Raw genomic sequence first — 143,293 nt, 5'->3', positions numbered from 1 at the left:
TGAAACATCAAAGACAGTGAGAAGTCACTAATTAATTCCAACCTTGGATGGAAGCCCAGAGCCTACTAGAACAACAATCATCAGAAAAAGGAGGGGCCATCGAAGAGGACTGTGCTTCAAAATATTAAAACTAAGAACATGGAAAAAGCCCCCTGCGTGATTACAGAAATAAGGAATGGTCAAGTACAACAAGATAGTGAGTTATACCAGCGACTGACTGATAGGGGAGATAGTTAATATCAGGATTAGAAAATTGTGAAGTAATAGAGAAGATAGCAGAAAGATAAAGGATGGATATTTGGCATTTGAAATCCAGAACACGGGAAGACCCGTTGAAATTAATTCATTTGGATTATATAGTTGGCTATATTGTTTTTTGTTTTTTAATGTGGAAAGATGTGGTTTGATTTGTTACTAATATGATTTTTTAAAAAAAATTGGAAAATGAATAAAAATTATTCACAAAAAAAAGAAACAAAGATCTGAACTCCCTCCACGGAGACGGAAGGTGTAAATATGTGAATAAACCATATTTCTTAAAGCTATGGCAATCTCAGCAGCATCTTCAATTCTCCAAAGAAGCACGAAACATGGGTGAGCACCAGGAATCCCCTGGAATCTTGCTACTGCTAGGCAGGGAGCGGGGGCTGCACCTAACTTCTGTAACAAGATATATATATTGCCTGGGCTGGTCCAAGACATTTTGGCCCCTGAAGCGAACCACAAAATAGTGCCCCCTCTCCCCACCAGGGAAGAACTGGGGAGTGACGATCTATCTCAGAAACAAGGTGGGCGGGGAATAAAGACTGACATCAGGATCTGCTTCCCTTATGGATCCTGCCACCTGAGGTGGTTGCCTGCCTCCCCTTGCCTCATGGATGGGCTGTTTCTGTATAAAAAGGTAAAGGGACCCCTGACCATTAGGTCCAGTCGTGACCGACTCTGGGGTTGCGGCGCTCATCTCGCTTTATTGGCCGAGGGAGCCAGCGTACAGCTTCCGGTCATGTGGCCAGCATGACTAAGCCGCTTCTGGTGGACCAGAGCAGCACACGGAAACACCGTTTACCTTCCCGCCAAAGTGGTACCTATTTATCTACTTGCACTTTGATGTGCTTTCGAACTGCTAGGTGGGCAGGAGCTGGGACCGGACAACGGGAGCTCACCCCATCACGGGATTTGAACCGCCAACCTGCTGATCGGCAAGTCCTAGGCTCTGTGGTTTAACCCACAGCGCCACCCATTATTTCTAAAAACAACAACCCCAGAACAGTTTACAACTGAGCATAAAATCATACAATAAAACCCCCAGGAAACCTTCCATTTTAGTGTGGGAAACTGGCTAATGATGATGAATATTTTTATTGTGGACAAGGATCAGCCTCCTTGGCTTCTGGTTCTTTCATCGAAAGTTTTTCTCTCCTTTATCTATATGCAATAAAGATCGACACTTTTTGGATGTGTGAGATTGAATTTTTTTATTGTGAGTTTTCAAACTGTATTTTACATTCTTGTACTCTGCCTTTGGAACCTTAGGGAGATGGGTGGGTAGTAATAAAATACCAAACAAATAATTTTCTCATTAACTGATCAAGGTTGGTTTTCAGGGTAGAGCTTGTGATGAAGGGTGGTATATAAATCTAATAAATAATAATAAAAAAGACGTTTTCAGCACAGCACCAATGGGCAGTGAATGGGGCAAGGGAGACCACCAGCCCTTCCTTTATACAATGGCATCTTGGTTTTCGAGCGTCTCGGAAGCCAAACAACTTCTGCTGCTTTCCCCCTCACAATTTTCTCCATTGACTTTGCAGACTGCCCTTTGCGCCTCAGTTGTCGAATATTTCGGAAGTCGAACGGCGTTCCGGAACGGATTACGTTTGACAGCCGAGGTACCAATGTATGAGTAAAAGGGCAATATCCATCTCTTCCCCCCCCCCCTTTGCAAATAGGGGTGTGTCTCTCTGTGTATATTCTTTGCAGTTGTATAGAAGGGAGAGAATTCTTGGCTCTGCACTTCTCCCTTGCGGCGTTCCAGGACTGAAGGAATTTGCAGGTCAAATAAAGGCACTGATGCCTTTCCCTCCCGCTTCTTGCTGCTTGCACTGAGTTTCCCGCAGTTGCCGTGTGTGTTTTGTGTGTTGTAGAATCATAGAGTTGGAAGCGATCCTGAGGATCATCTCTTCCAACTCCCTGCGGCTGTCCCAAACGCAAGCTTGATGTTATCAGCACCTCTAAGCAACTGAACTACCCTGATAGTGTGTGGGTTAAAGCTGGGGCGGAAGAATGTGCTCTCATTCACTCTGCAAAACAGGTACTGGAATTGGTTGAGGAGGCGAAATGAAAATCCCTTTTGTAAACAGCCGCTCTTACGTAAAATGTTGCTTTGGCAGGGCTAAGCAGAACAACTGGGAGTTTTAAGTGTGGCGAGGGGTACTTGAAGGGGTGGCAATTAAGGATCATATCCCGCCTGGAGGCAGACTGTTACACAATGCCGGCTTAGCAGTAGACAAATGGAAAACACTGGCCTCATGACATTTGTGTTTCCACATCACTGTCCTCTGAGTAGCTCACAGCAGTGGATACCGTGGGACTATATGTGTGTGTGTTTAAAATCTCATTCCAGCCTTGTTAAAGGCATTTGCGTGGACAGGCGGAGTCCCCAGATCCCGAGCGGTCCTCCCCCCGTCATGTGGAATAACGACTCAAGACAACGTGCTATGGGATTAAATTGGCCACAACTTTATTAAACACAACTTTATTAAATTTTAATGTGGGTAGACCTTGGCTCAGGCATTGGGCGTTCTCCCTCCCCAGTCCCCAGCCGGGGACCTAGGGAGCATCAGGGTTATCCAGTGTGTGTGGGGGGGGGATGGGCCGGCTCTGGAGAACATATGTTATGCCGCCGCCGCAGGGGAGAGCAATGACGACCTTTCGGCGTACGGTCAAAGCCTCCCTTCAGAAACCCCTTCAATGGGGAACCCTAGTATCGCCGCCGCAAAGAGGAAGATGGACTAAAGGATTCCGCCCAAGACCTGATACCGCCAAAGTTGTGACGTTTTGCTATGGGAAAGGCAAAACCTGCCAATGCAGGGAAATTCCTTTCCGGCCCTTTAACAGCGACCTTAACGTAGCAGAACCCGCATACCTGTGAAGAAAAGTTAACCTGCAAAACCTGTGAAGAAAAGTTAACCTGCAAAATAAGACATTAACTGAGGGTGGGTAGGGTGGGAGAAGCTCTGGAGCCAAGTGAGGATTCCCAGGTAAAATCCTCCCTCTATTGTGTGGGCAGGTAATCCCTTCCCTGCCTGGCTTGGTCTCCTTGGCAACGCTTCCCCCAGGTGGGATTGGACAACTGACTGAGGTAGGCGGAGACCTCCAGGTATCCCACCTGAGGGAAGGCAAAGCCAAGCCTATGCTGATGGAGCCACTCCAGATCTAGGGGCTGCGCACGTCCACGCAAAGGGCGCCCCCCGTTTTAAGCGGGGAGCTGTCATTGCCAAGCAGACAGGCATCCTCTCAGTTAATGCATTTTCACATTTGGGGGGCCAAAGGAATGAAGAACTGAAGGCTCAGGGCCCCAGAATTTTTAATTGTTATACAAATATTGAAGCACATGGTCACCCATGTAATAATAATAATAATAATAATAATAATAATAATAATAATAATAATAATAATTTATTATTTATACCCCGCCCATTTGGCTGAGTTTCCCCAGCCACTCTGGGCGGCTCCCAATCAAGTGTTTAAAAACAGTACAGCGTTACATATTTAAAACTTCCCTGCCTTAAGATGTCTTCTGAATGTCAGGAAGTTGTTTATCTCTTTGACATCTGATGGGAGGGCGTTCCACAGGGCAGGCACCACTACCGAGAAGGCCCTCTGCCTGGTTCCCTGTAGCCTCACTTCTCGCAATGAGGGAACCACCAGAAGGCCCTCGGCGCTGGATCTCAGTGTCCGGGCTGGACGATGGAGATATATATGTATATATGCAAGTGTCTGCCTCGTTTAAGGGGTCATCTGCACTTCCTTTTGTGCAGCGTTTCTAGACACAAGTCTGGGTTTTAAAGCTGTGCTTGAGTGTGAGGGGTTTTTTTTGGGGGGGGGGGTCCAGGCACTTTCCCAGGGAAACCCTGGTTTTTTACCGCTGAGTGGGAGCAAACAGCTATCGGATGTTTTGTTTTTGTTTTTTGCTGTTTGCTCTGATTCAGCAGTAAAATGGATGTTTTCCCAGGAAAGTGCTTGGACCACTTTTGGACCGCTTTTGTCTGCCAGAACAAAACAAAACAAAACAAAACAAAACAAAACAAAACCCGCTCAGATCTGGACCTGGGAAAGTAAGAACTATGTCTAGAAAGCACAGAGCAAAAGAAAGTGTGGATATATACTTTGTAAAGGGAATATTTGTGTGAGTTAATACTTTATTATGCCTTTGGAGTGGTGCTGTATCTTTGTACTTCTTCTTCTTCTTCTTCTTCTTCTTCTTCTTCTTCTTCTTCTTCTTCTTATTATTATTATTATTATTATTATTAAATTTATTAGGTGATTTTTTTTTGCTATGGCAACTCAAAATGACTTACAAAACATCCATCCACCCATCAAAACCAAGGGGGTGGAATACATTAAAACACCCCACTGTCTCTAAAAGGAGTAGATGTGCGGCTGGTCTGACCCAGGTCCAAGGCTCTTTTTGCCTTCATTTCAATGACACTTTCTTACTTATTTGATTCATTTACTTCCACTTAATACCACTTTATACCAATAACAAACTTAGTTGGTCTCTAAGGTGCTACTGGAAGGATTTTGTTTGTTTGTTTGTTTGTTTCGACTACAGCGGAACAACATGGCTACCTACCTATAATTAATACCATAGTTTAAGTGATGTTCAGAAGGATACCAAAAGGATGCACCTTAAAATCTGATAAAATTAATTGTAAACCCCCCAAATCACTCAAAATGCCCACCGAAACAAGTCATATCTTTAAAAAGTCTTTCAGTTAAAGATAAAGAGGGAAGCAAAGGGTGCTCAGCTGCAGAGACAGGCTTTCCTAGCAGCCAATGAGAAGGAGCAGCTCAGAGGAAGATGGACACTGGAAGAGTGGAAGTGGAACGAGCAGCAACAGAGACCTGCTCCGGAGGAGGAGTGAGGCCAAGGTGGTTGTGAACAACTGGGTACGACCAAGGACATGGAAGGTATTACAGAGAGAAGAAGCTGTAGGAGAAGAGCAAATGTATTTCATTCTCACTGAACTTCTAGCTAATGCACATGTTGCTTCAAACCACATGAGGGCACTGGTAGTGCAACAATCTATCCAGCTGTTTGTCTAAGTCAGGCACCCCCAAACTTGGCCCTCCAGCTGTTTTGGGACTACAACTCCCATCATCCCTAGCTAAAAGGACCAGTGGTCAGGGATGGTGGGAATTGTAGTCCCAAAACATCTGGAGGGTCAAGTTTGGGGGTGCCTGGTCTAGTTAACTCTGCCCCTAAAAACTAAGCCATTTTGTTTTGCTATTCTCTAGACAATATATCTGATGCTTTCTTTCTCTCACCCCCACTCATCCTGTAAGTAATTCCTGCATGAATAAAGCCTCTGAATTACAAAAACTATAAGCGATTCCTTCAATCTAATTCACCCAAGCTGCAAGGTCTGCTGACAGAAGTTGTTTCCTATCACAGTTTCCCTTGCCCCCCGCCTTTGTCCCAAGGAACAGATTGGGTGTGCTGGCTGAAAAGATGCCAAAGTTCAATGTGCACACTCGGTTTTAGTTCAGTTTGCCAGGGTAGAAGGTGGAGAGCCTCGCCAACCAGGAGGCCTTGCAACTGGCAATGGATCTTGAAACTGGAAGAACAAGTTGTTGCAGGAGCATCTCAGGGTGGAACTTGCCCTTTTTGCAACACTGAGGTCAGCCCTATGGCACACTCGGAATTGAGCTTGATCAACTCTAGACTCACAATAAAGCAATTGTTTAAAGGTTTATGTATGAACTTGCTGTTATCTGTTGCTTTTACACTATGCTCTTGTGAAAGCTGGTGAACAGGGACTAGAGACTAAAGTCTTTCCCCTTTTTCTCCAGCTGCTCTCGCCTTGTAGCAGTTTTCTTGAAGGCGTACGCATGCAGCCTTTGCCTTGCTCAAACAAGCTCTTGCCTCCAGCAAGGCCCTAAGAATCAGGTGTTGCTTCAGGTTTTTTAACTCAGTCTTTTGGGTTGCTCAATTTCCCATTGTTTGCATGTCGTAGCTGCAATTGCTCTGTTAGTGGAGAAAGTGGCTGACATCATTATTAACAATCGTTAATCCTTGAAGCTCTGCATGCTGTTTAGATTCCTCCGTGCTTGCAAACCCAACATTTTCCCTGTGCAACACATATCAACTTAGGAGTGTGAGTTTCTTGGCAACTCTGCTCATGCCTACATCCAAATGGATCCAAGTTGCTTCTCAGCCTTTTCACAACACTGATTTATTCTTTTTTACAGATGGCTCTGCCCTTGGTAATGGCACAGGCCAACTCCGAATACGACATGCTTTCTGTTCTCCCTGGCTGAATTTGTTGCTCCCATGCTGTCAAGTGATCTATTGTTGTTGACATGGAAAAAAATAGATGCTTTTCACCTCTTCTGACGCCTATTGCAGACGACCTGGTCATTGTTGCTTTGCTAGAAACTATAGCCTGCTCTCCTTTATCTCTATCATTCACCAAATTTCCTGCAGTGATGCAGAAGCAGAGTGCCAGCAGAGTGCACCAGGCCCCAATACTTCAAAACCCTTCCCTGCTCCAGGCCACAGTAGGGAGTCAGCATTTCAGAGGGGGAATAGCGGGTGGGAAATTGCAGCAGCTGTTCCGCCCTCTCATGTTCTTTCCCTGTTCTCTCTCTTTCTGCTTTGTGTAACAGACTATATCAGTGGGGGTGGGGGGAAGAGAGGTCAGCGTGATCCCACCCTGAAGCATTGCTCAACTGGCCAATAAATAGCCGGCTGGCCTGGGTTTCTGGACAGGCTGTGCAGAGAGAGGCCAGCAGCAGACCCAGGAGAGCATTAGGCACAATGCGGACACAATTCTTCAGCGTCCTTGCCCTGACCCTGGGCTGCCTGTCCCAGGTACAGGCTGAAGTGGCTGTGCAGCCTGACTTCCAGCAGGATCAGGTAACCGCGCCTCCCCCCCCCCCCCGCCCCCAGCTCAGGGGCCAAAGAGCTGAGTTCAGTTGTCTGCATGGAGCTTGGCTTAAACCTAGCAAGCCCCATCCCTGGATCGTCTGCCCGGGACCCTTGCAGAATCTGAAATGAAATGACTTATTTCATTTCATTTATTGCATTTCCATCCTGCTTCCCCTCCAGGAGGTCAAGGTGGTGTGCATGGCCCACACACCTCCTCATTTAATCCAAACAACAACCCTGTGAGGGAGGTTAGTCTGAGAGAGGCAGTGGCTGGCGCAAGGCCACACTCTCAGGGAGCTTCACGACCGAGGGTGGGAACTGAATCCTGGTCTCCCAGGTCCTAGTCTGGTGCTCTAGCCATTATGTCACAGTGGCTGTCTTTCAGTTGACCCTGAACAGCTCAGATCTAAGATCTTGGAAAGGGACCTCCTTGGGAGAGAGACTTGGCTCAGAGGTCTGCCTGTCATTCAGTGTCTCCGCTGGCATGTTCCAGGCATTGAAAAACGTATGCTTCAACTCCAAGCCAAGTCATGTGGAGGACAAGAAGAGAGGATGACCGACGTGAGAATGTTCTCATTGTCTGGCTATTGCCTGTGCAAAAGGAATGAGAAGGAAACTCACTCGCTACCTCTTTACACAATGCCTGTGCCAACGATCTGCATGTACAGGAATTTTGGAAGCTGCCTTAGACCAAGTCAGACCCTTGATCTAGCAAACCCAGTATTGTCAACACTGGCTGGCAACAGCCAGGATTTCAAGTGGGGGCCTCTCCCAGCCCCACCTGGAGATGCTGCCAGTGAAACAGCTGCTCTACCCAGGGAGCTAGAGCTTTTCATATCTCAGAAGCTGGGAATAAATAGGGAAGGTGTTTTGAAATTCTGGAAATAATCTGTTTGTTTGTGCCCCACCACTCCCCCCCCTGAAATGTGTTCAGCAAGGGGCACAACAAAGAGACAAAGAGGGGGCTAATTCTGACTTAGCCTTGTTAATTGTGTGGCTTATGTGTTCCCAACTCCAAGAGAGAGTTTTCCACCAAAGTTTCTTAATTTACGGTGGTTGGAGGGGAAATCTGAAGAGGCTTCTTCTTTAGGCAAAGCTACTCCAAAGAGAGTTGTCAGTATGCCTCTCCTCTCCCTGCGTCTTTAATGCCCAGGCCAAAGAAGACCCCTGTGTTACTCTGAAGCTTGCACGGTTTTTAGCACAAGTGTGAGGGAGGAAGAGCCAAGGGCAGCGCAGTGGGCTGGCAAGCAATAAGGAAAGGTTTATAAATCAGGGAACTGGGGTCTCCCATCAGCCCACGAGGCATTGCGTCCCAACCCAACCCACCCATTTGGCCAGGCAGCAGATTCCAGAGCAAAACGTTTGTGCTAAAGCGGTCCCTGTGTTTGTAGTTCACAGGGAAATGGTACAGCATCGCCCTGGGCTCCAACGCCCGCTGGTTCAAGGACAAGAAGCAGGTGATGAAGATGTGTACCACGGTGGTCGTGACCACGGAGGACGGGGACCTGGATGTCACCTCCACTTACCCCAAGTAAGGAGGCACAGGTGGGCTGCCAAGCCTTGGCCTGGCGTGCCCCCCCCACCCGACAGATGGAATTAATATTGTGGGATGTTGCACAGGCCTCTGGTCACAATGGCATCAAAAATCAGGGATGAGCAAGATTAATGGAGGGGTGGGTCTTTTGTCAGCACAGAAGGCTAGGAGCAGAACCTCCATGTTCAGAAGAAGAAGGGTTTGGATTTGATATCCCGCTTTATCACTACCCAAAGGAGTCTCAAAGTAGCTAACATTCTCCTTTTCCTCCCCCAACAAACACTCTGTGAGGTGAGTGGGGCTGACAGACTTCAGAGAAGTGTGACTAGCCCAAGGTCACCCAGCAGCTGCATGTGGAGGAGCGGGGTAGCGAACCCGGTTCACCAGATTACAAGTCCACCGCTCTTAACCACTACACCACACTGGAGCACGGGAACACTGATGCCCAGATATGATGGGAGACTGCGGCTGCCTTGCTTGGAAGCGCTCCATGCTGAACTGATCCTGGAGTTCAGGATGCTGGGCAAGATGAGAAGAGCCAGGCTGGATCAGGCAAAAGATCCACCCAGCCCAGTTTCCTGCTTCCAAATATGGACAGACAGATGACCTGGAGAAGTCCCCAAGCAGGGCATGAGGCAATGACCCTTGCCTGTTGCATTCTCCCAGCAACTGACCTCTAAGGGTACACTGCTTTTTGACATGGAGGTTCCATAGTGCTTTCAACACTGATCACTGTTGGCAGCAATGGACCCTTCTTCTTGCATCCATAGAACCCTTTAAAAAGAAAAACCTTGTGACTGGGAGTTCCACAGGTTAATGATGCACCGCTTGAAGCTGCTATTATTGTTTTAGACAGCCCATAGAGATTCTGCAATAGACAGATGTTGGGCAGATGTGGACAGAAGCAGGCTGGCATCTCGCAGGGGGCTGATTTGCAGTTGATCCGTGGAGAGTTCTCACTCCCAATATTTCAACAATAGCAGGAAAATAAAATAAATCCTCTGCCACAGCTGGCCTTGCTCTGGCCTCTCATCTCTCAGCCTCTGTGTTCCCCACCTGTAAAATGAGGATATTCATGGGTTGCCTTTCACCAGGGCTGTGTGCAGCTCTGTGGGTCTGTGTTTGAATCCTTCATCTATAGGAACCCAGCTGTAAATTTACAGTAAAGGTAAAGGTAAAGGGACCCCTGACAGTTAGGTCCAGTTACGGACAACTCTGGGGTTGCGGTGCTCATCTCGCTTTACTGGCCGAGGGAGCTGGCGTACTGGCTGAGGGAGCTGGTCATGTGGCCAGCATGACTAAGCCGCTTCTGGCGAACCAGAGCAGTGCATGGAAATGTTTTTTACCTCCTTGCCGGAGGTAAGGTATTTACCTACTTGCACTTTGACGTGCTTTCAAATTGCTAGGTTGGCAGGAGCAACAGGAGCTCACCCTGTCGTGGGGATTCGAACCACCGTCCTTCTGATCGGCAAGCCCTAGGCTCTGTGGTTTGACCCACAGTGCCACCTGCATCCCTAGATTTACAGTATGTACTTGTTTATAAATGTGACCCAAGAGCATTGCATAAGCGAGACTCTGCCAACCTGGTGCCCTCCAGAGGATTTGAGCTGAACATTTGGAAGAATTTTCTGATAGTAAGAGCTGTTCGACAGTGGAACGGTCTCCCTTGGGAGGAGATGGACTTCCGTGGAGGCTTTTAAGCAGAAGTTGGATGGCCATCTGTCAGGGATGCTTTAGCTGAGATTCCTCAAGCTCAAAACCCTGAAGGTTGTTCCCGTACGCCAGGAGGCTTCCTGAGTTGGCTGCCTGTGCGTCTCCTTCTTTCATCACTGTCCTGCTCTCTCTCTGCTCTAGGCTCAACGAGTGCGAGACGAGGAAAAGCCTTTTTGTCCGGACTGAGCAGCCTGGCCGATTCCTATACACCAGCCCACGTAAGTGAGAGCCACGTCACCTCCCGTCTGGCTGGGCAGCAGCCAGGCAACCCTCAGTCTGGGATGGGTTGGGAAAGAGATTGGCACCTTTCTGACTTAATCCCTCCTGGTTGTTTCCAAGCAGGGCAAGGAAGAGCCATCCCTTGCCAGACGGAGAGGGAAACTGGTTCTAGCAGCTGGGGGTTGGGTGGGAGCCAAATCAAACCAACCTGCCAGTGGCTAGCACCATTTATATCATAGAATTGTAGAGTCGGAAGGGACCCCGAGATTCATCTTGTCCATCCCCCTGTAATCCAGGAATCATTTCTGTGGTGTGCAAAGCCAGTGTCTGGCAGTGATGGGGTGTGAGTGTGTGACTGTGTCTCCTTGCTGGCTCCATTTCAATTCTTCTCTTGCCTCCTTCGATGCTAGGCTCTGGAAACCACCATGACGTCCGTGTGGTGGAGACCAACTACGATGAGTACGCCTTGCTGTATGCCAAGGAGCAAAACATGAAGAAGTTGACAATGGTAACACTGTATGGTACGTCTGTTCCTCCCACTGCTCTGCCACCAGGGGGCAGCCTTCCTCCCTTCTGCTCCACCACCCCCGCCCTTCTGGCTTGTGCTGTTCCCCTTGGGGACAGAGGACTGGGGAGCCTGGTTTTTATTGCACCAGATAGATTGGGTGGCAGGAGAGCTGGAGAGTTGGAAGGGACCGTGAGGATCATCTAGTGCAGCCCCTGCAGGGCAGGAATCCTTTTGCCCAACATGGGACTCGAACCCACACCCTGAGATGAAGAGTCTCGTGCTCTACCAACTCTCCTTGCTCAACAGCGCTTTGTGTTTCTGGTGGCAGGTAGAAGCAAGGAGCTGAGTCCCGAACTGCGGGAGAAGTTCACCCAGCTGGCCTTGGCAGAGGGACTTGGTAATGAGGACATCCTCTTCTTGCCCAGCACTGGTAAGTGGGAGAACTGGGAGCGGGAGCCGGACAGGCCTCAGGTTTCTTCCTCTAGGGATTGCCATGTGGGGTTTATCATGGGTTCACCTGCCTCCTGCTTGCTTGGACAGAGGGCAGCAATTCATAAACAGTTTTCAGGCCCCTTCCCCTTGGTACCATAAAAACTCATCCCAGTGCCCCCATCCTATCCTAAGAAAAGGCATTATTTGGAATAGTGCTTTGTACAACACACTATTTTTCATTTTCATTTATCTATTAGATTTATATACCGGCATTCAGCACAAGACCTCTGGGTGGTTCACAAGATAAAAATACAAAGTAAAAGCATAAGTAAATAATTAAAATGCTAACAACGGAACAACAACCCCCCCCAAAAAAACACATTTAAACGTAAATAGAGCGTTAATCAGCCCAAGGCCTTGTTGAAAAGGAACTTTTTCACTTGGCACCTAAAGGTGTATAATGAAGGCTCCAGGTGAGCCTCCCTGGGGAGAATATTCCACAAATGGGGAGCCACTGCAGAAAAGGCCCCGTTCTCATGTTGCCACCTCTCGTGGAGGAGGTACACTAAGCAAGATAGTAGGGCCATGACATTTAGAGCAGTAGCCATTGATTGTGCATTGATTCAAAATCCACTTAAGACTATTTAGTTTAATTAATGCAATTGAAATGATGTTTGATCCAGTGATAGCACCTGTTTCAAAGCCTGAAGGTCATTTACACCTCCAGCACCCCCTGGTGCCCCCGAGAATCTTAGCACCCCACCTTAGGTAATCACTCACCAGAAGTTTGCACTGCCCACTTGAGCAGCCACTAGGCTAGGATGTAGGTAAAGTCTAGTCCATTGCAGCACTTAGTTTTGCCTCACCAATGGCACACAGCCCCAAAGAAGTTTTCTTGAGGGCAGTGTGGTTCCCCATCCTTGGTTTAAAGGGGTCCTGTCAGATGGCAATGGTGATTGCTCGTGAGTAACCAGTCAGGACTCCAACCTGTCTTTTACAGGTTTTATTTTGGTGCAAAACTATTTACAGTGCAGAACCACAAATTCATGTCTGCCTCAATTGCTAGCAGAATCCGGGAGTGGTCGTTTCCAGGTCCTCCCCCAACATAATAGCTTAGTCACCCCCAGCCTTTTCCTTCCTTCTTTGCGTTTTACACCACTGCGCAGGGTGGAAGACGGAAGAGGCGTCTTCCCTCCTGACCGGCTTGGCAAGGAGTGGTGCTGAGGCTCCCGGCAGCATCCTCTGGTCCCTTCCCTTCTTCCCCACTGGAGGTGTGGCTTTCCCCAACGCAGGAAGAGGAACTGCTTCGCAAGATTTTCGGTGGTTCCCTGTAACCCAGCTGCCCCTCAACTTCCCTTCCCCTGACAGGTCTAGTTCCTGCCTGGTCTGTCTGTATTTCGAATTCTGAAACCCAAAATATTCCTTCACTCTTAAGCTCCGGCTGCCAAAACATAGAATCTCAGCAGTTTGCTTTGTTTTCTTTCCCTTCCCATTGATTTAATACATTGATCACATGCCTTTTTAAGAATAAGATCTCCATGACGTGTACAAATATGGAACTCAGAAAAATCTCCCCCAAAATACGAAACGCCATTTGAACACAGCTTTTTAGAAACATCAGAAATGTGCAGCAGTCTTAGAGCTGGCACAAAATCAACGAATGACGGGGCTCCATGCCAACCTATGCTGCAACAAATCAAAGTGCACAACCAATTTTTTTGGAAAGCCCCAATTTAAATTGGACTCTTGAAAATGACAAAGAGGAGATGAATCAGATAAGAACATCTGAAAATACCAGTCAGGTGGAGCTTGCCTGGTTTCACAGGGAATTGAGTTCCGCAGATCCATGTGGGGACACACCACCTGCATCCTCACCAGGACTGGTTCCCAAAGCAGCTCACAGTTAAAAACCCATCACCATTGTCATGCTATAGCCCATGTATATCATAAAAAGCATATTATATCCTTTCTTTTCAGCTGATGTATGGTCAGGATCCGCAGCACACTGACAATTGATCTGCCTGCTGGTCCTGTTTCTAGATTTTTAGTGGGGGGTATATGAAGAAAGAGGAGGAGAAAAACTGAGTAGAGAGGAGAAACAGGCATAAACAAGTTTCCTGCTGAAATTAAAAATTAAGGATATCTGGCCTTATGTGTCATGCACCCCATATTCCCAGTGTGAGCAACAGAGGGGAGTTTGCATCTAGACATAGATTAATGGTTAATAAGCCACGTTTGGTCTCTTGCAGCCGGACACTCTGAATTGCATTGTGGGGCGGGGGGGGGGGGTTAGTGAGTAGGGAATGCAAGAGTGCGATGGGCTTGCCTAGTGGTACGTGTGTGGCCAAGGTTGGACCAGAAGACCTCTGGGTGCCCTTGTTCCAGAGCTGTGATTTGGTGGCTACACAGGACTGTCCCCTGGGTAGCAAAGCAATCCTTTGCTCACCAGCATGCAGCACACACACCCATGCCACCTTCAAATGCCTTTAGATCACTCCCTGATCCCTCTCCTTGCCTTCTCTCCGGACAGATCTTTGCATGACGGACGATGTGTAGGTGAGTTGCCTTTTACTCTGTGGCTCGTGGGAGAGGCAGGCGGTGGGCAGTGTTACATTTCTAGAAATCAAGAGGGTGGGGCTCATACGTGTCTGTCCTGAGGCCTTTCCTCATAAACCCTGACAGCGCATGTGTGTCAATTGCTGGGGAAGGAGTGCACAGGGCTCTGCAAAGCATGGTTTGTCAGACATAATACAGTGGTGCCTCGCAAGACGAAAAGAATCCGTTCCGCGAGTCTCTTCATCTTGCGGTTTTTTCCTCTTGCGAAGCAAGCCCATTAGCGGCTTAGCGGATTAGCGCTATTAGCGGCTTAGCGGTCTTAGCGGATCAGCTGATAAACGGCTTAGCGGCTTAGCGGATCAGCTGTTAAGCGGCTTAGCAGATCAGCTGATAAGCGGCTTAGCGATCAGCTGTTAAGCGGCTTAGTGGCTTAGCGGATGAGCTGATAAGCGGCTTAGCGGCTTGGGAAAAAGGGGGGGGGGAGGAAAAAAACCCTGCAGGAACTCGCAAGACATTTTCGTCTTGTGAAGCAAGCCCATAGGAAATTCGTTTTGCAAAGCACCTCCAAAATGGAAAACCCTTTCATCTAGCGGGTTTTCCGTCTTGCGAGGCATTCGTCTTGCGGGGCACCACTGTATGTGTGTTATGTGTCGGCTAGGCCACTGTCTTGAGCAACAAGTGCCGAGGGCTGCTTGCTTAAGAACATAAGAAAAGCCTGATGGATCAGACCAATGGCCCATCTAGTCCACCATGCTGTTCTCACAGTGGCCGGTCGGATGCATATTGTAGGAAACCCGCAAGTAGGATTTGAGCACAAGAGCCCTCTCCTCTTCTGGGTTTCCAGCCACTGCTATTCAGAAGCATGGCTGCCTCCGACCGTAGAGGCGGATCATAGCCATCATGTCTGGTAGCCAGCGATAGTTCTCTCCTCCATGCGTTTGTCCAATCCTCTTCTAAATCTCTCAACGTTGGTGGCCATCAGTGCCTCCATAGTTTAACTCTGTGCTTTCTTAGATGATAAAGAGAGGGAGGGAGGGAGGGAGGGAGGGAGAGAAGAGGCATGGAAGAGATTTCAAAGGAGCAAGAGAGGCCTTCATTGTTTGGGAGCATATGTGGGGCTGCAGGTTAGCTTCTGGAAGGCCCACAGAAGGTTGGCCTGATGATCAGGCATGGTAGTTCTTCAGGACGCAATGACTGCCCTGCTGCTGATTCAGGCCAAGGGCCCAGTCTCCTGTTTTCTCACGAGCTGGGCATGGATGTGATAGTTGCGCTCAGCTGCTTGTCCTCAGCAGGGGCTGCTCAGAAGGATACTGTTTCTGAACATGGATGCTCTCTTGATAGATCTGAATCTGAATTTGTCTTGTCTCCTTTTAAAGCTAATAGAGCCACATCTGGTGGCAGGGAGTTCCGTGGTCATGGTGTGTCAACAAATACAGTTGTGTGTAGTTTGCACCCAGAAGAGGGCTGAGCTTGCTTGGATACCATGAAGGGGAATTGAGACTTCTAAATCTGGTGGTTGGTGGTTGGGATTATATCCAGAATTCAGAAATATGTGGCATACACACAGCTTTTCCTTTTCAAGCTCCTAGGTTGAAAATCCAGGTTTTGCTTCGAGCAAGGAAGCCCCATTTTCTGACCCGTCTGCCAATCCTTGACTTCTCCAGCACTGACGTAGCACCTGTTCCCTCTTCAGCCATGAGCACCTTTCACCTCTAACCCACCCCTGTAAAAGCTGATCCTTGATTTAAAAATAAAAAATGTCACACAAAATGGTAGTGTTGATGTTTTGGTTTTGTCATTGGAGGAATCTCCAGGAACACACTCCCTTAATCCTCAGCCCACAGGTACATTAATTATTATTTGTTACTACTATTATAATGTCATAATATGGTAATATTTCTTCCTACAAAAAGTATCAGTTCCTGCCATCAGGAAATGCTGCATTTCTTCCCAGGGTTGCCTTTATTGATACCCCCCCCCCGGTTTTTTAAATTATTATTATTATTATTATTATTATTATTATTATTATTATTACTCAAAGGTGCTTGAAGTGTCTATCAAATGCATTAGGAAGGCTGTCTTAATCCTTCAACCTGTTTATCCATGTAGCCCACTGCTGCCTACACTGGCTGGCAGCAGCATTCTAGGGTTGTCTCAAGCAAAAAGAGCTTGGCACTCCCCCAGGTCTCTGGTCCTTTTAGCAGGGGGAGTGTCAAGCTCTTCTGCGTGCATAGCTAGAGGGTATTGGTGACTGTCTGGCATAGATGCTAGAATAATAGAATTGTAGAGTTGGAAGTTTGACCAAACTGCGGGAGGCAGTGGAAGACAGAAGTGCCTGGCGTGCTCTGGTCCAGGGGGTCACGAAGAGTCGGACACGACTAAACGACTAAACAACAACAAGAGTTGGAAGGGACACCAAGGGTCATCTAGTTCAACCCCCAGCAATGCAGAAATCTCAGCTAAAGAGTTGTTTGAAGTGGAACTGTCTCAGCTGGGAGGTTATGGACTCTCCTTCCTTGGAGGTTTTTAAGCAGAGGTTGGGGTTGGGTGGCCATCAGTCATGGATGCTTTAGTTGTGATCCCTGCATTGCAGGGCATTGTACCAGATGACTCTTGGGGTCGTTCCAACACTACAATTCTTTGGTTCTATTATCAGTATGGGGGGTGGGGTGTTGAATGGGGGTGGCCGAATCAGGAGAGAAAAGGAAGTGTGGAAAAAGTACGTGTAGGGGAGAGTTGAGAAAATTGACAAGGAGGGTGGAGGAAAAAAAGGAGTAAGAGTAAGAATGGGGATGCAAAGCCAGTGTGCTGTAGTGGTTAAGAATGTTAGACTCGTAATCTGGTGAACCAGGTTTGCTTCCCCGCTCCTCCACATGCAGCTGCTGGGTGACCTTGGGCCAGTCACACTTCTCTGAAGTCTCTCAGCCCCACTCACCTCACAGAGTGTTTGTTGGGGGGGGGGAGGAAGGGGAAGGAGATTGTTAGCCGCTTTGAGACTCCTTCCGGTAGTGATAAAGCGGGGTATCAAATCCAAACTCTTCTTCTTCTTCAAAGTAAGTTGCAAAAAGGAGGGTGTAGGAGGCTTGGGGATAGGGTTGAAGATGAAAGCAGGGGCCTGAAAGGGCCTGAAAAACAGGAGATGGAATGAAGCTGAAAATGGGTGCAATGCAGAGCTGCAGAAAGAAGAGATCAGCAGCTCCGGAAATGAGACCTTCCTTCCAACTCACAGGCAAACTGGCCCCAAGTTGTTAAGGGCTTTATATTCTAACAGTAGCACCTTGAACCTAGCCTAGTAGCAGATTGACAACCAGTGCAGATTCCTGAGCACTGGTGTTCTATGCTGAGAAGGCCTCACTCCTATTAGCAATTGTGCTGCAGCACTGTTCACTAACTTCTGCTGCCGGTTCAAGCGCATTGCAGTAATGCAGCCTTGAAGTTACCAGTGCATGAACTGCCGTGGCCAACTTTTCCCAGTACGAACTTTTTCCTGGCTATATTCAATCATTTCAGTGGGTCTAAATGTGTAAATGCCACCCACGGTCTCCCATTATTTCAATGTTGTTGCTCCCACCCCTTCCAAATAGGATGCTCCGCTCCTTTCCTGAGCAAAGTTCCCATGCCTTTCAGTTGATTAAAGCATAGTGGTGACAACCCTAAGGTTGCAGGTTCGATCCCTGAATGGGACAGCTGCATATTCCTGCATTGCAGGGGGTTGGACTAATTCTGGGGTCAGCAAACTTTTTCAGCAGGGGGCTGGTCCACTGTCCCTCAGACCTTGTGGGGGGCCGGATTATTTATTATTATTATTATTTTGTATTTTAATATTCTGTTAGAAGCCACCCAGAGTAGCTGGGGAAACCCAGCCAGATTGGTGGGGTAGTTAGATAGATAATTTATTACAGTCAAAGACCAGCTCACATAACATAACACGATAAAACAGCGTTCATAAAGATAAAATATGCAATCAGAGCAGATTGCAGCAATAGCTCATGAGTTAAAATTGATATATATACTTATACACGTACAACGGAGATTTCGGCTACCATAAAAATTGACCCTGAGGCGACTTCAGCATTTCCCTAGTGAGCTATTATATTCTAGAGGATGATCTGTGTCTACAAATCTGGGCGCAGAATCTGGCTACCAGCCAGGTCGTCTTGTTATCTTTGCCTAAGAGGAGAGAATTAAGTTTAGACTTGTCTGAACGATTGGCGGGCCTCTTCAGCAAACGATCAATGGTGTCTCTACGAATCTCAACATAAAAACGACATCTAAAAAATATTTTTTCAGGGCTTCCTATTTCCCCTAATGGGGTGGGTGGGGTATAAATAATAAATTATTATTATTAAATTATTATAAAAATGAACAAATTCCTATGCCCCACACATAACCCAGAGATGCATTTTAAATAAAAGGACACATTCTACTTATGCAAAAACACGCTGATTCCCGGACTATCAGCAGGCCAGATTTAGAAGGCGATTGGGCCGCATCCGGCCCCCGGGCCTTTGTTTGCGTACCCATGGACTAGGTGGTCCTCAGGGTCCCTTTACAATTCTATGAATCTATGAATCAACCTCTACCACTTTTCTTGCTCTGGGCACACATAAACTGGGAGGCAGTTGAGGTCCTTCAGGTTTTGCTGTTTGTTTTAAGAAGCCAGTAATTTGAAGGGGGCGTATTGTGTACATTTTCTCTTAAGGCAGCTTGGCTCAGCTGGAAGGCCTTTGCACAAGGGGATTTAGGAAAGCTTCAGGAGGATTTAGATAAAGGCAGGATTAGTTTGCAGGCCACTTCCTCTCTCTCTTGATTGCGGCTGGCTGGGAGTGTCTGCCCACTGGCAAGAAAGCAATGGCTCTTGGCACAGGTTTCAAGCCAGCTCCATCTGTCAACCAAATGACACATCTAGAAGACACCACATTGGTTTCCCCTGGACTAAAGCATAAACAGCTAAGGCTGGGTCTGATTCCCACCCCCAGTATAGGGCAGTAAATATGGAGGAAGGCACTTGTGGGCATTGAGGTCACCAGCATATCCCTGGATAAAGCTAGACCCCTTTGTGAGTCTGTTGCTCTAGGGCCGGGGAGTGCATTCCTGTCTAAAATAGGTTCCTGTCTAAAATAGGTTCCACCTAGATCACTATTATTATCAACCAAAAACTATCACCAACTAGTTTGGATCGATCTTTAGTTTGTTCATCACAAGTTTAGTGAACCACAAGCTTAACATGAGTCAACAGTGTGATGCAGCAGCAAATAATGCTATTCTAGGCTGTGTCAACAGAAGTATATAGTGTCCCGATCAAGGGAAGTCATAGTACCACTCTATTCTGCCTTGGTCACACCACACCTGGGGTACTGTGTCTAATTCAGGGAACCACAATTTGAGAAAGATATTGACAAGCTAGAACATGTGCAGAGGAGGGTGACCAAGATGATCAAGAGTCTGGAAACCAAGCCTTATGAGGAATGATTGAGGGAGTTGAGTATGTTGAGCCTGGAAAAGAGGAGACTGAGAGGAGACAGGATAGCCATCTTCAAATATTTTAGGGGCTGTCACATGGAAGATGGAGCAAGCTTGTTTTCTCCTGCTCTGTGTGTATCTTTGTGTGTGTTAAAAATTGGATTTTTTAACATTTCTGGGTAGGGCTGAGAGTGTCCCTTGCCAAAACCCATTGAGAGTTGCTGCCAATCAGTGTAGACAATACAGAAGGAGATAGGCCAATGGTCTAACTCTGTATAAAGCTGCTTCCTAGGTTCCTAACTTGTGGATGGATGCAATGAAGCCTTTTGGCCACGAAAACACAAATGTGAATTGCCCAGGTCACCTGCCAATCTGGTCTGGCCCAACCGAATAGACAGCCAGGGGCTCCAGCTAGCAACAGGGGAGAGTTTTGATTCAGTTCACATTTTCAAGGTAAACCTTCCAAATTTTCACTTTCTGGAGCAATGTGCCAACTGAAACACAGCTGCCCTTCGAAATTCTCTAAATTTCGCAGCTAACGTAAGTCAAAGAATATGTCCAAAAATGCACATGCTGGTGCAAAGTGTGCATGGAATGCATATGCTTCTGAAAACAATATACAAAAATGTGTTGTATTAGGAAAAAATGCTTTGTAAGAATGTGAATGCATGCAGGTCTTGTGATCCGAAAATTCATTCTATGAAAGTTCACTAATCTAAACACAAGGAATTAGTACTGAAACATTACTATACACACTGCAAGTTCAGATATCCAAGCAGCCAGGCCTGCATAAAGTTCTATAAACAGATAAGCAGTCTTAAACAAGCCTTCTTCTTTTTTACTGTTTTACTGGTCCTCATAAGCCGTTTCATCAGAAACAGTGTTGGGTGGGAGTGGTAGAATTTGGACAAGGTTTCAGAGGGTTTTTCTGCCCGTCCCACCCCCCACCCCCCATTTTGAGGTCAAAGTTCCACAGTCAGGAATGCTTAGAAATTTCCCCATAGGAATCAATTGAGAATGTTGACTCATTATGTGAACGCTTGTCTAACAAACGGATTGCGTTTATTAGGCAAAAGTGCATACAAAATGTGCATTTCAGAACAAATTTGCACTGAAATGCTGGCGAATTTTCACAAGGACTTGAAAAAAAATGTTCAACTGGTATGGAAATAATAAATTTAAGAATGGGAAAATGAGAAAAAGAGAGAAACCAACAGGGACAGATTTGCTCTTCCTTAGTGCTAGTAGATTGGGAAATATCACAAGGGGAGTCTCACAGGCTTTGGGGCAGCAGAGTCAGCAATGTGAGGGATGCTAGTGCTTTTCCTCTTCAGGGGGATCTTAGTTTGGGGGTCGCAGCTCAGTGGTCAGAGCACCTGCTTTGCATGCAGAAGGTCCCAGGTGAGGCTAGGCATCTATCTCCCTTGCCTGAAACCATGGAGAGCTACTGCCAGCCGTTGCAGACAGCACTGATTCAAAGGGACCTTAATGGTCTGATTCAGTATGAAGCAACTCCTTATGCATTCCTTCCTTTGTCTTGGGGGGGGGGGGGTTGCTCCCCATTTCTGCCCGTGCAAACAAATGGACCAAAAGTGCACATTCTCTCATGCAGAGTCAGGAAAAGGGGTCTTGGTTGGGAATACCCTCGAGGGCAGAATATTTGTATACTGTGATTTGGATCATGGGGAGTCATTTTGAAGTGCCCCTTCAACCAACCTGCCTGTTCTCTTTTCTTGTCGGGTCAGGTGAAAGGGCTTACTCAGAGCTGTAGCTACGGGGGAGCTAGCAAGGGTTTTTGCCCAGTTGAAGCCTCCAGTGGGGTGCCATTGAGGCTCCCAGTCTCTCTCTCCCCGCCCCATCTGTACACAAGTACGGATGGGGAGTGTGCCAAACTGGGTCTTTGACTCGGGTGAAATAAAGCCTGGTTTTGCCCCTGGTTGCTATCCAGTTGCAGCCCAGCAATTATCACTTAATAGGGTGTTACCCAATACCACCTATCCAAGATAGCAGTTCCACACTTGGCCAAAGTGTTACATAAGACGTGGGAGGAGACGCTGCAGAGCGCCCTGGCTGCTGTGACACCCAAGGGGAGAGGTATAAAGTTGGGTGCCTTCGAAGGAGACAGCATCTTCCTCTGCCCAGCTGCTTTTCTCTTGACAGCACGCAAGGAGCAAGAGGAGGCACCCGCAGGATGAGGTCCACCATGCACAGCCTTTTGATGCTCCTGCTTTGCTCATTCTGCGTTCGGGCAGACATTGCCATGCAACCAGACTTCGATCTTCAGAAGGTACTGAGCTGTAGGGAAAGGGTGCGGTCACTGCTGTGTGGAAGTTGCACCCCTTTCTTTGCTTCCAGAGCTAGCCAATTGCTCACACTTCTGCAACCAAGTGCCCTCCAGGAGTTGGTGCTGAAGGAACTCCCACCAGTCCCAGCTAGCCAGAGGCCAGTGGCAAGGGGATGATGGGAGCAGGAGTCCACCAAGTACCATCTCGATTTGTTGCTGGCAATTTTCTCTGTTGTCTTTTGATTTTATAATGCTATCTGGTTGCCAAATTTGAAAGCCTTGTCATCACCTCATGCACTTGCCAGAGTCAGCTTCCCTGACGCCGTTGTTGGTTTATTGCTGACCTACACTTCAGTCCCGCTCCTGAGATTTAATCTGGGTGTGCATTTATTCTCCTTTTTATTATGGGCTTCTTTTCCTTAGAGGGCTTCCTGTGCTCCACTCCGAGCCTTGGCACAAATAATGCAGGTTAATTGAAATGCACAGAAATGTGGGAAATGCCAGATTTGGCCTCGTCTGGATGGTGGAGTGGAGGGGTGAGACCTCTGGTCTGACTGGAATAGTTTCCTCCAGTTTTCAGGGATGTGGCACATCATGGCCGGATCGTCAAACTGCCCTGTATTCCAGAGCATGAAGAGCCTCATGACAACATCTGCTGCTCTAGTCAAACCCCTTCCAAACGGCGACATGAAAATACTTACTGGCTACCCTTTGTAAGTAACTACTGCTAGTCCCTTAGCTGGCCTTAGGAGCACTTTACATGATTAAGAATGGGAGAGGGAGGGCACATTTTGCAGGGGGGAAATATGCCCCTCCCAAATACCCCCTCCCTGTGAAACCCTTTGGAAACGCTGGGGTAGGATGAAAATGTTCCCTCTTCATTAGACCAAGCACTCTGGTTTCCCTTGGGGGGTGTTGCCATGTAGACTACAATGGATTGGTGATCCCTGATGGCTGGATCATAGAGCCAGCAAGGAGAAGCACCCTCTTTCGGAACAGATGTGCCAAATTCTCATCAAAATTTGCTGGGATAGGTTTGGACCATTTCCCTCTAAGAAGTTATTTAATGCTCCACCCCCCACCCCCCGGCCACCCTACTCCTCCTGCAAATCAACACTGAAGTGTTATAGTGTTCCAATACTAATTTAATCAGTACTTTCCTAATATTATACATACTGGAAAAGTGACCTGATGCTAATTAAAATGCGCAAGTGGGATGATAAAATGAAACCTGCTGCAAATGTTATAATTTATTTATTTATTTCATTGCACTTCTATTCCACCTTTTTCTAAGATGAGCTCATGGGGGTGTATATGCTTCTGCCTCCTCCTCTAATCCTCTAAATCAACCTGTGAGGTAAGTTAGAGTGAGAGGCAACAAGTGGCCCCCAGTGAGAGCCCTGGTCTCTGAGGTCTTTGTGGTTGCACCAACTACTACACTATCACTGGCTCTCATAATGCAGTTTTCCTCCGTGTAGGGCTTTCTGGGTGCTTTGGACTCCAGTTCCCACCATCCCTGACCATTGGTCTTGCTGGCTGGGGCAGATGCAATATGTAGCCCCCAAAGGCCTGTGAATATGTTGGGCAGCTAAATCTTCCCCAGGTCAATATGAAGGAAGAGACCCAGCTCAACATATTGTCAGCAAGGGCAATGATGCTCCTTTCCCTATTCTCCCCTCTGAGAAAGGGATCGCGATGTCAAGTGTGCCCTTCACCCGCATTAAAATATGGGCGAATGAGACAAAGCACCTCTGCTGAAAATGCCCCACGGGGAAGCAGCCTCTGTAGTCTAATAGCTCAGTTGGTAGAGCATGAGACTTTTGATCTCAGGGTTGTGAGTTTGAGCCCCACATTGGACAAAACATTCCTGCATTGCAGGGGGTTGGACTAGATAACTCTCAAGGTCCCTTCCAATATGATTCTATAATGGGGGGGGGGCTCAACCTCTTGCTAATATTAAAAAAAACAACAGGCAGATTTTACTATCTGGGCCGAGTTGCTTAGTCACATTAAATAGGTCCTTGTAAGTGTAACTTTGCATACTTAGTGTTTTGTAAAGTTTGTGGAGGCTTTAAAGCTACTCAGAATCAAATGATAGCTTAGTAGATAGAGCATGAGACTCTTAACCTCAGGGCTGTCGGTCTGAGCCCCACATTGGGCAAAACATCCCTGCATTGCAGGGGGTTGGACTTGTGGTCCCTTCCAACTGTATAATTCTGTGATTTCTAAACCCAGTATTTCCCTCATTTCTCTTTTCAGCCCTGAGGAGTGCAAGAAGATAGAGATGTACTTTAAGAAGACAGACCAGCCTGCACACTTCACAAACGACGGTAGGGCACAAGTGCTTTAGGGCATAGAGAGAGGGGAGCAGGACTGTGCATTAAGGTTTGCCCCCAGAATTGCATTCCTGCCCCCGCCCAGCCTGCCGTGATTCAGATGAGGGGATGGACCAAGCAAGGGGTTTCCCAGGCAGGGCCAGGGCAGGCAAAAGTCTGCATCTTGGAGGGAAGTCAGTACCATGGAGAGATCCCCTTCTCCTGAGGTCAAACAGCCACGTTGCCTCAGCAAGGTCTTAGGGCCACAGACTTTTCGAGCAGGACTAGCTAGAGGCCTTGCTCCTTGAGGGTGAGTGAAAGAACTGTAGCTTTCTGCTGCAACCCTTGGTTCCTTTGTGGGAATAGGATTTTCAGCTTCAGGGATCTCTCCTGAGGACTCTCTTGATTTCTCACAGAGTCTGTGGACCAGCCATCAGAGTCTGGTGGCCAAGGTGTCTACTCAGGGAGAGAGGAAGAAGTGTCAATGGACCCCCATGAGATGGACAAGGGCATGGACTAATTTCCTTCTCAGAGCTGCAGTTGCCTGAGGACTTTGCCTCTGCAGGATTTTGGTCCAGAGCCAGGACACAACCACATCTTGTGTGAGAGGAAAGCCTGGCACGTGACCTCTTTCTGAGTAGGGGCTACCTGTGTGGGTAACTACACATGAGTAACGTGGCAACAGGGACAGTGGGACTCTGCAAAACTGGCCTGCCAAATGGTTATGTGTTTAAAATTCCTGTGTGCCCCTGAGTCTGCGCAGAGTGCTTTTTTTCTCTCTCTAAAAGAATCAAGATTTTGATAAAAAGGCTTGAGACAGAGTGATCCTGAGCATGTACAGGGTACTTCTTAATGCAGGTTGAAACTCACATGTTTTGGTATATGTATTTCCTTGCCTGCTAAGTGCAAGAACACTGCACACACATTTTTTCAAAATTCCTAGCAATTGCCAAATAAATTCTGGTTTCTCTGCAGCCTAGCTGGCAAAAGAGCTTGCCATTCACGTTAGTGGTTCTTGGATCATTTCCTCCTCTCCCATTTAGGAAAATTGGCGCGGACACTCTAGAAGAAGTCAAGAATCCTTTGAAGGAATAGGTTTCCCAAATCTAAAACCTGACTGTGCAGTCAGTCTGAAACGGGCCCCCAAATCCCCATTTTTTCTTCTCCATTAGCTAAAATGCATTAACTTGAGCACTTGAGCCAATGTATAACAAGAACCCAGCTGTATAAACAAAGCCCTCTCCTTTATCAGTACATGACGCTTAATGGATGGCCTTGTCAGTTCCGAAGTGGAGACGGGACGGCAGAGCTGGGGCTTATCTTATCTTGTAGGTTGTAAATATCCTGACACACTGACGCACAGGCTCTGCAAGACAGGGTCTGTCAGCCCCCACGGCCAGAGATGGAGATGGCATCAAGGGAAACTCCTATAGCTGGGTGACCTCCTTACCCCAAGATAAGAGTACCAGTACAGGAACATTTGTTTATGTTCATGGATGTCAACTTACGTGTATGAACGTACGAGGCTGGATTCCTGGGGAAGGGGGGAGAGGGTGCCTCAGGGGGATATATACTGTGTGAAATTTCTCTTTCTTTGGGCTTGCTGTGAACTGACCACGCAAGTGCCTTTCTGCTGCTCCGGAGAGCAGAAATAAAGAACTCTTTCTCTGAATCAACCTTGGGGTCTTTTGGCTCCTTCCTCCCTCTTCGGGAGCAATGCCCACCCAACCAATTGGTAAAGTCTAAGAAGGCTACATTTCTTGGTGCATTGGCCAGGAATGTGTTCTCCAAGGACGAGGGACGAAGGTCCGAGGCATCACCGCAGGCGACTGATAAAGGAGAGGGCTTTGTTTATACAGCTGGGTTCTTGTTATACATTGGCTCAAGTGCTCAAGTTAATGCATTTTAGCTAATGGAGAAGAAAAAATGGGGATTTTGGGGCCCGTTTCAGACTGACTGCACAGTCAGGTTTTAGATTTGGGAAACCCATTCCTTCACCTTGAGGTGGCGGTCTTTGTGATGCTATGTAATGCCACATGAGGGAAAGACAGAATGTATTTAGGGTAGCATGGGATAACCTCAGAGTGTGGCTTGGTGGGTGATTATCAATATTATCTGGCTCTGGAAAGATGGGAGGAAGGAAAAGTTGAAAGGACAGAAGAACAGATTCTGATCCTCCTTCCATGGCCAGAACTAATCGGGGTTCCATCTCCTCCTTCATTCAGAGAATGCCAAGAGAGATATGCGGGTGCTGGAAACTGACTACACCAACTTTGCCCTCCTCTACACCTTCAAGGAGATCGAAGACGAGCCCAGCAGCACCACCGTCCAGTTGTACAGTATGTGCTCCAATGACCCATCCTTGAGCAAGAGAGAGGAGGGTGGAGGTGGCAAGAGCCACCATCTTACTTCCTGAGCCATTGATGTCAGAGCGGTGTTGCTAAGTTGGGGCTGCTTCTTTGAATGAAGGGATTGCACACCCTCTGATGCATCCCAGGCAAAAGCAGTGCCCCCTGACTGAATCCCCTGATCGGGACCCCTCACTGAAACTCAGGAGTTGCTTTCTTCTCTGTCTCCTTGGTGCTGTGCTGATCAATTCTGCAGCCACTTGTCTTCCATGGTTTTAAAGCCAGGAGGGTATTGGCGGAGGGGTGGGGGTGGGGGGTTGTAGATAAAACTAGCAAACCCTCATTGCCCTACAATAGATTATAATACAGTACAGTACAGTACTAAACAGGGCCAGCACAAGGCAATTTGCTGCCTGAAGTGAAGGGTAAGATGGCACGTCTTCCCCGCGTATACTGGCAGCTGAATCTTATTTTAACACTGGTGATGGGGACAGCAGAATTTCAGGGCAGGCTATGTGGCACAGCTCTCCCCTCTGATACCTCACTGCTGCTGCTGCTGCTGTTGCTGCTGCAGCTGCTGCTACCCTCCTCCCCTCCAGCTGCCTCACACTTCATAATAGCATAGGGCAGGCTCCATTACCAAAATAAAAAGTAGCATCCATTTTATGACACTTTAAATTATCTGGAATCCTGGGAATTGGTGGAGGATGCAGAGGACTCAATGCCTTCCATAGAACAAGAGTCCCAGCATTCCTTGCAAGGAGGGAGAAGGTTGTTAAATGGTTTGACTGGACCACTAGTTTTAAGGCAGGACGAGACAGATGTTTTGTTATATGTACAGCAGCATCAGCCGGCAAGAGGCACTTTATAAAGCTTAAGAGGCCAGGCCTTTGCCCCAATAAGTTTACAGTCTAAAAGTTGATGGAGGGAAGGCCATGAAAACAGAGGTGCCAAGTTGCTCCCAAGACTGAGGAGGCCCAGAGCATGTCATGCGAAAGTGGGGCAAGTGTCCAGGCCATGAGGTGCAACCCCTCATTCAAACCACTTCCGAAAGCTCCTCCTCCTCCCTACCTCCAGCCTCAGCCCACAGACTGGAACCTCCTTAGGGTGTTCCCTCCACATGGCAGCCTCTCAAGACTCTACCCTGCCCTGCCCACAAACTGGAGGTTGGTGAAGTTATTGCTCACCTCCTCAAACAGTCTAATCCTGACCTCCTCTGGATGCAGCCCGCACTCAAGACATCAGCAATGAAGTGCTGGAGAAGTTCAAGGAGCATTACCACAAGGTGGGGCTCACAGACGACCTGATGGTAATCCTCCCCAAGTCTGGTGAGTATAGCATTTGTGATTTGTTTTCCTTTCAGCCTGTCTGGTTTAGCCTGGTGCTGGTACTCACCATGAAGTTGCTACAGTAATCTCACACTTTTAACATTTGAAAGAAAAAGGTACCAGTACTGCATACCTTTGAGTGCCCCCAGAAAAAAACATTGCTCATTGCGAGGATAACACTGATTCCCACAAATTGATCCAGAGGTTGGGTTGTGAGTGAAATGGCAGCAAAGGAATGGGCCAGGTGAGATTTTCCAAGCTAGCATATCCATTGGGTATAAGCCATACCACCAGACATATTTTTTTAAAAAAACAAAAACAAAAAGACAACCTACTTGTTTTGCCTAGTGGGAGTCAATCCTGACCATTAAGGCCTCCCATGCTTGCTTGACAACTGGATTTCCTAAAGTCACACCTCTGTGTTCTAATATTCATGAACTTCTTTCCCTTTTTTGCATTGCAGATGTTTGCTACAAGCTCCTCAGGTGAGTGGTGAGTCTGGCTAAAGAGGGGGTGTTTGCTACATCTGGAAAACTGGAAGCTGGAGGGTAGAGAGTTACTCCCCCCTTTGGTAATGTGGTAATGGGCAGCCAGTGTCCAATGGTGGTTTAGACTACCTGGAATCAAGCTATCTGGGTGCAGAGAGACAGGACAACACTCAGATACCAGGCACTGGAGGCTCTCGTGATCTGTTGCGGGGATGGGAAACATCAGCAACTGCCTAGATGCAGTTGGGCTACAACTCCCATCAGCCTCAGCAAACATGGTCAATGGCCAGGGATGATGGCAACGAGCATCAAAGACCAAGAAACCTCAGGAGAGTTTCCCACTCCTGTCTGCAGCCAATCCTTTTTCCTGGGCACAAAGTGACTGTCATTCAACAGTCATTTGGAAGCCCAAGGAATCCTCAGACAAGTCCGGAATCTTGTTTACAGGCAGATGTGGGCTTTTCTCTTCCAAGGTTGTCAAGGGGAGGGAGGTGAGGAGTGCATCTATGTGTGGGAGCAATGGCAAACCAAGCCCCACAAGAAGGGCCTGCCCACAGCTGCCCTAAGGAAACAGGGCCCTGCATTTTGCTGGCATCACACCAGGGCAACTGTGGGGAAGCCTTGGCCATGCTGGCTGGGGATGATGGGTGTTGTGGTTCAGGAGCTGCATCTGGAAGTCCAAACATTGACCAGCCCTGCTGCAGGGCTTTTCTGAGCAGATCTGCCATCTGTTGGTTGCTGTGAAGAAGGTTTGTGAATGGACAACCCAAGAAGAAAAAGAGGAAGAGGTAGTAGTTAGGACAAAATTTTGATACAGTGCCAGTTGCACAGTTCAATACTTTTTCCACATACCATCCTGCCTTTTGTTTTGCAGTGCCTGAAGAGGACCCAATTCATCAGCAACCAAGGCTTAACCTCCACCCCACTGCAGAAGTCGGGCTGATTCAGAAATTGTTGCTGTTGATCAGATCTCTCGCTCCCTTCTCCCACTACAAGCGTTCCCCACTCTGCAATCTGACCTCTGCTTCATCCACACCCCACCCTTTCCTGCTGAATAAACAGCTTTACAAGGTGGATTCTTTTTTAGCAATGTGTTTCTTTGAGATAGGCTGTTTTTAGCAAGGATGGTGAGGTCTATTGCAGATATTAATATTGCACAGTTTGAAGCGACTGGATGCATGAAAACTGACTCCTTTTTGGAAATAAAACATTGTCAAGGTCAATAACTTTAATTAAAACTTTACTTGCAGAACTTTCTTCAAAACATGACAAAAAGCAGAAAATGATACACCCAAACAGTTCCACAAGACATGTGCCAGTCCAAAGCATAGGCTCAGCATTTTAGAAAATATGAAATCCCCCAAACACACCTATAAGCCTTCTTACTTCCACAGAGCCTGCGAACAAAAAAACACAACGGCTGCTCCCTTCTCATGTGAGCTAAGGTTAAACACTCACGCGTTAGCTAGCAGAAAACAACAATACTTAATGATCAACTCAGTTAAAACTCAGTCTCCCTTAGAATACTGCAGTGGAATTTCTCCATGTTAAACTTTTTCAGCAAAACGCATTTAGCCATTTAGCCATTTCAGTGTCAATTAAACAATTATACTAACAAGGTCCCTAGACCATTGTGTAACAGACAGTGGGCATTTAACTTTCCAGACTCAAAGTATGTCTTCTGGCAGCCATGAGGGAATATAGTTTAAACGTACCAGAACATCTGAAAATATCAAAAATATTAATTTGGACAACAACTTCAGACCAAAAGGAATATATCAGTGGACATACATGTACTACATGCTTCAATGAGGCCCTTGCAGCATCACAACCCCAGCATCTACCTGCCTGAGATAATGGCTTCCTGTACACCCATTTGGGTGGACCAATCTGCATTTCAAATCCTTTCTGTATAGATCCTCAAGTGATTTCCCATTGTTAAGGTTGTATAGAACATTTTAATTTCCTATTCCACAACTCTCTACATTTTTAAACATCTGCTTTACAGAAATCCAAAGAGCATTTATAAACAGCAGTTATAGATGTAGCTTTCTGAGAAGTTCTGGAAAGTCCCTCCAACAATTTAGGAGATGCCAAAGTGCTCAAAGCAGACACCAGCAGATGTTGCCTTTGTAGATATTGCCATTCAGCATTCGCTGGTAAATGATATTTAAACCTTAATGTAGGAAATGACCAAAATTCTCCACCTGAACCTATCTGCTGATCTAATATATACCTAAATCCCACATATCAACCCACTTTTTTTCCAGAACAGAGGCTGACTTTCCATCTTCAAATCTGTATTGCCCCATCAAATTAATCTGCCATGAGCATATGGGCCAAATTATAACTGATGAGACAATACAGGCCATGTCTTTGCAGTTGCTAAAATTGTAGGTGGGATAAGGTGGTATTTCTCTTTTTTCCAAAGCTACCCATCATAAGATAGGTGCTAAGAAGTTTTCTCTAAAAAATACCCATGCTGAGGTGGTCATAGAATAGTAAGGATTCAAAGGATGGCTGTCTCTCTATTCCTGTACCTTTTCGGGAAGGATGGATGTGGTATGTTTCTCATTCATTGTGAGCTGAAGGTGATGTCCTCCTCAGGGAGACCTCAGTTCTGCTACCCTGGTATGTGCTGATCTTGTTATGGACACCCCACACCCCACAACCCTGGGACTTTCATTCACCCAAATGCACAGAGACTGATATCTCACCCCCTGTCTCCTAGCCCCTTCCTCACTTTCCTGCCTTGCAGATCCTCCTATACACCCTCCCCTGCAGCTCTGAGGACCCCCACTTCACCCAAATGCACAAAGACTGGGCTAGGTGCTCACCAGATTCGAGAAGGTGTTAGCGTGCAGTGCTCAGGAGGGAAAGAAGCCAGCCAGGAGCCTGGCAGGATAAGACTTGTTGAATTTATTTGTGATGCAAAGCCATGGAAAGGACTTTGGGGGTGGAGTGGGGGAGAAAATAATAATTCCTCTGCAGCATGATTCCTCCTTCCCACATTCCTCTCCTCTCCTCTCTGGGATGGAGCTGCGCACTTGGGAGATGCTCCCCGCAACAGGGAGGGGAGGGAAGAGTTGCTGCTGTCACCACCACCGTTCAGCTGGTGCCTTTGGGGAGGCAGCCAGACCACTTCGCTCAGTGGGGCTGAAAGGAAGATTCTGGCTTCTCCTTCCTCAGCAGTCTGGGCTGGAGGGTGGGTCACTCCAGCTGTAGCCAAGGCTCAGAAGTGGGGAAGCATCCCTCACCCAACTTGCACCCTTAATTTTTTTGCACCCAGGGCAACTGCCCCGATGGCCCCTACCATGCTATGTCCCTGCCTCCTATAGCCTACAGTGGACTGACACCAGCCTTCCATGTTATTCTCTTTCTTTCAATTATTACAGTTCCACATACTACAATTAACTATACTGGTGGCGCAGTAAAATTGAATGGTTAGCATTAGCATCAATGCCTGGAAGGTTTTGTTCCAAAACTGTTATTATATGGTCTCAGACCATTAGCCTAATTGCCCTGTATAAAAGGGTGTTGTAAGTATGTGGACAGAGAAGGAGCATCCTACACAGCCAGAACTGCTAGACAGAGACAAGTGCCAGAGTGAGAGAGAAGGCAGGGAAATGTTGGGCATACGGTTATTTTTGATTGCTCTGCTGGTGGGTCTTTTGATTCTGTACTTCCTGAAACAGCTCTGGTGGTCATGCAGACACTTCCCTCCAGGGCCCCTTCCACTTCCTGCCATTGGAAGCATGTGGCGGACTGCGATCAGGCTCTATCAAGAGACATTCACTAAGGTACTTCTTTCTAAATAACTGGCTGAGAAGGAGAATTCATGAAGCGAAGCATGAATTATTTTCTTCTCGTGGTAACTGTGGATAACTATGGTCTTTGTGAAACCTTCTGGCATGAATTTTATAGGAGAAATCAGTATGTGATATCTAGGAGACTTGGGGTCCAATCTCCTGGGAGGTGGGGGGGTGTTGAAAGGCAGTTTAAGCACTCATGTTATTTTCACACCAACCCTGTGGTTGGGCTGAGAGCTAGAGACTAGCCCAAGGTCACTCAGTGAGCTCTGGGGCAGAATTGTGCTTTCTACCTGCTTCTCCCCAATCCCAATCCAACACTCTGACCACTGGAAAGTCATCAAAGAAAAACATCTCCCCAGGCCTGGGTACTCTAATAGTTCTAACTTGAAATACATTTTGAAAGTGCCCAACCCAGGGAACAAATATCCTAGTATGTCTCACAAGTATATGGGCGGTCCACTCAGGAACTGTCTTCTTGTTAGCATCTCTGGGTTACAGAAAGATCTCTGAAATGTCCTCAGAGGCCAGTGCACGCACACACACTTGTGGGCAGAATGAAGATTCAGGGACAGAAAATCTGATAGCTTAGTTCAGACTGGAGAATAAATAGGCTTCTTCTTTTTTCAGCTGCCCAGATAAAACGTGAAATGTGCAAATACTTTAAAATCCGATTCACAGTATGAATGACCAATGCCAAATGGGCAAACCCCCTCTTGCTCAAAAAAGTTAAAGGGTCAGGAAATGTTGGCCATGGAGGCATGCCAGGATTGAAACATGAGGTTGTACAATGAGAGTGGCTCAGAAAACTTTACAGAAGCAGGAAGAAAAAAGCTAAGCAATTTATCAGGAACTAGTGATCAGTGTGTCTATTTCATAGAATAGAATCATAGAATCATAGAATCATAGAATCATAGAATCATAGAATCATAGAATCATAGAATCATAGAATCATAGAATCATAGAATTGGAATAGACCACAAGGGCCATCGAGTCCAACCCCCTGCCAAGCAGGAAACACCAGCAGAGCACTCCTGACATATGGTTGTCAAGCCTCTGCTTAAAGACCTCCAAAGAAGGAGACTCCACCACACTCCTTGGCAGCAAATTCCACTGTCGAACAGCTCTTATTGTCAGGAAGTTCTTCCTAATGTTTAGGTGGAATCTTCTTTCTTGTAGTTTGGATCCATTGCTCCGTGTCCGCTTCTCTGGAGCAGCAGAAAACAACCTTTCTCCCTCCTCTATATGACATCCTTTTATATATTTGAACATGGCTATCATATCACCCCTTAACCTCCTCTTCTCCAAGCTAAACATGCCCAGCTCCCTTAGCCGTTCCTCATAAGGCATCGTTTCCAGGCCTTTGACCATTTTGGTTGCCCTCCTCTGGACACGTTCCAGTTTGTCAGTGTCCTGGAACTGTGGTGCCCAGAACTGGACACAGTACTCCAGGTGAGGTGTGACCAGAGCAGAATACAGTGGCACTATTACTTCCCTTGATCTAGATGCTATACTCCTATTGATGCAGGCCAGAATTGCATTGGCTTTTTTAGCTGCTGCATCACACACGTTTCAGTTCAGAAGCATAACATCCAGTGGAGCCACAACTTACACTCTTTGCAATGATGTGTTCCCTTTTAACTTCCAGCTAGGAGGTTTACAAGCTCATAAACACAGGTGCTGATTCATTTATCTGTTTTAAAATGTCGTTGCACCAGCATTCCTCAAGCAGTTAGTAGCAGTTGGCTCCAAGGGTGGATGGACTACAAGTTAGTGAAGTTATCAGGCACCCCATCTAAAAAAAACCACACAGCTAGCTGAAGCTTTTAATATGCTCCATAAGTAATATGCTTCAAAGTAGGTGGGACAAAACCAAGAGCACATGCATCTCTGGGTGCTGTCCTGTCTCTTTGCAACATCACTTTTTGGTGTGGCTGCATAAGGAGCTTACAGATGGGCTGAGATCTAAGATGGGCATGTACAGGGAACCCCTGACTTCTGGGTCTGGGTCCTTGCATGCAACAGCGGAGCACACGTAAGTCCTATTAAGCATAATTATTTAATTGACACTAAAATGGGGAATGCCTGTGTGTAATTGAAACGGACATGGGGGAATATTCCACTGGAGTATACCTGTAGGGACTGGGCAGAGGAGGAATGGTGGAGACCGCCTCCCCATGCTGACCCTTCCAGGGAGGAGGAAGAGGAAGACAGTATAGATTTACAACAGGGGGTTGAGGGAGGTCGCAGCTCAGAGGCAGATGAGGGGGAAAGCTGGGAAATCATGGGAGAGCCAGAACAACACCCAGCTGATACGTTGTCATTAGAATGCATTCCAGACCCTCCATCTCCCAGAACCCGGTGAGCCTTAAAAGCAGAAGAGCAAAGAGGTCAAAGACAGAGGGCACGGAGCAGCCCATGTAGAGGAGACCATGAGAATGACGAATGAGGGAGTGGGCGAGACAGGGAGAGGGGGTGGAGATTCACTTGGGACAACATCATTATCCAAGAGGCTGGGTTCTATAGCCTCTCTCTGTAAAGATTGAAATCAAGAAGAATGCTAAGAGACCTTTCCTTGTCTTTATACTTTCCTGGGCAACCTACTGGGAGCCGCTAACAGCATCCTGACAATACCAAGTTAGAATCAGCTCTCCTTGAGTGCCTAGAATAGTTGATTCAGGTAGGTAGCCGTGTTGGTCTGACGCAGTAGAAATAAATAAATAAATATATTGTCCAGTAGCACCTTAGAGACCAACTAAGTTTGTTCTGGGTATAAGCTTTCGTGTGCATGCACACTTCTTCAGATACACTGAAACAGAAGTCACCAGACCCTTATATATAGTGGGAGGGTGGGGGTTTTCTCAGAAGGGTAGTAAGAGACGGGTGATTGACTCAATGGGTATGGTAAACCTGTTGACGACTGTTAACGACTGCAATTAGTCCTACAGGAAAAAGCATGGGATAGTATTTAGATGACCAAAAATAGCTTTGGCATGTGTATTGAGACAAGAATCCAATATCTCTATTCAGACCAGGTCTCTCCATAGTTAGGATATTTCCGTTCCACCTTAAAAGGGAGCAGGCTTTGTGAGTCACAGAGTCTGCGTATTTCCTGTTCACAGGATGTTTATGTTTTCTATTGCTTTCGTTTTCTCTCTCAGTGCCTGAACACTGAAGCAGGCGGTCAAGTTTTTTCTCTGTTCTGACTAACGCAGAATAAACTTATAAATAATGCTCTCCTGCATGCATCTTTCGCTGTGCATTATCTGCTGATAAGAGCGTGCATCAGCTCTGGAATGTGGCAAGCTATTTCTGGAGCTCGTGTCGCTAATTGCTGATACTGTGTGTCTACGGGAGATCGATGGACGTCCGGAGGCGACGTGGGGCCATGATGGACTTTGTCTCCCTGGCAGTATCCCAACAGTTTTCAGTTTAGTAATACGTTGTAATTTCTCTTTCAAGTCTATTTCTGAAATTCTTTTGTAGTAAGACAGCCGCTTTGAGATCTGTACTGAATGTCCTGGGAGACTGAAGTGTTCTTCTACTGGCTTCTCTGTCTTGTGATTCCTGATGTCAGATTTATGACCGTTTATCCTTTGGTGTAGGGTTTGGCCTGTTTGTCCAATATAGAGAGATAGAGGGCACTGCTGGCATTTAATGGCATACACAATGTTAGAAGATGAGCAATTAAGTAAGCCTGAGATGGTATGTTTGATGTTGTTGGGTCCAGTGATGGTGTTGTCTGGGTATATGTGGCAGCAAAGTTGGCATCTGGGTTTATTGCAGGCTCTGGTGCCAGTGTCCATGTTAAGTCTGGTTGCTGTATTATCGTGGGTAAGGAGATGTTTAAGATTGCGTGGCTGTCTGTAAGCAATGGAAGGTCTTCCTCCCAGGGGCTTGAGAAAGAGAACTGTTGTTGTCTAGGAGAGGTTGTAAATCTCTGATGATGCATTGAACTGTTTTAACTTGGGAACTGTATGTGATTACGAGTGGTGTTCTGTTATTTTCTCTTTTGGGTCTGTCTTGCAGCAAGTTCTCTCTGGGTATCAGTCTGTTTGTTGATCTGTTGTTTAACTTCATCAGGTGGGTATTTTAGTTCCAAAAAGGTTTGCTGTAGATCTCTTAGGTGAGAAACCCTGTCTGTAGAGTTGGAACAGACGCGGCTGTAACATAGAGCCTGGCTATGTAAAATTGATTGTTTGGTATGTTTGCTATGGTAGCTGAAAGCATGTAGATATGTTTGTCGGTCAGTTGGTTTTCAGTATAAGGTGGTGTCTATGCATCCATCCTGTATTTTTATAGTAGTCTCCAGAAAATGTATTTCTTGCATAGATTGGTTCATTGTTAGGTTGATGGTGGGGTGAAAGTTATTGAATGACTGGTGGAAGGTGTCCAGGGTCTGCTGAGCATGTGTCCAGATAATAAAAATATTGTCAATGTATCACAGGTGCAAGAGAGGTAGAATAGTTTATTAGCTATTGTTTTTGTTAATTTATTCATCTACTTTAAATATATACTCTTATGAAACTGCAGGTTATTACAATGTTCTGATCTGTTTACAATTTGTCTGTAAATATTCAATAAACCATTTCCATTCTTTTATAAAAAGTTATCTTGATTTCTTATTTTTCTGGTAAGATTTGCCATTTCTGCATATTTTATAAGCTTTTGAATCCATTCTTCTTTTGCTAGAACTTCTGCTTCTTTCCATTTGGGGGCATTCTTGCTGCTGTAGTAGCATACATGAATAAGTTGATGTACAATTTGGGAAGTTATGTCCTTCTCATTCCCAAAAGCTTCTGGGAGCTCTTTTTTTTTTTTTTACAAATATTATTACAAACATCTTTTTCAATTCATTATATATCATTTCCCAGTAAGTTTTAACCTTACTACAAGGCTACCACATATGATGAAAAGAACCTTCTTTCTCTTCCGACACTTAGTTGATTTAAATTTATACATTTTTGCCAATTTACTTGTTGTCAGAGACCATCAATATATCCTTTTCATATAATTTTCTCTAAGACCATAACATGCTGTAAACATCAGGAAGAAAATTCTGACAGAAAGATCTGTTTGTTAGTGGAATGGACTCCCTCAGGAGGTTGTGGACTTTCATTCATTGGAAGCTTTAAAGCAGAGGTTGGATGGCCACCTGTCATGGATGCTTTAGCTGAGATTCCTGCATTGTAGGGGGCTGGACCAGATGACCCTCAGGGTCCCTTCCAGCACTACAGTTCTTTGGTTCTATGATCAGTATGGAGGGGGTTGAAAGGGGGTGGCCAAATCAGGAGAGAAAAGGAAGTGCAGAAAGAGGAGTGATCTGTGTGTAGGAGAGAATTGAGGAAAGTGACGAGGAGGGTGGAGGAAAAAAGGGAGTAAGAGTAAGAATGGGGATGCAAAGTAAGTTGCAAAAAGGAGGGAGTTGGAGGCTTGGGGATAGGGTTGAAGATGAAAGCAGGGGCATGAAAGGGCCTGAAAAACAGGAGATGGGATGAAGGTGATAATGGATGCAAAGCAGAGCTGCAAAAAGAAGAGACCTCAGCAGTTGCATGAGATGGGAAGGGGAAGGGGAAGCTCTAGGAGGTTAATGTGTCAGGAATGGCAAAGAGTTTGGCAAGTGGAGGAAGCATGAGTGCAGCCTCCTGTAACTTTCCTATTGTATTACGCCTTGCAGCGGGGAACAGCACAGAGTTTATAAGGATGGGGATGTGTTGTACCCCCTGGTATAGACTCCATATTGACTTCTTTAACTCCTTCTGGCAGCTGGAAGCAGAACATTCTCAGCAGGCTGGTCAGTAGGATGAAAATTTCAGTCTTTGCCAGCTGCATTCCCAAACACATGCGAGACCCTGCGGAGGAGACAAGGGGAAAGCAGCAAGTGAGCAATAATTTACTTTCCAGTGTCCATTTCTTTGTACTCTACACAATGCTGTGGTGAACTAGACATAGTTAGGACAGGGAAATAATCAAGGCTGTTGTCAATTCCCTAGCCTGCTGAGTGCCAACATTTCATAGTTGATTATGAGAGGCAAACTTTGGTCAACTGCCCTGAGCAATAGAGGGGATAAGTCACAAACCCAGATTGAAAGAAACTGAAAGAGATAGGAGGAGAGGGAGGAGAGGTTGTAGAAGCTGATTTCCTTGTGCTTGCACCCCTGGTTTCGGTGTCAAGGTTTCTGGGTTTCTTTGTTTATTTGGTGCTGACACAAAGAGAGCTGCAAGGTTTTTTAAAAAAATACTCAACTGCCTCTGCACAATCCCCAAGGGTGATGTTCTATGAGCTTAATAATCTTCTTCTTATTAATCTTCTTCTTAACCTTGCATTGTGCAAGAAGGTCCAGCACAGGGCTAATCATTTTTTTATTTAAAAAACAATAACATAGTACGCTGAATTCGCTCTTCCCTCCCTCCCACCCAACAACATAAAATGTTTGGAAGGGTATATTGCTGGGAGGCAGGGACAATAAGGAAAGCGCCATATAATATTTGCAAGTTTAATATTCCAAGGGCAGCTCATAGAATGTTTAGTTGTAGGGTCACAGCTAACCGGGCTGAGACAAAGTCTCTGCCTGAGAGCTACTGTCAGCCAGAGGTGACACTATAAGACTCAGTAAAAGAACTCTTTGATGTCGTAATGCGTATGGGGTTGCTCGTGCGTAAGCTGCCGCCTCTCCAGGCTAAATTGCCTTGTTAAACCTTTCTGACTGGACAGCCCTTCTCACCGTGGCTGCCTCAGTCGCTAGCAGAATCCGTCAGTGGGCGTTTCTTAAACCTCTTCCAACATAAAAGTTGTTTGACGCCCAGTCTCCTCCTACTCTCACTGTGCGGAAGTCTTCTGCGCAGGGAGGGCGTGGGTAGCGGAGGACCTGTGCTCTCCCCGCTGGTGTCCAGTGAAGAGTCCTGGGGAGCCCTCTCGCTGATTCCCCCATCTGCCCCCCTTTATCCCTGGTGTTGCGCTGATTTGCTTCCCCCTCTACTGAGCTGCCTCTCTCCCTGCTGGGCCCTTCTCCAGCATCATCTGAGAGCCTTCTCTTTGCCTCTAGCTCCAATGTCAGTTCCCTGACAGATGTCTTATGGAAAAAGTAGAAAATCATTATCTCTAAGATGAATTAGGCACTTTAATTTGCCTTTCAACTGTTTCATCATCATAGTCTTAGAATACGATGGGATTCTAAGTGTAATATGAGAATTATGGCTCAACAAAGCCCAGCATTAACAATGCAATTGAGTGTACATTATGCATCGACCCAGGTAATCAGGCCTATTGTTCTCCGCCAGCCCACCTGAGAAGTTCATTGTAAAAGAGGTCTGAGCTGGTGCTCCAAGCTCAAACTGCATGGCTCTTACAAGCCATTTTTAAGTCTTTATACCCAGTGCTATTTTCCTAGAAAAAGAGGTGCTAAAACTTACCACAAATACCTTTTATAATGGCAATGATGCCCACCTGACAGGTGCTGGAACTGAGTTCCTGTGAGTTCCAGCTGGGAAAAAGCCCTGCTCATACCAATAATTTAGGAACTTTCAGCACTGTAACTAAATCAAGTTTTACTGCCTGTGCAATGTTTTCTGAATGCTGTGTGGAAAAGCAAAGGACTCTGACCTTTGGAGAGTTTGTATGTGAACCATTATAAACTTACCAAATGTGTGGTCTTTTCTCTCTTCTTTGGAAGAGGGAAATTTTGAAAAAGAACTCACAAGGGCATATATTAAAGGTCTAGCAGCCTATATTTCCACACTTTACTTTGCTGCATATTTTTTGATTTAAAATCTTTGTTGGGGTGTTCTCACCAAAAGAATACTTGCCCCAAACCTGGATCTTGGAATTCTCCTTTCTATATACCTATTTTTTCCCCTGACAACCAACCAGAAGAACCTGTAAAACCATGCTGTATTATCATACAAAAATGGCTGGCTCATCTTTACTTTAAAACATCATCTACAACAATTGAATAGGCATACAGTGGTACCTCGGGTTAAGTACTTAATTCGTTCTGGAGGTCAGTTCTTAACTTGAAACTGTTCTTAACCTGAAGCACCACTTTAGCTAATGGGGCCTCCTGCTGCCGCCGCACCACCGGAGCCCGATTTCTGTTCTTATCCTGAAGCAAAGTTCTTAACCTGAAGCACTATTTCTGGGTTAGTGGAGTGTGTAACCTGAAGCGTATGTAACCCGAGGTACCACTGTAATTATTTGTATAAAAAGGTTAAGAGATGTTTGGAAGTTAGCAATGAGGATGTCTGCTGAATTTCTGCAGGAACAATACAGCACGTGGCAGATGATATTAAACACCCAGCTCCTGAGAGATACGGGACAAAAATACTCCTTTGTTCTTTGAAAACGGAAAACTGGCACATACCCCAATCTCCTATAGAGGTCAGGATGAAAGAAGTAGAAAGCAGGGTAATTTCATTGCACACTCAGTTCTGAGTGTGGTTTCAGACCAGGCTAAATTACATCCCAGGAAAAGATGTAGGGTAGCTTTAGCCTAAACATGCCCAGCAGTGCTACTCCTGCCAGAAGGATGTTATTTCTGCTCTGCCTCCCTTGCTGCTGCTGTTGTCATTTCCTGGAATCTCCCCAATAAGCATGCCTACAAATCACAACATAGCTTGGACATTGGCATTTACCTGCACCAAATGGCAGGTATTCTTCTCTAGCCACATATTGTCCGTTCTTGTCCAAAAAATGATTTGGGTTGAACTCTGTTGGCTTCTCCCATCGTGTTGGATCAAGAAGAACAGAACGCAGATCGGGAATAATAGTAGTCCCCTGCAAAGAAGAAACAATTGAAAGGGATTGCACTCAGAACACTGGATTGTCCTTCACTACCCTAGGGCTAATATTTGTGAAATTCAAACTGAATTTAAACTGGGTGGGGTTTTTGTGGGGAGAGTGGCATTTACCAGTGGCCAGATTCATCTCCAACTTTTTTCCATTTAAAAGCTACCTGTATGGGCAGGGGAAAGGACGGTCTCGTTCTCTCCATCCGTCTTTTAAAAGGGAAGACCCAAATCCAGAGGAAGACTGCTGGTCACCATATTTTCCCCTCCTTGATACATGAATAATAGAATTCTAGAGCTGGAAGGACTCCAAAGGACATCAAGTCCACTCACCTGCGATACAGGAATCTCAACTAAAGCTTAAATTACAGAAGACCATCCAACCTCTGCTTTGAAATCTCCAGTGAAGGAAAGTCCACAACAGCTCTGTCAGAACTTGAAGCCATTGGTTTAGGTCCTGCCCTCTACAGCAGGAGAAAACATGCTTTTTCTATTTTCCATGTGATAGTCCTTCAGATAGTTGAAGATGACTATCATATCTCCTCTCAGTCTCCCTTTCCCCCAGGCTTTAGCATAACTAGCTTCCTCAATCATTCCTCATAAAGCTTAATTTCCATACCCTTTATACTCTTGCTCACCCTCCTCTGCACACGTTCCAGCTTGTCAATATCCTTCTTAAACTGTGGTACCCAGAACTGGACACAGGACTCCACGTGTGGTGTGACCAAAGTAGAATAGAGCAGTACTATTATTTCTGGACACTATACTTCTGTTGATGCAGCCTTGTATAGCATTAACTTTTTTTTTTTATGCTGCATCACACTGTTGACACTATACTCCTGACAAAAAACAATAGCACTAGCCAATGGTGAAACAAGTCTGCAGATGGAACTCCTGCTCTTGTGTGGTTTTCTTGCTCTTCGGGTTTTAGACAACACAAACTCCTGAATGGCTGCCTGCAACACTCGATACACTGCAGCCCAGTGATGCTGTTTGTTCTTGGGATACAGGAGTGCAGTTGTATCATGCTTCTATACCTTGGGAATGAGGAAACCACAAATCTTCACATCCTCTGTACATTGCCTGACAACCCCAAAAAGTAAGGCATATTTAAAGCGCTGTGTTTCATGAATCAGAGCATTGATGTAGGGCAATTTCTTCTTATCTTGATAGCTGATTGAGTGAGCAGAACCTATGACATCGTCTATCTCTTTGTAGGCTTTATCTGAAGAGAATGATAGAAACATATGGTTTATTTTGAATATTGCATTCCCCCCCCCCTGATGGACATTTATTTCCCATGAACTTATTCCATACGATTCTGTGAATGAGTCCCTGTTTCTTACATTTATAGCCCACCTATTCCTCCAAGGAGCTCATGTCAATGTACATGATTCTTCTCTACTCTAGATCCCAGGGGTGAAAAAGGGGAAAGTGAACCTCCGCTCAGCTGTTTCCGGTTACTAGAGCTGGCTGTAGGGCTATGATCCAAGGCTGTCTGTTTTACACTTAAAAACAAACAAACATATCCTCCACCCCACAATATTTCCTACTTTCTTTCATTAATCCTCTTTTCCTTACTTGATCTTGGCAAACATCAATCAGGGAAAGGACTCAGGCACTTATTTCACAGCAGAAGCAATGATGGCATCTGCTGGGGACCTCTTGGCCAGTCCTCTGCATGGGATCCAACTGTTAGAGGTTGAGGTCCCTTTGCTCTCCCCCCTAAAATATTTGAGGGGCCCGGACCTCCCAAAGTTGATGGATGTTACCATCCAAATGTGGACTGGGGCTTACTTGCCCCCTAATAATTTATTTGATTTGGCACCCCTGCCTCTTTATATCAAATAAATGAGCTTCTCTCAAAGAGAAAATCACCCACTAAGCTGTGCAGAGGAAAAGGTGGCTTCATTGGCTATGTGTTAAACTGCCATTTATATTTCAAAAGATTCCAAAGTCCTTTTATCATGGCCAAAGAAAATGCAAAGAGGGAGTGAGTGAGCCCAGCAGAACTCTTCCAGGCTGAATGTTGAGCAAAGGGGGAGAGAGAGAATAAGGAAACAGCAGGCTTGTTACTGAAGTCATAATCTGTGCATTGGTTAACATTTCATATTTGTTGCAGAGGTTTAGAAGGGGTATGGCTTACGGGCTGTCATGAAGGAACCTGGACTTCAGGATTCATCACTATACCCCTGGCAAAAACAATGACCTCTTTATGCATCTTTCTCTCCCTTCCTTTGGCCATGCCGTTTCCCAATCTTCAAATTGTCTTCCCTCTATTTGCACAGCCATTCCTCTCCTTCAGAAAAACTTTCATTGAGTCACTTAGCTTCATCCACTACCCACAACTGCCTCCTGTTCCAACTTTCTTACACATTCAGACCCTCCATCTCTTCCTGTCCCAGTAATAATAGATTGGAAGCTTCCTATGGGGACAGGGCATTTAGGGCACTTTATATTTCTGCTTCTGTTGACCTTGATTTTAGGTTCCAGAAACTATGTAGGAAAATGTTGGTGGGGAAAAGGGTTCTTTCTAGATGAGTAAGTCAAAAGCATTTAACTTATTTTGATAACCCTTTGTCTTCCAAAACTTATATCATAAACTCACTTACTTTTAACTATTTCCGTTCCTTTAAGTTCCTTATTTTAGCACCTCATTAGATATGAATGAAACCTTTAAAGAATTACAGTCCACTGTCAAGAGGTCAAGAGAGGCCCAGGCTCCCATAGCTCCCTCTCTCACCTTGGATATCTGGATGACTTGCCAGGAGGAGAAGCGCCCATTTCAGAGAAACGGTGGTTGTGTCTGACCCTGCTACAAAGAGGTCAAAGATACACTGAGCCATGTTTTCTTCATCATAGTTAGACTCTGGGTCATTCCTGTTCTGATGTTGAAAATAGGGAAGGTGACATGTCATTTACATGCATTACAACCTGTCCTTCAGCACTTACTTTATCTACTTTCACCCACTTATTACCATACCATCTTGTTGTTGTTTAGTCGTTTAGTCGTGTCCGACTCTTCGTGACCCCATGGACCAGAGCACGCCTGGCACTCCTGTCTTCCACTGCCTCCCGCAGTTTGGTCAGACTCATGTTTGTAGCTTTGAGAACACTGTCCAACCATCTCGTCCTCTGTCGTCCCCTTCTCCTTGTGCCCTCCATCTTTCCCAACATCAGGGTCTTTTCCAGGGAGTCTTCTCTTCTCATGAGGTGGCCAAAGTATTGGAGCCTGAGCTTCAGCTTCACGATCTGTCCCAGTGAGCACCATACCACCAGGAAATGCTTAATAAGGGGTCAAGGGTCCCATCACACCACCTGAAGTGACATGGGAAAGTGCCACCACCACTGCCCTGATGATGCTGCTTCCTCCCTTACCTGCATTGCACAGCAGTGCCTGCAAAGTGACAGCAGCAACAGTGGTATCCAGTAAGATCCTGTGAGATTTTGATGAAATCTCACCCAAGCTGCCACCACTGCCAGCAGTGCTTCTTCACCAGTGGTGGACTACCATATTTTTCGCTCCATAAGACACATTTTTTTCCTCTTAAAAAGTAAGGGGGGATGTCTGTGCGTCTTATGGAGCGAATGTGTGGTCCCTGGAGCCAAGTTGCTGGAGTGCAGCACGCTCCTGGGCTGCTCTTTGGGGGGGGGGACCGAGCTGCTCTGCCAGCAGCCTCCGCTTCCCCCTGCAGCCCCGGGAAGCTTTGGGAGGCTTTGCGTTGCTTTCACTGAAGCCAGAACAGCAAGAGGGATAGCATGCAAAGGCTCTTCAACATTTGATTCAGAATATATATTTTTTCTTGTTTTCCTCCTCTAAAAACTAGGTGCATCTTATGGTCGGGTGTGTCTTATAGAGCGAAAAATACAGTAGGTGGTGCGTCAACAGGGATGTCTCCTGTTGGCACTCCACTGCCCAAGGCTGTTAGCAATTTCACCCCTCCCAACCTTCTTTTTAAACCTCATTCGAACAGTTTGTTATAATACTGTTGTTGTTGTTGTTGTTGTTGTTTTAAAATAAACGTTTTAAAAGCCTTAGCCCCACCCACTAAATTGCTTCATGGATGGATCCGGAACAGGTGGTCCCCGGGGTGGCCTACAGAAAACTGGCCTGAATTGAGAGCCACAGATTGAGGCCACAAGGCACACAGGGGGGGTTGTATACATTCCTGCAATGGATAGCATGAGTTAGAACTATGCACCAACATATCCTCCACTGAAGAAAAGTGAAATTAAAAATGAAACCATTGAACCAGTAGAGCTTTCCTGTTGTCTCTGCCCATGTTTGAATGCAAGATGAACACCAATCCAGAATAATTTATGCACAGAAGCAATGCTCCAAAGGGAAGACCCCTTACTTGACACACACAAATTTCTACTCATTCACACTCACATTTGGGGTTATAGAAATACCTGGCATTTCCTACCCGTTTCAATAGATGTTTATGGATGGAAGCCAACCTACTTTAGCAACTAAAATGACTATGAGGGAAATTTGGCGAAACTCGATGTGCTTTTCAGCTGAGATTCAGAATAAAAATATTGGTGTCTTGGCAAGACATTAGTATTCACATGTAGGATGGAATATAACAATTCCTTGGATGAGCAGGATTCAGTTTCAAAGCAGGTACTTACTTTCTCCATCTCAAGTAGATAGAAATCAATGAAATCCTGTGGATCATGCAGAGCCAGATTCTCCTTATGCTTCGCTATCTCCTCCTTTGCAAATGAAACTACCATCTCCATGCAGGACAAGGCCTTCTTGTGGGGCCCTGGGAGATGTTTCACGAGCCATGGGAATGCTTCATACAACTAAAGGAAAGATAGCAAAAATGCTGTCATTACCATGAGGAAGCTCAGTCACATGTTTCATGTTTTGGATTAGCACTTTAATAATCTGCATAATCCTTCAGGGCTAGCATATTACTTTGAGGCTAACTGAGAAGAAAGAAGGTGTTTGCAGCTTCTCCTGAATCTCACAACAACTGGTTCTGGGAATTATCCCTAGCTGAAAATGTGAAAGAAAAACATTGCTCAATATATTTTCCAGCTCCCAGACTTCATTCCAAAACTGGGAATAATCCCAGGACTCCTCCTGGAACAAATGAGTGGTCTTCTTGCAGGAGGTGGGGATGGGTTGAGAATATGGCGGGGGGGGACGGGGACATTCAAGTAAGTTGACATTTAAACATGAATTTGTCTAATATACAAATTCAAGCACAGCCATCCTTTGAAATGTGCACTTCTGCAATTTTTATTATTACTTATTTTATTTATTAAATTCCCCAGTTGCCCTGTCAAATAATGCCCATCTTTCCTCTACAAAAAATCTTTTAAAAACAAAACTTTTCCTTTTTTCCTATTTTCTGCATTAAAGATCAATTGCATACCTTTTCTGAATACCATATATATATATATATATATATATATATATATATATATATATGCTTTCGTAGATTTTCATATATATATATATATATATGCAGGTTTTGGTGTCCTCGGGTGTCTTCCCGTGTAAAAGTTGGGGTGTCTAGGCGACGTTTCGACGAGGTCTCACTCGTCATCTTCAGGCCTGAAGATGACGAGTGAGACCTCGTCGAAACGTCGCCTAGACACCCCAACTTTTACACGGGAAGACACCCGAGGACACCAAAACCTGCATTCCTGTACCCGTGAAAATCTACGAAAGCATATATATATATATATATACTTAAACAAAACAAAAAAAGTTGTACATTTATGTCGTTTGTGACAAGGGAAACAAAGTTCACAATAACAAAACAAAAAAAACCCCAAAACTCATATATTCTGACAATAAATCTTAGTGTACAGCTAACTTCTTGTCGTCTCCATACTTCACTTAGCATTTACTAACTTATTGCATAAACATATCCATTCCTTTTATAATAAAGTATTATTTCTCCTATATCCTTATTTCTTGCTTAATATAGCTACAGAGGATATTCAAAGGCTATGACTGAGTTCAAACTGCAACAACTGTTCTTAAGATATGTTTTAAAAACTTCCCATTTTGCAGTACAATGGTACCTCTGGTTACGAACGTAACCCGTTCCGGAGGTCCATTCTTAAGCTGAAACCGTTCTTATCCTGAGGCGCACTTTTGCTAATGGCACCTCCCACTGTGCGCACACCTCTGACGCGGGACTTCCACTCGCATCCTGGGGCAAAGTTCACAACCAGGAGCAACTACTTCCAGGTTAGAGGAGTTCGTAACCCGAAACGTGCGTAACCAGGAGCATTCATAACCAGAGTTGCCACTGTAAATACTTGTTTTGAATTATCTTCCATTTTTCGGTTAATTTGGCTAGCATATTCAACTAATTTTTGTAACCATTCTGACCTGAAAGGGATTTTATCACTCTTCCAGTTAGTCGCCATTAGGATTCTCGTGGCGACAGTGGCATATAATTAGATTTAAACCTAATCTATCTTCTCCAACACTCTATGCTCTATCATAATGGATTCCAGAAGGCTGAATGGGGGCCCTAAGATCCTTTGGAGACCTCTCTGGCTCAGTAGGAATGAAAATGTCTACTCACAGAATGCTGGATGCTGCCTTGAAATTTTAGGACAAAATCTATGGCTTCTATCAGCTTCTGGAACTTTTCATCTTCAAGAGCAAACCGGTACCCAAAAACTACAGCACATATCACGTTGGAGACTGAATTAGTGATGGGCATGGAGGGGTCAAGTGGTTGTCCTGCAAAATAAAGTTATACCAATGTGAGTTCAGCTGCTCCTGTTCATGCTGAGAGTGGGATTTTATGATGGTCAAGAGAAACCTGCTGTGATCTCCAGCACAATGGGGCAGTGTGTCTCACAGAAGGTTTGGTGGTTCAAGTCCACCCAGGGACAGCTGTGGTCAGAATTCCTGTATTGCAGGGGATTGGACTAGATGACTCTCTGGGTCTCTTCCAAGTCTACCATTCTGTGATTCTAAAGCATATTACATTCATTTCCAAAATGGACAGAGGCAGTACACATAGATTTCTGCAGACTGGAAAATAAGAAAACCCATCACCATCACCTAGGATCATGTACCCTTTGAACTTGCAATGACCTCCACAAGCTGACGGGCCTCCTCTGCTATTTGGTGCTCCATGCCTTTCTTCCCCAGTCCCAGCTTCCGCATAGTAACCACTCCAAGCCGTCTCTGTTGCTTCCAGACGTGATCATTTGAGAATATAATACCTATGGGAAATCATTGAGAAATTATTATTTACAGAAATTAATGTAAATAACTAAGTTGTCAGCCTGGAAGAAACTATGTTCACTGAAGTTCATGTCCTTGAATTTAATAACTACTTGGTCTCTCTGAAGCAAAGAATTAGAAGATGATGCAGAATCCGTCTCAGAGTATTATATGGGCATCTCTACGATATTGGCATAACAGAACCTCACTTTCTATTGCCTTTTGTCATTCAGAAATTCATTATTCATTATTGTGTGATAACAGAACAGAAGTCAAGTGGTCCCAGTAGTCCCTGCACTTTACAGTATCAGAAAAATGTGAGATCTCCAGATATGTGATATCTACAATGGGGGATTTTGTCTAGCGTTTAAAATTATGGAAAACTCAGGTGATACCTGCAAGTTCAGTCTTTGTTGCACAAACAACCAGTGTTGATAAAGATAAACTGAACTCCTTCCTCCATCCAAGTCATTTATAAAGACATTGAACAACAACATGCCCAGGTAAGAACCTTGCAGCACCCCCTTGTCCTCCTTTCCAAAATGATGAGGAACTATTAATGAATTTGGGTTCTGTCAGTCATCCAGCTACAAATCCACCTAACAAGTACCTCATTCATCCCACATTTTAGCAACTTCCTTGCAAGAATATAATGGGGGATTTTGTCTTTGACTTCTGGGAAATGAAATTGCCAGTGAGGCAATGGAGGAATTTGCCGGACCTTACATTCTTGGCAGAGTTTGAGTTCCAACAGATATCAGGGAAATTGAAGTCTCCCATGACTCTCCTTTTTTGAATGTTTGGTATTCTGTTCTAGGGAGGCAGCATCTAAGTCTTCAGTCTGGTTTGGCAGTCTATAGCAGAGTCCCACAGTAAGGTCACTGATGTTTCCCTCTTATACAGTTTTTACCCATATAATCTCAATCTACTTTCCTTGCTCAAGGTCTCTTCAACAGGTTTATACTTTGTATTGTTTTTCACTCATATTTAGTTGTTGTTTCTGCACTATTTTAAAACCATTTTAGCTGTTTTTATATGTCTATATGTTGCTGTGAGACATTCAAGCAGAAGGCAATTGATAAATTAATAGGTGACGATGATGGTGACTGCCCACTGGGTCTACCCTAAGTAGGATTATTGTTCAGTACCACCAAACTTGCCAACAAAGGTCCGTATAGTAAAAGCTATGGTTTTCCCAGTAGTAATGTATGGAAGTGAGAGCTGGACCATAAAGAAGGCTGATCAACGAAGAATTGATGCTTTTGATGGTATCTCACCCACAGAGTCTGGTTATTGACTAGGTATATAAGGAATGAGATAATCTTTTGAGCATCTTGATCCCAAGTTGTATATGCCTTTATACGCCAAAGCCAACATCATTAAATTATTCTGTGAGCCACCCCAGTATTTTGTGATGAAGGGCGGTATATAAATGTAATAAATATAATAAAATAAGCCCAGTAGCTAATTGGCAGTCAGTGGAATTCTTTCAGCTGTGGCATAACATGTTGGCTGTTCGTGCCCCCATGAGCAGTTGACCCATTGCATTATTCATCAGCTGCAGCTTCTGGACTAATCGCAAGGGCAGCCCCAAATAACAAACATTGCAGTAATCCAACCTGGAGGTTACTAGTGCATGAATGGCAGTAGTTAGGCTATCCATAAAACACTTGCTAGAGGATTGGGTTGCATCTAGGTAAGTTTTACTCACAGAAGACTCATGGAAATTAATAGACCTTCATTAGCCATGCACATTAATTACAATGGGTCTACTGTAGGACTAGCATTGGCTCCAACAACCCATTTCCTGCAGTTAATAGAGAAGCTTTGTTCTGTTTATCCAGGCAGTCATTTAAATTTTTCTCTGGGGGAAATACCAGTAGATTGTCTCATTCTTCACTACTCACCCTTTCCTTTTGTGTTAAAGAAAGACGGCACTGGTCGCTCGTCAAATTGTTCAGAGCAGTCAATGAGAGCTTCTTTCACTGCTTGGAATCCAGACAGGACTACAATGGGCATATGTCCCGTCCACATGGTGTAAACGTTTCCATATTGATTTGCCATCTACCATTTGGGTCAAAAGAGAGGAGAGGAACATTGTGTTCAAAGTAAACAGGTGGCTATTTCAACTTAACACATGAGCTCCAGCCTTCCTTACCTCTACAGCTTCTCACAGCTTCTTTTACCAGCATCTCCCTCCCTCCCTCCCTCCCTCCCTCCCTTCCTTCCCAACCCATTTGTTTTACTCTCTCTTGAACATTTTGTGCAGGGATGTGGAAACTGGAGCCCACCAGTGACTGTAGAACTGCAACTCCCTGCCCATTGGCCATGATGGTTGGAGCAGATGGGCATTGTAGTCTGGAGGGGACCAGGTTGGCATAAACTGGGCTAGAGCACTGGATCAGGTTTCTGACCCACGGTGGGTCACAGCAGGAGCATCTCCCAAATATATCTCTGGGCTAGAGATTATTACCAATTTCAGATGTTTTAAAAGTTATGTTCTTATCTGATGGCTGAGTATTCTTTGAATTGTTTTCTCTGGGAAAAAAATGGCTTATAAATGACTTAAATAAACAAATAAATAAAAGAAAATATCGACTGACAAGGAGTGAATTCTTACGGAGAAGGCAATGGAAAACTACCTGTTTTGATTTTCTATCAAGCTTAGATTGCTGCAATGTGTTATACATAGGGCTGCATCTAACATTGGTTCAGAAATTTCAGATAGTGCAGAATTCAGTGGCCAGGTCACTCACCAGGAGAAGACTGAGCATATTACACTGATTCTCCTCTGACTGCATTGGCTGCCAATTAGTTTCTGGCCCAATTAAAAGTATTGGTTTTGATCTACAAAACCTTAGGATCTCAATACCTCAAGGACTGCCTCTCCCCATATGATCTGATCAGGACCCTGCAATCATCATCTGGGGCTCATCTTTGTGTGCTTCCTCTACAAGAGGTCCAGGGGATGGCAACACAAAAACTGGCATTTTCTGTAGTCTCTCCTTTTTGTGGAATGTTCTCCCAAGGGAGGTTCAGCTGATGCCTTCATTATACACTTTTAGGTGTTTAAGACGAAACTGTTGCTCTTCAACCAGACCTCTTGCTGATTAACATCTTATACCTTTTCAAAATTTGTTTGTGGGAAGGGTTACTGGTTTGTTAGTTTTTTGTTCTTGTTTTTATCGTGTGTTTTATGTATGTTGTATTCTGTTGTTGTTGTTTAGTCGTTTAGTCGTGTCCGACTCTTCGTGACCCCCTGGACCAGAGCACGCCAGGCACTCCTGTCTTCCACTGCCTCCCGCAGTTTGGTCAGACTCATGTTTGTAGCTTCAAGAACACTGTCCAACCATCTCGTCCTCTGCCATCCCCTTCTCCTTGTGCCCTCAATACGAAGCAGGAACCGGCAAGCCACTCCAGTATCCCTGCCAAGAAAACTCCATGGACAAAGACAACAGGCATGTTGTATTCTAACTTATAGAAAACACCTGAAGGCAGCCTTGTATTGGGAAGTTTTTAACATTTGACATTGTATTATGTTTTTATATTCTGCTGGAAGCCACCCAGAGTGGGTGGGGTATAAATAATAAAATTATTTATTATTATTATTATTATTATTATTATTATTATTATTATTAGGTTTGAACTGCCCTGAGCTGTGGATTAAGGGTGATATTTATAAATTAAATGACTAATAATAGCTACATGTGAGCGACAATCTCCTTCATTTTCTTGGAAAGAGATATGAGCTTCTACTTCATTGCCAAGAGAACGTTGTGCCCATTAATCTGTTGGAAGGCGGGAGGTTCCCAGCATTCTAGGTCATAGGCAGAATACAATGGAAGAGAAGGAAGACAAATTCCAGAGCTTATTCTAATAAGCTGTTTGATTAGCTCAGCTTTTGTTTTGCAAGATGTGTTTCAGAGATAAGCCTCCTTAATCCAGCAGCTACAAGCAAGGTACACAGTAATAATATTAAAACTAATGTAAAAGGAAGGGGACGCGGGTGGCGCTGTGGGTAAAACCTCAGCACCTAGGACTTGCCGATCACATGGTCAGCGCGGGGTGTGCTCCCGCTGTTCGGTCCCAGCGCCTGCCAACCTAGCAGTTCGAAAGCACCTCCAGGTGCAAGTAAATAAATAGGGACCGCTTACCAGCGGGACGGTAAACGGCGTTCCGTGTGCTGCGCTGGCTCGCCAGATGCAGCTTGTCACGCTGGCCACGTGACCCGGAAGTGTCTGCCTATAGAGTGAGATGAGCGCACAACCCTAGAGTCTGGCAAGACTGGCCCGTACGGGCAGGGGTACCTTTACCTTTACTAATGTAAAAGGACAAGGTTCTTATTAATATTGAAAGGCACAAAACCATGTAAACAAGGTCAGTTATATTAGAATAATTAGGGCATGGGTAGCTAAGTGAAATCAGCAACATGCCAAAAAGTTGCTGCATTTTCTATATGGCAAGTGTTGAATTGTAAATGGTAGCAAGATCAGCCTGTGAACTTCCTGTCCCAGTGCCATTTCTTTCACAGTGGCAGTCAAGGGCAAAGTTTGTAATACGATGCTCTGGGCGAGAACAAAATTTGGCACCCCCAAATAGACCTTCTCAGTTAAGGATCTTCTCAGTTTTGCAGACACAACCTCGGTGCCCTCAGTGCTGGACCTCAGTGGAGGCTGAATGATGGGGGCGGAGGCGCTCCTTCAGGTATACTGGGCCGAGGCCATTTAGGGCTTTAAAGGTCAGCACCAACACTTTGAATTGTGCTTGGAAATGTACTGGGAACCAATGTAGGTCTTTAAGGTCTGGTGCAATATGGTCTCAGCTGCCACTCCCAGTCACCAGTCTGGCTGCCGCATTCTGGATTGATTATAGTTTCTGGGTCACCTTCGAAGGTAGTCCTACATAGAGTGCATTGCAGTAATCCAAGCAGGAGATAACTAGAGCACGCACCACTCTGGTGAGACAGTCTGCAGGCAGGTAGGGCCTCAGCCTGCGTACCAGATGGAGATAGGAGACAGCTGCCCTGGACACAGAATTGACCTGCACCTCCATGGAAAATTGTTAGTCCAAAATGACTCCCAGGCTGCGCACCTGATCTTTCAGGGGCACAGCTACCCCATTCAGGACCAGGGAGTCCCCCACACCTGCTCACCCCCTGCCCTCCAAAAACAGTACTTCTGTCTTGTCAGGATTTAGCCTCAATCTGTTAGCTGCCATCCAACCTCCAACCAATCTGAGTAGGCTGAAAGCAAAGAGTAAGGTTACCGTAACTTCTGTCATAGAGCTTCAGTATGCTGATGACAACGTAGTCTGCACACACAGAGAGGATGACCTCCAAACCATCTTAACCTATCGCTCAACATCCAAAAACCAAAAAACCAAAGTGCTGCACCAACAAGTACAAAACAACCCCTCTGCAGCACCACAAGTCCAACTCAATGGTACAATGTTGGAAAATGTTGATCATTTCTCCTATCTGGGCAATTATCTTTCCACAAGGGCTGACATTGATGCCAAAATCCACCATCGCCTGAGCTCTGTGAGTGCAGCTTTCTCCGAGCTGAAGTGTAGAGTGTTTAAGGACCAAGACATTGCAGGGATATCAAAATGCTTGTTTACAAAGCTATTGTACTACCAACCTTACTGCATGCTTGTGAAACATGGACCACTTATAAATGCCATCTCCAATTCCTCGAAAGATTCCATCAACGGTGTCTCAAAATGTTTTTACACATCACTTGGGAAGACAGGCAAACTAATGCCAGTGTACCGGAAGAAGCAAAGATCACCATTGTCGAAGCAATGATTCTTCAACATCAACTTCAATGTACTGGTCATGTTGTGCAGATGCCTGATTATCATCTTCCAAAGCGACTACTCTATTCTGAACTAAAAAATGGAAAGTGTAATGCCAGTGGTCAACAGAAGAGCCTTAAAGACTCTCTCAAGGCAAATCTTAAAAACGTAGTATAAACACTGACAATTGGGAAACAGTGGCCTGCGAGCACTCCAGTTGGAGAACAGCATTTACCAAAGGTGTCATGGGCTTTGAAGACACTCAAACTCAAGACAAAAGGGAGAAACTTGCTAAGAGGAAGGCACGCTTGGCAAACCCTCGCCATGATCAACTCCCGCCCAGGAACCTATGTCCCCATTGTGGAAGGATGTATGGATCCAGAATAGGCCTCCACAGTCACTTACAGACTCACTGTTAAGTCTATGTTCATGGAAGACAAACTTACTTGGCTACAGGTGATGGAAGAAGGAGGAGGAGGAGGTGCTCTTAGTGAGATTATTACCTGGAGATTAGTGTTTACTGCCAAGATCCATTAAGAATGATTTGCTGTTTTATTAAAAGTGTTTCTAGTTTGAGTGACCAATATGAGAATTTTCCAAGGCTTAAGAAATTGAATAGCATATGCAGGTTAGTATCTGTTGAAAGGTTGCCATGAATGAATGCTGGGGACCCACGTTCTCTGTCATTGTTTAATGCCTTTTCTTACATGTATCTGTTTGGTGCTGTGGGGTTTAGATATGATGTGCATATGCACCAGAAGTGATAGCTCCAAAAGACTTGAAAAATGCGGGCAAAGATTTTCATGTTAAATCTCTGGTTGGTCATAATCATAAGTGTTATGCGCTTCCTCAGTCTAACAGTATACAACTTACATTTTTGATTTGTGATTTTTGAATGGACATTTTCAACTTTTATACGGTTTTGTGGTTTTCAGTATTATTAATAATGACCTTTTATATTATTACTATTATTTGTATTGCGGATAGCTTCTGACAAAGGAATGATTTCCTCTAGGAAACAAAGGAAGTTTATCTCTAAAATGCATCCAGCTAAACATACAGTTGGATTTGGATTTGATATCCCGCCTTTCACTCCCTTTTAAGGAGTCTCAAAGCGGCTAACATTCTCCTTTCTCTTCCTCCCCCACAACAAACACTCTGTGAGGTGAGTGGGGCTGAGAGACTTCAAAGAAGTGTGACTGGCTGAAGGTCACCCAGCAGCTGCATGTGGAGGAGCAGAGACGCGAACCCGGTTCACCAGATTACAAGTCTACCGCTCTTAACCACTACACCACACTGGCTCTTTAGTTGGGCTAAATAAAAAGGTCATTACAAGAACCACCAGAGCTTGTCTTGGCTGTGTTCAATTGTCCTTGGTGCTTTGCCCCTCTTCTTGCTTACAACACCCACTACATTAAGTGTGCCCCCCCCCAGAAGTTGATAAACTACAATTTCCATCAGCCCCAGCAAGCACGGCTGATGGCTATGGAAGATGGGAGTTGTGTTCTGCAGTGGCTGGAGGGCCAAAGTTTCTGCACAACTACCCTGGATTATTTACAAGCAGAGTGGATAGACATCAGAGGTGGTTTTAGGGTAGCATGACCGGTTCGGCCACACTGAATGCCAGTGCCTCAGGAGGCACCACAACAATGATGTACAATGGTACCTCGGGTTGCATACGCTTCAGGTTACATGGCTTTAGGCTACAGACTCCGCTAACCCAGAAATAGTACCTCGGGTTAAGAACTTTGCTTCAGGATGAGAACAGAAATCGTGCTCCAGGGGCGCAGTGGCAGCAGGAGGCCCCATTAGCTAAAGTGGTGCTTCAGGTTAAGAACAGTTTCAGGTTAAGAACGGATCTCCGGAACGAATTAAATACTTAACCTGAGGTACCACTGTATAATGGAGAGCAAGTGGTGAGTGGGCAGTGCCAAATTTTAGCACTGCACAGGGAGCCACTGAAATTCAAGAGCCCCAAATCCTCCTCTTCTTCCATCATTGTTCTATCAAACTTTTATCTGCATGGCAGCTTCTAGGTCTGCCTGTGTATGGCCTATATAACACAGCAGCAGTGGCAGGAATGAACTAATTCAGATTCACAGATTCACAGAATTAATTCCAAAATCTCTGAATTGTTTTTGTTTTCTTTTGTTTGTTTGTTTATTAAATTTGTTAGTTACTTTTACTTGCCCGTATTACACCTGAAAGTAGTTTGTAAAAATTCTGGGTGACTTGAAAAGGAATTAAGTTACTTTTGCAATGGAACCTTGGATGATTTTTAATTAAATTCAGTTTTAATTTTAATTCAATGATTTTTACGTGTAGGAGTTTCATCGCATTTAATTGTGTATTAAATTGTGGCCCTTGCAGTTAGCATTTAAACCCATGGTACTGTTTAAGCTTAAATACCAGAATGGTTGGGGAAAATTGATAAAACAATTATTGACATTAGACTGAGTTATTACTAAGAAGTACCTTAATGAAAGTATCTTCACGAAGCTTCGCCCCGGATTTCCACAAACCTCCAATGAGAGGAAGCGGAAAAGGTCCTGGAGGATATTGCCTGCGTGACGAGAGTTGTTTCAGGAAGTGCAGAATCAGAAGAACCACCAGCACAGCAATCAAAAATGCCCGTATCTCCATCCTTCTCTTGCTGTCTCTTTCACCTTGTTTCTTTCTAGGATTCCTGGTTAGGTTCAACTCTCCTTCTTCAAGAGCTTTTTGATCCCTCAGAGACCTCGACATTTCTCTCTCTCTTTATATACTCCATTACTAAAAGCAATTAAGCAACAAAGGTTCTGACATCCCATCAAATAGCCCTGTAATGAGACCTCGAGGCACGCACCACAGCCGGACTCTATAATCATTCTTATGTGTGTCACTCAAATGTCCAGAGGTGTGTGTGTTTAATATGAATTGCAATTAGAATTCTAGATAGTGTAAGACTGATTTGTGCCACAAACATTCAGGGAAATGCATACCATACATTCATGAAATTAAAAAAGTATGTGAGAAAAGGCCTGCTGGGTCAGACCAAAGTCCTATTGAGTGCAAGTGCCCATGGGAAGCCCTCAGGCACGACATGAAGGCAATATCCCTCACCCACTATTGTTCTCCAGTATTTGCAGCATCTGATCCTGGAAATCTGGCATTGTCCAAGGGTGCAATGGGAAGCCTGAGCCGCCCACCCACCCACTTGATGCCTCCTTGTTCACGAGGTGGTTCCCTATTTTTCTCCCTTGAAAAGTACATAGAGCTAAAGGAGGAAGCTGGGACATGGGCATGCTTTCCCACATCTTCATTCTGCTCCATGTGTACTGGAACCAACTTTGGAAAAGCAAAGTGTGTATGGGCACATTCTCCTTCTCTCCTTCTCCTTTGGTGGTGGTGGGGCTCATCTGGGAGCCAAGTGCATGGTGCTTATAGGCAGGGAAAGCCAACCTAAGGCCCGGGGGCTGGATGCATCCCAATTGCCTTCTCAATCTGGCCCACGGACAGTCCAGGAATCAGCATGTTTTTACATGAGTAGAATATGTCCCTTTATTTAAAATGCATCTCTGGGTTTTTTGTGGGGCCTGCCTGGTGTTTTTACATGAGTAGAAAGTGTCCTTTTATTTAAAATGCATCTCTGGGTTATTTGTGGGGCATAGGAATTCATTCATTTCCCCCCCCCCAAAAAAAAATATAGTCTGGCCCACCACATGGTCTGAGGGACGGTGGACTGGCCCACGGCTGGAAAAGGTTGCTGACCCCCGCGACTAATCCCAAATTCCCAAGGTGTCCATGGGCCTAAAAAGGTTTGTGATCCCTCCTGGAAATGGAAGAGAATCATCATGAACGATGTCCATTAGTAGCGTATCCTTCACAAACTTGTCTAATATCCCTTTAAAGTCATTTAAATTGGTAGCATCATGGTTGTGTGAATGTTTTCTTTCTTTCTTTTTGATTTCTCTGCTTCATCTCTCAAATGCTCAGGGAAGTCTGAGGTATCTGTCATATAGCCTTGCTTTTCCAAACCATGCATACAGGCAGGTCTGGCACAGCCTTTAAGTGGAGTGAAGCCATTTCCTCAGATGGTGGAAGCCCCTGTGTTGGCGTCCCCATGCCAGTGGCAGAGAAGTAATGTTGGCATAGACAATGATTTTGGATAAGATCTTCATTGAGATCTAGGTGATTTTTGACTGAGATCTCAGCATAAATCACTGAGATCTTTCCTGCCATGGACTGGCTGGAAGCAGCGGAGTGGTGGGAGGCACCAGCTGGGGAACCCCTGAGGGAACCCCCAAGGAAAGAAGGCTGAGAGTCAGGGGATTGGTGGTAGGGTGACAATGAGTGGGCAGAGGAAGAAAAGGGAGCAGACGGGGAGGAAGAGGTATCAGCAGCTGAAGAGACAACAGAAGGGGTCTGTGGGCAGGGAGCAGTCCAGAATCAGAGGCTGAAAAGGAGGAGGGTCAAGAGGCGGAGATGAAGGAGGCTGCTGAAGAAGCCAGGGGGTCTCTCCTTCTTGCTGCAACATTTGCCACACCCTCATCTCCTGCAAGAAGAGGAGAGACGGACTCTCCCACATAGGTAATGTGGGCAACCAAAATGGGTGATTTGCCCTATAGGGGAGAAATGGAGATGAGACTATTTAAGCCCACTTCGTACCATCCTACACACTCACCTCTTCTCATTTTCTAGTGTGGGCTCTACATCTTTTTTGCCTGCTTCACATCATTGAGTGTCATCTGTGTGACTGGAGTGGTGTTTTGTTAGAATTTAGCTCCAGGTGGGTGAGTGGATTTTGGATAATATCTGACTAATATTGGAGCCAGCGTGGTGTTCAGGCCTCTCAGGCGCATCAGGGTCAATGTTCACCAATGGGGCCACGTTGTGCAAGACAGGTTCAGATGGCTGGAAGGATCTGTTTAATTTTGAAATGCTGATATTTATTATTATTCTATATTATTTTAATGAATGTTGAATGTTATTTTATTTGCATATTGTATATTGTATTCTGTATATTGTCTTATTTATATGATGATAGCCGCTCTGAGCCCAGCTTTGGCTGGGGAGAGCGGGATACAAATAAAATTTATTATTATTCTTTATTATTATACCAAATAAACAGGGAGCATGCAATAAACAGAGAGGAGTTTCCAAGGGCCTTGAGCAGCTGGCAGCTAGCTCAGAAAGATGGGAGAGATTAAATCCTTCCTTCAATCCATTCACCTCCTGGACCTCATTGGTTTTGGTTAATTTGGTTGAATTATTCCGATTGCAAATTCTATAGTTGTTACATTTTAATAAATATAACCAGTTAGCCACCTTTCTGGTCTTGAGTCTTCTTGGGTGTGTTGGCAATTAACCATTAGTACAGTGGTACCTTGGTTCTCAAACTTAATCCATTCCGGGAGTCCATTCGACTCCTGAAACCATTCAAAAACCAAGGAACAGCTTCCAGGTGGCTGCAGGAGCTTCCTGCAGTCAAGCGGAAGCTGTGTTGGATGATCAGCTTCCAAAAAACATTCGCAAACCAGAACACTTACTCCCGGGTTTGTGGCATTCGGGAGCCAAGTACCAAGTACCAAGGCATTCGAGAACTAAGGTACGACTGTTCTTCAAAAGAACTGGGTATTAGTTATTTAGGAACAGCAGAATGAGGAGAGGTGGTTTTAGGAAGCAGAGAAGGAATCTTGATTTCATGTGCCCTGGAGACCAAGATAGGCAGCAGAGCAAAAAGGAGGCACGTTCTGGGCTGCTGCTGCTGCTGTGTGCCCCTCCACTGAATACTAAAGGTTGTATATATGTGTAAAATAAGCCATAATCTTAAAACACTATAGCCTCTGCCATGTCTCAACTCCCAACAGAAACATGACCCTGGGTGGGTGTCTGGAACCCTTGTGGCTGGATGATGAGGAGTGGTGGGAGGATCTAGCTGGAGAACCCCCTAAGGAAGCCTCAGAAGAGGCAGGCTTAGAGTCAAGGGAGTGGTGGTGGGACAGGTCAGAGGATGAAAGGGCAGCAGAATAGTTGGATGCTGAGCAAGCATCAGGCTTGAGTGAGAGAGAGGAAGAAGAGGCAGAAAGCACTGCAGACATAGGTCAGGAAGCTGAGGAGGATGATGAGGGGACAAAGGCTGTGACAGCTTCACAGGAGCCTGCCGATCCTACTGTATTCCATTCCCTTCCTCCGTTTTCTCCAAGGACATGGAGGGCCTTGCATGTAGCAGGGCCAATAGCACAGAGAGCACAGGGGCCCCCCTCCCTGACAGAGTTTAAGACTGCTGGGGAAACATCCAGCCAAAGGGGAGACTTAGAGGAAAATAGGAGGCACAGATTGTCGACTGGTTTACTGGGGTTGGTCTTGCCTGTAGGTTTTCTGTTTGTATTCTGTTTCCTTGAATAAAGAATCAACTTCACTGCTCATCCCTGAGTCTCTGTGCTGACCTGCAACAGAACCAGCTCTGACATGCTGGAATCTTGCCTTTGCTCAGCAGAGATTGGGGGACTTGGCACCCAACCTTTGTAGCAACATATATACCACATCTTTGTGAAGGAGGAGTGAATAAATAAGTGCATCTTTTCTGCTTTTAAACAGAACTTTTAATTTAATTGTAAACATAACTTTTAATTTCTAGAGTTCCCTGGGGAAAATTGATAGATTGATAAAACTCTCTGGGAATTGTAACTGTGAGGAGAATAGGGAACCTCTAACAACTCAAAGGCCCGCGGTTGGCGCTGTGGTCTAAACCACTGAGCCTAGGGCTTGCCGATCAGAAGGTTGCAGTTCAAATCCCCGTGATGGAGTGAGCTCGGTCCCTGCTTCTGCCAACCTAGCAATTCGAAAGCACATCAAAGTGCAAGTAGATAAATAGGTACCACTCTGGCGGGAAGGTAAACGGCGTTTCTGTGCACTGCTCTGGTTTCGCCAGAAGCGGCTTAGTCTAGCTGGTGACATGACCCGGAAAAACTGTCTGCGGACAAACGTCAGCTCCCTTGGCCAGTAAAGCAAGATGAGCGCTGCAACCCCAGAGTCGTTTGCGACTGGACTTAACTGTCAGGGGTCCTTTACCCTTACCTTTTAAACAACTCAACACCCTGAAGAAACTACACTTCCTATTATTCTCTGGGGGAATCCATGACGGTTGGTGCAGGTGGTGCCTGGTACTGAACTTGCACTTTATGCAGCTCATGGACCAACATCCTTCACATGGATAAATAAGGAAGCATTTCCTTCTATGCAGCGGAAACCAAACAGTGTGCACTTGAAGAATAATAAGTTGGTAGCATCAGATAGATAAGAAACCTGGGAATATAATAATTATACTATGATATCTGATGTGAATTAGCCTACAAATATGGCACACAGGTAAAGCTTGTTGATTAATGCAATATGGATGACTCAAGACCTAGCAAACCTCTCCAAACACAATGCCAGAGCAGGGTCATTGGCAGGTGCATAATGGCAGTGGCAGGTGAAGGGAGGGCCACAATAATGACACAGGAGACAGGTATTGGGTTGTATAAGGCCACAACGTGATTGACTGCAGGAAAGAGTAGGTTTGGCTAAGGCATTGGGCACGTGTCCTGCATCAAGCAGCCCGCCTGCTATCTGATAGTAACTTGTGTTGGGGAGTCACCCCCAACGTGAATTGAATGGCACAATCCCACACAGGCTGCCATTGGGAGAGGTGTTTTGGTCCATTGGTCTCCCAGAGTCACCCCTCCTGGACCCCCCCACCTAGGTACCCCTCTGACTAAGGGTGCAACCCAATGCCTTTTTTTTGCCAAAGTTGTGAAAACCTACAAGCTGGTCAGTTTGCTTGCAGGATTAAATTCCTCCCTGGCCCCAAATATGCTGACCAAATAAACCATAGCAAGGTCCATAGATAATGTGCCCGCTTCCCCCTCAGGCAGGCCCCTAAGGACTGGGTGGGTGGGGAAATCCCAGAATGATTGGCTAACAGGGCGGCCAACACCTGCCCACCCCCTTAAATGCTTGCAGCCCCCAAGCCCCAGCCCTCAATTGGCTGAGCAGGCAATGCCCGCCCTTACCTGAGGGCCCGATGCAGCCAGAGGTGAGCAGTGCCAGCCATTCCCTCCCCTGGCTGCGCCAGAAGATGGCAGCCTTCCTGAACCCACCATGGCCGTGCCATGTGACAGTGGCCGCCCATCCAGAGTCTCAGGTGAGTGGATAGAACGGAGACTTGGAGACTCATAAGTCAGTTTTTTATTCAAGAAAATAGTATACAAGCAGAATGCCCACAGGCATCGCTGCCCTCAGTGGCGATGTTGCCAAGACTTGGCCCCTCCTGCTTCCTCCTAAACCCCCTCCTCTGGATGTTTCCCAAGCAGGCGTAAACTCTGGTGGGAAGGGTCCCCCTTGGGCTTTCTGAGCCTTCTGTTCAGCTACATGCGAAGACCTGCATGACATTGGAGTCAAGGGAGGAGGTGGGACCAGGTAGCTGTTTCAGCTTTTCGGTTGCAGCTTCTTCCTCTTCTCTTTGAGGTCCAGGACCTGAGGTGCCTTCCTCTGCACCCTGCCCTGCCTTTGAAGGATTTTCTTCCTCTGGCTCTTTTTCCCCCCTTGAGCCTGTTGCTTCTTCTGCCTCCCAGACTCCCTCCTCCTCTGACATGTCTTCAGAGTCCCACCACCATAATCCTGGCTCTGAGTCTTCCTCCTCTGCTGCTTCTCTAAGGTGTTCCCCGGCTGGCACCTCCAACCACTCCTCTTCATCCAGAAAGTCCCTGGCACACAACCATGAGAAATTATTATTGGCTATTACATCAGTAGTCACGGGTAAACAATTGTGGCACAGAAAAATATCTGCTTCAAAAACAATTGTGTTCTTAAATGAATTCTTCGCTGGGGGTTCACTATAAAACCCTTGATGATTGTGAAAATATTTTTGTAGACTTTACTTGACAATAGAAAAGACTTGAAACAGAATCCAAGACTCTGTGTAATAAAACAAAAGGGTGGACTATTTTTTCCTTCAGTTACTAGATATTACAAGACTCACTTCAAAAAATGGTTTCACTTGGGTACACCTTTAATTCTTGAGTAGATTAAGGCCTTGTTTTTTAAAAAACCACAACCCTTTCTGGTACTGTATGATATCTGAGAAGTTAAGTGATGAGTTAAAAATGAATAAATTGAGATATATACATACACCTGTACAACTGAGATTTGGGCTACCATAAAAAAATGACCTTGAGGCGCCCCAAAGGGCTACTTCAGCATTTCCCTAGTAAACTATTTTATTTTAGAGGATGATCTGTGCCTATAAATCTGGGTGCAGAATCTGGCTACCAACCAGGACGTCTTGTGATCTTTGCCTAAGAGGAGAGAATTAAGTTGTCTGAAAGATTGGCGAACCTCTTCAGCAAAGGATCAATGGTGTCTCTACGGATCTCAACATAAAGTCAAACTCTGTACATCTGGGTATGGCTGAATGCACCACAAGACACCATAAGCCTTAAGGAAAGTTTCTAGAAATTTATCTTTAGAAGGCATTTAATACCAAAGTGTATTAATTGCATATACTCAACAGTTCATAGCTTTTGTTAGAGGTGTAAAATGCCTCTGTTGATACACTACATATCTTTCGGAAATGTCCCCAAATAACAACATTCTGACCTGATGTTATCAAGGAAATATACTACTAAGTGGGCCTTCTTTTCAGCTAAATTAAGATAGTAGTATTGACAAATGATGGAGAGATGACCCTTATTTATTAAGTGCAGCCATAATAACCATTGCCTACAACTGGGGCAAAAAATATAGAGGACTTTATTGAATAGAGTTAGGGAATATAGCATAAATGCTAAAATGACAAATCTGATTCGGGGTAGTGGGGCTATGTAAGAATATGATTGCTTTGTTGAAAAAGTAACCTTTTTAATTACCGTATTTTCCACTCTATAAGACGCACCAGACCATAAGATGCACCTAGTTTTTGGAGGAGGAAAACAAGAAAAAAAATATTCTGAATCCCAGATGCCAGAACAGCAAGAGGGATCTGGCTTCTGGGATAGCCTCTTGCTGTCTTGGCTTATGGGATAGCTGTGCGCAGCCTCTCCTGGGCAGGGGGATGAAGGCTGTACAGTATTGCTATAATCAAGTACAAGAAAATCTGAATCTATGTTTTGCTGGGAATGCTGTGAGAGTTTCATTTACTCTGTTAAATGCATTGCTCATCTTTTCCTTTATTTCTTTTTTCCCTTCACCCTCATCTTTCTTTTTTTTCATTTTCTCTTCTTCTCATTAAATCCACATGCAGCAGGGTTTCTGCGAACCTCACATCATCAGGAGGAGGGAGATCAAAGAGGAAATTAAGGGTTCCACAAAGACCGAATTACTGATTTGAGCCCCAAAGTAGCTGTTGATCTTCTTGAGCTAAAGCTTAGTGGAACCACAAGACAAAGCTATGTGGACACCTGCATGGTGTGGTGGTGGAGCTTTGGGGGACTGTGTACCATACCCTCCAACATTCCTCAGATAAAAATAGGGACATTCTAGTCTACGTCTGTATAACTGCTGGGGAGGGGGCTTTTTAAAATTGATCTCCAATGTTACATTTTTACATAGTTCTTACTGTATATGTGGATGTTTGCTGTAAACTCACTTTTATGAATACCGTTGTACAAATATTTTTCTTAAATATTTTTCTCAAATAAAACATAATCATGAGGAGAGTTTTCACATATTAAGTAGCCACCCCTAGGCATGTGGAGGACAGGATCTAGAATCAGCCTACTTTGAAAGCAGTGTGTTGAGGACAAGTATGAAGAATTCTGGTTTGAGGGAGGAAATATTAAATAAATAAAGTTTAAATAAAACATTGTTGGACTTCTGGGTCTTCTCTTGACCTTGGGTCCCAGGCAAATGTCCCCAACTTGCCACCCTATGGAGTTGGCCCTGGATATTCAATTAAGTTTTACTCAGAGTAGAACCATTGAAATTAACTGACTTGGGGCCCTTAACTTGAATGGGTCATTTCTGAGTAAAACTTGCTTGTATACCACCCTATAAAACCATTTCTAAAATCATACAGTTGTTACTGAGTAAAATGATAGGGTTACATGCATTAGCCTTTTTAAATAAGGTGCCTAAATACTAGGTGCTTTTCTGATTTCGGCTGGCAACTTATTCCAGACGGCTGGAGCTGCATTACTAAAAGCCCAATTTCTAGGCATACTAAGTATAGAAAATGCACTGGTCAGGCAGGGAGATAGGGAAACTTGTAGGTTAAAGCAGAAGTAAAGCTGTTGCTAGGGTCTGGGGAGAAGCATCTAGGAAGCTCTTTTCCAGGTGACTGGTCGCCCCAATATTTCCTTTTCCTCTTCACTGCTTTACAGTGGCATTTTCCCCACCTACACAGGTAAAGCGGCTCAGGAGGAAGAGCATCCTGGCTGACAGACTTCCCTTACATCCTGGAAGGAGATAACCATTCTCATCCACCTGATACCCAGGTCACGTGGAATCCACTGAGAAGTGGCACCAGAACTGGCCTTGCCACCAAGAGCCAATGCCAGGACCAAACTAGACATGGCAGCAGGCAGCGCCATCTCATGTTTTCCCTAACTATTCACAGGGATGGGAGGGCCCAATTCTCACGGAAATGGCATCCCTGGGGAAAGGTGAGACTTATGGCAGTTTGCATTCTTTCTCTCTCTGCTTCTGCTTCAATTTAGGCAGGCACTGATGTGCGTGAAAAGTCAGCAATGGCCTTATTCTGGAGGCATGTTAAAAGTTCTCCAAGCCCTTTGCAAAGAGGAAAGCAAAGAGGGGGTTAATAAAAATCAAGGAAAATCGTCTTCCATTGTGTTTTCTAGTACAGTGGAACCTCGGTTTTTTAACATAATCTGTTCCAGAAGACTGTTCAACTTCCAAAACATTTGAAAACCAAAAATACAGGAGCCTCAAAAAGAAAAATTAATACAGAAAACTCAATACAGAAGCCTCCTTGGAAGTTCGACTCCTGAGGCACGTTCGGAAACGGAAGCATTTATTTCCGGGTTTACCTGGGTTTACGCCATTCAAGTTCCAAAACGTTTGAAAACCGAGGTTCCACTGTATCTTAAACCCAGACGTTGCCCTGTTAATCTTTTTGTAGCATCATCAAAGAGGCTTGGGATACTTTAAAAGTGGGTCATCATGCGCCTGCATGAGACGTGCAGTCCCGAATTGTTACAACAGGGCACAGTACCCTTCTGATCTGAAAAACAAAACAAAAAAGACCCACAACACATTCCTACGTTTGTTCTGAAAATGTTCCATTGATACCTGGGTGTAAGCGCTACTTGCAAGAGCTACTGAATACAGAGGGAGGTGCACAGCAGCGATGAGAGAAGCAGCTCAGCGAGAGTAGCCGGGGCCATATGAGGTGAGAGAAGGAGGGATGGACTGCAGTCAGGATAAGCTCCTGTAATTCCTTGTCCAGCTGCCGCCGCTTTCCTCCTGCTCCTTTGTCAGAGGTTCACTTCGGCCAGCAGTGAGCCTGACTGCTTTCCTTGCCAGTCCCTCTCCCTTTCCCTTTCAGTCCTTTTGAGTTGCATAAACACAAATTTCAGTGGCGCACTGTAATGCCAAAATCCAGCGCCTCTCTCTTCTTGCCGTCCATTGCACAAAATAGTGGTGGCACCTGTTGGGCTGCCCCAGAAGCTACGTGCCTTGTGCCACTGATATCTGAGCACCATAACCCTGAAGCAAACACATCACACACAGCCTGCTGGGCTGCTGAGCCTAAGCAATTATTTTCTGACAGTCTCAACCGCAAGGCTGGTTATTCCCAGCCTAAGCTCAAGATAAGGGAAGTCCGGGGACATACCTTGAGCTAAAATATAGCAACCACTCTATAGCCAATTGTGAGAATAACTGGCTTAGGCATGCTTTGTCCATGCATATTCTCAGCCAATCTTCTTCTTCTTTGGCAATCACTCGTAGCCGAGTAAGATTGTCTTCCAAAACAGGGTTTTAGCATCCGCACAACATGACCAGTCCAACAAAGTTGATGTCGAAGAATCATTGCTTCAACACTGTTCCAACAGAAAAAATGATGCTTTTGTGTACTTGCTAGGATACTATAAATGCTTTTGTATTTTTTGTGTTCATAATAATAATATAATCATTTATTATTTCTACCCCACCCATCTGGCTGGGTTTCCCCAGCCACTCTGGGGGGCTTCCAACAGAAGGTTAAAATTACATTAAAACATCAGTCATTAAAAGCTTCCCTAAACAGGGCTGCCTTCAGATGTCTTCTAAATGTCATATATTAGTTTATTTCTTTGACATCTGATGGGAGGGTGTTCCACAGGGTGGGCACCACTACTGAGAAGGCCCTCTGCTTGGTTCCCTGTAACTTCACTTCTCACAGTGAGGGAAACGCCAGAAGGCCCTCAGTGCTGAACCTCAGTGTCCGGGTAGAACGGTGGGAGTGGAGACCTTCAGGTATACAGGACCGAAGCTGTTTAGGGCTTTAAAGGTCAGCACTCAGTCTTTGGGAAACATCCTATCAAGTCTGTATTCTGCAGGATCAAATAAACTTTTTTCACCCTTCCACCCATTGTGTTTTATTGGCATTGGAAACACAGAGAGGAAGGTCTTGTCTTCAATAACATCACGTTGCCCTGCTTGGAAAAATTGGGATTTGGTGGGACACAGTGTGAAAGCGTGGTTGCTAAGCAGTTTCTGTGGCTGCCAAGGAAGAAACGGGTCAGTTAACGATTATATTGTGTGCTGATTTGGGCCTGTGTACAGATCCTTCTTGAAAGTTTTGTCATTGCTTCTTGAAATGCTGTTGATTTGTCCTTTCTTAATGACATTTTTAGGAATTGTTCTGATAACTGAGTCTGTGTTTGAAAGCACAAAGAAAATAATGAGCCAGGCCTTTGTGTTATGCAGCTCTGGTACTGAGGATTGCCCTCTGGTGCAAATATGTTGGAAATTCGCCAACTTGCATCCTACAATGGGTGGGGACTGGGTAAGTTGCTGGAATGCAGAACTGTGACTGGGGGTGTGCAACAAGGAGAAGGATGAAGGCTTGAAGAAAACCTGAAGGACTGGAATTTTCTTGAAAGGAATAAGCTATAACTGTAATTCTTAAAAGTGTAATTGTCTTTTATCTTCTGTTTTAATTATGTGTGTTCTAATGCCTTCATTAACTTGTATGTAATTTCCACACAATAAGTGGATCTGCTCTGTTTCAGCACCCAGAAAAATGTCCTAACACTTGCAATCAGGAACCTTGATAGAGTTTCTGATTCTGGGCAGCCTCTAAAAACGTTGAAAATAAAACAAGTGAAGAAACACAAATTGAAGAGCAGCATCAGAATAAAACCATATAAAGGGAATGAAACTGATTATACCTGAAGGAGCATCTCCACCCTCATCGTTCTGCCTGGACACTGAGGTCCAGCACCGAGGGCCTTCTGGCGGTTCCCTCACTGTGAGAAGTGAAGTTACAGGGAACCAGGCAGAGGGCCTCCTCAGTAGTGGCGCCCGCCCTGTGGGACATCCTCCCATCAGATGTCAAAGAGATAAACAACTACCTGACATTAATAATAATAATAATAATAATAATAATAATAATAATAATAATAATAATTTATTTGTACCCCGCCCATCTGGCTGGGTTTCCCCAGCCACTCTGGGCGGCTTCCACAGAGACCTGAAGACATCTGAAGGTAGCCCTATTTAGGGAAGCTTCTAATGTCTGGCATTTTAATGTATTTTTAATCTTCGTTGGAAGCCCTCAGAGTGGCTGGGGAAACCCAGCCAGATGGGCAGGGTACAAATAAATTATTATTATTATTATTATTAAAGTTTACTGGGATAAAACAGTTTTCAAGGACTGTTTAAGGGTAGCAAGAAAGTAAGTCAAGCAGCGTTCAAGTGGAGGGCCACCACTGAAAAGGTCATTTGTCACTGAAACTCATGAATCTGATTGACCTTAGTGGTGTAGACTAGAGAGCAGAACATCTAAGCCTTGGAGCTTCTAAGGCCATCTTCAAGCCCAAGCTGATTTACATGGGTATGGGTAGCTAAGACCTGCCCTTGCAAGTGCCTGGCTGACGTATTCAGCTATGCCATTGAAACCCTCATTAATCTCTGGCATAGGGACTCGTGCCCATCATATGTGCTTGACTCATTCCCCTTCGCGGTTCAGTCAGTGTCAATAAGATTAATTTGATTTGCCTATGATTACTGCTTTACTGTGAAGTGGCACTTCCGCAATTGAAAGAGGCTTTTATTATGTTATTACACCTCTTTCATCTGACCTCACATATTATAGATCAGATTACAATTTGCTATATTGATTTAAGGTAGTGCGCACCAGCTACAGGCCTTCTCGGGATGGCACGGGTTTCCTTTAGCCTTCTAAATCTGGTTTCTGGGTTGCTTTGTGGATTGAAAGTGCCTCTTCCTCCTGGTTGAATTACTAGCACTGGGAGAAGGACAAAGGTAGGGAGGCCCAGCTATCTCCTTAGGGCCTTTCCATGGCTATCAGTACTATCAACCATATTTCCTTTTCAGCTCCCTGTGTAGGTTTACGCTGGCTGACACGGAGATGAAGTGACTCCCTACCTACATTATGGGTAGGTGCCAGAAGTTGGTTCTGGTAGACAATTAACTTATTGCAAAGGACTTTCCTATACTATTCAGCAGGATTGTTTGCCATGCTGATTCATATTCACATGAAGCCTTCGTAAATAGTCACCCAGAGGATCTCACAGTAAATACCATGTCTTTAGTATGCTGTCGTAGCTGCAAATCTCCTTTTCATTTAATCCGCAGGCAGCAGGGATTCTGTAACCATGACATGACATGACATGAGTGATAGATTGAACAAGGAAGAACCAATCAATGATCAATCTAGGCAAAAATCGTAGAAGAGAGAAATAACAGTGACCTTATTGTGGGTGTCTGCTATAGACTGTGGAGTCAGACTGAAGGCTTGGATGATGTCCTCCTAGAGCAGATTGCCAAACATTCAAAAAGGACAGATAAAGTAGTCACAGGAGACTCGAACTTCCTCGAAAACTGTTGGAACTCAAAGTGATCCTTAAAATTTAACAAAAATATAATTTAAAAAAAACAACAAAAAACAGTGAGTCTGTAAGTGACTGTGGAGGCCTATTCTGGATCCACACGTCCTTTCACAGTGGGGACGTACCGTATCAAAAAACTGGGGTTGTCCAATACAGAAATAGTAGCATGGTGGGGGGCGAGGAGAGAAGTGCCGCGCCGCCAGCCATTCGGTTGGTGGGAGCACGGCTTCCCCAGATGCCGCAGCAAGCAGGGAGTGATCTGGGGGGTGCTTCCTGCCCACAGCTGGGGGGGGGGGGGAGAGAAGCTGCGTACCGTAAGCCAGCTCTTTGGCTGGAGCACAAATTCACTCGATGCCACTGTGCACAGGAAGCACTCCCTGGATCGTTTCCCATGCGTGGCGGCATCAGGGGAGGTTGCGCTCCTGCAAATCGGATGGCTGGAGGAAGGGCAAATTCATCCGATGCTGCTGCGCGCAGGAAATGATCTAGGGCTTGTTTCCTCCCAGCAACTGCGTGAGGAGAGAGGCCCAACAACTTTGGGCCATCTTCCCTCATTTTCTTAAAATTTAGTCCCCCAAAATGGGAGGGTCTTACACAAGGAGGTGTCTTATAGACAGAAAAGTACGGTAGGTTTCTGGGTGGGAGTTGATCACGGTAAGGGTTTACCAAGCATGCCTTTCTCTTAGCACGTTTCTCCCTTTTGCCCTGAGTTAGAGTGTCTTCAAAGCCCATGACATCTTTGGTAAAGGCTGTTCTCCAACTGGAGCGCTCACAGGCCAGTGTTTCTCAGTTGTCAGTGTTTATACTACATTTTTTTAGATTTGCCTTGAGAGAGTCTTTAAACATCTTTTGTTGACCACTGGCATTACGCTTTCCATTTTTTAGTTCAGAATAGAGTAGTCGCTTTGGAAGACGATAATCAGGCATCTGCACAACATGATCAGTCCAACGAACTTGATGTTGAGGAATCATTGCTTCAGCAATGGTGATCTTTGCTTCTTCCAATACACAGCCTTAGTTTGCCTGTCTTCCCAAGTGATGTTGAAGCACGTGAACGTAAGCGGGTACTCGCTTGGTGCTAAATAAGGATCAGACAGACTCAGCAATGGAGAATAAGAAGGTAAGGTTTATTGCCAGGCAATAAGGACCCAGTTTGGAATCTCTTCCAAAAGGAACTGGGACCCCGATTGACAGAAATCCAGAGGTCTTTATACCTGAGCAGATCACAGCAAATCAAAGATCATGAGACAATCATGAGGGATTCACGATATTGTCAGCGAAAATTAGCCAATTAGCAAGCTTCTTGTCACGCTTCCAGCTCCTGGTCAAGCACTGGTCAAGCACTGGTTCTAGTTCTGCTTTCCGATGCTTGCAGTGACGCTCTGTCTAACTTTTCCCCTAGTTATGACAGGACAGGGAGCTTGGACATTTTGTGGTTCTGCTCTTCCTGTTCTGTGGATTAATTTAGCCTGTATCTGAGGGGATTTTGTACCAGTATCTCTGATTCACGTCTTCCCCTTGTCCAGGGTACACGGATGTTTGTAGGGGAAAGGTCGGCTCCTAACTTTGCTGTTTCAAGCAGTTTGCAGTTAGCTAAGGCACAGCTTCCCTTTGATTCAAAAATGGATTATAAAATACTGTAAGCCTTGATTTGTGTGAGCATATATGAATATATTGATTTCTGATAACTGATTATATGGATAGCATAGGGGTAGCCCTTCTTCCTTGCCTCAATGTGTACAACTTTTCAGAGACACCGTTGATTGAATCTGTCAAGGAGTTGAAGATGGCGTTTATAAGTGGACCATGTTTCACAAGCATACAGTAAGGCTAGTAGTACAATAGCTTTGTAAACAGGCATTTTGGTTTCCCTGAGAATGTTCCAGTCCTCAAACACTCTACACTTCAATCAGGAGAAAACTGCACTCACAGAGCTCAGGTGATGCTGGATTTTGGCATCAATGTCGGCCCTTGTGGAAAGATAATTGCCCAGGCAGGAGAAGTTTCAAAGAGTATCTTAGAGGGTATAATAGTAAATTTAACCTACAAGTAGGAATGAACATATGAACAGCAGAAAACATTAAATAAAGGAAGATTTGAGATGAAAATGAGTGGAATAATAGATTATGCAGCCAACAAAAGACTACCTAGAATGCCATGGAGAGAATGCCTGGGAAGTCCAGGGAAAAGATAATGATGAATTATTATGAATTATGAATGATTAATTATATATAAGTTGTAAAATGCATAAACAAAACAAACAAACAAACAAAAAACTCAAAGTTCAGGGTAGGTGTGATCCCAGCTGTACATTGTCGTACTTTTCCCAGAGTCACTCTTGACAAGTTAAGATGACAGGTGGCTATGGTTTCACTGGAGATGAGATTTGCAGTGCACCCAGCCCCCTTGTGATCCACAGGGGGAAAGAAAACAAAGGAAGGTCCCTCCGCACATGCTTGGTTAAGGGTGGGTAGATGGAACACAGTAAGTAAACTGAAAGGAACAACCATAGTCCAAAAGACTTGGTGTTGTGGTTATTCACTCACTAAGCAAGGCCTCTCCCTTTACACATAGAAGTTAGTTAGATACCAACTTCCAAGCGTATTCAAATTAGCTTAGCCATAGTTAGCTAGCTAACAACTCCAACAGAGCCTCCTTCTGGCTACACGTCAGTCTCAAGGAACAACCCTAGACTTCACTGGCACATATACCAAAGGAACAGGCGAGACTTCTGCTGCCTTGCTGGCACAGGATTTTAAAGGGGACAACTTAACTTACTGCACAAGGCACAGATTGCTGGTCCCTGACTTCATGCTCCTCTTGCTTCAAGATCAGGTATACCCACCTTCCTTCCTTCCTTCCTTCCTTCCTTCCTTCCTTCCTTCTCCACCCCTGCTTTTCCTTTAGTGTGAGTCTGTAGCAAACTGTTGAACTCACTCTCTGGACTTTTGGGTAGCTAGGGATTCTTTTAGTCTATAGAATGAGAGTGTGTGTGTTGGTTTTTAATATTTGTCATTTGGTTGAAAGGGAAAAAAATACTGGATATAGTAAAATAAAATGAGAATTCCCTGGATGCCTAGATCCAAGTTTAGGGCCAGTACTATGTTAGAAGTGGGTCTTGAGACCCTCAAAATAAAATCTGAACATAATTGGTGAAGCAGCAAAGAGTTTACTGATTACCAAACGTTCTTGCAAGAGCGGGTGTCCAAAGTAGGCACACCCCGGCTTTGGCAAAGCATAAGCTTATATTCCCTATACCCAAAGTACAGGTCCCCTCCCTTGTCTCCCAATTGGCTGGATACTACAAGGTTTACTGCCTATCAAGACCGCCTAATTTCCCTACTAACATTATTTATTATTTCCCTTATTTGGTCGGTATTCCTATGCAATTACTTGCTAAGCCAAGCAAAAATGCCGCCTTCTGATCACAAGCTCTAACACCTCCAGTTAACAAGTGTGAATCGATCTGGACTGCTGACAAATGCGTACTTATTACAACCACATCCTGGCCACAAACTCTAAATATCTCCAGCTGACGAGTGTGAGTCGATCTGGACTTCTGACACTTGTCTAGTTATTACAACCACATCCTGACCACTAACAGGTGTAAACGAGTTCTATACTTGCTGAAGAGTACAAAGAAATCGTATTCCAGCTGCAGGCTGCACTATCTACTGCGGTTATCTAACAGTTGAAGCATTTTGGCTTCTTGTAAAAAAGCAAAATTGTCATTACTCACATACTATTTGATGAGACAGCCCCGGCAGAGACATAAAATCACAAGACATGCAGCATAGTAAAGTGTGGAAATATAGGCTGTTAGAGCTTTAAAATGTCCCCTTGTAAGTTCCTTCCAAAGCCACACAATTCTCTTAGCATGGAAAGAGACTGTTGGTGTAATTTGGAAAAATGGGTGAAATTGTGCTAAGTGCTTGGGGCATGTTTTGAATAGCCCACCCTCCATGTCTGGATTCTGCTTAGAGCTAGAGTTAGCATGCCAGCTGCACTGGGTGGCTCAGAAACAGTCCAAGACTAAATATCCGGAGCATGACTCATCCACCTTCCCTTTCTCTAAGGAATGTATGGAGGTGCAGAGGCAGCTATAAGGTCTGTCTCTTCTTACTATGGAGAGAGGCAGTCCTTGGGACATTGCGGTCCTCAGCCGTTTAAGGCTTTATAGCTCGAAACCAGCACTTCGAATTGGGCCTGGAAACTAACTGGCAGCCAGTGCAGTCTGACAAGGATCCGTGTAATATGCTCAAACCATCTTGCCCCGATGAAGAACCCGATCACTTAAATTTGCACTAGCTGAAGTTTCCAAACCGTCTTCAGAGGCAGCCCTACGTATAACACATTGCAATAATTTAACCTAGAGGCTACCAAAGCATAGACAACAGGAGTTAGACTGTCCCGGCTCAGATAAGAGCGCAGCTGGGCCACCAGCCAAAGTTAATGGAAGGCACTCCATGCCACTAAGACCACCTGAGCTTTGAGTGACAGCAAAGGATCCAGGAGTACTCCAAAGCTATGCACCTGCTTCTTCAAAGGGAGTGTGACCCCATCAAGAGCAGGCAACCTCCCAGCCATCAGGTCTAGAGAACCACCCACTAACAGTGCCTCAGTTCTTATATGGATTGAGCTTCAGTTTGTTGGCTCTCATCCAGTCCATTATTGGGGAAAGATGTGAAGCAGAATCAGAACTGTGTGTCATCAGCATATTGCTGACAATGTATCCAAACCTCTGGATCTGGATCATCTTCTTCTTCTTCTTCTTCTTCTTCTTCTTCTTCTTCTTCTTCTTCTTCTTCTTCTTCTTCTTCTTCGTCTCTGGCGATCATTCACAGCCAAGTAAGATTGTCTTCCATAAACATAGTTTTAACAATGAGTCTGTAAGTGACTGTGGAGGCCAATTCTGGATCCACATGTCCTTCCACAGTGGGCACATTGGTTTCAGGGCGGGAGTTGAACACTGTGTGGATTTGCCAAGCGTGCCTTACTCTTAGCACATTTCTCCCTTTGGTCCTGTGTTTGAGCATCTTCAAAGCCCATGACACCTTTGGTAAAGGCTGTTTTCCAATTGGAGAGCTCACAGGCAAGTGTTTCCCAATTGTTGGTGTTTATACTACATTTTTAAAAATTTGCCTTGAGACAGTCTTTAAACCTCTTTTGTTGACCACCAGCATTACACTTTCCATTTTTAAGTTCAGAATAGAGTAGTTGCTTTGGAAGACGATAATCAGGCATCTGCACAACATGACCAGTCCAATGAAGTTGACGTTGGAGAATCATTGCTTCAACACTGGAGATCTTTGCTTCTTTCAGTACACTGGCATTAGTTCGCCTGTCTTCCCAAGTGATGTGTAAAAATTTTCAGTCACTGTTGATGGAATCTTTCGAGGAGTTGGAGATGGTGTTTATAAGTGGTCCATGTTTCACAAGCATACAGTAAGGTTAGTAGTACAATTGCTTTGTAAACAAGCATTTTGGTTTCCCTGCAAATGTTCCGGTCCTTCAATTGGGAGAAAGCTGCACTTGCAGAGCTCAGGTGATGCTGGATTTTGGTATCAATGTCGGCCCTTGTGGAAAGATAATGGCCCAGTAGGAGAAGTGATCGACATTTTCCAACGTTACACCATTGAGTTGGATGTGTGGCGCTGCAGAGGGGTTATGTTGGTGTCACACTTTGTTTTTTTGGATGTTGAGTGACAGGCCAAGCTTTATGTAAGCTTCTGTGAAGATATTTAGGATGGTTTTTAGGTCATCCTCTGAGTGTGCACACACTACATTGTCATCAGAATACTGAAGCTCTATGATGGAAGTTATAGTAATCTTACTCTTTGCTTTCAGCCTGCTCAGATTGAAGAGCTATCTATCTGTTCTATATACGATTTCTACTCTGGTGGGGAGTTTCCCTTCGACAAAGTGTTGCTGTCATGGAGGAGCCGAATGATGTTCACAAATTTATCTGGCCAGCCAATTTTCAGAAGGACAGTCTACAGGGCTTTACAATTTACAGTGTTGAAGGCCTTAGTCAGGTCAATAAACGCCATATACAGGGGTTGGTTTTGCTCTCTGCATTTTTCTTGAAGTTGTCAAGCAGTGAAAATCATGTCCACTGTCCCCCTAGAAGGCTGAAAACCATTTGGGAAGGGTCACCTCGGATATTGTTAGGAAACCGTTTGCTAAGAATTTTGCCGGCCGCAGCTAATAGAGAGATGTCTTGATAGTTTCCACAATCATGTCTGTCACCTTTTTAAAAGAGATTGATAATCTTGGCATCCCTAAAGTCTGATGGGATCTCTTCTCTCTTCCAGACTTTTTCAATAAGCTTGTGAAGTTGTTGTGTAAGTTCAATTCCACCCACTTTGAAGACTTTGGCAGGCATCCCATCAGGTCTGCTGGCTTTGTTATTTTTCATTTGATTAATAGCTGTACACAACTCTCCCAGATATGGAGATACTGCAAGCTCATCCCTAACTTGGTTTTGCGGAATTTGTGAGAGGACCTCAGCAGCTACGGGGAAGTTGTTGGTTATATTCTTTCCAGTGTAATGCAATAGCTTCTTTATCTTTTAGAAGTATGGTACCGTCTGCTGAGCATAGGGGGCATATGCCATGATTTATTGGCCCATAGATGGTCTTTGTGGCTTTAAAGAAACTCTGTGCATCATGAGTGTCAGCTAAGTGCTGGATCTCTTGAGCTTTTTTAATCTACCATGTGTTTTTTAGTTCTCTGGTTCTTCTTTGAACCTCAGCCTTAGCGTTGGCATAGGTCTTTTTCTTAGTGGCACAGTTTCTATCTCATCATAGCTCTGATAAGGAGCACATCATGGCAATCTTTAGCACGGAGAATAACATAGTCTAAGAGGTGCCAGTGGTTTGACCAAGGAAGCCTCCATGAAGTTTTCAAGTTATTTTTTCTGTCGAAAGAGTGTGTTGGTAATAACAAGATTGTGTGCTGCACATATCATCAAAAGTAAGATTCCGTTCTGGTTGTTGTTGCCAATTCCTTCTTTCCCAGTAGTCCCAGGCCACAGATTGAAATCTCGCCCAACTCTTGCATTAAAATCACCCAGGAGGATAATTTTATCTTCCTTAGGTTTCTCTGATAGGATGGTTTCCAGCTGAGAGTAAAAAAATTCTTTAATGTCTTCATCAGCATCCAGTGTTGGTGCATAAGTGCTTATAATCGCAGCCTGTTGGTTTTTTGTGAGTTTTATTGGAAAGGTTGAGAGTCGCTCATTAATGCCAGTAAGGACTTCACTCAGCAGTGGGGTTTAAAAGCATAGGGGATATAATTGAACCCTATGGAACCCCACAGTGAAGGCCCCATGGGACTGAATCACTCTCCAAGCAAAACCCTCTGAGAACAACCATCCAAGTAGGACTGGAAGAACCACATAGCGGTGCCACCCACACCTAACTTAGACAGCTGCTCTAGAAAGATACCATGATCAATGGTATCAAAAGCCACTGAGAGGTCAAAGAAAATTAACAGGGACTACTTTTTCCTGTCTCTCTACTGCCAGTGGTCATCATACAGGGCAACCAGTTGGATGTATCCATTGGTACAGTCAAATGCAACATTCCCTATTTCCCTAGAGTGGGCACAGGCAGGGGAATATCCCGTCAGAAAGTAACTTTCTGTTCCACTGACTGGATCATCCTCCCCCTGCATGTGACCTGGGAGATGGGCGTGGCTCTGGCTGACTCCACAAAAGAGCCACGTCACGCAGCCATTTTCTCACTTGCGCTTTTGTCTTGAAGATGTCTTGTTCTATCTTTTGCTGCCATTCTGCTCTCCTGCAGCCATTTTGTTGTATTACTGTAATTTTGTTCTCTGCAGCTCTGCAGCTTTCAAAGAGGGAATCCTACCTTCAGTTACCCTACAGTGTGTCCATTTGACAACAGATACAGACTATCTCAGCACTGGTGGTGCAGGAAGTATCTACACCTGACCAGTGGCATTGTGGAAGTGTGTATAGCATGATCACAATCACCATTTCCTTCTTGATGTTCATTTGGGGCATGTGCACAGAAGAAAAAGCATGAAAAACAAAATCATGAGGAGGGTTTTCACATATTAAGTAGCCACCCCTAGGCTTGTGGACGGCAGGATCTAGAATCAGAAAGCAGTGTGTTGAGGACAAGCATGAAGAATTCTGGATTGAGGGGGGAAATATTAAATTAATAAAGTTTAAATAAAACATTGTTAGACCTCTGGGTCTTCTCTTGACCTCGGGTCCCTGACAAATTTCCCCAACTTGCCACCCTCTGGAGTTGGACCTGGATATTCAATTAAGTTTTACTCAGAGTAGAACCACTGAAATTAATAGTCATGACTGACTTGGGGCCCTTAATTTGAATGGGCCATTTCTGAGTAAAACTTGCTTGTATACCACCCCATAAAACCATTTCTAAAATCATACAGCTGTTACTGAGTAAAATGATAGGGTTACATGCATTAGCCTTTTTAAAATAAGGTGCCTAAATATCAAAATACTAGGTGCTTTTCTGATTTCGGCTGGCAACTTATTCCAGACGGCTGGAGCTGCATTACTAAAAGCCCAATTTCTAGGCATACTAAGTATAGAAAATGCACTGGTCAGGCAGGGAGATAGGGAAACTTGTAGGTTAAAGCAGAAGTAAAGCTGTTGCTAGGGACTGGGGAGAAGCATCTAGGAAGCTCTTTTCCAGGTGACAGGTCGCCCCAATATTTCCTTTTCCTCTTCACTGTTTTATAGTGGCATTTCCCCCACCTACACAGGTAAAGCGGCTCAGGAGGAAGAGCATCCTGGCTGACAGACTGCCCTTACATCCTGGAAGGAGATAACCATTCTCATCCACATGATACACAGGTCACGTGGAATCCACTGAGAAGTGGCACCAGAACTGGCCTTGCCACCAAGAGCCAATGCCAGGACCAAACTAGACATGGCAGCAGGCAGCTCCATCTCATGTTTTCCCTAACTATTCACAGGGATGGGAGGGCCCAATTCTCACGGAAAAGGCATCCCTGGGGAAAGGTGAGACTTATGGCAGTTTGCATTCTTTCTCTCTCTGCTTCTGCTTCGTTTTGGCAGGCAATGGTGTGTGTGAAAAGTCATCACTGGCCTTATTCTGGAGGCATGTTAAAAGTCCTCCAAGCCCTTTGCAAAGAGGAAAGCAAAGAGGAGGTTAATAAAAATCAAGGAAAATCGTCTTCCTTTTGGTTTTGTAGTATCTTAAATCCATGCTTCAGTGAGCAATAAGGTACTATAGTACGTCATTTATTTCCAGAGACGTTGCCCTGTTAATCTTGCAGAATCAACATAGAGCCTTGGGATACTTTAAAAACACAACACATTCCTACGTTTGTTCTGAAAATGGTCCATTATCACCTGGGTGTAAGCGTTACTTGCAAGAGCTACTGAATACAAAGGGAGGTGCACAGCGGACGTGGAAGTGGACAGTACCAGTGTGACCTCCAACCATCTGGTGTAGGAGTCCACCACTATGAAGAATGTTTTTCCCTGGAAGGGGCCAGCGAAGTCCACGTGCAGGCATGAGCATAGTGCTTGGGGGGACTCCCAGGACTGGGCTGGGGCCCTTGGGGAATCCAGGTGGGATTCTTGGCAGGTCTGGCAGTGTTTGACCCAGGCCTGTATCTCTCCATCGATCCCCGGCCACCACACATAATTCCTGGCACGGGCCTTCATTCTCACTACCCCTGGGTGTGTCTCGTGTAGGGCTGTGAGGACCCTTTTGCAGAGGGGCTGGGGAATGACAATCCTGCTTCCCCATAACAGGAACCCCTTGTGGGCTGATAGTTCATGTCTGCAGGTTGTGTAGCCAGTGAATTCTGGCCTGGGGCTGCTGCTGGGCCATCCCCTCCACCACACCCAGTCCAGGACCCAGGAGATGACCCTATCTTTCATGGAATGGTCTGCTACTTCTTGTGCCTGAATGGGGCGGTCAGGAAGCAGCTCCAGGCCCATAACCTCTTGTGCGGGCGCTGGGTCAGGGCCTGTTTCTGGTAGTGGTAGGCTGCTGAGGGCGTCCACATGGCCAATCCCTTCCCAGGGTGGTGGATCAGGGCATATTGGTATCTGGCAAGGAAAATTGACCACCTGAGGATGCGGGGAGACAGCACTTGGGGGGGTCTGCTTCTTGGGGGCAAACAAGCCAAGCAATGGCTTGTGAAGAAGAAGAGTTTGGATTTGATATCCCATCTTTCACTCCCCTTAAGGAGTCTTAAAGCGGCCAACATTCTCCTTTCCCTTCCTCCCCCACAACAAACACTCTGTGAGGTGAGTGGGGCTGAGAGACTTCAGAGAAGTGTGACTAGCCCAAGGTCACCCAGCAGCTGCATGTGGAGGAGAGGGGACACGAAGCCGGTTCACCAGATTACGAGTCCACTGCTCTTAACCACTACACCACACTGGCTCTTTACCGTGGTCAGTCACCATGGTAAAGGTCAGTCCTGGTCAGTCACCATGGTAAAGGGCCGCCCATACAAGAAATTGTGGATTTTTTTTACTCCCTTCACGATTGCTAGACTCACCTTGTTGATTTGTGAGTAGTTCTGCTCGGCTGCGGTGAGCGTCTGGAAAAAGTATATACCGGCACCTCTCTTCCGTCCAGGAACAGGACAGTGCTGATGCTGTAGGGCGAGGCGTCACATGCTAGCACCACCAGCAGCCTCTTATTGAAGTGTGCCAAGACTGAGTCCAAGACGAGCAAGTCCTTGACTGCCTGGAACATGGCCTCCTGGCACTGGCCCCACACCCAAGGGGCCCGCTTGTCTAGGAGTCTGTGTAGGGGCTCCGCTACTGCCGCCTTATGGGGAAGGAAGGTGAGGTAAAAGTTCAATAGTCCCAAAAAGGCCTGAAGTTCAGTCTTGCCCTTGGGTGCTAGGGCATCACAAATGGCCCATACCTTGTCACCAGTTAGGTAGACCCCTTCTGCGTCCATTCTGGTACATTCGTAGTCTGTGCAGACGCGGACTGAACCATTAGGCTTGACAGGTGTGACTATCAGTGTTTCCCAGGGGGCATTAGGCTCCGGGTCCAGCACTCCTTGCTCCACGAGCCAGTCCAATTCTTCGTCTATACAGGGTTTCAGGGCGAATAGGACCCAGAGGGCCTTGAGCCTGACGGGTCATACGGTGCGGTCTAGCTGTAGGGCATTGGGGGGGTATATTGTCCCAATGCCCCGTCAAAAACCCCCGGAAATGCTTTGCATATGGCGTCCACGTCCACTTGTAAGCTAGTGCGGGTCACCCCAGTGATGGCTAGCCCCAGCGATCCAAACCATGCCAATCCCAGCAAGCTAACATAGGGGCCACAAGAAAGTCCTCGATATTGCACCCTGAAGGTCCCCACCCCCATTGTGGGGACCTTACATTTCTGGAAGTCCCGGAGGATGAATGCGGCCAGCTTGAGTTTGCGACCCACGCTAGGGCACAGTTCCCTTAAGGTTTATGCCGAGATTATGGATAGAGGGGAATCCGTGTCAAGCTCCATGCGGCACGGGGCCCCCTCTATATGTACCTCTACATAAATCTTCTCTGTGTTGGAATGGGGCAACTGGTATACCTGGCAGTCCATGATCTCCGTCGAGTTGCCTTGGTGTGTTGGGCCCCGGGACCGGGGGCTCTTGGGTCAGTCATCTGATGCCTGGTGTTGGGTGGGCTGAGCCAGACACACCCGGGCAATGTGTCCAAATTTTCTGCACTGCCTGCACTCTGCGTTGCAGAAACGGCAGGTCCTCCTCTTGGGGCTCTCCCCGCAGCTTGCACAGTTCCCTCCTTCTGGCCGAGGCAGCTGTGGTGTGTGCGCTGCTTGAGTGTGCTGCTGCACTTGGTGCACCTCCGCCCTGTCATATTCTGAGTCGTCGGTGAGGTCTTTGTGGCGGACCCTAGGTTGGGACGGCAGGCTCGGCTGTGCCTTTTGCGCCGACCTCTCGGCGGCTTCAGTTCCTAAGGTATCCTCTGGAGCAACCTGGAACGTTAGGTCCTTTTTGGGTGTAGAGGCATCATTGCAGCTTCTCATCCCTCAGACCACCAACAAGGCGGTCACGAAACATGTTCTCCAGCTCTGAGAACTTGCAGAGCCGGGCGGCTTGGTGGAGGGAGGTCACAAACCTGGTTATGGTTTCCCTGGGGGCTTGCCGCTTTGCGTAGAAGGCATTTCGGCAAGCTACCACCAAGGGCTGTGGCAAGAAGTGCCCCTTCAGCTGTTCCATTATTGTTTTGTAAGAAACGGTAGCAACGTCTTCAGACGCAAGGAGAGCCTGGGCGATTTCAAACATCTCCTCTCCACAGACGCTGAAGAATGTCACCCTCTTTTTGGCGTCATTGGTGCCCTCTTTAGCTTCTAGGAGGAAGTTGAAACGGGTGGCGTACCCTGCCCAGTCTCCTGATGCTGGATTGAATGGCAAGAAGCTGCTGTCTGTTGCCATTCTGAGTTCCTTGGGTTCCGGAGCTGAAGCCTGGATGCACAGTGTGATGCAGCAGTGCAGCAGGCAGTAGTGCTGTGGTGCTGTGTGTGGCAGTCAGCTCAGCAGAATCCCATCCTCATCGCCAGTGAAATATACTCGGAGTGTGAATTTCAAACTCTTTATTCAGCTCATAGTAGCAATGAATGAAACTTTTCCCAAAATGTCTAGCTATATATACACAAAACGTCTAGCTATATATACACAATTAGCATGATTGGCTAATTCCAGGCTGCTCCTGCAGGCCAATCAGGTCACTGATTCACTTCCACCTGAAGCTGGATTGGGTGGCTCCTGCGGACCAATCAGACTGCTGCATTCTGGATCCTATTGTTCTAGGATTCATCTCAGTACATAACAGTGGAGAACATACAATGTACTTCATAAGCTGAGAAAATAAATACTACCATAGAGCAGATTCAACAAATAGGCTCCCTTTTCATCTTTGAATGGCACAGAGTAAAAAATATGTAAGATCAGAGAGAGAATTCAGTCCTGAGTATGTATGCAGAAACTGCAAATGAAGGAGACTTTTGTTGATCCAGTGATAGTAGAACTGAGAGATCCAAGGGCAGAATATCAGTAAAAGGGGAAAAGAATGATGGATGAATTTATTGCAATAAATAAACAAACCATGGTAATTATTTTGATAGGCTTCCTGATGCACTGCAGCGAGGAATAGCACAGAGTTTGTGAGGGTGGGGATGCAATGTCAGCCCCATAACAGGCTTGTTATTGAGTCCATTCACTTCTTCTGGCAGCTGGAAGTGGAATGCCCTTAACAGGGTGGTTAGGAAGATGAATATCTCCATCTTGGCCATCTGCTCTCCCACACAGGCTCGAGCCCCTGCAGAAGAAAGAAGGGGAAGCAGCAAATGAGTCATAACCAACTCCATCTATTCTCCACTTCATCTGATTTGCTCAGCTAGTAGTTTTAGCCAGAAAAACAACAAAAAGCTGGAAAACAGCTGCTCCCAAAGTATCTCCCTTTAATCCTCTGTGTTGACATCCTGAGGGTCCTGGCTTTGCTCCAGGAAATACTGGAAGCTGACCTTGAGTGGCTGCAGTTCCCAAAGGAAGACTATGCTTGAAAGCAGCGTGAGCATTTGGATATGGAGCGTACAGGTCATGCTGTTTCCTTCTGAACCCTTGTGCTGTATCACTATATGTAGTACTTTGGGGGAGCAGGTCTAACTACTGCCAGAAGGGCATAAGAGAAGTAATAATCAAAGTGCATTCCATCACACATTGCCTGTGTGTGAATCTCAGAGCAGACACCTGGTGGCTACCAACAGTGATGGAGATAACAGAAGCTACAACGAAAAGAAAAAATGGAGAGAGAGATGAAAAGAGAGAGGGAAGAAGCTGAAGCAACTGTTTGTTCTAGGATCACCTCCTGCAGTAGCCATACAGACAAAAATATTATGGATGCAATTTGCAGCAGAGTTAACGGTTGTATGCCCAACAACATCTGGCGGGAGAATTCAGATTGGAAGAATGGCGTGGAAGAAGAGTGCTAAATCCATTGCTCTCTCAGCACTATGACCCCCACTGGAGCTAACTCCAGGAGGCAAGGGATGCTTCAGCACTCACAATAATGTATTTGTGGGGCTGGAGCCCCACAAAGTCAATGGGCAAAGTTGAAGCTCTTCTTTGCAGGCACCTACTATCTTCAGTGTGAGAAGGCACCTATGATGACCCCAACCTGATTTTTTACACCACAGGGGATCCATTCATGTCCCTCACTCTGTTTAATCAACATTGACCATCAGTTTGTTGAAACAAGCTGCTAAACATGACCATAAATTATTTCTACGTTTACCTGCTCCAAATGGCAAAAATTCTTCTCTAGACCTAAAATTTCCATCCTTGTCCAAAAAGTGGCATGGGTTGAACTCTTCAGGTTTTTCCCATCGCGTGGGATCGACAAGAACAGAGTTCAGATCTGGAACAACAAATGCCCCCTGAAAAGAAGAAACAGCTGTCTCAGAATGCATCCGGAACAGCAGAAAACAGTTTTGCCATTCACTGCCCCAAATCTTAACACATTTCTCACATACAGTGGTACCTTGGGTTACAGATGCTTCAGGTTATGTGTTTTCGGGTTGCGCACCGCGCCGAACCCGGAAATACTGGAACAGGTTACTTCTGGGTTTCGGTGCTCACGCATGCGCAGAAATGCTAAATCGTGCTTTGTGCATGCGCAGAAGTGCCAAATTGCGACCCGCGCAGGCGCAGCGCTGCACGGCTTGCGAATGTGCCTCCCGCACGGATCACGTTAGCAACCCAAGATTCCACTGTATAGAGATACAGTCAATAAGCACAATATTTGATTCAAATCCTGATTTGGTGCATCAGAAGATAGCATGTATTTCTCATAATAGAATTTATTAACTTTCAGGTTATTAATCTTCAGATTTCTTTTCGGGAGAGGGGAGATCCTTCTCCCTCAGATTTTGTGCTGCATATGTGCATTTAAAGTGCCACTCTCAAGTGCTCTTTGCTCTCAAAATATACAACTGCTGCCTTATCTATATCCTGTACCTTTGGAACATGAAAACCATGCATTTCCAAATCCTTTGCATTTAGTCTGGGAATCCCAACTAATAAGGGATATTTTGCACGCAAAATTTCATGCACCACCGCGTTGGTGTAAGGCAGTTTCTTTCGATCTTCATAGCAAATGGGAAGGGAGGAATCTAAAACATCTTCCATCTCCTTGTAGATTTTATCTGCAGTAAAAAGTGGGAAATGAAGCTTTATTTTAAAATACCCTGGTTTAAATCTGAGAAACTTCTGACAATCAAGCTGTATAGGGTGGGGTGAAAAGACCCTGGTATATTAAGTGAGGCTCATTGGTATATGCTGGCAGCACCCTGAAAATAAGAAGTTAACAATTAAATACTGTGAATGCAGCTGCATGTGGAAAAGGTCTATTGCTCTGTGGTAGAACATCTGCTTTGCATGCAGAAGGTCCGTGATTCAATTCCCAGAATCTCCAGGTAGGGCTGGGAATGTTCCTTCCCTGAAATCCCATTAGAGCTGATGGCAGCCAGTGTAGGCAATACTGAGCTGGATGGACCCTGGCCCTGACTCAGCAGCAGCCAGTTTCTCATGTTTTCACAAATTCAGAGGGGAGTTCCTTACTCTCTGGAAAGACTATTTCACCAGGAGCCAGATCAAATGTTTCTTTCACCCACTCAGTTCTGCCCTTACTGAAACTCAGTGCCTGGTTTCTCTCCCACACAGAACAGGATTGCAGCCAGTGCATGGAGGCTAGTTAGCACAATTCTATGGCTGCCCATTTCCCCCTGTCTTCCTCCTGGCAAAGTGGTTGCTTGGCCACAGTGGCGACCCACACTGTGCCCTGCTCAGCCATACCCCAAGGCAAACACCTCTGTGGTGAAATCTGCAAAGCAGGCACAAGCATGTTGCAGAGGAGGAGAGCTGGCGATGACACTCCTGAGTCGGACTGAGGGCCAACCAACCCTCCTGCTGCTGCCATCTTTGGATGCAATGTAAAAAACGCCAAGGAGGTGGCAGGAGTAGCAGGGATTAAGCAGCTTGCCACAGCAGCAAAATGGCATTTGGCCACAACTAGAGCCCACAGATACTAAAGGAGGAGTGAAGGTGCCCCACAGAGTCCTCTGGGGCCTCTCCTCACTTTTTTTTACCTCAGGAATGTAACCAGCAGCAGCCTGGTCACTCTGGCCTGCCTTTTCCTCTCAGTGCCTCAGAGAGACAGTGCAGGAAAGGGGAGAATGATGGCTAACAGCCTAACAGCAGGACTGAGTGAAAATTAGTAGCACTCTTGGTTAACTGGGGGTTCATATTGGGGGGGGGGGGCGTTGCTTCCCAGTGGATGGAGTGTGAGGGGGGAAACAAGCATCTCCTTGAGGTGGTACTTAAAATGGTTGTTAGGAATTAAGTATAATGAGGGGATTCTGGAGAGCTCTGGCTCCCTATTCTCCTGAGAGAACAGCTTCCTCTTCCCTTCCCTCCTGAGGAGAAGAGTTAGTGGCTGACAAAAGACCAAGCACTGAGGCGACCACAGAAGGGAAAGGAAGGGCAGCTCTGTGCTCCTCCTATCCTTAGCAGCTATCTCTTGAGGCAAGGACAAAATGGGGGGCTTCCCCTCTTGGCAAAGCTGCCTATCCTCCCATTTCTGAGAGCGAAGCAGATGCTGCCCAGGAGCTGAAGCATATCTAGGAAGCAGACCAACCCTGAAATGAATTCAAGTCATTGACATCCCCTCCCCAAGTTTCTGAAGGGGTTCTTTTTATAGGGGTTTTGTGTATCACCAGCCTGTCAGCAAGACTGGGCAGAATTCCCTTTCCCTGAAGACAGGCCTCTCTTCTGGAGTATAGAGGGGATATAGATATAGAGGGGCCTAGAGGTTAAATGCCAAACAAAAGCCCAAAATAAAAGCATTTTTATGCATTTTTTTCCACATAGAACTAGGAAATGGCACACTCTATACTTCTCTGTGAGGAAATCCTAGTGTTACTAGAAAATCTGGAATCAAACAACGTTCCCAGTTTTCTGGGAATGATCTCTTAATTACTGTGGAAATAGTCACTGTTTGTTCTAAGGACTGGAGAGCAAATGTTAGTCAAAACTAGATGAAACAAGTCAGCAGATCTTGGTGACTGAGCAGAAGTAAACAACACCTAAGTTTGCATTATTATGCCTAGCAGCATTTTACCTTTATAAGAAACAGTAAAACTTTTTGTTTGGAATCAGAAGTCCAGCAATCTTAAAACAAAACAATGCAGTCACAACAAAGACAGGAAAAAACATTCACAACAGAGAAACTGGTTTTGGGTGAGTTGCCTATTTCCATCATACTAACTACTAACTACTTTTATTAAAAAGATTCAGAAAAAGGCAACACACAATGATTATGGGGCTGGAGTAACACCCCATGAGGAAAGGTTGTACCATTTGGGTGCAACTGTGAACAAATATCTGTCACCCACCCAGTATGAAACCTTGGAAAAATTACAATCAGCTACTAAAAAGCAAATAAATCTAAGCTCTTCTCTACAGGGATCCAGGGAGGTGCTTGCTTCCATTGCAAAGTTCTCCCTCACCTTGAACATCTGGATAAGACACCATGAGGAGCAGTGCCCATTGCAGAGTAGCAGCAGTCGTCTCTGTCCCTGCGATAAAGAGGTCAAGAACACACTCTGCCAGGTTGCTTTCATCAAAGGTAGAGTTGGGGTCATCCTTGCTCTGTTGATGATAATGGAAAAGGTGAAATGTTGGAATTAATTGCAGGCCACACAAAATCTGTCTGACTTAGGGGGGGGGCTTCCTAGCGCAACACCTAATACTTTGTTTTACAGGTAACTTGGTAGGAAGATACTTTCACACAGTCATGGACTGGAGTAGTCATCTAAAATGCCTGTTGCTCGCCACCCCAGTCTCCAAGTAGTTCAAGATTCCAAGAGTTCCAGGCACTTACCCAGGGTTCGTGTTTCCTTTGGAATGAGGCACAACAGAGACTGTGGTGTTTTTATGATACATGTTTTACTTACACATATATACAGCCTGAGCCTACAGTGGAGGAATTCACAGCACCAGCACCCCAATATGGCCTTGTTTCCCCCATAGCCACAGCCTTGGATTCAAATCAAACATTGTTGTTTCTCTCGCTTTCCAGCTTGCTGCTTCTAGCATTCAAGCTCATCACTTCACTTTCCACTCTCAATCCTGCCTTTGCCTTTCTAACAACCTGTGAGTTGGAGGAGGGCTCCCCACCCATTTCCCATCTTGCACAGACCCACTTCCTATGTTTCCTTAACCACCCATTTTCTCACCAGGAAGCTAGTCTGACTATTCCAAGAATTAGAAGCAGGGCCGAGGCATTAGAAGGGTATCGGCATTCAGTCTACTCCCCCTCAAACCCGTAACATGGAATTGTAAAGGGTATACTCATTGGATCACCACCTTTTCGTGGTCAGTGGCCTTCCACAGCCCTATGACCCTTGTGAGTGAAGCCGCCGGGAGTCTCGTGCTCCCAGCAAGGTCACCCAAGGCGGTAACTTCAAAGGGGAGGAGCTAGACAAAAAATGATCCAAGAAGTCCTCAATGGCAGAACAGGCGGATGATAACAAGCAGTATGTCACAATGACTGTGAAGGCGGATGAAGGCTGCAGCAGATAAGAATCTACCTCTAGTCGTGACTACTCATGCCATCAGAACAGAGCCTTACTGCAAAGACTGTGCGTTGGTCAGCATGCACAGATCTACACCCATAAAACAAATTCACGCACAGGCATCTTCCCCAAAACCCATCCCAAACCCAAACCCAAAAAAGTCCCACAGCCAGCAAATGGTAACCGTGGCAGGAAGCCCCTAATCATGAACATGGGCACTGGATACAGATTCCTTTGTTCTGACACAAGAAATGATACAGTTGCTGAGCAGCTCAGCAACTGTATCCATGACTAAGCAGCCCTACTTAGGATCCACTCTGTTCACCCTGAAAAGGGGGAGGGGCTAGAAAGAGTGCCCTAAACATAGTCTGCCTCCCTTTTCCCATGACTGGGTTACCATGCCCAGTGGGGTCACCACCCAGCGGTCGTAAAAGACAATTGAACTTTGGAACATGGAATATACAGACTTTGTTGGATAGTACGGATAAGGAGCGTCCCAAACGCAGAAGTGCCATCATTGCAAGAGAGATGTGACGTTTTAACATCGATATTGCAGCGCTTCAAGAAACTCAAAGAGCAGGTGAGGGACAACTGAAGGAAGAAAAAGGAGGCTACACATTCTTTTGGAAACGTCTACCTGAACAAGAACGTTGAATACATGGAGTAGGCTTTGCTATCAAGAAGGATTTTGTGAAGCTCTTATCTTAATACCTACTGGTATTAATGAGTGACTTTCAACCCTTCGAATAAAACTTGCCCAAAACCAACAGGCTACTATTCTAAGTGCTTATGCACCAACACTGGATGCCGATGAAGACATTATCAGAGATGCCTAAGGAGGGTGATTTTAATGCTAGAGTTGGGCAAGATTTTGATCTGTGGCCTGGGACTAATGGGAAAGAAGGAATTGGTAACAGCAACCAGAATGGAATCTTACTTTTAATGATATGTGCAGTACACAACCTTGTTATTACCAACACACCCTTTCGACAGAAAAATAACTTTAAAACTTCATGGAGGCATCCTCGGTCAAACCACTGGCACCTCTTAGACTATGTAATTCTCCGAGCTGAAGATCACCATAATGTGCTCCTTACCAGAGGTATGACAAGTGCCGACAACTGCTGGACAGAGCACTGATTAATACTTTCCATGATGGCTATCAAGCTCATACCTCAATGCAGGCTTCAAGGAAGGAAATGAAGGCACAAAATGAACACTCAAGCCCTTCAAGAGCCTATCAGGTGGGACTGCTTCCAAACGATTCTTAAGGACCATCTGCTTTTGGAATTCCCTGATAACATTGAGGAACACTGGACCAAGCTATAAGCATCCATTATTGCAGCCTGTAAACAAACTATTAGATACCAAACAAAAAAGCACCAGGACTGGTTTGATGAAAATGACAGTGAAATTGAATGCATTATTAACAAACAAACAAAAAAAAGGAAGGCCTTTCAGATATGGCAAAGAGATAAAGACTGTGTTACTAAGAAAAAAAACCAATGTCAACACTAAGGCTGAGGTTCAAAGAAGAACCAGAGAACTAAAAAACACCTGGTGGATTAAAAAAAGCTCAAGAGATCCAGCACTTAGCTGACACTCGTGATGCACAGTGTTTCTTTAAAGCCACGAAGACCATCTATGGGCCAATAAATCATGGCATATGCCCCCTAGACTCAGCAGACGGTACCACACTTCTAAAAGATAAAGAAGCTATTGCACTGCGCTGGAAAGAATATGACCAACTTCTCCTTAACCGCAACTCCCCTGTAGCTGCTGGGATCCTCCCACAATTTCCGCAAAAACAAGTTAGAGATCAGCTTGCAGTATCTCCAAATCTGGGAGAGTTGTGTACAGCTATTAACCACATGAAAAATAACAAAGCCAGCAGACCTGATGGGATACCTGCCAAAGTCTTCAAAGTGGGTGAGATGGAACTTGTACAACAACTTCACAAGCTCATTGAAAAAATCTGGGAGAGAGAGGAGATCCCTACAGATTTTAGGGCTGCCAAAATTATCAATCTCAAGGCTTTTCTTTATTAGCTGAAGCCGGCAAAATTATTGCAAGGATCTTAACAAACTGTCTCTTAACAATATCCCAGGCAACTCTTCCTGAATCCCAAATTTTATTTACAACCTAACATAACCCCCCCACACACACAGACACAGAAACCCACCCTCAATAAACATGAACATAACATACAATGAGCATAACATACAACAATACAAACAACCAAATAAAAGACTTCCTTTATCCTGTATCTTGCCTCCTTATTTACTTCTTATAAACTGTTTCCTTTATGAATAATTATTAAGATTTTTCTGATTATAACGTAAAAATCCACAAAGTCTCCTGCAGACATTAATCGAAACAAGTCCAGGTATGTATTTTAGGGCACTGTTTTGTGAAGTATTCTCTGCATTTCCCCCATGCTTTTTGAAACTCTTGTCTAGTGTGATCTCTAATTGCTCTGTCAATCTAGCCAGTTCAATATACTCTAACAGTTTCTCTTGCCATTTCTTTTTTGTTAGCACAGTTTCTTTTTTCCAGTTTTTAGCAATTAGGATCCTTGCTGCTCCTGTGGCATAGAGAAATATTTTCTGATCTTCTCTTGCTATACCTGTGTCCGTTATCCCTAGTAGAAAAGCTTCTGTATTTTTCATAAAGTTATACTTAAACATTTTTTTAAGCTCGTCATATACTATGTTCCAGAAGCTTTTGATTTTTTACAGGTCCACCAAACATGTATAAGTGTCGCCTCTGTTTTACCACACCTCCAGCACAGATTTGTTTTTGTCTTATACATTTTAGCTATTTTGGTAGGTGTTAAGTACCATCTATAAAACATCTCGATTAGATTTTCCCTCAGTACTTCACAGGCTGTAAATTTCCAGTTCTTTCTCCATAGTTCTTCCCAGGCTGTTAAGTTAATGGTTTTCCCAATATCTAAAGCCCACTTGATCATTACCTCCTTGACCTGTTCGTCTTTGACCTCCCACTCATATCATACATTTTTGATATTACCTAGGTTTGGTTTTGTAATAACACTTTTTCAAATAATGAAGGTTCATTTGAGAAACCTTTTTTCTTATCTGTCCTGAACACTTCATGCAATTGATGGTATTGGATCCAACCCGTAAGGTGTTGTTTAATTTCCTCATAATCTTTAATTACCAATTTATTATCTTTTTCCTTAATCAGATCTTTATATGTGGCCCATTCTAATTCCATATTTTTCTTTTTTATTGTGATTGCTTCTAGAGGTGATGCCCACCATGGCATTTTCGGTTCTAGGAGATCCTTATATTTTGCCCATGTTTTATATAATGATTTCCTTATGACATGGTTCATAAATCCCCTGTGTACTTTCCCTTTTTCATAAGCTAAATACACATGCCAACCATAACGATTGTTAAATCCTTCTAGATCTAACAAATCACCATCTTTTAATACAATCCACTCTTTTAGCCAATTTAAACAGACTGCACCGTGATATAAATTTAGGTCAGGTAGTGCCAGTCCACCTCTATGTTTTTTATCTATTAGAAGTTTGTATTTAATTATGGGTTAATTATACTGCCATATGAATCTGGATACAGTGGTGCCCCGCAAGACGAATGCCTCGCAAGACGGAAAACCCGCTAGACGAAAGGGTTTTCCGTTTTTGAGTTGCTTCGCAAGACGATTTTCCCTATGGGCTTGCTTCGCAAGACGAAACGTCTTGCTAGTCTTGCGATTTTTTTTCGCTCCCCCCCTTTTTTCTAAGCCGCTAAGCTGCTAATAGCCTTTTAGCAGCTAAGCTGCTAAGCCTTTAATAGCCGCTAAGCCGCTAAGCCGCTAATAGCGCTAATCCGCTAATAGGGTTGCTTCGCTAGACGAAAAAACCGCTAGACGAAGAGAATCGCGGAACGGATTCTTTTCGTCTTGCGAGGCACCACTGTATCTCTTTTTGCCATAATCTAAGACTTCCCATTCCTCCAATTATCGATATCATTTGGAATAGATACATCATTTCCGGCAATACGTTCATTTCAACCACCGATATTCTGCCAACAAGTGATCACCAAAGAAGTGATCTGCTATGAGTGATCACCAAAGAAGAAGAAAGGATCTCTCCAATGCCCTTCAAAAGCTGTGTACAATGAAATGTAATAAAAGGAAACCACACCCCTTTCCAAGTCAGCTTCTTCCCATGTAATTTTGGAATGATGGTGCAAAGATAGTGGCTTCATCTGCACAAATCCAGTGCGGGTTGATGAGCATCCAAGTGCATTAATAGTGGTTTGCATTGCCAGTTTGTGTACCCCAAATTACAATTTGAACTGGGTGATCCCGGAAACATTAACATCTGTCCTTTTTTCTAGAAAAAGAGGTGCTGGTACTCACCGTGAAGTTGTTACAGTAAGTGCCACACTTTTTAACAACAAAAAAGAGGTGCCAGTACTGCGGACCCTTGAGTACCCCTTTTTTAAAAAGCACTGGTTATCATGCTTCTGAATCAGATCACGCCATAAACAAGGCATCTCAAAGTAGATCACAGACTTCCTACGCTTCTGAATGGCTCTGTAGCTTGGTTATCCAAAAACGCACATCTGTCTGGCCCCCACTCCCCGCCACCCAAATCAAATCAAGCTGACTGGGAATGAACCCACGCCTTGAGACTTTCCTGAAAAATCTGTTACATAGCTGTCAACTTACAGATTTGAAAATAAGGGACCAGCAGCCTCGAAAATAAGGAATCAGCAGCCAAAATAAGGGATTTTCCGGGCACAGGTATGTTCAACTTCTGAGCCCCTCCAAGCCAAAAGCAGAAAGCCCAGCCAGCAGCCAAACGAAGCCTCAAGCGGTGGTTCTCACAGCGCAGCCACCCGGCAAAGGGGATGCAGCAAGGAAAACCAGTGTCGCCCTCTCCGCTGGGAAGCGCTGAGCAAAGGTGAGTCCCCAGGCAACGCGGCCGATTTGATCAGCACAAGGCATGCAAGCTCCACCACCCCCAGTCGTTCTTAGACTCCTTATTGGGTGAGCAACATAGCCAAGCAACCCAGTTGGAGCCTCCCTCCTCCCTGGCCGGCAAGGAGGGAGGGAGAGGAGCTGCTTCCTTTGAAACCCGGGAAATTTAAGGGACATCATGAATAAGGGACAGCAGCGGGACACGGCACTGGGATAAGGGAGTTTCCCGCCAAATAAGTGACGGTTGACAGCTATGATCTGTTATGCAAGCTGAGAATTGTAGCTCTTTGGGGGTTAACTACAAGTCTCAGGATTCTTTAAATGTGTGGTGTGTATGCAACCACAATTATGTTAGTAGCTGACTTTAATATCAGAGGTCCAGAAATTTCTCTTAGTAACCCTGCAGATATCATTGCTCAATGCTAGCAGTGAATTCAGTGATTCCTTGGGTGAGCAATATTAGCAAACAAGGTAGATACTTAAACTACCAGCTGTGCCTGCTTTATGTTGCACCATAAAAAGGACATGGATGAGGCCAAGAATGTGTCTGAATGGTGCAGCAAGACTGTTTATATTGTTGGACCTAGCAGGGGTGGCTTCTCTTTTAGGCAAGAAAGGACTTGCCATATTTGAGCATTATTTAGCTATTAATCCATTCATCCCCCACATCCATATAAGACCAGAGCAGTTCACACCTGCACATATTTGGATATATATAGGAACAATATGGCTTTTTCATTCATCTCAGTGAGGGTATGTTTCCAGATAGCTACATGCACACCCTTTTAAAAAAGCCCACACAAGATGTGTGCAAAAGCACAGTCAGGAAATTGCAAATTTGCTCATTTTTCTGTCTTTGGGCAAATCTGAGGAATCAAAAGAGACATACATTCCTCTGTTCAGAAGTCCATTGGAAATATTTATGATCACAGCCAGAAAAGAAGTTACAGTAAAGCATTCAGGAAGTAGTGGGCATGGATATGGGTATGGGAGTAGTAAAAAGTGATTATTGATCCACTCAGCCAAAACAACCAAAATAAATAATCTGTAACCCCAGATGTTTGGAGCCCAATTTTCCCCAATTTATAATAGAATCTACTGTTGTAGAGCAGTCTATTCCTTCCTTTAATCTGGACACTATACTTCTGTTGTTGCAGCCTAGAATAACATTAGGTTTTTTTGCTGCTATATCACACTATTGACTCATGTTAAGTTTGTGGTTTACTAAAAACCCCAGATCCTTTTCACATGTGTCTCCCATCTTATATTTGCTCATCTGGTTAGTCCTGCCTAGGTGCAGAACCTTACATTTGTCCCTATTGACAAATTGTGGGATCCCAGAGTGGGTAATCTTCATAAAAAGGGGAGAGGAGGAAGGGGAATAAAAGATCAGGCTAAGTTCAAATTGAAAGCCAGGCAGAATAGCTCTGTCTTACAGGCCCTGCGGAAGGAAGTTAAATCCTGCAGGGCCCTGGTCTCATGGGACAAAGCATTCCACCAGGTCGGAGCCATTACTGAGAAGGCCCTGGCCCTGGTGGAGGATAATCTGACTTCCTTAGGGCCTGACTATGATTATTAATGGACCTTAAGGTCCTCTGCGGGGCATACCAGAAGAGGCGCTCCCGTAAATACAAAGGCCCTAAGCCATTTAGCTAAATTAGCTAAATCATCAAATTATCCCTGTATCAGGTACACCCAAATTTACAGAGGGAAAGAATCAAAACAGGTACTGTTTGAGGGTAACTTCATCTGGAGTACACAAAGTAAGTGGGAATTCAGACACAAACACACATTGTAGTGTGGACAGGCCCCAAGTGCCTGGAGTTGACAGTGGATGCTTACTTTCTCCATCTGAAGTAGATAGAAATCAATGAAATCCTGCGGCTCATCCTTTCGTTGCTCTTTGTGCCTTTCTAACTCCTCCTTTGCAAATGAAAGTACCAAGTCTGCGGAGGCAAATAACTTCCTATGAGGCCCTGGGAAATGTTTCATGAGCCATGGGAAGACTTCATACAGCTGCAGAGGAGGAGAAAGCAAAAACCACAAGTCACTACCACAAAATGGTTTGGTAACAAGGTCTATCAACACACTCATTTGGACTGGCACTTCAGCATCATGGCCTGGATTATTATTGAGGCTGTGGCTAAATGTCTGTGGGCGCTCTTTGACCCAGAGTTACTCCCGGGTGGCAGGTGGCAGAGTGCTTTTACATCACTTCAGCTGGCAGTGAATTGGGCATACTAAATAGGACCGCATTAGAAGACAGGTTGGGATGTTTAACCAGTACAAAACTGCAGCTGCAGCAGTCAGTTCATATAACATTCATTTTACACCATTCTTACTGTTACGTATTTTTAAGCCCTTCATGACCTAGTACCAGGGTACCTAAAGCTGTATTCTCCTTTCAGAACCACAACTTCCATCTCTGAGCCCTGCTCTGGGTCCCATCACCATTAGAAATAGAGCAGCTGGCAGAATTCTTGGAGAATTTCCCATAGTGGCAGCAAAAACATGAAATACCCTTTCTAGATAGTTCCTCCAAACTTTTCTGTTTAAGTGAATAAACATGGGTCTGAAGATGATCTGTTGATGGATAGATGCTGCTGTGTTCTGAGCTTAACTAACCTGTCTCTTCTGATTCTGCTACATATTATTTTAATAAGTTTTTAATAGGTGTTGCAGTTATGATTATATTGCTTCTGAAGCTTTGTGGGGTTTTTTTGTTCATTCCTGGTTTCTCTTTAGCCTCTTTGAATACTTCAGAGAAAAGTGAGGTAGATATGTATTAAATTTATGTGAACTGTCAAAGCTTAAGGACACAGTGCTAAGGTGAATTATTCTCACATTTTGGCTCATTTTTGTTGCAAAGAGTTCAGTGCAGCATTCATTCATTCAGCAGTCGGTCTGTGAGCACTTAGTAAAGGATGCTGTGATTACTAAGACCCAGCATGGGTTTCTCAAAAGTAAGCCATGCCAAATGAATCTCATTTCTCTTTTTGATGGAATTACAAGCTTGGTGAATCAGGGGAATGCTGTGGTTATAGTGTATCTTGATTTCAGTAAGGCTTTTGACAAAGTCACCCATGATATTCTTGCGACAAAACTCATAAAATATGAGTTGAATGAGGTAACAGGTGGATTTGTGGCTGTCAAATAGAAAATGGAGCTAGCTTGTTTTCTCCAATAATAATCGTCATCAACGTCACCAGGGCTTCTTTTTCAGCTGAAACTCACCGGAACTCAGCACCTCTCAGCTTGGCACCATTGCCATTGTAAGAGAACAAGGAAGGCTTTAATGGTGAGTTGTGGCACCTTTTTTCTAGAAAAATTGTGCTAATTATTATCATTAGCAATCATTATTATTGTACCCTGCTGGGTATAATAATAGGGTAGGACTTGAATCAATGGCTTCAATTTTCAAGAAAGGAGATTCTGACTGAACATCAGGAAGAACTTTCTGACAGTAAGAGCTGTTTGACAGTGGAATGGACGCCCTCAGGAGGTTGTGGACTTTCCTTCCTTGGTATCAGCTTGGCTGCAGAAGTTGCTGGAAGGAGGCATACAAATCCAACACGGATTTAAATTCACATCTCCCTCCAATGAATCGAGTACTCTGAGGGCTCATGCACACTTCTGCTTTGTGTCCTGCTTTCTAGACACAGATCCAAACGGTTTTTTCATTTTCCTGCCACTTTCCCCAGGAAAACCCACTGTTTATCACTGAATTGGAACATCAACTCACAGAAAAAGCAACTGACATTTGTTCCAATTCAGTGGTGAACAGCAGGTTTTCCAGGGGGACAAACCTGCAGGACAAATGGAAGTGTAGATGAGCCCTAAGATTTAGGAGTACTACCATAATGTTCTGTGAATGCCTATTTGAGTTAGGGCCTCTGGGAATCAAAAGTCTACTCACCATGTGAAGTAAGCTATTTGAATCTTTCAAGAGGCAATCAATGGCATCAATCAATTTTTGGAATTTTTCATCTTCAAAAGAAAATCGGTATCCAAAAGCCAAAACACATATCAAGCTGGACACTGCATTAGTGATTGGGAGGGAAAAATCATGTGGCTGCCCTGCAAATGAAATCATTTACATTTATATCTCGGAAAGCTGCTAGGATCAATTGCTATTTTAAAAATATTTGAATAAAAGTGAAAATATATGAAATTCCATTCCAAAATGTGCAGAGATTGTGCATAAAGATCGCTGCAAACTGGGATAGGTATCAGCATCATTACTTACCATATTTACCCGAATGTAATGTGCACCTTTTTTGGCCAAATTACATTGTGAAAATTAGGGTGCACGTTAGATTTGCCAGCAAATACTTTGTTGGTTTCAAGGTTTTGAAAACTGAGGTGTTCATTAGATTGGAGGGTGATTTGATTCATGTAAATACGGTAATATCACATACCTTTTGCATGTGCAAAGACCTCCACAAGACGGTGGGCTTCCTCTTGTATTTGGAACTCCATGCCTGTCTTCCCCAGACCCAGCTTCCGCATAGTAATGACACTGAACCGTCTCTGCTGCTTCCAGGTGTGACCATTTGAAAAGACCAAACCTAAAACAGGAAGGAATCAATGAGAAAACATTACTCACAAAAATGCCATATTTTTAAAATTGTCAGTCAACCAAGATGAGACCAAATTTAGTGCAGATAATAGCTGTGCGTTTCAGAGATGCCATTCTTTCACAGCCTAAGAACTGCAAGACTGGAACAGAATCTGTGTAGTAAAGTGATATTCACCAGCACTGTACTCTTCAGAAAATGCCTAAGAGGCCATCACTCAATCTTGTCTTCAAGCACTGGAACTTATTTCAATATAGCACACAGCATCCTTCCAGATATCCTTTTAATGTGCATTCATGATTATTTGTGTTCATAATGTTATTGAAGTGGTCACATGGATATGATGGGCATATTCAGATTTCGACTTTATACTCTTCTCTGGAGATAGGGCCAGCAAAGCCCATCAGCCTTCTCAACAACTTACCCTTTTTTTTTAGTGCAGCTTCCAGGAAAGGGGTCACTGGTCGTTTAGACAAGACTTCTGGTGGGTTTGTAAGGCCTTCTTTCACCATTTGGAATCCAGACAGTACTACCATAGGTCGATGTCCGATCCATACAGTGTAAATGTTTCCATATTGCTTAGCCAGCTGCCATTAGCATCAAAGTAGAAAAGAGAACTGTCAGGTTAAAACACAGCAGATTATTACAAGCTTTTGTGACTACAGCCCATTGCCACCGTGACAGGCATTCTGGGAGCTAGTTAGTGGCAAAGCCTTCTTCCTCACTACCAGAGAATATAATTCTTATTCTTTTAAAAAATGTTTTTATTAACAATTTCAACATAACAAATTATCAAAACATATCTTATTATTTTCCCCCTTTTCCCCCACCCCCTTCAAACCCCCTCTCCCCCCTCCCAGCAACTTCCCTCAGCTCCTCTCTCTGATTTCTCACCACATATTATTCTCTGCATGTTATAAAATTATATATATCCTTACATTATCTATCTACCATGTTATCAACTAATAAATTTGTGTATGTTTATTCAAAAGCTGCCAAGGAGTCTGATTCATTTTGTTATCTTTTTAGGTAAATTGTAAAAAGCTCCCATTCTTCCTTAAAGTCACAGTTGTCCTTGTCCCGCACTTTGTGTGTCAATTTAGCCAAAAATTGATGCATAGCTCATCAATTTTTCTTGCCACTGTTCTTTCATTGGGATTTCCTCACTCTTCCACCAGAGAGTATATTTCAAGGCAGCCCAATTGTTGCAAGAAGTGGTTGTGGGAATCTTTAAACCCCTGAAATTTCCCTGCCTTTATCTTTTCTTGTTGCATAGTTCTTCTGTCTTTTTGGAGACATGCATTTAAGTGGGCTCAGACAAGGAGCAATTAGAAGCAGGGCATGTGGCAACTGAGAACACCCACTGATAACATCACCAAACATGCCCTTCTTGCGGGCACTCCCATCTCTTGCGGGGGCGCAATTAGTGCCAGCACCGTCCGTTAAGAGTTTGGGTGTAATCTTCGACACCTCCCTTTCCATGGAGGCGCAGATTGCAGCTATAACAAAGGCGGCATTTTCCCATCTCCGCCAAGCTAAGCAGTTGGCTCCTTACCTCTCTCGCCCTGACCTAGCCACTGTGATCCACGCGACGGTCACCTCCAGACTGGATTATTGTAACTCGCTCTACGTGGGGCTGCCCTTGAGACTGACCCAGAAACTCCAGCGGGTGCAGAATGCCGCGGCGAGACTCCTTACGAGGTCTTCGCTGCGAGATCACATTCACCCGGTGCTGTAACAGCTGCACTGGCTCCCGGTGGAGTTCAGGATCAGGTTTAAGGTGCTGGTTTTAACCTTTAAAGCCCTATACGGCCTAGGACCCTCATACCTACGGGACCGCCTCTCCTGGTATGCCCCACAGAGAAACTTACAGTCTTCAAATAAAAACATCTTGAAGGTCCCAGGCCACAGAGAAGTTAGGCTGGCCTCAACTAGAGCCAGGGCTTTTTCGGCTGCGGCTCCAACCTGGTGGAACGCTCTGTCACAAGAGACCAGGGCCGTGCGGGACTTGACATCTTTCCTCAGGACCTGCAAGACAGAGCTGTTCCACCAGGCCTTTGGCCAGGGCACAGCCTGACTCCCTCCCTCGGCAATCTTCGCGGAGCTCTGGCCCAATGGTTGCCAGTGGCTTGAATTAATTAATTTTATAATGAATGATTTTAGAATGTTGTTTATGCTGTACTTTTGTACTGTTTTATTGTTGTTAGCCACCCTGAGCCCGGCTTCGGCTGGGGAGGGCGGGATATAAATAAATTTTATTATTATTATTATTATTACTATTATTATTATTATTATTATTATTATTATTATTACCTCTCAGCTCATGTGTAAGTTCCTTATGCAGCCACATTTTCGCCTGGCACTTAAGTACCTCGGGTTACATACGCTTCAGGTTACAGACTCCGCTAACCCAGAAATATTACCTCGGGTTAAGAACTTTGCTTCAGGATGAGAACAGAATGTTAGAGGGGGTTTTTTTCCTCTGGCGGCAGATGACAGAGACTATGACACCATGAGACCGGTGTAAAACCAAATCAAATAAAGGTTTTATTACAAAACAACAAACAGCGAAGCTTGTGGGTGTTTTCCCTGCAGGCAGAATTCAAACTGCAGCTTTTCTCCTTTTGTAGTCATGGCCAGCTGTACCCAATCAGCCCAGAGCTCACAGAAACTGTTCTTAAAGGTACAAACATCCTTACTGTTTCTTTGCAGAATGATTCCCAACACAGAAACCGTTCAGCGGCGGCGCAGTGGCAGCAGGAGGCCCCATTAGCTAAAGTGGTGCTTCAGGTTAAGAACAGTTTCAGGTTAAGAACAGACCTCCAGAATGAATTAAGTACTTAACCAGAAGTACCACTGTATGTGTAATGAAGGGATCAAGAGAGCACCCCTGGGGATTACATTCCACAAACAGGGGGGGGTGCCTTCTGGACCTCTCATGGAGGGAGCACATGAAGAATGGCTTCAGGGATTCAAGTTGGTTCATATGGGAGAGGCGGTCCTTGAGGTATTGTGGTCCTGAGCTGTTTAACGCTTTATAGGTCACAATCAGCACTTTGAATTGGGCCCATAAATTAATTGGCAGCCCGTGCAATCGGGCCAGGATTGGTGTTATCTGCTCAAACTGCCTTACACCAGTGAGCAACCTGGCCAGCTGAAGTTTCCAAACCATCTTCAGAGGCAGCCCAACATTAATGCATTGCAGTAATCTAACCTAGAGGTTACCAGACCTGAAAGGAGTACAGCTGAGCCACCAGCCAAAGCTGACGAAAGACACTCCGTGCCATCAAGGCCACCCGAGCCTCACAGGACAGCAATGGACCCAGAAGTACCTGCAAACTGGGCACCACAGTACAAGAAGGACACTGACAAACTGGAACGTGTCCAGAGGAGGGCAACCAAAATGGTCAAAGGCCTGGAAACGATGCCTTATGAGGAACGGCTAAGGGAGCTGGGCATGTTTAGCCTGGAGAAGAGGAGGTTAAGGGGTGATATGATAGCCATGTTCAAATATATAAAAGGATGTCATATAGAGGAGGGAGAAAGGTTGTTTTCTGCTGCTCCAGAGAAGCGGACACGGAGCAATGGATCCAAACTACAAGAAAGAAGATTCCACCTAAACATTAGGAAGAACTTAGTAAGAGCTGTTCGACAGTGGAATTTGCTGCCAAGGAGTGTGGTGGAGTCTCCTTCTTTGGAGGTCTTTAAGCAGAGGCTTGACAACCATATGTCAGGAGTGCTCTGATGGTGTTTCCTGCTTGGCAGGGGGTTGGACTCGATGGCCCTTGTGGTCTCTTCCAACTCTATGATTCTATGATTCAAACTGCATCTCCACTCCTTCAGAGGGAATGTAATTCTATCAAGAGCAGGCAACCTCCCATCCATCTGATCTAGGGAACCACCCACTTACAGAGCCTCAGTCTCATCTGGATTGAGCTCTCATCCATTACCAAGGCGAGACACCAGTCCAGCACATCCACTGCCACAGCTTCAGATGTAAAGGAGCTGTGCATCATCAGCATATTGTTGACAATGTATTCCAAAACTCCAGATGAACCCACTCAGTGGTGTCATGTAGATATTTAATAAAGCAGGGGATAAAAAAAACCCCCTAAGGAACCCCCACATTAAAGTCTCCATGGGCTCATACAGCACTCTCCAAGCATAACCCTCTGGAAGTGACCATTGAAGTAGGACTGGGACTATCATAAATCAGTGCAACCCATCCCTAATTCGGACAGCCGCTCCCAAAGGATACCATGCTCAATGGTATTAATAGCTGCTGAGAGGTTAAGCAGAATTAATATGGACACATTACCCCTGTCTCTCTCCTGACAAAGGTTATCATACTGGATAACTAAAGCTGTTTCTGTGCCAAAACTGGATCTGAAACAACACTGATTGAAATGATCTAGAAAATTTGTGTGTTTTTTCAGGAGAGCCTGGATCTGATCCACAACCATCTGCTCAAGAATCTTGCCCAATTATTTAAAAAGAAGAAGAACCTTGCCCAAGAAAGGGAGATTAGCAGCTGTCTGGTAATTAGATTTTCTGAATCCAGGGAGGGTTTGTTATAGCCAGTGGCAGAGCTTTGTGCTCCGGCACCGGGGAGTGGAGAGCAGGCGGGGGTGGGGTGGTGCGCGTCCTGGGGGCATGGTGCCCAGTGCAGGCGGGGGGGGGGGGCAGCCAGGATGGCACCCCACTGGGATCGCGCTGCCGGGGGCAGTGCGCTCCCCCCGCACTCCACTTCCTCCGCCAGTGCTTATAGCCCTTATAATTCTTTATATATTACTTAACATGGATCATTTTGTTTTATGGGAGACATTTTGCCCCAAATACATATATAGAATATCACATTGTATAGACAAATATAAAGGCATCCCATATGTAAAAAAAGAACAAAACTCATTCAAAATATATATAGTGCCACACCCCATAGTTGAGTGCCACACCCCATAGTTGAATTCAACTGGACTTAACTGTCCAGGGGTCCTTTACCTTTTCCCTTTACCTTTAGTATGCAGAATATCTGTAGAACAAACTGCAGTTTTGATGAACAGAGGAACAAATATTTAACTAACAATTTCCATTAAGCCAATTGTCAAATTCCACTGAATGTCACCCTTCCATTTTCCAGGAGGTTTTACCACACAACACTTTACTCCTCAATCACTCTAAAAATAAAATAATCTGCACTTCTATTAAACCAGCTTCTTACTCAACTAGTGGGCGTACCTTCAGGAAAACGTCTTGTGAAAGTATTCTCCCAATCTGCCACAGGCCTCCAATGACAGGAAGTGGGAAAGGTCCAGGAGGGTAGTGTCTGTGTGACCAAAGCTGTCTCAGGAAGTGCAGAACCAGAAAAGATACCAGCACAAAAACCAAAATTTCCAAGATCCCAGCCATTCTCCTGTTATTATCTTTCCTCTGTGGATTTCTTTTGCTAGTACAGCAGCATGCACTGGAACGTAGTTTTCCCAATAGAATGTTGCTTCCCTTCTCTGTTCATTCACCAACAGCCTTTTATATAGTCTACACTGAAGATGGGTGTGGCAAGATTTATTGCACGAGACAGAATTTAATTAGTTCTCAGGAATTATTTCACTTTGTACGGGTTGCAATAATACTTGCGTTCCTTAAGAATGTTAAATAAACTGTTTCAATCCAGCAGCTGAAAGAACTAGATTTGTCCCCACCTCGTCCCCAAGGGAATAAGCAATCTACTCTCAAGTTACTTGAGGGTTGAGGTGAACTTGCCCAGCCCTGGACAAGATGGGGGAAAGCATGCTAGAGAGCAAAAACCCCAGCATCCATGGAAACACAAGCAGTGTCTGCCTTTTACAGGTTGTTACAGGGATAGTGACATCCCTTATCGCAAGTCGGGCAGGGGGGGGGGGGACAATGCAGTGATGTTGAGGGAGACACCCCCAGTAACACTTTGCCCCTCCCTGCACACAAACAACAATGCTATAGCACCTTCCACTCAGCAAGTTCCCCAGCCACTGTTACAAAACCTGCTTGCGCATTTCACATACCTATCATGTATTTATCACAGAAAAGTTAATTTGGCAGATTGCCCCAGGGATTTTTGCTGGGGAAAAACTGCATGCTACATATAGGATTGGATGCCTGTCCCAACCTCATTACTGAGGCCGCTTGTCTCTTCTGTTCTGCAGCTTTGTTTTGCACCCCAGTTTTCACCTTCATGTCTCCTGCCCATGCCTTGACCTTTTGTGCACCACCCTCCCTGAACACAAACCACTCCCACAGTGGAGCTGCTCCACTGGAATGGATAGCCCTGCAGACTGTCTCACCAGCATATTCTGTGAACCACCCTGAGATCTTATGGTGAAGGGCGGTATATAAATCTAATTAATAATAAGAATTAGAATAATATTGAAGCAGCACCTGTGTTTCATGGCAATGGCTTTCAACCAACACGTCATCTTTTATAGCCCTTTAGCCAGTGTATCTTGTGGATATACAGTGGTACCTTGGTTCTCAAACGCCTTGGCACTCAGATAACTTGGAAGCCAAACACTGCAAACCCGGAAGTGTTCTGGTTTGCGAACTTTCTTCAGAAGCCGAACGTGCTCCGTTTTGAGTGCCACACTTCCGTTTTGAGTGTTCTGCTGAGTTCTGTCTGTTTTTGCTATTTATTTTGTGTTTTTGTTTTTGCATCTCTTTTTGTTTTGTTTTTGTGACTGTGTGGAACCCAGTTCAGCGATTGATTGATTGATTGATTGATTGTGTGACTGCAGTACATTGTTTATTGCTTTCATTTTATGGATCAATGGTCTCGTTTGATAGTAAAATTCATGTTAAATTGCTGTTTTAGGGGTTGTTTTTAAAAGTCTGAAATGGATTAATCCATTTTGCATTACTTTCTATGGGAAAGCGTGCCTTGGTTTTGGAACACTTTGGTTTTGGAACAGACTTCCGGAACGGATTAAGTTCAAGAACCAAGATACCACTGTACCATGTGGATGAATCCTCAGCCATGAAAGCTCACTAGGTAGCTTTAGGCCAGTCACCATCCCTCAGCATAAGCTATTTCACAAGACTGTTGTGAGTAGGATGGAGGAGAAATTCGACTCAAGTTTAGAAATAATTACTATAATTTGAATATAATACATCTCAATCAAGTGAAGAAGACTGTGACCTGTGTGCCTGTTTTGGTCTGCTGTCAGGAGCTAGCTGCTGATGAAGTGATTGCTCTCTAACATAGCGAAATTGACTTGTGAAGTGGTATGTTGCTCAATAAGCGATTGAGTGTTGGGCGGGGGGAGCTCATTTAATTATTATTAGTAATAATAGAGTGGTACCTCGGGTTACATACGCTTCAGGTTACATACTCTTCAGGTTACAGACTTCGCTAACCCAGAAATATTACCTCGGGTTAAGAACTTTTCTTCAGGATGAGAAAAGAAATCGTGCTCCAGTGGTGCACTCCCAAGCCAACGCCGGCACAAGTGGCAAAGCATCGGCAACCACCGCCCCCCAGCCTGCCTCCCCAGCTCACTGCAAGGTGGGCCAGGTCCTGCTCTCCCTGCCCGTCTATGTCCCATCCTTAAAGGCTCCTGCACAGGTGTAGCTGCGGCTCCCCCCCCCCCCCCGTGCCATCATGACCAGAGCGTCTTTGCAGAGCTTGCCTGAGCATGTTGCTTTTGGTTTCCCCGCAGCCCTCATTTAAAAGCCTGCCGCGCGCAGTCCAAGGTCTTTGCTGCTTTTGTTGGGGGATTCAATGAGCTGTAAATTATCCCGTGAGTTTTACTTGGCAAACTGGGGGGGGGGGGAACCCTGGGAGTTTTCTTCTTCTTTTATCTTTGCGCTCCAGTACTCAAGGGGTGGTGGTGGAAATGAATTGCTGAGAGGAGAATCACATTGTTCTGTTCTTTGGGGGTTTTTTAACTCTGGGAGGAGTGCGGTTTGCCACCCGATTTTGTTTTGCTTTTTTCCCTCTGGAAGGGCGTCCAAGGATTTCCTGTGTTTACTCCCGAGTAAGCAAACTTTGGATACAACACAGTAAGTTTTGCTAATAGGAGAGGAAAATACATATGCCCCCACAATGCAGTTTTAGCAGTTTCTGTTGAGTCTCTAGGCTCATCCTCGCCTGTTGTCTTCTTCTGCTTATTTTTTTAAGCACCAGCCACTTGTCTTCTGGAACACGCTGCACTCCCTTCATCACTGAGTTGCCCTTTTGAGTTAATTCTCTAGTCCTGTGATGGCATGTGTGCATGTGACAAGAAGAGCATTGTACATGTTTCCATGCTACATTCACACATTACGCTTCCTGCTGTTTCATTCATGCATGTCTTTCAAACTAAGATTGAATGGCACTTTTTTCCATTGCCAGATGAGAACAACACTTTTCAGAAAGCTTTTCACTGTGACTCCTGAAACCCTTTATGGACAGTGGATTTGGCCCCTATTGGATCTGTTGTTGTATTATAGATTTGTGAGAGAGAGAGAAGATGGTGGTCCGGGCTCCTGTCCATCGCTCTGAGCATGGGCATTGCCGGGGGGGGGCAGTGCCCCCCCCAGATACACAAAAATCATTTTAAAGCCAGTAGCACATGTGAAAAGGATCTAGGCCACAAGTTCAACATGAGTCAACAGTATGATGCAACAGGGGAAAAGGCCAATGCTATTCAAGGCTGCATCAGCAAAAGTGTTGTTGTTGTTGTTAATTGAATTTATATACCGTCCTATACCTGGGTGTCTCAGGGTAGTTCACTGAATAAGAAGTATAGGGAAGTCACAGTCCTACTCTCTTCTGCCTAGATCAGACCACACTTGGAGTCCTGTGTCCAGTTCTGGGCACCCCAGTTTAAAAATGAAATTGACACATTGGAACGTGTGCAGAGGAAGGCAACCAAGATGATCAAGGATCTAGAAACCAAGCCTTATAAGGAACAGTTGGGGGAGCTGGGTATGTTTAGCCTAGAGAAGAGGAGAGGAGAGATGATAACCATCTTCAAATACATTGGTACCTCCGGTTACAGATGCTTCAGGTTACAGACGCTGTTGGGATTTTTATATCTCACCAGCTGCGAAGAGCAGCTACATTGTTGACATCATGTGATGTCTCTGAGTGTGAGACAGGAAGTCTCTGCTAGTTCTCATGTAACCGGAGAGTTCCTTTCGCTTCTGAGTCGAAGTGTGAGTCGAGTCAGAAACTCTTGGGTTTGCAGCTCAGGAGAGCAGTCATGCTTGTAAGAGCTGCGTGTACAGTCCTCCCTGTGGAACGCCCTCCCACCAGATGTCAAAGAGAACAACAACTACCATAACATCATTATGATGGGAGATATGAATGGGGTGGTATCTATAAACATGGACAAGTCACAAAATCAAAACTTAACGACTGATGGAAGACTGCCTAAAACTTTTTTTGAACTAACTGACAATATGGACTTGATTGACATATGGAGGACAAAAAACCCCTTAGGTAAAGAAGGAACTTTCTTTTCTGAGGCTCATTTGTCATGGACACGAATCGACCAAATATGGACAACTAGAGGTCTGGCACCTAAAACCAGAAAAGTGGAAATCTGCCCAAAAACCTGCTCCGACCATAATGCCTTGAAAGTGGAATTGAGACTTACACCAACCGGTTCCTTCAGATGGAAAATGAATGACACCTTACTAAGAGATCAGGAGATTGTGTAAATATTTATTATAGTTTAAAATACAAATAAAATATAGTACAAAATAAGACAAATGTCATAACATATTTTCATATCTTCCTTGGACTTCCTCACGTCTCCCGCTCCCACCTTCATCATTATAGACTGTTGCCAGCAATTCGTCATCTTATTTGCATTCTTATAACCCATCTATTTATTTATAATGTAATAGTTAATAAAATTTATATTCTCTCAATCTCACTTGTCATCCCATATCATCTAATTTAGTGGTGCTCAGTTATTTATAATCTAGCATCCTGCTTAACGTTCAATCAAATTACAATATTTTTCTAGATAAATCTTGAATTTCTTCCAGTCCTCTTCCATCCTCTCTTCTCCCAGGTCACGGATTCTGCCGGTCATCTCAGCCAATTCCATATAGTCTATCAGTTGCATCTGCCACTCTTCCAGTGTGGGTAAATCTTGAGTTTTCCAGTGCTTCGCAAGAAGTATCCTTGCTGCCGTTGTTGCATACATAAAAAATGTTCGGTCCTTCTTTACCACCCCTTGGCCTACAATACCCAGAAGGAAGGCCCCTGGTTTCTTAATGAAGGTATACTTAAATACTTTTTTCAGTTCATTATAAATCATTTCCCAGAAAGCCTTCACTTTAGCGCATGTCCACCAGAGGTGAAAGAATGTTCCTTCACTCTCTTTACATTTCCAGCACTTATTGTCAGACAGGTGGTATATTTTTGCAAGTTTGACTGGGGTCATATACCATCTATATATCATTTTCATTACATTTTCTTTCAAAGCATTACATGCAGTAAAGTTCATCCCTTTATTCCACAGCCTTTCCCAGTCTTCAAACATAATATTGTGCCCAATATCTTGCGCCCACCTTATCATAGCCGATTTAACCATTTCATCTTGTGTATTCCATTTTAACAGCAAGTTATACATTCTAGAAAGTACCTTAGTCTTTGGTTCTAACAGTTCTGTTTCTAATTTCGACTTCTCCACCTGGAACCCTAGTTTCTTATCATTTTTAAAAACTTCTTTAATCTGGGCATAATGTAACCAGTCACGCACTGAGATCAGGAGATTGTGAAGAAGGCCCAAAAAACTTTAAGAGACTATTTTGAAATAAACTTGAATACTACGGTAGAAAAAAGACCAATCTGGGACGCAAGCAAAGCAGTTATGAGAGGGTTTCTGATACAACAAAATATGATCAAGAAAAGACTCTGGAATGAAAAAAAGGAGAAGATCTTGGAGAAAATAAGGGAAGGAGAGAAAAAATTGAGAACCAAACCAAAGTCGAAGGAGGTGCTGAGATAAATTAAATTCCATCAAGCACAATATTCGAAACTGATTAATCAAGAGGTGGAATGGAAAATTAAACAAATGAAGCAAAGATCATTTGAATCAGCAAATAAATGTGGAAAACTGCTCGCTTGGCAGTTGAAAAAGAGACAAAAATTGAATACAGTTACAAATCTAGAGATTGAAGGGAGAATCGTCCAGAAACCAGAAGAAATTAGAAAGTGTTTCCAGAGATACTTTAAAGAACTTTATGCACAGGGGCCACAGAGAGAGTTTGAAATAGATCAATTCTTAAAAACCAATGGATTATCAAAAATAACCCAGGAAAAGAGAACAAGCCTGAATTGCAAAATAACGCAACAGGAAATTGAAGGTGCCATTCAGAATATGCAACTAGGCAAGTCTCCAGGCCCTGATGGGCTTACCTCCAAATATTATAAGACCTTGAAAGACTATCTGATACAACCTTTGATGGAGGTTTGTAACCAGATTATGGAGGGGAAGAAGGCCCCGGAGTCGTGGAAAGAAGCTTTCATCACATTGATTCCTAAAGTGGAAACTGAAAAGACTCAACTTAAAAACTACCGTCCCATCTCACTCCTAAATGTGGATTACAAAATCTTTGCAGATATCCTGGCAAGTAGACTTTAAAAAGTTCTGAATGAAGTAATTCATAAGGACCAGGCTGGCTTTCTCCCTGGTAGGCATTTGTTTGATAACACTAGGAACATTATTGATATTTTGGAACTTTTACAAACAAATATCAATACGAGAGCAGTGTTAATCTTTATTGATGCGGAGAAGGCCTTTGACAACATTTCTTGGATGTTCATGAAGAAAAATTTGAAAGGGATGGGAGTGGGACGGGGGTTTGAAAATGGAATAGAAGCAATCTACTCAGAGCAGAAAGCTAAACTGATAGTGAACAATGTGGTGACAGAGGAGTTTAAAATTGAAAAAGGGACACGACAGGGGTGCCCCTTATCCCCTCTTTTATTTATTTCAGTCCTGGAGGTGCTTTTGAACATGATTAGGGAGGACCGGACGGTACAAGGAATACAGGTCGGAGTGAAACAATATAAACTGAAAGCATTTGCAGATGACTTGGTTTTAACATTACAGGAGCCAGAATCTAGTACAAAAAGAGTGTTAGAACTGATTCAGGAATTTGGTTGGGTGGCGGGATTTAAGTTGAACAAGCAAAAAACTAAGGTTTTGGCTAAAAATTTGACATCTACAGAAACGGATGGGTTTCAGAGAGAGACAGGACTAAGTGTGGTTAAAAAAGTGAAATACCTGGGGGTTCATTTGTCCTCTAAAAATTTGAATTTATTCAAAGACAATTATGAAAAATGTTGGGTAGAAATCAAAAAAGATTTGGAAATTTGGTCAAGACTGAAACTTTCCTTGTTGGGTCGAATTGCAGCTATAAAAATGAATGTATTGCCGAAAATGTTATTTTTGTTCCAAGCCCTACAGATTGTGGACAGAGTGGAATGTTTAGGAAAGTGGCAGAAGGATATTTCCAAATTTGTCTGGCAGGGCAAAAAGCCCCGAATAAAGTTTAAAATACTAACTGACTCGAAAGAAAGAGGGGGGTTTGCCCTGCCAGACTTGAGGTTGTATTATGAATCTGCAGCCTTCTGCTGGTTGAAGGACTGGTTTTTGTTGGAGAACACTGATGTCCTAGATCTGGAAGGGTTTGACAATGCCTTTGGTTGGCATGCATATTTGTGGTACGACAAGGTTAAAGCTCACAAATTGTTTAAAAACCATATTGTCAGAAAAGCATTGTTCATGGTCTGGATGAAATACAAAGACTTGCTAGAGGGCAAGACCCCGAGGTGGCTATCACCGATGGAGGCCAAGGCTCGAAAAAGACCCAACATGGAGGCCTACTGGCCGAAATATTGGGAAATAATTGAAAAAATTGGAGACAATTGGAGGCTGCAGAGCCAGGAGAAATTAAAAAATAAGGTGCGAGACTGGTTACATTATGCTCAAATTCAAGAGGTGTTTAAAATAGATAAAAAAAGTTGGTTTCCAGGTGGAAAAATCGAAATTAGAGACGGAACTGTTAGAACCAAAGACTAAGATACTTTCTAGAATGTACAACTTGCTGCTTAAATGGAATACACAGGATGAGACAGTAAAATCTGCCATGATAAAGTGGGCGCAGGACATTGGGCATAACATTATGTTTGAGGACTGGGAAAGGTTATGGAACACCGGAATGAAGTTCACGGCATGTAATGCCTTGAAGGAAAACATTATGAAAATGATATACCGGTGGTACATGACCCCAGTCAAGCTTGCTAAGATATACCATTTGTCTGACAATAAATGCTGGAAATGTAAGGAGGCTGAAGGGACATTCTTTCACCTCTGGTGGACCTGCCCAAAAGTGAAGGCCTTCTGGGAAATGATACACAATGAGCTAAAAAAGGTATTTAGGTATACCTTTCCCAAGAAACCAGAGGCCTTCCTCCTGGGCATGGTGGACCAGAAAGTGTTAAAGAAGGATAGAACTTTGTTTATGTATGCTACTACAGCAGCAAGAATTCTCATTGCAAAGCACTGGAAGACACCAGATTTACCCACGCTGGAAGAATGGCAGACGCAGTTGATGGACTACATGGAACTGGCTGAAATGACTGGCAGAATCCATGATTTGGGAGAAGAAATAATGGAGGAGGACTGGAAAAAATTTAAGGACTATCTGCAAAAACATTATAAGTTGTATGAATGTTAAGAATGTGTATGATTAGGAAACTTTTGCTTCAGCAACTTGAATAGGTGAATTGGAAATTAAGTTATAAGAAAGATGAGATAGACAACATGAAGTAACCATACTATGTTTATTTATAGGGTACAAATAACTGAGATACAGTATTTTAAATTTGGAAACATAGTATTTGAAAGATACAGTAAGACATGAAATAAGGTAACAAATTGCTGATGTTACAATTGCAAAGAACGCAGAATTCGGAAGATGTGGGGAAGTCCGATTGGAATTGTTAAAGTATTTTGGAAAGTTGGAATTTATGTATACTTTCTTTTTCTTACTTTTACTTTCTACTTTTTATTCTGTAAATTTCTGAATATCTGAAAGAAAACTTAATAAAATATTTAAAAAATAAAAATAAATAGAAGACATCTGAAGGCAGCCCTGTTCAGGGAAGCTTTTAATGTTTGATGTATTAGAGTATTTTAATATTTTTTTGGGAAGCCGCCCAGAGTGGCTGGGGAAGCCCCGCCAGATGGGCGGGGTACAAATAAAATAATAATAATAATAATAATAATAATAATAATAATAATAATAATAATAATTAAAGTAGTGAGTAGACTACGGACTGTCTCTTTCTTCTGTGATGGGATTGAGGCATCTGATCATAGCCTGCATTATAATCAAGGCTTATATTGGCTTATATTTTGATCAGGTTCCTATATGAGCTTAAATTCACAAATGTTTCTTCCGAGGCAGAAAACCAAAGGCAGGAAACCAGCAAGCAGCTGGCAAGCAGAGGGCCCCCCTGGTTTATTGCGGTCATAAAAAGGCTGGGAAGTGAGGTCACTGACCTTACAAATTACAGAATAATCAAGTTGTAAAAACACAATTAAGCTGGTAAATAGTAAGAATTATTATGCCTCCCATTAGAGACTTGAGCCACAAATAGGGCAAATAGGAACAGCAGCTGAACTAGGAAAAGCAGCTCTTTAGAGAGAATTTAGCTTAGCTTTTACTAAGTTCCTTTCCTTCTAAAAAGCTATATATGTTAATGTATGAAATATATTGGTTTAAATGTAATTATGCAAAGGATTTAGAAATTTAGATTCTTATGTTAGATTCTTATTTCATAGAATCATAGAATCCTAGAGTTGGAATAGACCACAAGGGCCATTGAGCCCAACCCCCTGCCAGGCAGGAAACACCATCAGAGCACTCCTGACATATGGCTCCAAAGAAGGCGATCTTTCATAGCTGGTGTGTAAAAAAGGTGAACAAAAGATCTGTTTAGATAAAAATACCCCACCATCTGTTTTAGCCATCTGCTCTATTTTAGAATTAAGGGGGCAAAGGTGATCTGGTAATTAAGGTGCCTTGTAGAGGTTAATGGCTACTTGTTTGCCAATTATAAATAGAAGAAAATATAGCTCTCTGTCTCCGATAAAAGGTAATAGGAAATGGGTGTATCTTTTATGATTGGTTCTAGCAAACAGCCAATAGGAATTTCAACCAGGCTGATTGGACAGAGGCAGCCAAAGGAGGAGCAAGGGGGCTGGGCTGAGGGAATATAAGTGCTGGCCATAATGGCAGGAGGCCAGGCCAGAGCTTGGTAACCATATACCACTGTGCCTCTCATTTATTTGTCTGACAAATAAATTATTATTTTAATTTCTCTATTGCTGCGTTGAATATTTCATTCCAGCTAAGCGTTAACCACAAGCAGGGTGCTACAGGATGCCAGAAGATCAGTGTGCTCCTCTCAGGATGGAGGGGTCGCTTATTACTGGTCTCTCTGGACTGAGGGAGGATTCCAGCTAGAGAGTGACCACCAGAGAGAAGCCCCGGTTTCTTGGGAAGCTGGCACCCTTCCCGGGGGCGTTTTTCCAACAGACACTTCAGGTCACAGATTCTGCTAACCCAGAAATAGTACCTCAGGTTAAGAACTTTACTTCAGGATGAGAACAGAAATTGGGTGGCGGTGGCAGCGCGGCGGCAGCTGGAGGCCCCATTAGCTAAAGTGGTACCTCAGGTTAAGAACAGTTTCAGGTTAAGTACGGACCTCCGGAACGAATTAAGTACTTAACCTGAGGTACCACTGTAATAATAAGGGACGCGGGTGGCGCTGTGGGTTAAACCACAGAGCCTAGGACTTGCCGATCAGAAGGTCGCCCGTGACGGGGTGAGCTCCCGTTGCTCAGTCCCTGCTCCTGCCCACCTAGCAGTTCGAAAGCACGTCAAAGTGCAAGTAGATAAATAGGTACCGCTCCGGTGGGAAGGTAAACGGTGTTTCCGTGCGCTGCTCTGGTTCGCCAGAAGCGGCTTAGTCATGCTGGCCACATGACCCGGAAGCTGTCTGCGGACAAACGCCGGCTCCCTCGGCCACTAAAGCGAGATGAGCGCCGCAACCCCAGAGTCGGTCACGACTGGACCTAATGGTCAGGGGTCTCTTTACCTTTACCACTGTAATAATAATAATAATAATATAATACCTTTATTGTCATTGTACAACCTGTGTACAATGACAATAAAGGTATATTATTATTATTATTATTATTATTATTATTATTATTATTATTATCCCTTCCTCAGGTTCTTTATCTACAAACTGGATTTGGTCTGGAGAGCCTTTCAAACAGAGGACTGTAAGAAGAAGAAGAAGAAGAGTTTGGATTTGATATCCCGCCTTTCACTCCCTTTAAGTAGTCTCAAAGCGGCTAACATTCTCCTTTCCCTTCCTCCCCCATCAGAAACACTCTGTGAGGTGCGTGGGGCTGAGAGACTTCAAAGAAGAGTGACTGGCCCAAGGTCACCCAGCAGCTGCATGTGGAGGAGCGGAGACGCGAACCCGGTTCCCCAGATTACGAGACTACCGCTCTTAACCACTATACCACACTGGCTCTCAGTGAGGGCATATGTCCACCCTGCCCATGAGGAAAGAAAACAAACTTTTTGAAGTCAAACTATCCTTCATTAGCACTAGGATATGTAATTGCAGGAGAAAATTGTACTCTTTTTTTTTTTTTTTAAGAACAAAGCAAAAGCCCACATCACCACATTTGCTTTTAAGAAATAAATCTTAAGTGCTTCTTTTGAAGTTTCTGTATAAAAGCATAAACTTAGTAAACCTTTATATCATTTAAAGAATTTAAATATTTTGTGATTTGAACAATAATAATTTTATTGACATATTTAGCATTTGATAAATAACCATGCCTACTTATCATACAGCAAAAGGTAGAGGAGAAGACCTTTTCCATGATAATTGTTTCTCCCTGGTAAATGATTAAAGTGTCTGGCATTTAGTTCCAGGGGAAAGTTTTTTTCTAAGCAAGAAACAATGGGCAGGAGAGAGAAGGTTAAATGTTCAGGCTTCTGTTTAATTCAAACTCCTTCAACTGATGACAGTGAGAATTTTAGTCTTTGGATACTGATGAAAGCAATGAGGGAAGAGATGGAACAACCTATTCACTGAGATCCACAACGTAGATAAAACAGATATGTACTCTATTGCAGCGACTAATTAAAAATATATATGGTGTGAACAAGTCATTCTATTGCAGGGACTACTAATAACCTTTCTGGGTGTATCAGTTGGGAATTGAGCAAGAGATGCTGCAACACTGGAATATTATCAAAACATACATTTTAATATCACATCACCCAGACACACTTGCTAAATAGAGTAAAATAAGAAGAGCCCCGCTGGATTAGACCAAGCAGATGTCTAGGGGAAGCCCACAAGAAGACCACGAGCACAACTGCACTCTTCACGCTTGGGATAAGTAAGCTTATGTATTCTCCATTCAGGGGCAAGGGGGTCTACATCCTCCAGGTAAGTCTTTGGATGTAAGTTTAAAAAGTGAGCATCTCCTTCTGCTCATCTAAGACTCTCTGGATAAATTCCTGGCTTCCTGAGCTAGATAAATTACAAGTAGTGTCAGTGGCGAAGGAAGGATAACTGGCACCCAGGGCAGGGTGCCGGGGGCTGGGCAAATCACCTGCCAGCACAAGCGCGTGCCCCACTACTTATCGCGCATGCACGCACACTGTATGTATGGTGGTGGGATCCTCTGCTTGCAGCTGCACTGGCATCATCATCGGAGCGATCCTTTGCTCATGACTGCAGCAGAGGCGGGGGTTAAGGTATGCCATATGGCACTTGAGCAGTGCTGCGCATGCGCCACTGGGTGGTTTGCCAGTGGCGCCGCTTGAGCGCTGTATGGACGGTAGAGGAGGATGCAGGCATGAGTGGAGGATCTTCCGCATGCAGCTGTGGCAGCAAAATGGTGGCGGCTTGTGCTACCACGCCTAGAAGCGATGGGGCAAGCCGCCCATGGGGTGCCTTCTTGTCACCCCTCCTCAGAGATGGCACCGGGGCAGACCACCCCCTTGCCCCCTTCCTCCGCCACTGAGTAGTGTAAGATGTTTCAGTTTGGAACAGAGATTAAACCTTACACTAATAATTGCACCAAGAATATCCTTTAACACACATTAGGCACCATTTTGAACCCTTGGCCATTCAATCATATTTGCCATCAAATTTATTAAAGCATTTGTTTTTTCATTATTTTCAATGCAGGCACATTTGGGTTTTGTAATCCACTTTACTAGTTAACAATGATGTAATGACTCTTTGAATTAACCATGTTCACATACAAAACAGATACTTAGTTTCTCCATCTGAAGTAGATAGAAATCAGTGAAATCCTGTGGTTCACGTAGCAGATGATGTTCTTTATGCTTCTTTATCTCCTCCTTTGCAAATAAAAGCACAAACTCCCTAGAGGACAGCGCATTCTTGTGTGGCCCTGGAAGATGCTTCATGACTCAAGGGAACATTTCATAGAGCTTCAAGGGAAGTAAAAACAAAAACCAGTAATTACCATGAAGAAGCCCAGTAACATGTTCCATGACCCAACTTCTTTTGGACGCCTGTTTGGTATCATGGTTAAGATCAGCCCTTCCTAACCTGCTGGCATCCCGGTATCTTGGAGCTCAGTGAGTGAAGCATCTGTTTCTGATTCCCATATCCACTAGTTTATTCTAGTAGAAGCTGTAAATGAAAATTTGACAGCTGAACAAATCACTCTCTCCCATATTACTGGTTCTATAGTATTTGTGGGAACATGGCTCTCCCAAAACATGCAAATTATATTTATTAATAACATATAAAAGCAATTATCTCTACAGGATTCCCATTGCCTTTGGGCAGTACCATCAGCAACCCAGCATATCTTCATGGATGTCTAGTGAACATACAGAGAACCTAATCCATTTACTCTGGATTAATTCGGGGTTATGATAATATGGAAGATATCACAGCTTCTCTCCCCTCCAGCAATCTTCCACATCCAAGGGAAAAGAGTAAAGCTTGTAATTTTATGGGCTTGAAAGAGAACATCTTTGTTTGAGACTCCGTGCTGTCATAAAGGTAAAGGTAAAGGTACCCCTGCCCGTACGGGCCAGTCTTGACAGACTCTGGGGTTGTGCGCCCATCTCACTCAAGAGGCCGGGGGCCAGCGCTGTCCGAAGACACTTCCGGGTCACGTGGCCAGCGTGACAAAGCTGCATCTGGCGAGCCAGAGCCGCACACGGAACATCGTTTACCTTCCCGCTGGTAAGCAGTCCCTATTTATCTACTTGCACCCGGGGGTGCTTTCGAACTGCTAGGTTGGCAGGCGCTGGGACCGAGCAACGGGAGCGCACCCTGCCACGGGGATTCGAACCACCGACCTTTCGATCGGCAAGCCCGTGCTGTCATATTATTCCCTAAATCTTCCTGACACAGTGTATGTGGAAGGTGTTGAGGTGCTGCTTCTGGTCGGTGTTCTGTTCTGTCGGTGCTCTGTTATATCCCTAAGAAGACTATCATCCTCCTCCATCTGATATAAACAGAAATTTTACCTGCTCCCATTGTATAGGATTGCAGCCTTTTTACTAAAGTCGTACATTTTTCATAGTATTACAAAACTGCCTGTGTATTTATAAACACACATCCCAATGAATCATGTAGTGTGCTGGAAAAAAACTATGCTGAGTTGGAGGACTCTGAAATGGGATTATTTATTGATTAGCTTTCTGGTTCATGTAGTAACAAACAAGGCTTATACAGTCATACCTTGTGTTGCGTCCGCTTCATGTTGTGTCTTTTTGCGTTACGTCCTGCGGCAACCCGGAAGTACCAGAACGGGTTACTTCCGGGTTCCGCCGATCACGCATGTGCAGAAGCATGTGCAGACACAGCACTTCGAGTTGCGGGCATTTCATGTTACGGACAGGCCTCCAGAACGGATCCTGTCTGTAACACGAGGTACCACTGTATTCTGCTTTTTACACACACACACACACACACACACACACACACACACATGAGAAAATAACAGGGTTTGTGGTAAGACAGTACCCAGAATGAGTGAAAGTGCTAGACTTATATGCAGACCAATCACACTACTTGAAATAGTGAAATACGCCTATTTTGCATAAGAAAACTCTGCAATGGGGTGTCACTGCTATTGGGCTGTGAAACTGGCTGGGTATCCTTCCCTTCCTGGTATTGACTAATACCCACATATTTTCCAGCCATTTCTTCTTATTTAATGCATGTTTGTAGGTTATTTTCACAAATGAATGCACTTATTGGCACAAATGTAGATGCATTTGTGTACAAAAATTATCTATAGTCTGATAGGGCCATGAGAAGGAAGAGATTGGAAAGAGAGAGGAGAAGCTGTGTGAATAGGAATGATCTGTGTGTAAGGGAGACAAAAGTAAGGAGAGGGTGGAGGAAAAAAGGGACTAAGAGTAAAAAGGGGGGATGCAAAGGAAGTTGCCCAAAAGGAGGGAGTAGGAGGCATGGGGAAAGGGATGAAGATGAAAGCAGAGGCAAAAGAACAGGAGGAGATGGGGTGAAGGTGAAAATGGGTGCAATGCAGAGCTGCAGAAAATAAGAGAAGTGGCTTCAGAAATGGAGCTGCAAAGGTGAAAAGGCACCTCAGTAGTTGCATGAGATGGGAAGGGAAGGGGAAATGCTAGGGGGTTCATGTGTCAGGAGTGGCAAAGGGGTTGCTGAGTGAAGGAAGCAGAGGTGCAGCCCCTAATATTTTCCTATTTTATTGTGTGTTGCAGTGGAGAATAGCACTGAGTTTATAAGGATTAGGATGTGCTGTAGCCCCTGGTACAGCCTCTTTAATTAGTTCTTTCACTCCTTCTGGCAGCTGGAATAATAATAATAATAATAATAATAATAATAATAATAATAACAACAACAACAACAACAACAACAATAATAATAATAATAATAATAATAATACTTTATTTATACCCCAACCATCTGGCTGGGTTTCCCCAGCCACTCTGGGCAGCTTCCAACAAAATATTAAAATACAATAGCCTGTTCAACATTAAAAGCTTCCCTAAACAGGGCTGCCTTCAGACGTCTTCTAAAAGTCTGGTAGCTGTTTTTCTCTTTGACATCTGGTGGGAGGGCGTTTCACAGGGTGGGTGCCACTACCGAGAAGGCACTCTGCCTGGTTCCCTGTAACTTGGCTTCTCGCAGCGAGGGAGCTGCCAGAAGGCCCTCAGCACTGGACCTCGGTGTCCGGGCAGAATGATGGTGGTGGAGACGCTCCTTCAGGTATACCGGAAACTGAATGCCCTCAGCAGGCTGGTCAGGAAGATGAACATTTCAATGTTTCCCAGCTGTATTCCCAAACACTCTCACAATGGAACATTGGGGGATTTTTAATTAAATTCAGTTTCAGTAAATGTAGGGGTTTCATCACATTTTATTCTGCGCTTGGTTGTGGCCATGACATTTACTGTTTTAACCCTTACTATTGTTTAAGCTGAAATATCATAGTTGTTAAGGGAAATAGATAAAACAATTGTTCATATTAGACTGAGTTGGAAATAAGTACCTTAATAAAAGTATCATCACGAAGCTTCACCCCAATCCGCCACACGCCTCCAATGAGAGGAAGCTGGAGAGGTCCAGGAGGATAGTGCCTATTTGACCAGAGCTGTTTCAGGAAGTGCATTTCTCTCTCTTTATATACTCTCTTGTTAAAAAGGAATAAGTGTTCTGACACCATGTCCAAGTAGCCTTGGAATGTGATCCCAAGTCATGTGCTACAGTTGAAAACTATAATCATTTTTCATGTGTCACTCAGATGATTGGAAGTCTGATTAATAGGAATTGCAATTAGAATTTTGGCTAGTGTAAGACTGATTTGTGCCAGAAACATTGGGAAAATATGTAGCATACATTCATGAAATAAAATTGCATATGGAAAAGGCAAATGCCCATGGGAAGCCCTCAGCCAGGACCTCATGGCAATAGCCCTTAATATAGCTATTAATGATAAATTAACACATGCTATTAAGGTAAGACGGGGAATATGCAGGAGACAAGGAAGGTGTTTGTAGAATTTGTGCAGCTAAAACAGAAAGGGGTCAAACTATCACAAGAGGTGTTGAAATTTTGGGAGCTTGGATAGTTACAATGGAATGGTCTCGGGGGTAGGGTGCACATTTTTATTCTTATTTATTTATTATCACTTTGTCAAAATAAAAAAAAATTAAAGTAGCAACTGCTCCCAAAGAAAGAGAAAGAGAATTATCATCATCATCATTATTATTGCTATTACTGCTATTAAGTCAGTAGTACAAATGAGAAAAGCTTACTAGCAGCACTTCACATAGAGGGAGGTAGCTTTTCCAAGGCCTGTACTTGTGAGTGTCTGGCTGATATATCTAACTATGCTATCAAAACCTTCATTGATCCCTGGCAAAGAGACTTCTGACCATAACACATATGCTTGACTCACGCCCTTTCTGGTTCATTAAGTTCAAGTGAGGACCAATACAACATTTCTGCAACATTAAACTGTGGAATTTGCTCCCAGAAGAGGTAGTGATTCCAATCAACTTGGATGGCTCAGAAAGAGAATCAGATAGGTTCATGGAGGGTAAAGCTATCAGTGGGTACAAACCACAAGGGCTGTGTTCTGCCTACGCTGTGGCTATGGATATTACTTTCTGGAAATTGTAAGTGAGGAGAGTGCTGTTGCTTTCAGTTTCCTGTTTGGAGGCTTCCCACAGACATCTGGAGGACTAGACGGGTCCTATCTTGCCTGGTCCAGCAGAGTTCCTCTTATGCCTTCGTACTTTTATTAAGAAACAGCAAAAATAAATGTGCAAGCAACTGACACCTTCACATGGCCAACAGCATGCTGCCATCCGGTTTGAATATTATGAGATGGGTTTTACACTAAAAGGGAAAAGTGTCTGTTTTAAGCAATGACAGAAGTTTGAGTAAAGTAGGACTAGAGGGACACTGAGAGGAAAATGGTGCTTTTAAACAAAATCAGAGGTTTGCATTGCCACGGGGAATAGCACAGAGTTTATAAGGATGGGGATGTGTTGTAGTCCCAAGTAAAGGCTCTTGATTGAGTTCTTTCACTCCTTCTGGCAGCTGGAAGCTGAATGTTCTCAGCAAGCTGGTCAGGAAGATGAAGATTTCGATCTTTACCAGCTGCATTCCCAAACAAATGCGAGCCCCTGAAGAGGAGACATGGGAAAGTCAGCAACTGAGTAATAATTTACTTTTCAGTGTCAATTACTTTGCAGCTATAAAACATGCTATATAATACTTTGGAGAACTAGACATAGGAAAGTGAAATAATGAAGAAGAAGAAGAAGAAGAAGAAGAAGAAGAAGAAGAAGAAGAAGAAGAAGAAGAAGAAGAAGAAGAAGAAGAAGAATTTGTTATTTATACCCCGCCCATCTGTCTGGGTTTCCCCAGCCACTCTGGGCAGCTTCCAACCGAATATTAAAAACATGATATAGCATTCAACATTAAAAACCTCCCTAAAAAGGGCTGCCTTCAGATGTCTCCTAAAAGTATTATAGTTGCTTATTTCCTTGACATCTGCTGGAAGGGCGTTCCACAGGGCAGCCATCACTGCCGAGAAGGCCCTCTGCCTGGTTCCCTGTAACCTCACATCTTGCAGTGTGGGAACTGCAAGAAGGCCCTTGGAGCTGTACCTCAGTGTCCGGACTGAAGGATGGGGGTGAGGACGCTCCTTCAGGTATACTGGGCCAAGACCCTTTAGGGCTTTAAAGGTCAGCACCAACACTCAGAAACGGAGTGGGAGCCAATGTAGGTCTTTCAGGACCAGTGTTACATGGTCTCAGCGGCCACTCCCAGTCACCCGTCTAGCTGCCGCATTCTGGATTAATTGCAGTTTCCGAGTCACCTTCAAATGTAGCCCCACGTAGAGGGCATTGCAGTAGTCTTGCAGTGTGAGAACCTCCAGAAGGCCCTCGGTACTGGACCTCAGTGTCCTGGCTGAACGATGGGGGTGGGAAAGCTAATGTGTGGGCTTTTACTATGGTAGGGGAAGAGGGAAATTTTGGAAGGAACCCACAAGGGCCTATTTTAAAGCATATGTTTCCATGCTTTACTTTCCTACATGTTTGTAATTTTAAATCTTTGTTGAGGTTCTCTCACCCAAAAGTACTTGCCCCAAACCCCTATCTTGGCAGCCAAGGAATTCTCCTTTCTATACACCTATTTTTGCCTTGACACCAATAAGAACATGTTAAACAATACTGTACAATCGTTTAAAGATGAACCAGTCCTTTTTTTAATTTATAACATTCTCGTCAACAATTGAATAGGCATAATTCTTTGTATTAAAAAGTCAACAGGAGCCTTTAAGTTATCAGTGAGGATGTCTGCTGAATACTTGCAGGCATGGCGCAGACAACAATGCCTGGCTCCTGACACAGAGGGTGCAAAAATATTCCTTTGTTCTTTGAAAATTGAAACCTGAACATACACCAGCCTCCTTTACAGTTCAGAGTGCGAGAAGTACGGAAGTGGGATAGTTTAACTGCAGACTCAGTTCTGAGTATAGTTTCATAAGAGGTGGGGGAGCTTTAGCCTTGTCACCTGAAAAGAAGTTGGATGGCATCCAGCAGTGATGCGTGACAGGGAGCAACAGCACCCTGGTGCTGGCAGTGTTACCTCTCTCAGGGACAGGGCAATGGGGTGGCAAGTGTGAAGATGTCCAGATTGCTAGTGATGGGGGCCCCATAAGGGTTTGGGTACCTGTGAGTCCAAAATCAGCCACCCAGAAATTCCCTAAATTATCAACAGCCTTGCCCCATCCTGCTGACCAGCAGTGCCACTCCTGCCAAGGGGATATTGCATCCATTCTGCTCTACTCTCTTGCTGCTGCTGCTGATGTCATTTCCTGGAAGCCAACCAATAAGCATGTCTATAGACCCCAACTCCGCTTGGACTTTTGCATTCACCTGCACCAAATGGCAGATATTCTTCTCTGTCCACAAATTGTCCATTCTTGTCCAAGAAATGATTCGGGTTGAACTCTGCAGGAGTCTCCCATCGTGTTGGATCAAGAAGAACAGAGCGCAGATCAAAAAGAACAGCAGTCCCCTGCAAAGAAGAAAGAATTAACTTGGAATGCATTCAGATCAACACATTCCAGGATTCTCCCTCACTCTCCCAGGACGAATCTTTGCAGAGTTCAAACTGAATGGAGTTTTGGGGGGACAGGTGGGTATTTAACAATGGCCATATTCATCCTCAACTTTTTTCTATTTAAAAAAATATTTTTAATCACTCTTCTTTACCTTGGGAAAGAGAAAACCACGCATCTTCACATCCTTTGTACATTTCCTAGGAACCCCCATAAATAAGGCATATTTAAAGCGCTGCATTTCATGAATCACAGCATTGGTGTAGGGCAGTTTCTTCTTATCTTGATAGCAGATTGTGTGAGAAGAACCTAAAGCAACTTCTATCTCTTTATGCACTTTATCTGAAGAAAATTACAGAAACAGAAGGTTTAGTTTGAATATATAAACTTCATTCTTCCCCCAGTACTTGGCATGGGCAGTGTTAAAGGGCTAGAGCGGTAGCCAGAAGGTCAAATGGAAAACAGATAATCCACATTCTTCTTTTGTCTTTGCGCTCCAGTACTCAAGGGGTGTGGTGAAAATGAATTGCTGAGAGGAGAATCACATTGTTCTGTTCCTTGGTGTTTTTTTACTCTGGGAGGCGTGCAGTTTGCCACCCGATTTTGTTTTGCTTTTTTCCCTCTGGAAGGGCGTCCAAGGATTTCCTGTGTTTACTCCCGAGTAAGCAAACTTTGGATTCAACCCAGTAAGTTTTGCTAATAGGAGAGGAAAATACATATTCCCCCAAAATGCAGTGTTAGCAGTTTCTGTTGTGTCTCTAGGCTCATCCTTGCCTGTTGTGTTCTTCTGCTTATTTTTTTAAGCACCAACCACTTGTCTTCTGGAACACGCTGCACTCCCTTCATCACTGAGTTGCCCTTTTGAGTTAATTCTCTAGTCCTGTGATGGCATGTGTGCATGTGACAAGAAGAGCATTGTACATGTTTCCATGCTACATTCACACATTATGCTTCCTGCTGTTTCATTCATGCATGCCTTTCAAACTAAGGTTGAATGGCGCTTTTTTCCATTACCAGATGAGAAGAACACTTTCCAGAAAGCTTTTCACTGTGACACCCGAAACCCTTTATGGACAGTGGATTTGGCCCCTATTGGATCTGATGTGATATTATAGATTGCTGAGAGAGAGAGAAGACAGTCGCCCAGGGCTTTTGTCCATTGCTCTGAGCATGGGCATAGCCGGGGGGGGGGGGCAGTGCCCCCCCCGATATACAAAAATCATTTTAAAGCCAGTAGCACATGTGAAAAGGTTCTAGGTGTCTTGGTGGGCCACAAGTCCAACATGAGTCCTGAAGCTCCAAAGTCCAGCGACTGTTAGCAACAAATTTCTCTGACCAAATATAGAAGATTGGATAATCATGAGTAAAAAAAAGGATTTTAATTCGGACTATTAATTGATTTGAAACGGATTCAAATTACGGAGGTTGATCCCTTTCTGCTGAAGTAGATTTGAAAAAAGGCATTCAAGAGGTAGTAGATTTGAAAAAAGGCATTCAAGAGGTCAAGGAAGAGGTTGCCGGTCACAAAACAAGATTGACGGAAGTGGAAACAGTGAGAGTGTCTGATGTGGAGAGGACCCAACAGGATGCGCTTAATGCAATTGCTTTCTTACAGATGAAGGAATGGAAAATCAACTGAGAGTGAGAGGCACACCACAATTGGAACAAGATAATCTTAAGGACTGGCTAATTGATGAGTTTGCAGCGTGCTGGGATTTGGAAAAAGACAAGCTAAATTCTTGGATTGAGAGGACCTATAGGGTTGGGCCAAAGAAAGACTCAAAAATTGTACATGACTGTATAGTGGTTTTCAAGACAAAGGAACAGAGGGACAATATTTTGGGTCTACACTATAGAAAAATATTAAAGACAAGCCAATTGTTTTGTTCAAGGAGATTCCAAAACATTTTCTGAACTTAAGGAATAATTACACAGATTTGGCTGGAGCTCTGAGAAGGAAGAATATCTTCTTCAGGTGAGAGTTTCCAGAGGGCCTCTCCTTCAAATTTCAAGGAAGGAAACAAAGAATTAGGACCGTTGAAGAAAAAACAAGGTTTTTTGGGGAAAACGTTAAGGATCTCAGATTGGAAAGCTCACAGGCACCAGGGGCAGGGGCAGGAGCTCCCTAATAGTACAAGATGGCACTGGGAATTTACTCTTGGAATGTTAATGGTTTGAACTCACGTCCAAAAAGAAACCAAGTTTATCATGTGTTAGCAAAACAGAATTTGGACATAATTTGTCTGCAAGAAACTCATGTTACTAGACTGCATAGAAAAGGTGCTAACAGATTATATCCATAAGGACCAGGCAGGATTTCTGCCTGGGAGACATATGAAAGATAATATTAGGAATATAATCAATGTGTTAGAAAGGTTGGAACTTTTAAAAAATTGTAAAGCGTTGTAAAAAATTGTAAATCATTGATGCTGGGAAGGTCTTAGATAATGTCTCATGGAGTTTTATCAAAAGGAATTTAGAAAGTATTGAGATTGGACAAGAATTTTTAAATGGTATTAATGCAATCTATTTTGAACAAAAAGCCAAAATTATAGTAAATACTGTGGTTTCAGAAGAAATTACAATTGAGAAAGGAACGAGGCAAGGGTGCCCACTTTCCCCTCTGCTTTTTATTTCAGTTCTGGAGGTTTTGCTAAACATGCTAAGGAAAGAGGAAGAGGTTAAAGGTATAACAGTAGGAACTAAACAATATAAATTAAAAGCCTTTGCTGATGATTTGGTGTTAACTTTACAAGATCCAGATTCCATTGTAGTGAAAGCACTGGAACTGATACAGAAGTTCGGGCAAGTAGCAGGATTTAAGATAAATAAGAACAAAACCAAAGTGTTGGGGGGGAATTTAGATAATGAGGAGAAAAAAATCCTACAGGAAAAGACAGGCCTTGTTTCTGTGAAGAAAGTGAAATATTTGGGTGTGCATTTATCGGTGAAAATTTTGAATTTATATAAAGATAATTATGAAAAATTATGGAATGAAATTAAGAGAGATCTTGAGGTTTGGTCAAATTTAAATCTGTCATTAATGGGCCAAATATTGGTGGTTAAGATGAATGTTGGGACGCGGGTGGTGCTGTGGGTAAAACCTCAGCGCCTAGGACTTGCCGATCACATGGTCGGCGGTTCGAATCCCCGCGGCGGGGTGCGCTCCCGTCGTTCGGTCCCAGCACCTGCCAACCTAGCAGTTCGAAAGCACCCCCGGGTGCAAGTAGATAAATAGGGACCGCTTACCAGCGGGAAGGTACACGGCGTTGCGTGTGCTGCGCTGGCTCGCCAGATGCAGCTTGTCACGCTGGCCACATGACCCGGAAGTGTCTGCGGACAGCGCTGGCTCCCGGCCTATAGAGTGAGATGAGCGCACAACCCTATAGTCTGTCAAGACTGGCCCGTACGGGCAGGGGTACCTTTACCTTTAAGATGAATGTACTGCCAAAGATGCTGTTTTTATTCCAAGCCTTACCAATTATCAATAATGAAAGATGTGTTAAAGAATGGCAGAAAGCAATGTCTAAATTTATCTGGCAGGGGAAAAAACCCAGAATTAAATATAAAATATTAACAGATTCTAAAGAGAGAGGGGGATTTTCCCTGACAGATTTGAAGATATCTTTTTAAGCGGTGGCTTTCTGCTGGATCAAGGAATGGATTCAACTAGACAATGTTGATGTGTTAGATTTGGAAGAATTTGACAATGTATTTGGGTGGCATGCATATCTATGGTATGATGAGATACTGGCTCATAAAGGTTTCAAAAATCATGTAATTAGAAAATCACTATATAATGTTTGCATAAGATATAAAGATCTCTTAGAAAGGAGAAGACCCAGGTGGCTTTCACCAATGGAAGCAAAGGCACAGAAAAAGCTGAATATGGAGTGTAAATGGTTGAAATATACAGATTTATTCTTGGAAGATAATGAAGGATTTAAATTGAGACCATTTGACCAAATTAAAGATAAATTGGATGGATGGTTGCAATATTATCAGATTAATGAATTGTATAAGCTTGATAAGAAAAATGGTTTTGCGACAGAAAAATCCAAATTGGAAATAGAATTGTTAGATACCAATGTTAAAAATCTCTCTAAAATGTACAATTTCCTGATGGAATGGCATACAAAGGATGAACAAGTTAAATCTGTGGTGACTGACTGGGCAAGAGATGTTGGACACAATATAATGTTGGAAGATTGGGAAAGGTTGTGGAAGAAAGGGGTTAAGTTTACTGCATGTACTGTATTAAAAGAAAATATTGTGAAAATGATGTATAGATTGTACTTAACCCCAGCAAAATTAGCAAATATTTCTCACACAAATGACAATCTATGTGGGAAATGGAAAGAAAAAGAAGGTACATTATTATCATATGTGGTGGACGTCTCCCAAGGTGAAAGACTTCTGGGAAAAGATTTATAATGAGTAGAAAAAAAATGTTGAAAAATACATTTATTAAGAAACCAGAAGCCTTTCTACTTGGAATAATAGAATTGGAATTGCCCAGAAAAGATGTTAGATTGTTTTTGTATGCCACTACAGCGGCAAGACTGCTATTAGCCAAAAACTGGAAATCGCAAGAGATACCAACAATAGAAGAATGGCAGATGAAGATGTTGGACTTTCTGGAGCTGGCCGACCTGACTGGAAGAATCCGTGACCAGAAAGAGGAGGAGATACGTGAAGATTGGAAGAAATTTAAAGAATATTTAGCTAAATATTGTGATATAAGATAATTAGAAAATTATTGGAAGTAACGAATAGGCTTAGGGGTAGAATAAGAGCATGTGTTAGTAAATATCAAGGATTAGAATATTAATAAAGGAGAAGAGATTAGTAAATGATAGGAGTTAATATTATTAGAAATATGAATTTGGAGAATTGTTATACAAGTGATATAAGGAAATTCAGTTAGAGGGTATTCTAGGAAGTCAGTTAACAATGTTATGAAAATTAGGTAGCTGAAGAAGTAATTGTTTTTGTGTTAAGTTTTTTGTATTGAAATGTGTTTTTATTTGTTGTGTGTTTTCTAACATCATTTTTGTTATAAATGTGGAAAACTAATTTAAAAATTGGAAAAAAAGTTCAACATGAGTCAACCGTATGATGCAACAGGGAAAAAAGCCAATGCTATTCTAGGCTGCATCAGCAGAAGTGTTGTTGTTGTTGTTGTTGTTGTTGTTGTTGTTGTTGTTAATTACATTAATATACCGCCCTATACCTGGATGTCTCAGGGTAGTTCACAGAATAAAGAGTATAGGGAAGTCATATTGCTACTCACTTCTGCCTCGTTCAGACCACACTTGGAGTTCTGTGTGCAGTTCTGGGTACCCCAGTTTAAAAAGGAAATTGACAAATTGGAACGTGTGCAGAGAAAGGCAACCAAGATGATCAAGGATCTAGAAACCAAGCCTTATAAGGAACAGTTGAGGGAGCTGGGTAAGTTTAGCCTAGAGAAGAGGAGAGGAGAGATGATAGCCATCTTCAGATACAGTGGTACCTCAGGTTGCAGATGCTTCAGGTTACAGACTCTATTAACCCAGAAATAGTACCTCAGGTTAAGAACTTTGCTTCAGGATGAGAACAGAAATTGGGTGGTGGCAGCAGCGGGAGGCCCCATTAGCTGAAGTGGCACCTCAGGTTAAGAACAGTTTCAGGTTAAGAACGGACCTCCAAAAGGAATTAAGTTCTTAACCCAAGGTACCACTGTACTTTAAGGGCCATCACATGGAGGAGGGAGCAAGCTTGTTTTCTCCTGCTCCACAGGGTAGGACTCGAACCCATGGCTTCAAGTTACAAGAAAAGAGATTCCACTAAACATCAGGAAGAACTTCAATAATCATTAACAATTAATTGACACAAGAATTACAGTCCACTCTAGAGATCAAAGGAAGCCCTGCACAGGTCTCCCTCTCTCACCTTGGATATCTGGATGACTTGCCAGGAGGAGAAGTGCCCATTTCAGAGAACTGGTGGCTGTGTCTGTCCCTGCTACAAAGAGCCCAGAAATACTAAAAGCCATGTTTTCTTCATCATAGGTCGTTTTTGCTCTGATTTTGAAAACGGGGAAAGTGACATATCATTTACATGCATTACAATCTGTCCTTCAGCACTTATTTTATCTTACTCCCCCTGCTCCTATTAGCATACCACCAACACATGCTTCATGATGGGTGTCCTCTTACACTGCCTGAGGAGAAATAAAAAGGTGCCACCTCCACTGCCCTGCTGTCACTGCCACCTCCCTTACTTTGGTCATACAGCAGTGCCCACAATGTGCTAACAACAACAGTGAGGACAGTGAGATCTTGCAAGCGTTTGGTGAAATCTTGCAGGAAGAAGGCAAGAAGAAAAAATACTTTGACCTTTCTAGTGTAGAAATAAATGAGGCAGGAGTTTGAAGTCATATTTAGTTTAGGAACATTTTCTTTAGGATTTGTCTGGTCCCCTGCTGATGAAAGTGAGGAGTGACAGCTGCCACAATACACTTGGTGAGTTGGTCATTCGTACTATTGGGCATTCTTTGAGAGCCAGTGTGGTGTAGTGCTTAAGAGCAATAGACTCGTAATCTGGGGAACCAGGTTCGTGTCTCCGCTCCTCCAAATGCAGCTGCTGGGTGACCTTGGGCTAGTCACACTTCTCTGAAGTCTCTCAGGCCCTCTCACCTCACAGAGTGTTTGTTGTGGGAGAGGAAGGGAAAGGAGATTTTGAGCCGCTTTGAGACTCCTTCGGGGAGCGATAAAGCGGGGTATCAAATCCAAGCTCTTCATTCTTACTGTTTGGGCACCACAGGCAACATTTCAGTGGTGAGTATGTTCCCATGAGTTTTACAGGGGTTTTCAAACGTATTTGCCCACTGCCCTGTTGGATCCATCAACTGATCTCCAGTGCCCACTACCCTAATAATAATAATAATAAAATTATTCAGAATGGTGGTTTGCACAACTCACTAAGAAAAATAATAATCCAATAAATCTGGAAAAAAGTAACTCAATGTCAATTTCAACTGAGATTCAGGGAAAAAATATTGGTGTCCTTGGAAGAGATTAGCATTCACTTATAATAGGAAATATAATGATTCCTTGGATGAGCAGCATTCAGTTTCAAAGCAGATACGTACTTTCTCCATCTGAAGTAGATAGAAATCAATGAGATCCTGTGGATCATGCAGAGACTGATTCTCCTTATGCTTCTCTATCTCCTCCTTTGCAAATGAAAGCACCATCTCTGTGCAGGACAAGGCCTTCTTGTGGGGCCCTGGGAGATGTTTCATGAGCCATGGGAGAATTTCACAAAGCTAAAGGAAAGAAATCAGACATGCCATCATTACCATGAGGAAGCTTTAGAGAAAAGGGGGGGGGAAAGAAATATTAAAACAAATAATGGAAAATTAGAAGAAATTACCGTAGTTAAAAACCCAAATAATGTGAAAATAAAACAGAATATTAAAATACTGCAAAGTCAATTTGCAATGATAATAAATCGAGAAGTAGGGTGGGTGCTAGGGGCACTTTGGAAGATGGCCGACAATACCATCTCTCTGGCTCACACAAGGTAATTAAGAGGCTAATGATGGGAGTAAATTAGCCTCCCGAATTTTCCCAGGGGATGGGAAAATGCTGCCTCATCCGTGGTTGCCAATAAATCACCCCCGAGTTCGAATGAAGGACGGGGTGGGGGCACTGGACGGAAAGCCCTCGAGTGAGTTTTTGGATCTCCTGGATGCTACTTCTAATGGCAATCCTGGTTGCATTGCTCAAGACAAACAATTGGAAAAGAGTAAATGCACATGTTTCGAGCGAAGGAAAGGCTGTACTGATTGCTAATTAAATCAACCACTGAGAAGCTGAGTGACGGGTTGGACTGAATAGAAGACTGCATCAAAGAATAATAGTTATGTCGGTATGTTGAAATGGATCGGAAGGGGGGGACTTTTCTCTTTTTCAATATGATTTACCTAACAACCCCCCCCCCCCCCAAGAAGAACCGCCACATGACTGATAGCAAGTGAGATGGGAAAATAAACTGTGTGGAAACAAAATTATTAACCAGAGACTTTGTTTTGCAGAAGATCTGGAAAGGAAATGAAAGGCTTTTGGTGTGACGCAGTTCTAATGGGGAACCGCCATTATGAGACGGACTTGGTTGCAAGATTTACAGTCAAAGGGGGAGAGGTGCTACGGTTTTGTTATCATATCTGAATTCCACGGCTGAATTGGCAACAACTCCCCTGGAAAGGCTGATTTATGGAGCAACTGGTCTGGGAAAGTTAATGAGCAGACACTTGGACTGTATTTTATGGGAACTGAAATCGTACCTGCTGTTTGAATAGGACTTTTGGATCAGCGTGAAAACCCACACAGGACTATAATAATGTTTGCTTCAACTCGCTTGTGTAGATAACTCAGAGGTTATTAAGAAGAAAAATGATAACAGCAAGAAGATTGGAAGACGGGGTTTGTAAAGGATAACAACAAAGAGATGGAAAGATGGGACTTGTGAAGATCAAAGCAGCAGAAATATGAGATGATTGGACCCTTTCTGAGCTCGAAGCATGGGTACCCCCCAACAAAAATTTAAAATTCGGCTAAATATTTGGAGTTTATTATGTATTGGTATGATTTGGAATAAATGTGATATGATTGGTTTGTTAATTGGAAATTTAATAAAAATTATTTTTTTAAAAAAAGATAATAAATCGAGAAGTAGAATGGAATATTAAAAGAATGCCGCAAAAGAACTTCGAATATGCTAATAAATCTGGAAAGTGGTTGGCATGGCTAACAGATTTAAAAGAGAAAGGAACAGAATACAATTAAGAAGATCACAGTGGAAGGAAAAGAAATAGATAATCCGAAAGAAATTAGAAAAGGATTTGTGGATTTCTATAGACACTTATATAAAAGAGATGGAAAAAGGTTTAAAAAAAAAATTATTGAGACAGAAAGGAGTGCAAAAAATTCAGATAGAAAAGAAAGACAGACTGAATGACCTAATTGAAACAGAGGAAATTAAAGTTGCTATAAAAGAATTGAAAAGTGGAAAGACACTGGGACCGGATGGATTTACAGCAAAATATTATAAAGAAATGAAACACGCCCTACTTGTGCCGCTGAAAGAGGTTATGAATAATATACTAAGAAAGGGAGAATTACCAGAAATGTGGAAAGAAGCATATATTACATTTATACCAAAACAAGATTCGGATTTAACACAAGTAAAGAACTATAGGCCGATTTCACTGTTAAATAACGACTATAAAATATTCGCAAGTATGCTAGCAAATAGATTGAAAAAAATATTGAATGAGACTATTGATAAGTACCAAGCAGGTTTTTTACCTGGTAGACAGATGAAAGATAACATAAGAAATATAGTTAATATAATTGAATATCTGACTGCCAGAAATGAAAAGCAAGCGATGTTAATTTTTGTGGATGCTGAAAAGGCCTTTGATAATATATCCTGGGAATTTATGTTAAAGAATTTAGAATTAATGGACACTGGTCAATTCTTTCTAAAAGGAATAAAAGCCATAGAGAACAGAGAGCAAAATTGATTGTAAACAATATAGTAACAGAAAGTATTGAAATTACTAAAGGTGCAAGACAAGGGTGTCCATTATCACCATTATTATTCATATCGGTACTGGAAGTCTTTTTAAGGTAAATAAGGAGAAATGAAAAAATAAAGGGAATTTCAGTTGGTCGAAATGAGTATAAAGTGAAAGCCTTTGCCGATGTCTTGGTATTAACCATAGAAGAGCCAGTTACAAGTGTGAAAGAAGTACTAGAGGAGATAGAACAGTTTGGGTAAGTGGCAGGCTTTAAATTGAACAAAAAGAAAACTAAAATGATAGTTAAAAATATGAAACAGGACCTGGTGGAAGGGTTGCAACAACAAATAGGTATAGAAGCAGTTAAAAGAGTTAAATATTTGGGAATTTGGTTAACCTCAAAAAATATTGATCTATTTCAAAATAATTATACACTGGTGTGGAATGGCATTAAAAGAGATCTAGAAATATGGGGAAGGATGAAATTGTCATTTTGGGGAAGGATTTTGGCTATTAATGAATGTGCTACCAAAGATGTTATTTTTGTTTCAGACAATTTCAATAATCAAAGGGGCAACAATTTTTAAAGATTGGCAAAAAACAATTTCAAGATATATCTGGCAGGGAAAGAAGCCGAGAATACAGTATAAGTTGTTAACAGATGTTAAAGAAAGAGGAGGCTTCGCTCTGCCGGATCTGAAATTGTATTATGAAGCATCTTGCCTCTGTTGGTTAAAAGAATGGATGATATTAGAAAATACAGAACTGTTAGATTTGGAAGGTTATGATAATAGATTTGGATGGCACGCATATCTATGGTATAATAAAACAAAAGTCCGTAAAGGATTTGGAAGCCATATATTTCAAAGATCTTTAATAGAAATATGGGATAGGTACAAAAACTTACTGGAACGTAAAACACCACATTGGTTATCTCCATTAGAAGCAATGAGTGTGAAAAAGATCAATATGAGTGGGAAATGGATAACTTATGGGAAATTAATACAAAAAGAAGGAAGTAAATGGAAGATGAAACCATATGAGGAAATCAAAGAATATGTGAATGATTGGATGCACTACCGTCAGGTCAATGAAATGTTTAAACAGGATTTTAAAGAAAAAGGATTTGATGAAAATAAATCAAAGTTTGAACTAGAGATATTAAGTAATAACTGTAAAAAAATTTCTGAAATGTATAAATTGCTGCTTGAATGGCATTTGAAGGATGAGGAGGTAAAGTCGGTTATGATTCCTTGGGCCAAAGATTTTGGGTATAATATACAGCTGAGTGATTGGGAAAAACTATGGAAAGAAGGTTTAAAATTTACCGCATGCAATGCTTTAAAAGAAAATGTGATGAAAATGATGTATAGATGGCATATTATACCCGTTAAATTAGCTAAAATGTATAAAGTTAGCAATAAATGTTGGAAATGTAAAGAAAAAGAAGGAACATTTTATCACATGTGGTGGGAATGTAAAAAAGTTAAAAGCTTCTGGGAAATGATATATAATGAGATGAAAAAAATGTTGAAATATACATTTATAAAGAAACCAGAACCATTTTTACTGGGCATTGTAGAAAGTGATATAAATAGAAAAGAATGTAAGCTGTTTTTATATGCAACGACAGCAGCAAGAATATTATTGGCACAAAAATGGAAGCCAGAAGAATTACTGACAAAAGAAGAATGGAGGATGAAATTAATGGACTATGCATAGCTAGATAAATTAACAGGAAGGATTCGAAATCTGCGGGACCAGAAATTCACAGAAGACTGGTGTAAATTTACAGACTATTTGAAAAGTAATTGTGATGGTCAGACTACGTTTGTAGATTTGCAAGAAGTTTTGTGAGGTGGATTCTTGGAACTATTGCAAAAATGGATAAAGGGGAGGGTGGTTAGTTAAGATAATTAAAGGCAATATGAATTTAAGAAATGCAGAAGTGGTTAAAATGGTGGATCATCAGAGGTACTGATGGAAGTCCAAAAAAAGATTGTATAAGTGGTGAAGTTTTGTGGTATGTATTATAATTTATATGTTAAAATTAATAAAAATTATTATTAAAAAGAGAGAGAGATTTTGTTTGGCAGGTAAAAAAAAAAAAATCTTATTTTAAGAGAAGCCGGTGAGGGAGGGATGTGGAGCACAGTAGAATGGAAAGGAGAAGTGTTAAAGTTTGCCTTTTGGTGGCTCGTTGCAGCCAGCAGAAGAAAAGGGGACAGAGAAACACATTACAGCATGGGTAGGCAAACTAAGGCCCAGGGGCTGGATCCGGCCCAATTGCCTTCTAAATTCGGCCCGCGGACGGTCCGGGAATCAGCGTGTTTTTACATGAGTAGAATGTGTCTTTTTATTTAAAATGCACCTCCGGGTTATTTCTGGGGCATAGGAATTCGTTCTTTCCCCCCTTTCCCCCCAAAATATAGTTCAACCCCCAACAAGCTCTGAGGTGGAGCAGACCCTGCTGATAAAGTTTGCTGACCCCTGCATTACAGAGAAAGAAAAGGGGGGTCATGTGATGTCTTACCTCCCCGTGGCTCCAACATCATGAGGGAGCCTGTCATAGTAGCATCTGGTCACATCCAGGGCCACAGGCTGCCTGGCTCCACCCACGCTATGCCATAGTGTAATTCTCTTCCTGAGAAAATTATTTTGTTCACCTCTGCTCATTTATGTGGGCTATAGATGCCTTTGTTCCATTTCTATCCTGTCTTTCCTCCAAAGAGTCCCAACTTGTGGACCTAGTTTCATTACTCTCTCTTTTATATTCATGGTAAGAAATTGATTAGGCTGTAAAATAGCCCTTATCTCAGATTAGATTTAAACCTCATCTCACTTCTCCAACAGTCTATCCTCTATCATAATGGAATCCAGAATGCTGAGTGGGAAATATAAGGCCCCTGAGAGACTTCTCTGAATCAGCAGGAATGAAAATGACTACTCACAGCATGAACGAAGCTTCCTATAAATTTTAGGGAGAAATCCATGGCTTCTATCAGCTTCTGGAACCGTTCATCCTCAAGAGCAAACCGGTGCCCAAAAGCCACAGCACATATCACGTTGGAGACTGAATTAGTGATGGGCATGGAGGGGTCAAGTGGTTGTCCTGCAAAATAAAGTTCTACTAATGTTAGCTCAGCTGCTCCTGTTCATACTGAGAGTGGGATTTCATGGTGGCCAAGAGAAACTGCTGGGATCTCCATTAGGAACCAATAAAAACATATCACATTCCTTTCTAAAATGGACAGAGGTAGGACACAAATATATCTCCATATGCCAGCTCAGCACCATCACTGAGCATCACATACCCTTTGAACGTGCAAAAACCTCCACGAGCTGATGGGCCTCCTCTGCTACTTGGTGCTCCATGCCTTTCTTCCCCAGTCCCAGCTTCCGCATAGTAACTACACCAAAGCGTCTCTGTTGCCTCCAGGTGTGACCATTTGAAAATATATTACCTATGGAAAATCAGTGAGAAATTCTTCCTTACAGAAATTAATGTTACAATTAAGTTACCAGCCAAGAAGAAACTTTGTTTACTGAAGTTCATGCCCTGGAATGTGGAAGCTACTCAGTATCTCTGAGGCAAACAATTACAAGACGATGCAAAGTCTGCCTCAGTATATTTTGCAGGTATCTCAGCAGAAAGAGCGGAGAGTTCAAGCCCTTCATCCAGCACTGAGGGCCAGGACAGTCAATGCATTGCAACTGCAACAGGAAACAAGCTTCTACCTGCAGTTCAATCTAACCACAGTGTAGTACAAAGCACTTGTTAGAGTAGACTAATGGAAATTAATGGAAAACTCAACAGTGGCCAGAAGATTGGAGAAGATCAGTCTACATCCCAATCCCAAAGAAGGGCAGTGCCAAAGAATGCTCCAACTACCGCACAATTGCACTCATTTCACACGCTAGCAAGGTTATGCTTAAAATTCTACAAGGAAGCCTCAAGCAGTATGTGGATCGAGAACTCCCAGAAGTGCAAGCTGGATTTAGAAGAGGCAGAGTAAACAGAGACCAAATTGCAAACATGTGCTGGATTATGGAGAAAGCTAGAGAGTTCCAGAAAGACATCTACTTCTGCTTCATTGACTATGCAAAAGCCTTTGACTGTGTCGACCACAGCAAACTATGGCAAGTTCTTAAAGAAATGGGAGTGCCTGATCACCTCATCTGTCTCCTGAGAAATCTCTATGTGGGACAAGAAGCTACAGTTAGAACTGGATATGGAACAACTGATTGGTTCAAAATTGGGAAAGGAGTACGACAAGGCTGTATTTTGTCTCCCTGCTTATTTAATTTATATGCAGAATACATCATGCGAAAGGCTGGGATGGATGAATCCCAAGCTGGAATTAAGATTGCCAGAAGAAATATCAACAACCTCAGATATGCAGATGACGCAACCTTGATGGCAGAAAGTGAGGAGGAATTAAAGAACCTTTTAATGAAGGTGAAAGAGGAGAGCGCAAAATATGGTCTGAAGCTCAACATCAAAAAAACGAAGATCATGGCCACTGGTCCCATCACCTCCTGGCAAATAGAAGGGGAAGAAATGGAGGCAGTGAGAGATTTTACTTTCTTGGGCTCCATGATTACTGCAGATGGTGACAGCAGCCACGAAATTAAAAGACGCCTGCTTCTTGGGAGAAGGGCAATGACAGGCCTAGACAGCATCTTGAGAAGTAGAGACGTCACCTTGCCAACAAAGGTCCGTATAGTTAAAGCCATGGTTTTCCCAGTAGTGATGTATGGAAGTGAGAACTGGACCATAAAGAAGACTGATCGCCGAAGAATTGATGCTTTTGAATTATGGTGCTGGAGAAGACTCTTGAGAGTCCCATGGACTGCAAGAAGATCAAACGCATCCATTCTTAAGGAAATCAGCCCTGAGTGCTCACTGGAAGGACAGATCGTGAAGCTGAGGCTCCAAGACTCCAAGGCTCCAGTACTTTGGCCACCTCATGAGAAGAGAAGACTCCCTGGAGAAGACACTGATGCTGGGAAAGATGGAGGGCACAAGGAGAAGGGGGCGACAGAGGACGAGGTGGTTGGATAGTGTTTTCGAGGTTACCAGCATGAGTTTGACCAAACTGCGGGAGGTAGTGGAGGACAGAGGTGCCTGGCGTGCTCTGGTCCATGGGGTCACGAAGAGTCGGACACGACTAAACGACTAAACAACAACAACAACAACAACAATGGAAATTAATAGACCCACATTAGCCATGCCCATTGATTTCAGTGGGTCTTCTCTGATAAGAACTGGCACTGCATAGAACCCCTATTTCCTGTTCAGTACAACATTAATAGAAAACCTTTGTTCTCTTTTTCCAGACAGCCACTTAAATGTTTTCTTCGGGGGAAGTACCAGCAGAAATTCTCATTACCTACCTTTTCCTTTTGTCATAGCCATAAGGAAAGGAGTCTGTGGTCGGTCTTCAAATTCTTCAGATTGGTCAATGAGCGCTTCTTTTACTGCTTGGAATCCAGACACTATTATGAAGGGTTGATATCCTGCCCAAAGGGTGTAAATGTTTCCATATTGCTTTGCCATCTACCATTTGGGTCAAAAGAGAGAAGAGGAATGCTGTGTTCAGATAGTTATTTCAACCTAATATGTGAGCTTCAGCCTTCCTCACCTCTTAAGCATCTCACTATACTCTCTTCTCTTGCGAGCATCTCCTTTTCTTTCTTTTGTTCCTTCCTTCATTCCAACCCATTTGTTTTACTCCCTCCTGCTTGTTTTTTCCCTGCATGGGATCAGAGCAGCAGAGAGGCACTTCATCGTCTCCAGCCATCTGGTGACAGGCAAGTGGATTAGCCAGCCATTGCCAGAGGCTTCTTCATCATCACCATAAAAACATTTTGTGCGGGGATGTGGAAACTGGAGTCCACCAGATGGTGTTGGACTGCAACTCCCATCATCCCTGACCATTGGCCATGCTGGTTGGGGGAGATGGGCATTGTAGTCTGGAGGGCATCAAGTTTGGTATAAGCTTGGCTAGAGCACTGGGTCAGGTTTATGACCCACGGTGGGTCACAACAGCAGAGGCGTAGCAAGGTCAGGTGGTACCTGGTGCAGAATTTCTTTTGTCACCCCCGCACATTGACATTTTTGGGGAAGGTTACCCAAAGTTGTTCAAATTTGTGGTAAGGAATTAAGAAGAGGTTGGAATTAAGTGGTAAGGAATTAAGCAATACCTGTCTGAATAATTTGGCTTACAAATGTATTAAACAAACAAACAAATTAAATATTGTCTCGTGTCTTCCCTGGCTACATATGAGCTACAAAAGTCCCATGGCTTTCCTGAGAATGATCTCCTGCTACACTGCCAAGTAAACTTGGTGTCCATTCATCTGTTGGAAGAGCATTCTGGGCCATGTTGCATCACACATGGGAAGAGTGGGAGGACAAGCTCCAGAGTATATTGCAATAAACTATTTCATTGGCTCAGCTGCTTCTTTTGTGTGGTGTCTTTCAGATTTAAGCGTCCTTCATCCTGCAGATACAAACAACACACATAATAATAATATAGAAACTAATATAAAAGGACAAGAATCTGATTAATAATGAAAAGCACAAAAACATATAAAGTAGGAGAATTACAGCATGGGGAGCCAGGTGAAATCAGGAAAATACACATGCCAAAATGTTGTTGCATTTTCTCTATGAGAAGTGTTGACCAGTAAGTGGGAGCAGGATCAGCCTGTGTACCTTCCTGTCTCAGTGCCATTAGTCTCACAGCCGCAGCTGGTGCTTTTAAATGACTCTCTGATGCTGATTTCACAGACCTGGCCTTTTGCTCTTGCTGGGAGTATTGCGTGGCGAGTTCCCGCCTCCTCCCAAGGAAATAAAGACACAGGACACAAGAATTCAGGTTAATGGGTCGAATTAGGCCACAACTTTATTGATTACAGGAATTGAGCGGTATTGGCTTAGGCATTGGTCCTAACTACTAACCGGCTAGAAGCCGGAAGGGTTAATCACCAGGGGGAGGAGTCCTCCTGAGGCACGTCAACTAGGCCCTCCCCTGGGCGTCACTGCGTGGGGGCGTGCTGTGGGCCCACACCTCCTTGGGCTTAGGAGAAGGCCACGCCCCCTGGAATCCTTTACCGGACTACCCTTGCCTGGGGAAAGGTGATGGCGCTCCTTTCCCCCATTCATTTGCATAACAATAGAACAGTACCCCTACCAATGCCTAACTGCCAATACCGAAGAGTTGTGACGGTTTGCTACGAGGTAGGTGAAAACCAAATGGCTGGAGCCAATCTGTCATTTGGGAAAATTCCTACCAGGGCCCTTGACGGTGACCAACCTTAGTTCATATCAACGTCAAAGAACCTATCCTAAAAAAGGGGTGGGATGGGCGGGAAAAACCTGGTCAGCTGCAGCAGCGGAGGAAAAGAGGAGGAGCCTCGGCTGCAGCAGGTTTAAATAGCCAAGGCCCCGCCCCCAGAGCCAGCCGTATGACACGGGCGGAGATTCCCTTAGGTATCGAGGGGGCTGGCTCCAGCCTGGGGAATCTGGGGAAGGGGCGTGACGCCTGCAACCCCACCTCCTATGTTTATTGCAGAAGTGGTTTTACCTGGAGATTAGCATTTACTGCAGAGATGCAATTTGCTGTATTAGTCTTTGAATTGCTTTTTTAAATTTTTTAAGTGTTTGTATTTCCAATGAAGAAGATGAAGACTTTTCCAGGCTTAACGTCTTGAATAGCATATGCAGGTCTGTATCTGTTGAAGTGTTGCCATGAATGAATGCAGAGTGATCTTTGTGCTCACTCTTTTTAAAATGCATTTTCTTATGTGATTGTGGTCAGTGCTGTGGGTTTATTTTTTTTAATATAATGTTCATATACACCAGGAGTGATGGCTCTAGAAGATTTGAAAGAATGGAGGTAAACATTTTTCATGTTAATTCTCTGGTTGGTTATAAACATCCACATAAGATGTAACAGTATTCACAGTGCCGTATGAAGAGGGGGGCAGAGGGGATGGGTCACCCCGGGTGCCACCTTGGGGGGTGCCAAGTTGGGCCGCTGCCTCCCTCCAGCTGTGGAGCAGCAAAGGGCACAAGCGCAGTCAGCATGGGTGCCACTTGCGGCATCTGTATGAGCTGCCACTCGCTCACGGTGTCCATACGAGCTGCCGTGCATGCGTAGTCTGATCGGGCTGCCGAGCGGTTCACCCCACCCCTAAGCGTACCACCCCGGGTGACGAAGAGGGTTCCTCCACCACTGAGTATACAACAACTTACCTTTTCAATTGTGATATAGAAAAAATAGGGGTGGTTGGTTTTTACTGCCCAATTCCCCAAGGGACTGACTCCCCTAAGTCCATGATGGGTAAGAGATGAATGGATGGAGGGAGGGTGCAGTGAAAGCAAGGCAGATCTTTCTTTCTTCTGTTGCAACAGAGTTCCCTCCACTCCTTGTAAGGAGACTAGAGAGACCCAGAACCCAAAAGAAACATCTCTTTTAAGGATTTGCTCCATTTTGGCGTGGAGAAGGTGGACCTCCCCTCTACAAATAGTCAGAAATTACATCACACACAAGGTGGGGTTACTGTGGTTGAGGCAAGGCAAGATGTGATATTCCTGAGTATGTAGCAAGTTTTACATAGTTCCAGACACAGTTTACACAAAACATTAGCATTTGATATGCCTGTCAGACATCCCTCAATGCAGAGCATCTGGGCAAACAATGACAATTAATACAAAGGAGATTCATTGCTATAGGAGAGGAATCCCTTCAGGAACTTCCCTTGACTGCTATCTGCCTACGTGTTCTCAGGCAAGGGGGATTAAGGAGGCAGAGAAAATACTGAGAATCTTTAGGAGAGCCAAGATGACTTTTGGATTGCTCCCCTGTACTATTTTAGACAAGTGGTTTATATCCTTACGTATGTGTGTTTACCTTGTTCAATTATCAACATTTCTTCTATTTTTTAGACCTTAGAATTCCTATAACAATTGGCAATTTCTGAATGCACATTTTCAACTTTTGTGTGTTTTTATACTAATGCCCTTGTACGTAACACAGCAGGAGTGCCTGGAATGAACAAATTCAGATTACCTAGCTCACTGAATTTATTAAAAAATATATGTTTATTTTGTATAATTTTTCATTTATTAAATTTTTATTTAGCCACTTTTTCTTGACCTTACTACACATGAAAGTAGTTTATAAAAATTCTGTGTGACCTGAATATGAATGACACTTCTCTCGCAATGGAACATTGGGGGATTTTTAATTAAATTCAGTTTCAGTAAATGTAGGGGTTTCATCACATTTTATTCTGTGCTTGGTTGTGGCCATGACATTTACTGTTTTAACCCTTACTATTGTTTAAGCTCCTAACAGAAGCAGAAGACATCAATAAGAGGTGGCAAGAATACACAGAGGAACTATACCAGAAAGAAATCGATGTCTCGTATACCCCAGGTAGTGTGGTTGCTGACCTTGAGCCAGACATCCTGGAAAGTGAAGTCAAATGGGCCTTAGAAAGCATCGCTAATAACAAGGCCAGTGGAAGTGATGATATTCCAGCTGAACTATTTAAAATTTTAAAAGATGATGCTGTTAAGGTGCTACACTCAATATGCCAGCAAATTTGGAAAACTCAGCAGTGGCCAGAAGATTGGAGAAGATCAGTCTACATCCCAATCCCAAAGAAGGGAAGTGCCAAAGAATGCTCCAACTACCGCACAATTGCACTCATTTCACACGCTAGCAAGGTTATGCTTAAAATTCTACAAGGCAGGCTTAAGCAGTATGTGGACCGAGAACTCCCAGAAGTGCAAGCTGGATTTAGAAGAGGCAGAGGAACCAGAGACCAAATTGCAAACATGCGCTGGATTATGGAGAAAGCTAGAGAGTTCCAGAAAGACATCTACTTCTGCTTCATTGACTATGCAAAAGCCTTTGACTGTGTCGACCACAGCAAACTATGGCAAGTTCTTAAAGAAATGGGAGTGCCTGATCACCTCATCTGTCTCCTGAGAAATCTCTATGTGGGACAAGAAGCTACAGTTAGAACTGGATATGGAACAACTGATTGGTTCAAAATTGGGAAAGGAGTACGACAAGGCTGTATATTGTCCCCCTGCTTATTTAACTTATATGCAGAATTCATCATGCGAAAGGCTGGGCTGGATGAATCCCAAGCCGGAATTAAGATCGCCGGAAGAAATATCAACAACCTCAGATATGCAGATGACACAACCTTGATGGCAGAAAGTGAGGAGGAATTAAAGAACCTTTTAATGAGGGTGAAAGAGGAGAGCGCAAAATATGGTCTGAAGCTCAACATCAAAAAAACGAAGATCATGGCCACTGGTCCCATCACCTCCTGGCAAATAGAAGGGGAAGAAATGGAGGCAG

General features: G+C 44.1%; 4 protein-coding genes, 1 non-coding gene and 2 pseudogenes across 6 annotated transcripts; 3 read left to right on the top strand and 4 right to left on the bottom strand.

Annotated features, from left to right (window-relative positions):
• The first annotated feature begins 6,954 nt into the window (after positions 1 to 6,954).
• LOC114598080 (lipocalin-like) lies at positions 6,955 to 15,885 on the top strand. Of its 2 annotated transcripts, none has more exons than XM_028731742.2 (7): positions 6,955 to 7,141; positions 8,545 to 8,684; positions 10,542 to 10,618; positions 11,030 to 11,140; positions 11,456 to 11,557; positions 14,090 to 14,115; positions 15,705 to 15,885. In XM_028731742.2, exons 1-6 carry the CDS (start codon positions 7,043 to 7,045, stop codon positions 14,113 to 14,115), a joined length of 555 nt encoding a protein of 184 aa, XP_028587575.1. In that variant the 5' UTR covers positions 6,955 to 7,042; the 3' UTR covers positions 15,705 to 15,885. The 2 variants fall into 2 exon arrangements, with proteins under 2 accessions (XP_028587575.1, XP_028587574.1); XM_028731741.2 differs by having other exon boundaries at positions 6,962 to 7,141; positions 15,698 to 15,885.
• Positions 15,886 to 20,538: 4,653 nt separating this feature from the next.
• On the top strand, positions 20,539 to 29,415 carry LOC114598079 (lipocalin-15-like). Its single transcript, XM_028731740.2, has 7 exons — positions 20,539 to 21,865; positions 22,436 to 22,575; positions 24,122 to 24,192; positions 26,403 to 26,516; positions 27,752 to 27,853; positions 28,317 to 28,338; positions 29,216 to 29,415. The coding sequence occupies exons 1-7, from the start codon at positions 21,770 to 21,772 to the stop codon at positions 29,220 to 29,222; spliced, it is 552 nt and encodes a 183-aa protein (XP_028587573.2). The 5' UTR covers positions 20,539 to 21,769; the 3' UTR covers positions 29,223 to 29,415.
• Positions 29,416 to 35,582: 6,167 nt separating this feature from the next.
• LOC144328026 (uncharacterized) lies at positions 35,583 to 36,573 on the bottom strand (annotated as a pseudogene).
• Positions 36,574 to 37,756: 1,183 nt separating this feature from the next.
• Positions 37,757 to 56,586, bottom strand: LOC114598075 (cytochrome P450 2J2-like). Its single transcript, XM_077929663.1, has 9 exons — positions 56,419 to 56,586; positions 50,055 to 50,211; positions 47,997 to 48,146; positions 47,495 to 47,655; positions 45,570 to 45,746; positions 43,678 to 43,819; positions 41,972 to 42,159; positions 40,782 to 40,923; positions 37,757 to 38,002 (listed from the first exon to the last, which is right to left on the bottom strand). The coding sequence occupies exons 1-9, from the start codon at positions 56,584 to 56,586 to the stop codon at positions 37,815 to 37,817; spliced, it is 1,473 nt and encodes a 490-aa protein (XP_077785789.1). The 3' UTR covers positions 37,757 to 37,814.
• Positions 56,587 to 62,329: 5,743 nt separating this feature from the next.
• Positions 62,330 to 82,420, bottom strand: LOC144328023 (uncharacterized; annotated as a pseudogene).
• On the top strand, positions 66,032 to 66,146 carry LOC144328217 (small nucleolar RNA U13). The gene has a single exon (XR_013393448.1). It is a non-coding gene; the product is annotated as a small nucleolar RNA U13 (small nucleolar RNA).
• A 171-nt stretch (positions 82,421 to 82,591) lies between the features above and the next one.
• LOC114598081 (cytochrome P450 2J5-like) lies at positions 82,592 to 103,980 on the bottom strand. Its single transcript, XM_077929664.1, has 9 exons — positions 103,386 to 103,980; positions 98,575 to 98,737; positions 97,992 to 98,141; positions 97,490 to 97,650; positions 95,416 to 95,589; positions 87,550 to 87,691; positions 85,001 to 85,188; positions 84,279 to 84,420; positions 82,592 to 83,303 (listed from the first exon to the last, which is right to left on the bottom strand). Exons 1-9 carry the CDS (start codon positions 103,554 to 103,556, stop codon positions 83,098 to 83,100), a joined length of 1,497 nt encoding a protein of 498 aa, XP_077785790.1. The 5' UTR covers positions 103,557 to 103,980; the 3' UTR covers positions 82,592 to 83,097.
• Between the last annotated feature and the right edge of the window lie 39,313 nt (positions 103,981 to 143,293).

Source organism: Podarcis muralis, chromosome 6 (assembly GCF_964188315.1).
Source record: "Podarcis muralis chromosome 6, rPodMur119.hap1.1, whole genome shotgun sequence".
Classification (NCBI taxonomy): domain Eukaryota; kingdom Metazoa; phylum Chordata; class Lepidosauria; order Squamata; family Lacertidae; genus Podarcis; species Podarcis muralis.
The sequence above is the reverse complement of the archived record's forward strand: the minus strand, read 5'-3'. Positions and strand labels throughout refer to the sequence as shown.

Bases quoted from the DNA above. Each gene is read 5' to 3' on its own strand.
- LOC114598080 (XM_028731742.2), top strand. From the start codon at position 7,043: ATGCGGACACAATTCTTCAGCGTCCTTGCCCTGACCCTGGGCTGCCTG. The intron at 7,142-8,544 runs GTAACCGCGCCT...CTGTGTTTGTAG, and splicing joins CTGACTTCCAGCAGGATCAG to TTCACAGGGAAATGGTACAG. The intron at 8,685-10,541 runs GTAAGGAGGCAC...TCTCTGCTCTAG, and splicing joins GTCACCTCCACTTACCCCAA to GCTCAACGAGTGCGAGACGA.
- LOC114598079 (XM_028731740.2), top strand. From the start codon at position 21,770: ATGAGGTCCACCATGCACAGCCTTTTGATGCTCCTGCTTTGCTCATTC. The intron at 21,866-22,435 runs GTACTGAGCTGT...AGTTTCCTCCAG, and splicing joins CAGACTTCGATCTTCAGAAG to TTTTCAGGGATGTGGCACAT. The intron at 26,517-27,751 runs GTATGTGCTCCA...CTCTGGATGCAG, and splicing joins CACCACCGTCCAGTTGTACA to CCCGCACTCAAGACATCAGC.
- LOC114598075 (XM_077929663.1), bottom strand. From the start codon at position 56,586: ATGGAGATACGGGCATTTTTGATTGCTGTGCTGGTGGTTCTTCTGATT. The intron at 43,820-45,569 runs GTAAGTACCTGC...TTTCAACATCAG, and splicing joins ATCTACTTGAGATGGAGAAA to AACAGGAATGACCCAGAGTC. The intron at 38,003-40,781 runs GTAAATGCCAAT...TCTCCTCCGCAG, and splicing joins ATACCTGCCATTTGGTGCAG to GGTCTCGCATGTGTTTGGGA.
- LOC114598081 (XM_077929664.1), bottom strand. From the start codon at position 103,556: ATGGCTGGGATCTTGGAAATTTTGGTTTTTGTGCTGGTATCTTTTCTG. The intron at 98,142-98,574 runs GTAAGTTGTTGA...TTCCTGTTTTAG, and splicing joins AGCTGCACTAAAAAAAAAGG to GTTTGGTCTTTTCAAATGGT. The intron at 83,304-84,278 runs GTAAACGTAGAA...TTTCTTCTGCAG, and splicing joins ATTTTTGCCATTTGGAGCAG to GGGCTCGAGCCTGTGTGGGA.